This window comes from Solanum dulcamara, chromosome 6, assembly GCF_947179165.1.
Source record: "Solanum dulcamara chromosome 6, daSolDulc1.2, whole genome shotgun sequence".
Classification (NCBI taxonomy): domain Eukaryota; kingdom Viridiplantae; phylum Streptophyta; class Magnoliopsida; order Solanales; family Solanaceae; genus Solanum; species Solanum dulcamara.
This window is the reverse complement of record NC_077242.1, coordinates 74496662-74600214: the sequence shown is the minus strand read 5'-3', so window position 1 is coordinate 74600214 and position 103553 is coordinate 74496662. Positions and strand designations below refer to the sequence as shown.

Sequence of the window (103553 nt, the reverse complement as noted above, 5' to 3'; positions counted from 1 at the left end):
AGAAATTCATAAATTATTTTTATATATTTGACAATAACTTATATTATTATTATATATTAATTTGAAATCAATATAAATATTCATAAATTTTAAATTTTGATTACGAGTTAATCTACAACGTCCTCTAGTTTGAAGTAATGGACTCTTGATATTTCTAGGAAGATGGTCTTATATCTTTTTCTTTTGATTTGATTTTTGGGGGCTGGATGCATTCAATTTGATAGGGAAAATGGATAAAAATAATAAATACATGTTGACTATGCTAGTCTTCATGAATAAGTCATGTTACAAAATTTTGCTATTGTTTTCCTTTTATAAATGCAATATTTATTAAACATGTCATATCATTAGTATGATTATAAAAATTTGTAAATTTGTAATCTTAAATATGTTAAATATTTGTGTTGCTATAAAATTTATTATTAAAGGGTTTGCTTACTTTAAAAATTATCTGGACCTTTTAAAGTATTGGATATTTCAAATAGATTTGTGAGAAAAATGATAAAATTATCTAATTTTTTTATATCAAAAACTGTTCCTATCAAGCTAAACAACAACCCAGTGAAATTCCACAACGTGGGGTCTGTTCTATCAAGCTAAAATATCTATAAAAAAACTACCACTTTTTTCCCAATCTAGTTGATAAGGTATGCGCTTACGTGAATATAATAATTTTTATTAATATCTTGTATTTATATTAAGAAACTTAAGAAATACTTATAAATATTTAATCATGAATTAAATTATTATTGTATATGTTAAAGAGATTGTATAAGAACTTATATACTTCAAATTCTGAATTCGTTTTCTATCAGCTATAGAGGTGGCAAAATTAGCTTATGAAAATATAATTGTCCAGTCCGTTCAACTTTGGGCTGATTATTGACCCGCTGATTTATTGGTTCAATCCCTTCCAGCCTAATTCATTCTAGCCTATCAAAATTTGAGCTAATACAACAACAACAACAACAACAACAACAACAACCCAGTGAAATCCCACAACATGGGGTCTGGGGAGGGTAGAATGTACGCAGACCTTACTCCTAATATCTAATCAAAATTGATCTATAAGAATTTTGTCAAAATTCAATAATAATTGGACGGGGTGAATTTAGACTCGTTTTTAGCTCATTTCAGTCCAATTAATTTTTGAATGTATCAATATTTAACCTGACCATTTATTTATTCAGTCTATTTTAACTCACTCAAATTCAGCATAATCACTATATTGAACACCTACAATCAACAATATTCACTAGAAAACTTGGTGTAAAGTGATGGACCCTTTGATGTTTCAAAGAAGATTGTCTTGTGATTTTTTCTTTTGATTTTATTGTTGGATGAACTGTTTTTATTTGGAAAATGTCTAATATAAATACTACACATTGACTAGTTCGTCTTTGGAAGTTATTGGTCTTTGGGTTATTTGATTGGTGGATGCATTGTTTTTATTTATTGGATAACTAATAAGTACATATTAACTAGTAAGTCTTTAGGAACAAGTCAATTTCTTGCGTTTGGTAGAAGGAAAATGTTTTTTTTATGGAAAATGTGTAATATAAATAGTACACATTGACTAGTATTCTCCAAATAAACATAGAGCATCCACCAATAAAATCAAAAGAAAAAGACACAAGACAATCTTCTTAGAAACATCAAAGAGTCAATCATTTCACACCAAATCTTTTTAGTGAATATAGTTGATTATAGATGTTAAATATACGGATTAAGCTGAATTTGAATTAAATATTTAATTATAATAAATTTATACAATTTAGTATAAACATACGGATAAATATTTACCCTTCACGTATTAATCGATTAAATAGACTTGACAATACTAATGCAATCAACTGAAGGTTGATCACACAACAATTATAAATCTTTGAGTTTGACAACTTGCGATAATATTTAACTTTTTGCGATTCATATTACTTGATATATTTTTTAATTTTAATTCAAAATACGTAGTCAATAAAGCTACTTAGAAGCAATTGGCAAGAGGTTTACAATTACGTGAATTGCTTAAATAATCTCAATCAATTCCTCTTCTAGCAAAAAATTATTTATACAAAGAACTTACATATCTTCATTCATTAGAAGTTAGACAAGTAAGAATATTTCTTGACTAATTTGGAAGGAGGTGTCCACCTATTTCATATTGAAGCTCCATTAGTGACCAGGGGAAATATTAGATGATCTTGATAATGACAAAGATATTGATGGACCAAAAAATTAAAGGAGGATAAAATTGAGCTATTTCAAATATTACACGATATATATATATATATATATATATATATATATAAATTTGAATACTTAGCAAAGAACATGAATTAGGGCAGGAAGTTAGTAGGTAGTAATGCGTTGTCTTACTAACAGCCATACTAGCTACTAATCGTAATATTGCTCATGTAGTTTCTTGTCCTTCAGTATTTGTTACTATATAATGTTTCATGTACTACAATTGTTCAGAATGATTTGTTATCCCTTCACTTCTGATTACTCTCTTTATGGACTGTTTTGGACTATTTTTCTTGAGCCAGGGTTTATCAGAAACAACTCTCTACCTTTGAGGTAGGGTAAGGTCTTTGTACACCGTACCATTCTCAGCCCCAACTTTATAAAATTACACTAAATATATTATTTTTTCCAAGACATTATTAGATTTATCACAACATCAAAGTAATCTAAACTTCATCACAACATCAAAGTAATCTGCAGTATGCCATAAAAAGAAAAATGACAAGAAGAATAAAGCTTTGATCTTGGAGAAGTCGTCGCGAAGGAAAACGAGCTAAGAAGCAGCAAGTAATTTGCATTAGAAATGATACTGTCAATAACATCATTTCCAGAAAAAAATAACAAAATAGAAGACGGGATAAACGCCTGCAGAATACTACATATTGACACTATTAACTCCTAAAGGGGAGAAAATTAGTATTGCTTCAACCTAGCTAGATCCTCTTCTTGCTGACAGCTACAGAAAACTTCATAGTTAAATCCACATTGTTCCATCATCTAACATAACTCCATCTTGCTCCTGCATTTCGCAAGGCAAAATCCTTTATAATGCAGTGTGAAGAGCACAAAAGTTTCAAAAAAATATCCCTTTCACTTTCTTGGTAGTGCATGTAATGAAAAACGTCAAACAAAGAACATGATGAGCAAAATCTGCTACCAAAAATTAAAAAAAAAACTTTTTGAATTTTGATGCCTAGCGATTCATCCCTGATAACCTAATATTAGTGATGATTGGACTGATATGGTATCTCGAAAACTGGGATCTGATGGTATACAAATAAGAGTCATGGCATTAAATCGTATATGACAAAATCCTTAATAATGCACCAGCACTCGCTTACCATTATATCATGCAGTGTGAAGAGCACAAAAGTTTCAAGAATTTCAATTTCTTTTTCTTGGGTATGTTTGTAATGAAATAAATCAAGGATGTTGCACGGATTAACTGAGATTTCCTAAATCCAATCTTGTCATATCAAAGGGAACAAAGTGTGGAACCTTAGTGGTAGATCAAACAAGAACTTGATGAGTGAAATACGGTGAAAAAAATAAGAACTTTTTGAATTCTGATGCTTAGTGACCCTTGATAACCATAGATAAGTGGTGACAGGATGATGCAGTATCTCGGAAACTGGAATTTGAAGTGATGATATACAAATAGGAGTTATGGCATTCAACTTCATACTGCAAGAAATTCAAGATCTTTGGGGGGCACTTAGCACAAGAACAAGCATGAGCAAAAATAGTTGAAAAGTTACTGTTTTTGAAATAATAGAGTTATTCAACTAAAAAGACGAAATGAACAATGAACTCGGAAGTAGAAGAAACACAATGAAAAAGGACATTGACTAAATTTTCATATAGGTGTTCAGGTCTATAATAAGTATGCACCTTATTGACATCAGATTTAGTGCCAGATGAGCCCCACGGAGAAACAGTGTTTAATGCCGAGAAGCTATTGTTGGTATTGATTGTTATTGTTGGTAAATTCTTGTTGCTTCGCGACCCCTGATAACCTAAGATTAGTGGTGATTGGACTGATGCGGTGTATACAAATAAGAGGCATGGCATTCAACCTCATATTGCAAGAAATTCAAGAATTGCTGGGGACACTAGCAAGAGCAAAAATAGTTGAAAAGTCTACTGCTTTTGAAATAATAAGAGTTATTCAACTTGAAAAGAGATGAAGTAAACAACGAACTCTGAAGTAGAAGAACACAATAGACATTGACTATAGTTTCATATAGGTGTACAGGTCGATATAAGTATGCACCTTATTGACATCAGATTTAGTGCCAGAAGAATCCTCAAGGGGAAACAATGTTTAATCCCAAGAAGCTATAGGAAGAGATAGCCAACAGAGACATTTGATTTAGCCCCGCTTTTTGTGGTATCGGTTGTTATTGTTGGTGAAGCAAATATATGTCATCATACCCTCTGCAGATTTTTTTTCATGAGTTGGATGCAAAATCTCTTAGATCTACTTTCCTTTGTTTCCAATTTCAAATGAATATGTGTTTATATACCGTAATCCAGCTATACACTTAACTATTGACATAGAAGTCAGGTTTATCTTGTTCAAATAAATTATCTTACATTGAACTAGTGTTTTCTATGTAATCTTGTTTATGCTGAAAAAAATAATATTCGGACGTTTCAAGATTAGAGAAGGTAATCATACCCGTTTCATTGCAGTCATTAGATCATCCAGGGAGTCATAGCCTTGTGGACTAAAGCTAACTTGTTGCTTTGTTGGCTCCAAGAGGTAGTCTTCATTTGACCTTGTCCTTGAATCTGGGGTCAACTTTTCATGCTCGGTGTGCTGCACGAGTGTTGAAGAACCTCCACTCGATCTACCAATCAATGACATGTCCATCCTTCTGCCGAAGTTCTCATTGCTTTGGTTCATACTATGGCTTAAAGAAGCCATGCTACCATTGTTGGGAACCTGAGAACTTAAGTTATTGTCGAAAGTATTATTTGAGTTGTGGGAATAATGTTGTTTATCGGCCCATGCTTGAGACGGTGTTTGATTCATACTCTGAACAGCACCAGCCATACTTTGACGGTATTGGATTTCTCCCCTTGAATCTTCGAAATGAGGAGAAACTGAGGTGGTGGAAGTAAAATCAAGAGAGCTGCTCTGTAAATGAGTCGCAGCTTCTCTTACGCTATTTTGAGGCAAATGGCTGTTAATGAAGGATTCGGTCAATGGGAAAGAACTTGACTGGAACTTCGATAACTGAGCAGAATTTTGCCAGTTCTCATTAACACCGCTATTGAATGAGTCTGAGCTAAACTGAGTCATGTTTGGAGAGTGCTGATTTCCAAATCCTTCCCCAGTCAGTGGTTGCTGGGGATTCCCTTGAAGCAACATCGAATTATTTGGAACATTGGATAAGGAGTTATGCGAGCAACCGAGCATATCAGCTGTAAGCAGCCTAGACTCATCCAAAGGAATATGTGCCGAGGACTTACTCTGCTGCAATTGATCAAGCTCCAATGATGCAGGAATGCCTTGAAATAAACTAGCATTCTGGCTAGCAGGCGGAATGTTTGGATTCAGTTTTGTGAAAGCATTAACAGAATTGTTCAGATTTTGACCATGACTAGGTTGGAGTAGCTGAGATGCTGCCAGGTTGCGAACGCTTAGACCAGCAGCACTATTTAGTCTGCCAAGCATGCCCCCTGAACTGTACGATGACAAGGCAGCATGAGTATACCGTCCTGATCCACCCAATGTTCGAAAATCTCCAAGCCCATCCAGTGAGCCCATTCGCACGTAGTCCCTTCCTCCTAATGCAGCAACCATGTTGGCTTGTTGGGTTTGTACTGAATTGATCCTTTTCAAGTAAAGCCTATACTTCTGCAGCACAGAAAATAAAACCAGATTAAGAATTCTGAAACTGTAATCTTTTCATTTCCAACAACATACTCGGTGTAATCCCACAAGTGAGGTCTGGGGAGGGTTGGATGTACGTAGACCTTCTCCCTAACTTTGTGAGGTAGAGAGGTTGTTTCCGATAGATCCTCGGCTCAAAAGAAAGGTATAAGATGCAGGATTGTAAGAAAATAAACAGCAAAATTGCAAGATACAAAACAAATGCAGCACACCGATAGTAATACACATCGAAGAATAAGTGACTACATGATAACTGAATAGTGAATACTGCTAAAAGGAAAAGAGGAGAGGAGGCTAGCCACCCATCCCCTCAGCTACGTAGTAACCTTTTACCGTAATCCTCGACCTCCTTTCCTATCTAAAGGCCATGTCCTATCTAATCACCTCCCCTAGTTCTTCTTCGGCCTACCTCTACCTGTCCTACCTCTCGCACCTCCTTATTGGCTCATCCTCGCACCTACTCTTCACATGCCCTTAAATTACTCAACTAAGAGAACCGAACTAAATTTAATCAGGATATTGTTACCACATACAGCTTTAGATTCAGACAGTACTGCATTATTACTTTCCAGTTATACGAAATATCCTGAGATATTGAGTATGATTAGCAGCCATTTGCTAATTAACATTCATGATATGTAGCAAGGTTATTTCAGATTTTGGTCTCTTAGCCACATGAAAACATACTCCAAGGACGAGAGAGCAAAATCTGACACTCTCGCAAATGATTCAACATTGTGAAAAATTAAATGGCCAGTGCTTCAAAAATATTGACGTTATTCACCTCCAATATCCAAGCCATGTCTAGTAAAATCACCACTTGTGTAATGTTAAAGAGAAAGGATCATATATAACAAATGAAATAATGAAGAAGAAGGAGCTAAGACTAGTGCCTGGAGATGGCTTGCCACATTTTCTCTTGTAAGCCCGTCAACATTCATCAAGTCAAGAATCCTCTTGGGGACAGCTTCTGCATCAGAAATAGGACAGAAATATCCATTTAATACGGGAACGTTCATAACAAGCATAGACAGGAAGAACTTAATAATGCTAAAGAACTCACTTTCGATGCCCAACTGACCAACAGCTGCAACAAACTTCCTGTGAAGCTCTATGGACCAAACGACACGAGCTCTCTTCTGAGTTGTTGGATCTTCATTGTCATTTCCATTTTCATCGTTCTCATCTTCTTCATCCTTCCTTTTCTTGTTACATTTTCCATTTTGATCTGCATTACCTGTTGGTGATTGCCCTCGACCACTTTCTCCACTTCCCTGATAAGATTTGTCTTGATCATTAGACTTGCTCTGGCTCTTAGGCTCAACCTTCTTTCTTCTGATCACATGTTGCCATATGTTCCTTAACTCCTCAATTCGAACAGGTTTCACCAGATAGTCACAAGCACCATGACTGATTCCCTTCATTACAAGTTTGGTATCGCTGTTTGCAGACAACACTGGACCCCCAAAAGAAAAAGGTTCAAACATCGACTAATTAAGAAAATCTCAAGATCCTCTATTACAAGTGAAACAAAATGCAATTAGTTACTCGAAGCTAATATAGAATCACAAGGGAGCAAAAAAGTTCTTTTTCTGGTTTAACCATATGGTATCCAAAACCTACTAGCCCAACCAATCCAAATTCGCTCTACGTAAGCTCATCAAATGGGTAAGTTCTCTCCCTATCAGGAATTTCTCCATTCCCTGGGTTTAAACCCGAGAGCTATGGTCAAGGGTGGAGGGATCCAATTCATCCCACAATATCCATTGGATTCAAAAAGTATAAGAAAATGTTAGATCTATATAAATAAGATAAATAAAGATATTCTACATACTTATAACTGGAAGATCCATCTCAAGACCAACATGTTCAAGAAGTTTAAAGCCATCCATATCAGGCATGTAAACATCACTGATTACCAAATCAAATCTATCTCTATTCTCCCTCAACATCTTCAATGCCATCCGTGCCTGACTTGTTGTAGTTACTGTGCAAAAACAAAAGAACTTCAGAATAATAATGCAATTTATCAAAAAATCATGAAGAGGTAAAGACAAAAGATTCAGAAATCTAGAAAGATCTCAAAATAAACCAAGAAAATCCAGAGTAGTAAACTTGAAATGACAGATAGCAATATACCTTAGGAACTAAATTTCACTTGAAAACAAATAGAATTTAGAAAGTACAAAGTAGAGAATTTGGGAATTGAATATGTACAAAATACAAAACCAAAAGCAAAAAAGTAAATCAAAGTAACTCCATTTTCCCTTATTGTTCTATCAATGATTGCTGAAAGGCCATGGTCAAGAAAAGAAGCAAAATTGAAGTCAAGAAACTGTACATGACCATTTGAAAACACCTTTTTCCAGAGCAAGAAAGTTTAATAAGCTCCTGTTGAGTGTTGAAAACAAGAAATAACAATGATAAAACAAGAAAAAGAGTTTCTTTGTTTTTTTCCTCAGAAAATACCTACTTCAAAACTAAGCAGAAATTCCAAGTAAGCCTCATAAACAAGAAATCAAACATCAAATTTGGAAATTATCATAATTAACCAAAAACTAAAAAAAAATCCATAGCATCAAGCATTTACCCTGATACTGGCATTTTCTGAGCAAACCATCCAAAAGTTTCAAACAAGTAGGGTCATCATCAACAGCAAGAACCCTCATACCAATTGGGAAATTATCATAACTATTTCCCCTTTCACCACCACTCATATTCCCTCTAATTTCTTCCACAGTCATTTTCTTGAACCCCACAAAAAAAAAGATTGCACCCCAAAATCAAGAATCCCAGACAAAAAAGTTCAAAACTTTACTACAAAACACACAAAAACAAATCACTTTCTTGAATATTTCTCAAAACCCCATAAACCCCAATTGCTTCAATAAATCCAAACACACAAAAAAGTTCACTTTTTTGAATCTTTCTCAAAACCCCATAAACCCCAATTGCCTCAATAAATCCAAAACACACAAAAAAGTTCACTTTCTTGAATCTTTCTCAAAACCCCAGAAAACCCAATTGCCTAAATGAATCCAAGAACTCAAAAAAGAGATCAAAGATTGAAACTTTGAAATGGTTTGTAGTAGTAAGTAATAAAGCTGTACGTGTGGACAATGATGGTTTATAGCCAAAACAGAGTGATTGGTTACAACCAAACAATACAACAAATCATACAAAAAAAGAAAAATTCCAGTCCTCACAACTAAACTTTTTCTTCTTCTTCTGTTTGTGTTTGTCTTTTCGCCTTTTTCCTATATGCACCCCCAACCCACGTAACCCTCTACACCCCTCTAAACCATTGGTGGGTAATAAAATAGTGCTTATTGGTGTATGTTTTATATATATAGATATAAAAAAATATTTGTATATATATGAAAGGGAATAATAGAGGTTTGTTTATTGTCTTATTCTGAGAACCTTTTTTGAAGCATGCATTTTTGGAAGCAAGCTTCTTCTTTTTTTCTTTTTTTTTTTTTTGTAGATTTTTAAAAAAGACATAATACATAAAGATCGTATCGTATAATTTAATTTTAATAGGTATTTATATTCTTCAGTTTATGTATGCACAAATTAGCATTTAAGCTAGTATAAAATTGAGCAAATAAACACATACGTTCTACATGATAATTCATATAAGATACACTCAAACTGATTAGCATCATGCCATGTACAGTGACGGAGTCAGGATTTTCAATAAGAAAATTCAAAATATGAAGAAATAGACACACGAATTAGACGAAGGTTCGACATCTACTATTTATATATAAAAATTTATTATAATTATGTATAAATAGTATAATTTGTTGCCGAATGGGTTCGAATGAACCCCCTAACCACAATATGGCTCCGCCCCTGGTCATGTATGTTAACTTAGCCTAAGTTAATATTTATGTCCTCCAACTTTGAGTGTGAACAAGTAGATATTTAAATAAGTAGTGACAATTTGCGTAAGATTCATTCCAACTAATTTGTATTATATCAGGTAAGATGTATATTATGTCATATATAATATGTGTGTCTATTGTTCAACTACATACAAATTTAAGTGTTTATTTATACACATTCAAATAAAAGAATATAAATATCAATTGAGTTCAAATTAAAAGTAAATCCATCTAAGAAAATTATACCAAGTGACACATCTCCATGTGGACACTCAAAAGTCAAGAAAATCTTGGCCGTTTATTAGTCACTAAAATTATGGCCAAGTTTCGTTGAATCTTAATTAGATTTACCTTTTAGATAAAGATTGACAACTAATCAAAGCTTTCATATCCTTTTAGGTTCTAATGACTTCTTATCACTTTTGTTTTAAGTTGATCAATCCTGTCAATAATAGAAGGGAAAAAAAGAAGTAATTTTGACATACTTTTTAATTATTTTCAAAAGCAAGGATTTTAAAAATTGTAAAATTAAATTATAAAATAACTACTTAGTTGATACATTTTTTAAAAAAATTAAACCTAAAAGAACAAGTAATGAGTTTAATTAATATATATTGTGAATGTAAATAATTTTTATACCAAGATCATTTTTACTAGTTGCAAGCATGTAAGATATAGATTTCAAATTTCATATAACAACCTGAAAATTTTATTTACATAAATGGTAAATAAAACTTAAATACATAAGTAATTATTCTGATATTTTTATTTTTTTTTCTGGCTATGATTTCATTCATTATTCAAATTATGGGAGTTAAATATTGTTTCATATTGATGAGATCTATGGTAAAAAATAAGTATTTTGCATAAAGATTAAAACTTGTTAAGGTAGACAAGAAGAATGGACAATCAATGAAGAATCTTGGTTAATTATTCAAGGTATAAATGCTAATGATATTATCTTACTAGTATTAGGTATTTTTTTTCTATTTATAGAAATCATTTAATTCCTCCACTTTTTAACCATTTCTTTCTTTAGAGTTTGAATATGATAAGGTTTGAGTGATTTGAGGTTCCAATTTTATTTAATTATTTAACTTTCTTGAAATGGACTCATCTTATGAAATGACTAGTTGGCCTATAAGTTGAAGCAATTATTAATATTTGTATTATAAACTCTTTACGACACGTTTTTTTTTTTTTACGATCATTTTTTGAATTCTACAAATGCAGAATATTTGTTTATCGAGTTATTTTTTTTTCTTTTCTTGAAATGGATTAATTTATGAAATGACTAGTAAGCCCATCAATTAAAGAGTTTAGATTATATACACTAATATTATATTTTAAAAAAACATGTTTAAGATGGATATAAATGTAATTATAACTTCCTAAACATGTGCTATAGTATTTGAGTCAATGAAGAAATTTTAAAGGTAAATTTCTTGTTTAATACTTTACATTTTTTTTGCCTTTTTAATTCCCAGTAGTTTGAAAATTTTGCTTTTTAAGGCAACATTCACCAACTTTTCTTCAATAAATGTGGGATATTTTAAGTGGAAAATTTAGTGTAATAAATAGATAATAGCTATATATCTTTTTCTGTTCTTTAGGACCTTAAGACACTTAGATAAATTATTTAATGAAATTTTCCTTTGTAGTTGTTCATTTTCAAAATATTTGAATTTCTAATTATTCTTTACATTGTTTAAAGGTGAAAATATTTGAATTTCTAATTATATACATAATATTTTTGAAAAAATTACCCAAAAATTGAGTACATTACATAGTAATTCATTCAAAATATCTGTTAAAATAACAACTAAATATTTTTCAATGAGAAAATAATGATTTTTTATTAGTGTGGTATATGGTGGAATAAATGAGATCCTTTCACTTGTAATAAAAAGTTTCGGGTTCAAACCTTAAAAAATGAGAATTCTTGACAGAAAACGTTTCACTTTTAAATAAGCCTTATACGATACGAATTTAAATTAATCGGACTAATGAATCTGTGATATCATATGCTTAAAATAACATATAAGTTGGCCATATTAGCCTCTCTCTTCTTTCTTTTTTGGGGGGAAAACTACTCAAAATAAATTCAATTATGAAATTATTTACCCAAATTAAATTTAATCCAAATTATTTATTCTTAATGGACCCATGAACCAAATTATTTACCCTCTTACCCGATTTTCTCATTTATTTTGCGCATGAAGTCAGCATCACTGCTATGAATTAATCATATGTGATACTCTATCAGTATATTGATATCATATCGGTATCATATAGGACTGAATGAACCGCTTTTTAGTATTCATGTTCGCCTTCGCTCCGCACTTTCCCTTCCACACGGAAGGATCATGGGGTTCTCGCACACCCTTTCTCCTATGAGGAAAGTTACTCTTTCCGATTCATGTCTGGCCCTTCCTGGGTCTGGATCACAGTATACCGGCAACTTTGTTTAAGAACTTAATTTTCTGTGATACTCTATCGGTGTATTGACACCCTAACGGTATTATATAGGACTAGACTCTTTTTTAAGAAATAAAAATTAAACAATTAAGAGAAAATTATTAAAGTCGCAATCTTATTTATTAAACTCTAAATTGGTAGAAAATATATCATTTGTGATACTCCGTTGGTATATTGATACCGTATCGGTATCATGAAGGACTGAGCTTAATCCTCTGTGATACTCCGTCGGTATATTGATACCCTATTGGTATCATATAAGGTGAGTGTTGACATCAGCGCATAAATTTTAAAATAAATTTATATCATTTTAAAATAAAAAAAATATAAAAGTAATGAAGTATTTAAGAATAAATATTTTTTCTTTTTGGGGTAGAAGTGTTCTTTTCCCCTTTTTTTTTTCTAGAATAAGGAACAATGTCAAGAATGAAGTCGCCCTATTAATTTTTATTGTCTGGTAAAGTATTAGCCCTTAACATGTGCAATTAAATACCATTTTGACTATAGAGTGATTTAGATGTTAGCATTTAAGATCCCAAAATAAAGTCAATTTTTCCCAACTTTTTAAGTATACTTTTTATTAGAGGTGATAAAATTAATTTATAACAATATAATTTATCTAATTAATTCAAATTTAAACAAGTTAATGATTCGCTCAACTTTTTATGTTCATTTTGATCCGTTCAATTCAATTTATCTAAGAGTTAGGGTGATATGTAGCACAAATTAATCGATGAGAAACTTTATCAAAAAATTTTTTTTAAAAAATGTAAAGTCAGAATAAAGGGAAAAAGCTTATTAGGTAATTAATAAACTATATTAAAATAAAGAAAAAAAATTAAAACATGATAAAAATTGAACGAATTGAGTTATGATTCATTTTTAATTGATTTTGACCTGGCGTGTTTCAATCCAAGTGATTTCTAAATGTCTCATTTATTAACTAATCCTAATTTAACACACCCAAATTTAGCACAACCCATCCATTTGATAATTTTTTACCATCCTTTTTTTTTCTTGTTGATCCATTAAAAGGTGGTTTAGAATAGTTTCTTGAAAAGGAAAGACTTTGTGTGGAGTGTCTTCCTTTTAGGTGATAAGAGCTAAATTTGTAAGTTCTATTTTAGTTTTGGACAATGATTTTTCTCCCACCTTTATATTATAATAATAGGTTATAGTTTCAATTTTTTTAGCACTATATTGTTTAGTGTCACTAGAAATGTAACAATTAGAGATATTGAGTTTGAGTCGTGACCCGTATTATATTGTCTTCATGAGAGAATGTTTTATCCTACTCTCCCTCTTATTAAAAATAAAAAATTTTAAAGCGAATCCAAATTTTATAACTCCAATATTAATGTGGAACATCAAATTAAAAAAAAATAATCTAATGACCATTAAGGTGTTTAATTAGATGTTTGGAGATCCCTCAACTCTTAATACTAGACCTCTAATTTTAGCTCTAGGAATATATAATCTCGGCTTACTCTTTCCCACTAAATGAATCTACCTAACGCAAATTTAAATTAGTGAAATTCAGCGAATTTATGGTATCAAATAATTCAATCGAATTCTTTTTCTCATGAGACTGACAAGTAAAGACAAAGCTAAAAGGCGGGAAGTGGTATATGCAAATCAATATTATTTATTGTAAATACGTAATGCACCAAAGTGTGCGGCCTAAGTATTAACAAGTAGGTTAAGAACTATGAGTTTTTAGGTTCAAAGCATCAAAATAATTTCTTCCATTTATTCAAACCTTGATGAATCGAATTCAGATATCACGTGAAATTAATTTATGTGCGCTCAAATTAGTTCGAACACCACACTTATAAAGAGATATAGTTTATGAACTCATAAAAGTACAATAAAATCAATATAATTTTTTTTTTTTTAAAAAAAAGTAAACACATAAGATTTCTGTTACAAGTATCTAAAAGTACCAAAGAATACATATATTTTGTTTATAATACAAGGTCCTACACTGCACTAAAGTAACAGATACCCTCCACGTTTCGTTGTGTGATTGGCTATAAACAGGTATCAGTGGGACCCACGCGTGAGATTCCCTTGACAAAATTTTTAATAATCGCATGTTACTCGTCCCTTCTATATTAATTGTTCACTTTATTTTTTTTATATATTTCATAAAAATTGATACTAATAAATAAAAAGAATAGTTTTTTTACGAACTTAGTTACACTTTTATAAAAAAGAATAATTATAAGGATAAAATAACTTTTTTTTAATTAAACCTATATTGATTTTATAAATTGACAAATCAAAAATTAGGATAATTATATATATATATATATTAAAGTGGGGGTGTGGGCCCAGTTTTGAAAATTGATCCTAAAAGATTCTGCCACCTGTACTTTATGGGACCCAACAATAAGATCAAAAGGCTGTGAAAGAGGTTAGCCCAAAATCAGAAAGCTTATTAGCATGTTTGGATTGATTTATTTTTAAAAAGCTTATAAGTTGAAAATTGCTTATAAGTTAAAAAAAAAATGTAGGCCAATTTTTTTTTTGACTTATAAGCTGTTTTTAATTTATAAACGGCTTAAAATAAGTTCATCCAAATAAAACCAACTATTTATTGGGCTTATTTTAAGCACAAAATGACTTTAAGTTGGCCAGTCAAACACTTAAAAAAAGCTAAAAACAGTTTATAAGTCAATCCAAACGGTCTCTATGTCACAAAATTGAGAAAAACTCTTGTTTAATTTTCTCTCTTATAATTTTACATTTAATTCAATAAAAAAATTAAAAATAATCTTTGGCTGTAGTGGTATCTATTGTTGTAGTTGTTTCCATCGTTATTTTCAACATGACTTTTTTGTTATTATATTTTTACTTTGCATACTTATTTTTTGATATATTTTACTTGAGTGAGGATCTATCAAAACAATCTTTATACCCTTTACAAGATAGCAGTAAGGTTATGTACACGTCACCCTCCACATATCCTAATTGTAGAATTACAAAAGTATATTATTATTGTCGTGTCAAATGAATTGGAAAGAACATGACACTTGGAACAATAATAAAATATGATTCGTGTAAATTTTTGAGTTGTAACAACTAAAACTTGTGTCACGATAGAGCATTTGTATCATACTTCTTAAAAGTGTGGCCCGTAGTCTTTGTGTGATTTATAGATTAAGGTTTAAATTGTAAAATCTGTAAATTGTCAAGATAAATTGCCTAAATTTCAGTACTCCTTAATTTTAGAGAAAGATTGGACGTGGATACTAACTTGGGATTAAAATTGTACTTCCTCTATTTTATTTATTTGATTCTTATATGAAAAAAAATATTTATTTCATTTGTCCATTCTAGTAAATCAAGGGAATTTTTTTTTACTATTTTTTTTCTCATACTACCCTTAGGGTTCGTTTGGTAGCTGCATAAGAAATAAGTTATATCCTTGTATTGATTTATGTATAACTTATACGAGGTTTGGTAGGTAGATAGGAAATAAGTTATTCATATATAAAATTAATACGACGTTTGATTGATAATTTAGAAATTTGCATAACTAATACATGTGGAATAACTAATTAATATACGAATAACTAATCCCACGTAACTAATACCTGCGTAAAATAATACATAGATTCACTAATAACTAATCCCTACATTACTACTACCTGCATAACTATAACCAACTATCAAAAAAAACCTTAGCTAGTGTTAAAGAACTACATAAAGTAATAATAATCAAATTTAAAATTTCAAAAAGTCGTTAGTAAAATTGATTTAATAAAATACCCCTGTTATTACAATTTTCTTAAAAGTTATGCCAAATCAATAGAGATCAAGTAATATAAAATGAGGGCGTATAATAATTACTGATATTGATATATAAAACATCATGAAACACTACATATGCAAGGATCTCGTTTAAACGTTTTTTCAAATGATTCAATTCAAATTAATAGAAATTACCCAAAAATTTAAAGTCTATATATTAAATAATTCATTCATCTTAATTTATATGAAATATTTTTTTCCGAAAGAATCTCTATAATAAACTCAAATTAACACTATTAAATCAAAGATAAAACCGACCTCCAAAAATCGAAATTATTGAATATTAGAGTGGGCTTCGATTTACTCTATATATTATATAGTGGAATCCAAACTAACATATCATTATATTTGGTGAGTACCAGCTAGCTACCAATTGGAATGTCAATCTTGAAAAGACATGAATATTAAATACGTACTTTTGTCAACTAACCTTATGTGTCGAGCTAACACATTTAGGGGCGGATTCAATATTTTGATATCGAGTTTATTTAAATTTAATTAATTTTTTAATGTAAAAATCATTAGTATGTTTTGCAAAAAAACAAAAAAAAAAAGTGATTTCAGGTCAACCCTTTTTCACTAGAGTCAGTCTAATAATAATAGTACTAATTAATGTGTTGATGATTGAAAGTGTTAAGTATTTTGTGAAATCAGTCAAAATATGTGTGAACTGATCCAAACATCATGACAGTTATCAAAACAAACAAACAAAAACCAAATATGTAAATCAACGATTTAATTTTCACATAGTACTCCTTTTGTTTAGGATTAAATGTTCTTTTCTTGATTTTTCATCCAAGGTGTTCAATATCCTCTTTGGTGTGCCGCCTAATTCATATAGGAGTTGAAACATCTCAATTTAAGAGTTAAAACACTCACTATCAAAGGTGAATCACATATATATAAAAGATTAAATGTTCACCTTTCACATTTAGTCGTTGTCAAAATAATTTGTGATTCCTAGAATGAACTATGAAACATTTTAATTCAAGTCTTGAAGTTTATAAAAAAAAATGATTTTAATTACATTTAGATGCTAATCGATCTTTTCTTTGAGCGGAAAATCTATCAGAATAGTCTTTCTACTCCATAGAAATAGGAGTAAAGTCTATGTGACTGAATACATTCTATCTCATCAAATCTTATCTGTGGAATGACGCATGAATATGTTAATATTGTTGTTGTTGTTAGAGGCTAATCGATCTAGAATTTATAGTTTGATTGGTTCAATTTTTAGGATAGTACTAATATAATATACTTTTGAAATTATGGATTCTACTTTAATAGTATTATAAGAATTTCATTGTTTCATATATGTATTTATACTTCATATAGGAAATACTAGGTTTTGAACTACTTTACAATTTGGACTATTTTTCTATATTCTAAATTAAATTTCTATTTTCATTTTTCATACTGATAATATAATGTCACCACTATTGAGAATGAGATCCAATTTATAATAATTAATCAACAATCATGTGGAAGTCGCAATTGACACGTAAAATGAGGAGATTAGTGTTAATATATACCATTAATGTGAACTTAAATTTTTTATTGGTGATTCAATTATATATATTTAAAAATTACAAAAATAAAATAATTAAAAAAAAAACTAAAGATTCAATCAAGTACGATGCATGTTCATCCATTAATTTTGTGCTATTGCCTTTTTTAATCCCTATTAGAGAGAGGTGATGATTAAACAAATCTGACAGTTTATAACTTATGTCAAGGACATGACTCTAAATATATAAAAGGATATGCATACTAAGGATCAGAAGGGGAAGGTTAATAGGTAGTCGAATTTTGTATAATTTTTCTTCTCAGTATAGTTATTATTACTTTTATAATATTTTATTCTTTGATTTTATCAATTATCATATTGTTTGTTTTTTCTATTATTCTTTTCTTTATTAATTTTTACATGATTTCTTTTTACTGATTTTAATATATTTTACTTGAGTCGATCATCTATCAAAAACAATCTCTCTATTTTCACAAGATAATAATAAAATTACATACTTCTTTTGAAACCCCACAAATAAAATTATATTGAATATATTATTGTTATTTTCATCTCTAATCCATTAAATAATTAAAAAGAATTAAAGTTCAATGACAACTTTGCTTCTTTAGGAGATATTCTTAAGGATTCGTAGGGCCATAATTTACCAAAAGAAGTAGAAAAAATAATATTAAAAGTGGACCCCAACAAAAGGCATTGATTTTAAAATATTTTCTTGTATTTTAATTTAGTGGAAGCTAACATCATATTCCCATTAAAAATGAATAATTGGGAAAAAATATCTACTTTTTAAAATCATATTGGTTAAAGAGTGGAGAACACTTCAGTCAAATCATACAAAACATATTCCACTTCAATGTTTTGAAAATGTAAAAAACATGGGGAAAAAAATTTGTTGATGGAATGTTTTGTATCTTCTTTTTTCTTTAATTAACCATTTATACTTAGAATCGCATTAGCTCTGATCGATTAATTCAAATTCACATTCAATAAATTATAAAAGAGAATAATAGAGGGAGAAATGATTTATTTTAATCAGTTACAATTTAAATAGAAGAAAATATGATCTTATTATATCATATATATTTAATTTAGTAATTTTCTGTGTTATATTTTACTGATCTTCTATAAAAATGATCATATAAAAGTGCCAATCATTTTTTTCCTTGGAGCTAGGGTATATTTAGAAGGCGTTTTGGTCACTTTCATCCAGTGATTAATTAGGACATCGTTTTCTAATGTCAATAATACGATTTGCTTCTATTAATTAAAAACATTAATAAGACACTAGCTGTCAAATGAGGTTTTAACCTATGATTAATCCACAAAGTTTAATCTTTATTAGGTCAACCTTATAACACTTAAAAGTTATTTAAGTGAGAATTTGTATAATATTTAATTAATGAGGGATTCCAACATCATCATGAACTTAATCTATGTCCAAAATGTCACAAAAAGAAAAGATTCATATCCACTTAATTAGTTGGTTAATTAAAGTTGTATAGTGACATAATTTGGTCTAGGGTGGATGACAGTTTTAAAGCAAGCACTATGATTATTCTCAATTTAGCATTAAACATTAATGATTAACCTATATATTAATCCACATACATGTGCTAATTAAAGAGATTAATTATTACTATTATACCCTTAGCTTATAGGAGAATGTTATACTTTCTCTGTTTCTAATTGTTTGTCGTATTTCTCTTTTACACGTCCCTTAAAAAAATATTAAGTAAGAGTATTTTTTAAAACTACTTTACCCTCGTTTATATTTAGGTGTTTCTAGTCTTCAAATCATTGTTACTAAGGATACAATGGGAAAAAAATAGTTAATTTTATTTTGAACCTCTAAAATGACAACTAATTTGAGATAACTTATGAAATTAGCTTAAGCACAATGTTGCACTACGAAATCCTCCCTCCCTCCATGACTCCTCTCTCTATAGTTATAGGAGCCTTACAAGATTAGTCGCGACTATAAACAGACTCGTGACTATAACAGAGTACTGGTACACTTTGTTCTCTCGCGACTCTACTTTGTTCAAAAGATTAAAGACCCACTAAAGATAGGTCGCCAAATTACGATTGAGAGTTTCGTCTTGATGCCACTTCCTTCTAATTACCATATGTTGCTATTTTTCCATCGAGAAAAAGATCGAGTTTGTTCTTTCAACAAGACTTTCTTAGCTCGTTAAATTTTCTCTTCTTCACTAAGAAATTTATCTGGTTGATATTCCAACATTTTAAATTAAGGTGCCCCTAAACTCAGTTTTGCCTGTCTCTCTAGTTACAGAGATAGGAGAGGGGCTTCGGTGTTATAACCATACTACCCCTATTCTTTTTTTTTATATATATATATATAATTATTATTAAATAACATATCTTTTTACTCATAAATTAAATTCTTTTGCAAATTTGCAAAGAAATAAATGAGTAAGGGAACAAATTGCGCAAAAAAAAACAGGAAAAATTACTTGGGTGAACACTTTTTAATAAATAATTACTGATTTTAACACTTTTTATTTATTACCATCTATAGCAATACATAGCAATATTATGATAAATCTGATACGTATTGAAAGTGAATTATGCATGCAATATAAATGTATTATAAATGTTTTAAAATATATTATACCTGTTTGGTAAGAAATTGACACAATGTATTATAAGTGTATTAAAGTGTATAAAACTTGTATTATATGTGCTTGATAAATTATTTCGCTAATATGTATTAAAATTATATTACAAATGTATTATAAGTGTCCAGTAAAAAAAATGTTATTGTTATAAATGGTAAATATTTTCTTAAAATAACATATCTATGTAAATTTCCCTAAAAAATATGATACAAATGGAGAGGGCTTATAAGTTTCCATTTTTGTTATAAAATGTCGAGAAAATAGTCAAATACCCCCCAATCTATTACCGAATTCTTAACTACATACTTATACTTTACGGAGGTCCTATTACCCTCTGCTTTTTTTAAAAACAGAATATATACCACCCTAAAACTAGACAACCACGTTCTTAACATATAGTGATGTACACTCGCTGTCAGCTGTCATTTTAAATTTTTTATATTAATTTTTCTCTTTTTATCCAATTTTTCATTAATTACAAAAAGATCTTTATTCTTACTTTATTTCTTTTTTTCTCTCTTGTGTTTTTCATTCCCTTCTTCATTTTTATTTTTTTATCACTTTATACCATCCTTCAAGCACCTTAACGAGTTTAATTACCTGTCTCTTTTCCTCTTAATTTTTGGTATTGTGTTCTTTCTTTGTCTTCATCACATCAAATTTGCAATACTTTATTTACGAGTTGTCGATGGTTAAATTCTTGGGTCTTCGCCAAACAATAATACAAATTGAAGATAAGATCTGAAGTTGATGAATGTTACTGTTCCAAAATTTATATAGAATAACTAAAAGAAATGAAAAAAAAATTGCGTTGAAATTTCTTTTCCGGCGAGGAGGTAGATTAATGGTGTTTATTTTGATCTAATATGAGAATGATAAAATGGAAAAAAAATGGATGAAGACTCATATCATATACCCCATAACTCATTTTTAGCTTACTTTATCAAATTCTTGATCAAAAAAAATATTTCACAGTCATGGTGATTTTAATTGACTGAATTTCTTTGATAATTTTTGATTTTAAAAAGACTTTAGTAATTAAATGAATTTTATGATGGAAGGTGTCCAATAAATTTATTCTTTTTTTAATTTGTTTTCCATTCTTTCTTCTTCTGATTTTTTTGTCTTTTTTTTGTGCAATTTTTTTGGAGTAGTGAAATTAATGAAGATTTGATTTTTTCGATAACATGAGTAATTATTTGATGATTTTAATAGTGATTTGTAGTGTTAGTTATGGATAATGATAAGACAAATCATGAAGAAATTATTACAATATGATGAGTTGATGGGACTGTTGTGGTGGTGGTGACTCAAGGTGGAGGAGATGGTAGTGGGTGAGTGTTGAGTTGAGGAGAAAAAGAGGTCAAAAAGAAAAAAAAAGCGTAAGGAGAAGAAAATAAAAGAGAATAGTAAAAAAAAATTATGTTTAATAAAAAATCAAGTGTATTATAAAAATATTTTATAAAAAATTAAAAATAAGATGAAAAATAAGGACAAAAGGAAAAACTAAAGTTTTAAGATTTGTTTTTGGTCTTCACTTTCTCAAAGAAAGTGAAATACACTCACCTTACCATATAAGCATTTAGGAAGGTGATAATTTCAATTTTAAACAGTTTAGGAAAACGATAGAACCCCCGTGAAAATTGAGTATGTAGTTGAAAATTTGATTATAACTTGAAGGGGCTTTTGGCTATTTTCACTAAAATGTCAACGAATCTTATAAGAATATTACAAATACATTTCTAAAGAAATAGTATATTAGTATTTTATTTTATTGAACTTTGGTATTGAATAAATATTTTATTGAATGGCTGTCCATGTGAAATCTTTGATAGAAATTGTCTCTCTTCTACCTCACATTAGCTGCAATTATAAAGTTATTAATAGACAATATATAATTGCATGCTTCTAAAAGTATTAACTGCTTGACATTGATATCATCTTTATTATTGTCGACTTCTTGTTACGAATTTAAATTTAGTCAAATTCAAATATAAGTATCAAAAATTAGGTGCATTTTTTTTTAAAAAAAGACATCTTTATCATATTATATTTATCTTAATCCTCCAAAGATATCTTTAAAATTAAAAATTCTCAAGAGTATATTTTAATCATCTAAAACACAAAAGTGTCAACTAATAAAAATGAAAAATTAATTTGAAATTTAAAAGAGTATTCTCTCCTGAAAATAAAGATTTAAGTTATATACATCGATAGTGTGATTTTGTTTTTGTGTAATGAATATAGTTTAAGCAATTATGATATGTAGTTGACATTAATATTATCATAGTGATATTTTAGTAATTATTTGATGAACGACTGCTTGTGTAAATAAAATTATCTAAATACACAACTTATTTTATCATATTCTCTAAAATTTCCTATCATTTGAAAAACTTACAAAAATTCCTACTCTCTCCTATTTTCTGATACATCACTGTATCTGATGTATCGGAACGTCGGATACATCACTTTACACGATGTATCGATCGGATACATCATTTTACGTGATGTAGCAGGATGTACGTGATCTATCCGAATACCACTAAATTTAAGAAATTTTTGTAATTTGAAAAAAAGTAGAGGTAAGATGTAATTAGCTTTTAACAATATGAGATTTGTGTAATCCACACCATCGGCAAATAGAGCATGAACACATAAAATAAACATTTTAAAGCCCAACTCGCGAGGCATCCCTCTCATAGTAGGGTTCCAACCCGAAGCCCTAAGTTCTTTCTTTCAATCCAAGTCGAGTCAATAGTTTTTATGGTAGAGCTAACGATATTTCTTTTGCTTAAGGCTAGAAATATAAATAAATTTTTGAATTTTGAAATTAGTTTAACTTTTTTGGCTAGGAATAATAAGATTAGATTAACCTCGCCAAATTCGTTCAGGAGTGATTCATTAGATGAAATTAGGATAGGTGTATAAAAATTTCTTTGTGATTCCCTTTTTTCTTCGACGAAGACATACACGCACCGATAGAAATCCAAAAAAAGCTAGAAAAAGGATAGTGACACCTTAAGTAAACAAATTTTGTAATATAATGTGGTAAAAATAAAATAACAAATGACTAAATAAATCCATATATGACTTTATTGAGAGTCCAATATTACAAACCAAGTAAATATTTAAATATAAATGCACAAATCATATCATCACTCAATTTATTTGTTTTTAATAAAGTTAAATTATTCTTCATTATCAATTTTTTTTAAAAAAAAATTTCACAACTTTACATATACCAGTAGGAGACAATATTGATGTGTCATAAGATTTGCAGACAACAAAAGAATATATTCTTGGCATAATATATTCTTCAGTATAAGAACCAAAAAATAAAATAAAAAAGGGCATCAAAAAAGTCTACAAATGTTCAACAAAGAAATATTCATAAGAATTAAAATTTTTAAAAAAAGAGTTTTAAAGATGTCATAACACAGAACTAGTCTTATTATTTATCTATTTTTATCCATGTCCAATGGGACCTAAATAACCTACCATGTGCAAGAGGGAAACAAACAAATCCCACACAATCTGGAGCATACAATTTTTTTAATTTAATTAAAATATTGTGTAATAATATTAAAATATTAATTTAATTAAGTTCTACGCATTAACAATATATAATTTTCTTTTTTACACTATCAGATTAACTTAACTTACAACATATAACTTTTTTTATAACATCACAACAAATTTGGTTTGCTATAATAGGTTAAATTTGTAAGTGTGTTGTGTACAATTTCAGATCGGGACAATGATGATTTATAAAGATTCAGTTAATTTGAACCACTCACATCACTACAGTAATAGAGTAAAGGTCATAAGGCGGGGGATCAACTATAACATAAGGCTATTATTACTTTCGCACCTCTCTCTATAGATAAAGAGAAATTCGTCTGTCCTAATGTCTTCTCTATTGATTTGACTGTTTCTCATCATTAATCAAGGTTTACTTTGCCCCTCGCCCCAAAGTTCTTGTGAAGACCCTAGTGTTGCATGTGTATGATAACACCAAAAATGGTGTAAAAATTATTTACGATATTAGTGTATATAACTTAAATCCATAAAATATTTGGATGAAATTCTTTATGGAAGTACTTATGTTAACAATATTTTATCATACACATAAACTAACGCTTCAGTTTCACACAGACAGATGCATGTACTAACACAGAATTTCAAGGAGAATATTCATATGTACAATGAATCTGCAGCCTGTACTTGGGAAATTAATAGTGAAATATGACACCCAAAAAAAAAAATCGACGATACAATATACAAGATAAAGAATTCATGCACTTGACAAGGTATTTAAGAAAATACGTAGAATCTTATGGTCTTAACTAGAGATATACAGAATATACCAAAATGTCATCTAATCATTGCAGTCTTAATCATGTAATGTTAAAAGTTGAAACTAAAAAGTTGCCAAAAAAGAAAGATACGCTCTGAAAAGGACTAAGAGAAAGTAAGCCAAACAAACTAAAACGGAAGGGAGTAGATTATACAGCAAATAAATTTGCATCTCTATTGCCAAGAAAGTTTGATCTCTACATACATAAAACACTGAGAATCCTAATTGTACAGAAAGTTGAATGCAAAGTTCTAACCATAATCTTTTTCTGGGATAATACACACTGTTACATTAACAGACAAGTCAACTATATACTTGTCCAACGCATAAACTAATCACGTTAGAGCAACGATCTGTAATGAACTGACCAAATCTTACCCCATGCCACCTTTCTATGCAGCTCGATCTCTGAATTGGTAAACGTCGATGTTAGAACAGCCAGTTTCTTGAATCAGTTATGTTGCTGCAATAAACACGAACTTTTTTTTTCTTGGTGCTGTGCAGCATTTCTTAGCAAACTAGCAAGAGCAAATCATTTTTGTCTCTTTCCAAATCTTAAGCATCTGTTGTGTTTGTATTCAGTTATACTCGAGGCTTGAGAAAGTCGTCCTTTGTTTCGTTTAGAAAATGAGTGTTTCTCCATTGCATTAACGAATTTGCGCATGTGCTTGATGTACTCGGGAAATGTCTCTAGATTACAATGTCCTCCACCTTCGACCCATAACGGATCATATTTCTCTTTGGCAAGTTCCCACAAACGCTTACCATGTGAAAAATCAACAAGTTCATCTGATGTACCCTGCAAATGAAATTGGGAACCTTAGAGTGTAGGAAATTAACGAGCTACCCCCTTATTGGAACTTCTACAGCTAGGTTAAGCGGAAAAAATAAATAAATAGGGCGATCAACTAAACTATCATAGTATTCAAGAAATTCATTGAGTACTGACTACCACATAGAGTTCAGAATTTTCACATTCTAGACGGTACCAATAAGGTTTAATTAACCACATAAGAACGAAATATAATGACACTTCAGAGGGTGATATCAATGACTATTTGAGCACAAAAGCATCATAGCCAACTACACTACACACCAATGCCTAGTGAGATTGTACTATAAGTCACGATAGTAGATAGTATGATCGATTGATCTGTAAAATACATCAGCGTCTATTAAACTAGACGTTCTGATTTCACTTGTATAGGAGAACCTTCCCGGTAATACTTTCAAAAATGTTACAAGGATAATCATGTAAGCAGGCAGCATTTTTAGTGCTATCAATCAATCAACATACCCATTATAATCCCACAAGTGACAGGAGAAGGTTAACTCGTATAGGAGAGTACCATTTTGGAAAATTTGCATCTCAGAATCGAGTTACATCGTATTAATAGCAGATGAGAAATTTAGGTAGGATCTTCCAGTGACACATCTCATTCTGTTCTGTATCCTCCGAGAAACCGTCCAGCATTCAGTTTAACTATCACTATCACTTTTCTATTGATATCCTTTCCCGACCATTAGTATCCTTCTGCGCTATAGCTTCTTAGGTTCATTTGCAAGTTTCCTCATTTGACAGTTCATGAATATGGACTGAGTTAACTATTTATTTTCTTAATCTCATGATTTCCCACCAACCAGAACTTTTGCATATGACAATTGAGAAGAACACAGATGTGCAGACAAAGGATTCTCAAACAATATAAGGAAATGAAAAATTTTCCAGCTTAAGAGCAAAATAACTTATTTGCATTGTTATCTTGGATTAGTAGGGGGCTAGTCCCCTCTCCTCTTTCCCTCATTAGTAGCATTATTTAGTAATCGCACAGTTGCTTATTCTTCAATGTTTACAACTATTTTTGGTTTCATTTGCTTTGTATCTTGCTATGTTGTTGTCATATTTTTCTTGCAATTCTGCCTCAAAGACTTCTCTTTTGAGCTGAGGGTCTATTGGAAACAGTCTCTCTACCTCAAAAAGGTAGGAGTATGGTCTGTATACATCTTACCCTTCCCAGACCCCTCTTGTGAGATTACACTGGATATGTTGTTATTGTTATCTTGGGTAAACCGAGGCCTGTTCAGTCATTTTCTAAGGAAGTTTTTTCTGCTTGGTTTACCGTGTCATCTTTGTTTCTTAATATGCTATATCTTGCAACATAAAATTCAAATTTCCTATATTTTACTCCGACAACATCGAAGTCACCTTATGTGATGTGTTGAGAACAGTGCAGGGATGTCCGTATCTCGTTTTTCAAATGAAAATTTGACAAGGATTTTACTGTAGTGCTCACAGTGTGTCATGTCAGGTCATGGATACTCTGGCCTTTGAGAGTATCTGTACTAAACAATTTCAAGGACACAAGGCAAAATGAGTGGACGAGGACCAAGGAAAGACAATTTTGGCAACATGCATAGTGAAATACTCTTTTCCTAAGCAGGTTCTTGAGTGTGCTCCCTAATTTTACGTAGCTTCCGACATTAGAATAATAACACCAACCATTGTAGGATTCTACTTAGTGCTATGGAGAGAAGAACATTATAAAAAGATAACTCGTGATTAGAAGCATAGACTTGTAATAGTTGTCCAGATTTTTGAATAAAAGAACTACGAAATCATGTAAGGTAGTGGAGCTGAGAGATCTGATCATTCATTTATCTGCAAACTGCAAACCTCTAACCTTGGGAGTTGAAAGATCTGAAAGACGACATACTTCATTCCAAATAATTATCTTATTATGCAACCCTTACCTCTTTTTATCGAAAAAAGGTTGCTTGAAAGAAAGGACCAGTAAATGAACAAAAGAAGTTGGTTTTGAAGTGAATTAGATGCAATATTGTGGATTATTTTCCTTGTAAACTCATAGTCTATAAGGGTCTTCAAAGAACAAGATCTTTCAAGGAGACAACAACTATTCTTGTAGATGGCGAGCTCGCTAATCATAAAGACGAAGGGAAGTTTGAAATGGACTACTGGACATTGACAGTAAAGATCATCATAAGCATTTTTAACATGTTCAGTACAAATCACCCATAGTTTGGGAATTGTGGCGGACCAATGCTAGGAGCTTCCCGAATCCAATGGAACCTTCAGTTGTTGAGCGACATAAATGCTACACAAGCACTTGGATGCACCTCCAGTTTTGATTGAAACTGTTAGCAACTTGGTTTCGCACATGTCTACTATTTCACATGAAGAACTTGACTCTAAAGATCAAGACAATAACTAATAAGCATACACACTATCCTCCCAGATCTCACTTGTGGGATTACACTAGGTATCTTGTTGTTGTGTCCAATTATTGGACAGGGTTCTATGGTCGGTCTGTGACCCCCCCGGATGCCGAAGGCGTCCTTGGGGTGATCTCGTAGTTCCTACGGGGTGGAGATGATGGGCTCGGATTTTCCTTCCTTTTCTTTTGCCGCATTTTGCTCAAAGGGTTGAAGAGAGATAGTGCATCACCAAAAAAAAGTACTGGTCTCCAGAAAATCATTTTTCTTTTCTTTTTACTCACTTTAGTCTGATTAGTAACAATTTTAAGGACCAAAATAATTTCTTTAAGAATAAGATTTACTAGTATGTAATCAAAACCGAAGCAACAAGGCAGGTGGTTGAACAGGCTTTGTACAGGATTTTGGCATCATTTTGAAAAAAAACTAGAAGTGCTATGTCTGCAACAAAAACAACCACACCTCAACCCCAAGTTAGTTGGAGTATGCAATGGATTCTCATAATCCATTTCACTCTATTTGACCTGTTTAATTCCAATATTCAATACTTTGGAGTTCTCTAGCACTAGAATTTCTCTACATTTTCTACTGACACACAAATCTCTAGACTAAAACGACTCCTAAAATGCTGAGCCTAATGAAAGAATTGCATTCTAACTTAGCCTTAGTGCTAGCTAGTCAATGTCGCCAATATGGATCATTTGCTTTCATTGTGTCATATTTTCTAGATTTGTATGTATTTCAAGAAACTGTAGGCTCCTCTGACACCATTTCCTTCCATGTGATGTTAGGTATATCCTATTTAAATACCGCCAATCACCATGTTTTCACATCAAACGGATGGGTGCACTGGGAGGTCTACATAAGACATCACCAAACCATATTAGGGGAGCGTTGGAGTAGCTGGTAAAGTTGTTGTCATGTGACTAGGAAGTCACGGGTTCAAGCCTTGGAAACAGCCTTTAGCATAAATGCAAGGTAAGGCTGCGTACAATAGACCCTTGTGGTCAGGCCCTTCCCCGGGCCCTGCGCATAGCGGGAGCTTAGTGCACCTAGCTGACCCTTTTTTTATCTCATATTATACTCTATCCCGGTGCGATCATTTCTCATCTAGTCTAATCTTGTGTGATCCTACATCCATCTTAATATCCAGATTTCTTCATCACTTATCTCGTGGATCTTAGAGGCTCACATTTACTCGAATATAAAGCTGGTCTTATATCGGTTTATGGAACTTGCCTTTTATTTTGGTATGTATCATCCTATCACATAACAATCCTGTAGCACTCCTCCATTTCACCAACTTATTATAGTTTTATGCATTACATCTTCCTAATCCTCTGTCACACCATTCTCTTGGAATAGCAGTAAACATACCTAACGAAGAAAATTTAAAGGGAGAACATACAGAAGCATTCTTTTCGTGAATAACAGATAAACTAAATAGAACAAAAAGGGCATCCTGATGCACTAAGCTACCTCTATGCGCGGGGCTTGGGGAAGGGCTGGACCACAAGGGTCTATTGTACGCAGCCTTACGCTGCATTTCTGCAAGAAGTTGTTTCCACAGCAGAAAATATGTATGTTAAAGTATCTAGAGGGAAGAAGAAACGAACAAAATAGATGTTTCTTACATGGATCACTAAAACCGGGCAGCTAACTTTTTGTATTTTGTCTATGTTCTGCAAAATGAAAGAGATTTGTCAGCATGGTGCTTTGACACAATAAATCAAGCAGAAAAAATAGAGGAAAAAAAGAAAATACTTACTTTGAAAATATCAAACCAGAATGTCATCTTGACAGGATATAGAACGCGTATTCCTGAAAGTATAGCACTATGAAGAACAATGGCTCTTAACCTCTGTAAGCGAGATGCCAAGTGTAGTGTCGGCCCACTGCCAATAGATTGTCCATATAGAATGATATCCTCCTGCTTAATGCTGTATTCACTCTTCAAACAATTATAGACAGCTTCTATGTCCTGGTACGTGTTGAACTCAGATGGCTGACAGAAGTAAACAGACATCAATGTTTGAAGATTGGAACAAGTAGACCAAAACCCGGAAGGCAAGAGAAGAGAACCAGAAGAAAATGAACATAATTGCATGATGATACGGTATTAATGACATCATCGTGCAGATGAGATAGATCAATGACATGATGCCAATTGCTGTTAGAAATGCAAGTTAGCATGATAATTTGCTTACCTTACCTGATGATCCACCGTACCCCGTGTAATCGTAGCTGCAATCCAGCACACAAACATGACATCAGCGCCAAAGGCAAAGGAGATGATAACAACATAAAAACTTTCAAGAATAATAATTGCACGACGTTACAGTGTTAATGCAACTACATAATCCATGTAAGTTTAGGAAAGACAGATTAACAAGTTCAGAAGCAGATTCTCCAAAATCCTTACACCAAACAAATGGTACAGGAAAGTGGAACTCGCCCAGACATATAATTAAACTACCAAAAAGATTATAGAGAAATAAATCAGATTAAAATCTCACCAAAATCAGATACTCCTCCGTTGCAATTTGTTTGTCCTACTTTTATTTAGTTTAAGACTACAAGATTCAAAAGTTTCTTTATTATCTTAAACTTGGTGACAAGTCAAAACCAGACAAACAAATGGAAACAGAGGGAGTATGATTTTTTGCCCAAAAAGATAAATAAGACAGACAAAAACAAAGCCACTTTTCACCCATTCTCCAACAAGAAAATACAGTGTGTGTGTCATACACAGAATTAGAACATATTGGGCAGAAGCAATGTACCACAAAAACAAAGTAAAGATCAAAACTATGAAACAACTGCGAACAATACAATCAAAAACAAGCAAAACCCATGAAATAAATTATTCTAAAAACACCCTCAAACCAGAAGAAAGAAAAACTCACCTCACACACCAAAGCCAAAAAGAGAGGAATATTATCAATAAAAAGAACATACGTCATAATATGAACATGGAGGTGAGCTCTAATCTCTACAAACAGGTCAACAAGAACATATTAGGCAGACGCAATATACAAGAAAACAAGCAAAGATCAAAACTTTGGAACACCATTAGCTTTACTATCAAAAACAAGTAACCCCCATGAAATCAATTATTCTAAAACACCCTCGAACCAGAAGAGGAAAAAAACACCCCAACACCAAAAGGAAAAGAATATTATCAATAGAATAGGAACATACCACATAATATTAACACAGAGGTGAGCTCTAAAATATTAGGCAGAAGCAATATACAAGAAAACAAAGTAAAGATCAAAACTTTAGAACAAACCATTAGCAAAACTATCAAAAACAAGCAAAACCCATAAATCATAAAAACACCCCACACCCCAAGACAAAAAAGAGAAGAATGATCATATTATCAGTCAAAAGGAAAACATTAAGGCAAAAGAAATATACAAGAAACAAGTAAAGATCATAATTAGAAAAATCATTAGCAATACTATCAAAACCAAGCAAACCCCATGAAATCAATTATTCTTTTTTTGATGACCTAAATCAATTATCCAAAAACACCCTCAAACCAAAAGGGAGAAAAAAAAAACCCACAACCCCAAAACAAAAGGTAAAAGAAAGAAAGAGAAGAATTATCATATTATGATTTATGAATAAAAAGGAACAAAGCATACCACATAATATTAACACAGAGGTTAGCTCTAAGCTCAACAAACAGGTCAACAAGAACATATTAGACAGAAGCAATACAACAAAACAAAGTAAAGATCGAAACATTGGAACAACCATTGAATATACTATCAATGACAAGCAAAACTCCTGAGACCAATTATTCTAAAACACCCCCCAAACCAGAAAAGAGAACACCCCACAATCCCAAAACAAAAAGGGAAAGAAAAAAGAAGAAGAATATTATCAATTAAAAGGAACATACCACATAATATTAGGCAGAAGCAATATTTAACAAAACAAAGTAAAAATCAAAACTTTAGAACAACCCTTAACAACACTTTCTAAAACAAACAAAACCCATGAAATCAATTATTCTAAAAACACCCTAAAACCAGAAGAAGAAGAAAAGACCACCCCACAACCCCAAAACAAAAAGAGAGAGGAATTATCATATAAAATAAAAAAGGAACAAAACATATCACATAGTGTTAACACAGAGGTGAGCTCTAAGCTCAACAAGAACATATTAGGCAGAAGCAATATACAACAAAACAAAGTAAAGATCAAAACTTTATAACAGCCATTAGCAATACTATCAAAAACAAGCAACCCCGTGAAATCAATTACCCTACCCCCCCCCCCCCCCCAAAAAAAAAAAAACCAGAAAAGAAAACACCCCACAACCCCAAAACAGAAAGGGGAAGAAAAAAAGAAGAAGAATATTCTTATCAATAAAAAGGAACATACCACATAATATTAGGCAGAAGCAATATACAAGAAACAAGCAAAGACGAAAACTTTATAACAGCCATTAGCAATACAATCAAAACCCATGAAATCAATTATTCTAAAAATAACCCTCAAACCAGAAGGAAAAAAAAAAGAACACCCTACAACCATAGCAATAAAGAGAGGAATTATCATATTATGAAACAAAAGGAACAAAACATACCACATAATACTACCATAGGTGAGCTTTAAGCTGAACAAGAACATATTAGGCAGAAGCAATATACAAAAAAACAAGTAAAGATCAAAACTTTATAACAATCATTAGCAATACTATCAAAAACAAGCAATCCCATGAAATCAATTATCCTAAAAACACCCCCTCCCCCGCCAAACCAGCAAAGAAAACACCCCACAACCCCAAAACAGAAATGGAAAGAAAAAAATAGAATATTATCAATTAAAAGGAACATACCACATAATATCAGGCAGAAGCAATATACAACAAAACAAAGTAAAGATCAAAACTTTATAACAACCATTAGCAATACAAACAAAAATAAGCAAACCCCATGAAATCAATTATTCTAAAAACACCCTCAAACCAAGAAAAGAAAAGAAAAACACCCCCACAACCCCAAAACAAAAAAGAAAGAGAATTTATCTATCATATTATTCATAAAAAAAAGAAACACAAAAACATACCACATAATATTAACACGAAGGTGAGCTCTAAGCTCAACAAAAAGATCAATCATTTGTCCCAAATCACCAGCATTTCCATGTGAGTAAAGAAGTGTAAATCTCCCAGATGGATGTTTCCAAAAAGTGGCTACAATTTTATTACCACCTTTTGTATCCAACAAATGAACATTTACATTCTTATCAGCTGTTATTCCACTAAAACAAACCCTTCCATCTTCATCTTTAAATACTTCATATGTTGGTGGGTGTGGTGGAAAAAATGCAAATTTTGCAGCTACACCTGCTGTTACATTGCCCATTATCAAAAACCCACAAAGGCAAAAAAATTGTTTAATAAAGATTTAGCCATAAAATTGGCAAATAAAGATTTAGGCCATAAAATTGGCAAAAAAACATCAAGAATTTCTGTTAGATTGATGAAAATATGGGAGAAAAAAGTTCTTGTTTTTTTTTTAATTATTTTTTTTCTTCTCTTTTTTGTTGATAATGGTTTGATAAAGATCCGATCTAAGCGGGATGTGGGTATTTGGGGAAACAAAGCCCCAGAAAAGAAGGATTAAAAGAAGCAAAAGAACTGATGCATGTTGGTTTCTGAAAAAATGCCCACTCTTTATTTGTTTTTTTGGTACTACTTTCTAAATTTATTTATCTTCTCTATCTCATATTTTTATATTTTTATTTTTAGTTTAACATTCTGTTTGGATGGTTGTTGAGTATTGTTTGATGATTTATTATATTATATCGTATTATATTATTTTAATGAATATAATATTTTGGATAGATTACATCGTTTTGTGTTTTTATATAATGTCACACATCAGAAATTTGAGTGATAAATCTATAAGAAAAGTAGGGTACGTGATAGTGCTACTATGAAAAGATATTTTATGTAACAACCTATTCGGTGTGGTCGCGTCATTATCTTGATATTTTCTTCTCATTTTATCTTTATTTACTATTTAATAATTTTTCGTCATTATCTAACGATAGATTTAAACGATACGATACAATAAATTTAAGTAACAATCGAAATAAACATTATATTTAAACTGGCGATATAATACAATACAACGAGTAACAACCGTCCAAACAAGGAGTAAACGTCGGTCTGGATGTAGCTATATGAATTCATGATTTGAAATTAGATTGAATTGAGGTTTGAAGTTTTGCTTGAATAACTATTTTGGCTTAAAAACACTTACTATCTAAACCAATTCGAACAAAATCGATATTAGTTTTTTTTAAAAAAACCTTTTAATCTATCTAACAAAAATATTATATTTTTTATTTTTATTTAATTTTTATTTTATCCTTGATGAGAATTAGTACTATATTACACATTTGATTTTTTAGATGATCTGTAATAGTCACTGTTTATTTTTTTATTTTTCGTATTTTTTGGTGGTTTTATTTTTATTTATTATTTTAGTAATACACATTTAGTTATTTAATTTGATTCATCATTCATGGGCGCCCATTATCTATGACTAAGTTAAAAGACAACTTTGCCCTTGAAGAAATTATGGTATCATCGGATAAGGGTAGCAAGATAGAGGTTAGTTGTGGAATTGCCAAGTGTTAGATGAAGTTAATTATTATCATTATATAAAGCATGCAATATATATCACACAAAAATTATTAGAATACAATAATTGGTAGTTGAAGATTTAGTTTAGAAATTTCAATCATCATTAATTTTATAATTAGAAGATGTACTTGAACTTTATTTAATTCATAGGTGCTAGCTTAGTTAATGTCAATAGATACAATACTCAAACTATATAATTAGAAGAAAATACTGCCTTGTTAATTTAAATACAATATTTATTTAATTATTATTTAAATTTTATTATATTATATTATTAAATTTATCATTAGATAATGACGAAAAATTTCATTCTATATAATGATCGATTTAGTATGATCACGTCGTTATTTTTTTGTTTCTTCTCTTTTTATTTTTATTTTGTTATTTAATTTATAATCTTAATTTATCAGTTATTCTATCTTTTTATAATAGTTCTACCAATGTGCCTTGCTTCTTTCTGTAGGTTAATTGTAGATATGTGACATTACGTAATTTAAATATTGATTCAAGATATTTTCTCTACTTCGACAAAAAATAATATTCAAATATTATATTCATTAATACAACGCCCCCTTATTTCAAACTCAAAAAAAAGCCAGATTGATGAGAAAATTAGAAAGGATCTCAAAAATCGGAACAATGCGATATATATATATATATTCTTACACAATACTATTTAGAATTAAATTTTTAAAACAAATATCAAATATCGAGCAGAAAACCAAAAATAAAAAGATGGAGGGCTAAGATTTGGTCAAAGGCTGCAGTAGAGATCTAAATAACGAAATTGGTGTCAGAAAGAGACATTCTTTCCCTTTGTTTCCCAAACTTTAAATCTTCCTTTAATTTTCTATAAATTATTAAGTATTATTTATTCCATGCTCTCTCTCTCTATATATATAGTTTGTTATTAAATTAAAGTATAACATATACTCTCTCATTAATATTAATTCCTTTATTTCAATTTATGTTATATTTTTTATTTTTCATTTTTCATTTTTTTTAAAATTATGATCGTACATTTGAACATAAATTTGAACATAAAATTTGTTATCTTTTTGTGTTTTAAAAAGTCTAAAGTCATGAGATTTTGTATGATTCTATATATTCTTTTAATTCATTTTTACTTGTTTATTCTGATTTTTTCAAGTTCCTTAAAAAAACAATGATTAATATGAATATTTCATCATAATATAAATATTAATTGATGTATAATTTTTGAGTCTCTGGAAGTAATTTGAAAAATAAATAATTAATGGCGAGGATAAAACATGAAAAGCAATTATCTTTTTTTTTAAATGTTAAAAATAATAAATAAAAAATAATTTTTGGAGTATATTTTGATCAAGTATCATTAAGAGATAGGGCAACTAGACAAATTAATTAAACAAATAATTTAATTAGTACTTAATTCCTTAAACAAATACTACTAAAAAGGTAGTATACAAAGTACTAGTAGTAATAATTAAGGTGACTAAAGTAATTATAGTCAACTTGTCATTATGATAAATAGGAAATGGTCATAAAAGATTATAAAGTATAGAAGCATGTGATTGTTATTAGTATGCAATTAATAGAGAAAAGAAATTAAAAGACATTTGCATGAAGAGATTACGTAGGAATAAAGATAAAGATAGTTATTATTGAATTTTCTTGGACCGCAAAAGTTGTGAAGGGTCAACAACAATATGGGTCTCTTTCATTTAATTTAAGAGGAAAAGATAAACTTGGATACAAATTGATATCTCAAAGTTTACTCGTTCTATCTCAAATTATTTATCGTAGTTTCTAAAAATAATTATTTTAATTTTTTTATTATTTTAAAAGTTTAAGATAAAATTAATATTTTATTCTCATTTTATCCATGTCCCACTTATTTTTCAAGAAAACATTTCTAGAAAATCATTTTTCGTGGAAAATATTTTCCTTTATACCAAACACACCGTAGGGTAAATAGAGTAAATATTCATTAAAGAAAGATTATATCTCAAAACATAAATAAGGGCAAGATAGTTAAAACCTGATGAATGGAATGTCCCATATCGATGAATGAATGAAATCTCGAGCTCCTTATAAGATTTGGACAATTCTCCTCCCTATAAGCCAGCTTTTGAGGTGTATGTTAAGCATAAAGCTTAATTTGACATGGTATCAAATTAGGCTCCTTTTATTTAAATACCATCGGTCAGTGAATATGCACACATCATATCAGATAGTGGAATCCGAAGAATGTTTGGATTCGCGCTTGGGGTGAATGAAATCTTGGGCGTCTTATAAAAGTTGGACAATTCTTCTTCGTATGAGAAATTAATATATGTATATAGACTATACTAATTACTCATGTTTGTTAAAGTCCAATATTTTTTAGGTGTCTTTAGAAATTTATCTACCAATAGAAAATATAGAGAGATAATAGTTTATTATAATTTTTATTTTGTATATTATTGGTCTGAGATGAACTTAAATAGAATAACATGACCGTTTAAAATTGATCCTAAGTTTAGAATTGAGGCATAGTAGTAATTGTCAACACGACTTGTGAAAGAATCAAATGGTTTTTGAACACATATTGTTGTGATTAGATAAGGTAAAATTAGCTCATGAAATTATAATCCATTCATTCGTACAATTTTGATTTGATTATTGATCTGCTCATTTATTAGCTCAATCTATCAAAATTTGGCCTAGTATAGAGTCCAAATTGATTCATACAAAATCTTATCAAAAAAAATTTAATTTTTTTTATTTGATATATTATATATATCTGTAATAAAGAAAAATAATAACGTTATCATGTACTATAATATTATTAAAAAAAATAATGGAAACTTAGTAGTGGCAATTATATTCATGTTATGTCAATTCAAGCTTGCTCAATCTGTTCAATTGAGACCTTATAATCCAATCAATCACATTCTCTGGTCCAATTGCTATTTTTTTCTTCTGTATTTCATATTTTTATCCACTAGTCTATTTTGATAATGAGCCCGTTTGGATTGGTTTTAAGTTGGTCAAAACCAACTTAAAGCCTCTTTTCAGCTTTTGGACGTATTTGCCTAATGCTAACTTTAAGCCAGAAAGTTCTTAAAGTCAGTCAAAAATGAAAAGTTAGGATTCTTGACTCTTTTTTTTTCTAAGTGGTTAAAGTCATTTTCTTTGACCATGGAAATTACTTTTATATCCCTTATATTTTAATTAAATTCCCAAACTACCCTTTTTATTCTTTTAACCCTAAAATTCACATAATTTTCCTCATTTAAGCACTTTTATCCAAACACTCAACTGCTTATTTATAAAAATAACTTTCAGCACTTTAAAGTTCTAAAAACACTTCATACATAAAAGTTACTTTTTTTAAGCCCATCCAAACGGGCTCAATGTCAAATTCAGCCTAACTCTTCTATTTACCACCTCTATTTATGATATGATGAAAGTTGATGTAGTGATCTATCATCTTCATGAATTGGGAGATAATCTTGAATTGAAGATAACTATAGTATTGTCATGATCAATGACAAGATGGTGAAAAATTGGCTAGTGAGTAGTGATAGTTACCACTCACTCATTCTTTCCTTTATATGCTTTAACAATGGGGAACCATGAATTTCCTTTATGTTGAAGACATTCCTTTTGAAGAAGTTGCATCATGAAAGTTGAGAATATATAATCTTGGGTGAATTTAAGCTGCACTTTGCATGCCAGGAGTACTGATAGAACATATAAAACATATTTCTTTGACTGGTTATCTGTTTTTGAAAATGCTTTTCTATCGTCTATTAAAAAAATGCAAAAATTGAGCTATAGAAAACCAAGGGAAAACTAACTCAGTTCATCGATTTTTTTTCGGTTAAAAATTATAATTTCTTAAAAATATATAATTTTTTAAAAACTGTCGCAGTCCCTCAATTTTTTTATACATAAATCAAGGTGCTCCGACGAGCATATATGATTGAGCGATAGAATTGTCCAAAGTAAAAGAAAATACCTGGCTTCAATTCCAAGTAGCTGCATTTTTTATGTATATTTCTGAAAAACCGACCTTGTCCATCGATTTTCCTTAAAAAATCGATCCATCGATTCTGACTCAACTTTTAATAGTGTCTTATGAAATCACACTGATGGAATCACCCTCCAAAGACTCTATTTATGGGGTCACATTGAATATGTTATTGTACTTTTTGATTGATTGGAGTATATGCCTGATCCAAGTACATCATATCATTTAATAAGTATGTCACAATCTCACAAACCAAGCTCATGACGCGTATTGTTTATTCTTGCGATGGACTCACAAATTTATCTTTGATTATGCTATCATTGAGTCCAAATATGTGCATACCCTGTGAATTTACTATTCTGTCTTATATATAGCACCTTCTTCAAAAGCTTATCGATCTAAAAGTCTGTTAATCTTTTTTTTACCCGCTCTCAACAGTCCGCTCTGTTATGAGCTTCACAATTTAAAAATAACTCATGTTTTATGACCACTATTGTCTGATAAGTATGTGGAAAAAGGTTTATAGTAATTATATTCCTCCTAGAGCATTAATTATCCAAATCCACTTTTTCCATGCCCTCTTGTGCCTACAATTCCACTATTAACGTGAAGTAATTTAATTCGTCACAAATTAATTAATGTTTAAGAAAAAAAATACTATTGAAATATACTTAAAACAAATATACTAGTGTTGATTATGGAATGGAGGTGCTCATAATATATACTTGTTTGTTTTTCAATTGATGTGAAGTAATTTGATTCAACACGAATTAATTAAAATTTCAGAAAAAACTATTTTTAAAATTGTGGTCGATCTAATATGTCATAATATTAATTTGATTATTATAAGGCAGTTAAAATTTACAACCTTATACATGTCATAATATTTGCATCACTGCAAAACCGTCATATCAAAATAAAATGAGAAATTTGAAGTTTATTTCGAATACAATTAATTAATTACCAATGGTTTGTGATAAATTGTTTGACTAATTGATCTAAACAAGTTGTAAGTTTTTACAGATCTATACGCATCACATCTACTACCCTCAAACTTTTTATACAACTAATCATACTATGATATCATGTAAAGGTATAATACATAAACATACACTTAAATTTTGCTTCAGATGATAAGTAAGAACTCCAACTTTGAAAGTGCATATCTAATCATCTTAACTTGGCCAGTCTCAACTGACAACCCTAGAACTCGTTCCTTCTCTGTCTCGTGGACCTCCGATGTTGATGTGGTACATACATTTTTGAAGGTGTCTAGATGATTATTTTATAAGTTGGAAGGTTCAACTATCATAATGGATCGAAGACAAGTTGAAATGTCTAGATGTGCATACTTAAAATTTTAAAGTGTTTAGTTACCAGTTAAGACCAATTAAAATATCTATCTACTTATTATGCCATGTATAAATTATAACAGGAAGATTTTATATAGGAAACCTCATGCTTAATTAATCAAACCTACCATTTTATTACATGGTGGAAGATCAATGCTAGTACTTTTTAGTATCATGCATTGACTCATGTTCAACCTAAGTGCCTAACCTTTGTATATCAGGGGTTGGGGGGTTGGTTGAAGTTGGTTGGCCTACTTAATGAAGAAGCCATCATCAATGAGTGATTGTAATTTGTACATATTTCTTTTAGTATGTCATAAAAAAAAAAGACAAAGTTGTGAGTAGTAGTAGTAGTACTAAACTAAAGTTGCAATTATTATATTTTCTTTCCTCAAAACTATAAAAAGAGGAAGCTTTAGTTTAAAGGAAAATACATTATGTGGTCAAAAGGCTTCATTAGAATGCTTGGAATTTGGTGCATCAAGTGGATATTAAGCTTTTACAGAGGTCTCTGTCTGTCTTCAAGTGTTTTTAATTTATGACAAGAATTGAGTCAACAGAAGCATAATGTTTACAACTTTTGATTATTTATCTTTGCTATATTTTTCACTTCTTTTGAAGAAATCCAGGTAAAGGGTCATCATTTTTTGATCTTCCTTTTCACTTTTGATTATACTAATATTTCGTTTATTTTTATTTGTTTAAATTCTATTTTTAATATAATGAACAAGTAAAAATAAAGCAACTTATTTAAGTCTTGGAGGACGAGAATTGAGTCTTCCATAGATCAACCTACCATAGTTTTCTCTTTTTTTTTTTTCATTTTTCTTGTAGTTTAAGACTACAGGACTTTAGTCTAAAACAAGCAATATAATGCATTGTTTAATGCAGTAGTACTTTAGGGCTTGTGGTCCAACTTGAAAAAAATGTTTTATTTTTCTTTTTAGTTCAAGATATAATTGCATTGTGCCCAAGCATTGCAAAATCCGATTTATCTAATAAGAGGAATTTTCGCATATAACCACTCAAAAATATCTTAATTATGCTCCATAACTATAGTTTGAGTAATTACATTTCGTAACTATAGCTATAGCAGCGCTTGTATAATTCGCACATTCGTATAATTCGCTATACAATTCACAGTTTTTGTATAACGTTTATATAATTTGCTATACAATTCACAATTTTTGTGTGGCGTTTGTATATTTCGCTATACAATTCGTGCACAACGTTTGTATAATTCGCTATACACTTCGCAGTATTTGTATATCTCGATATACAATTCGCGCTTTTTGTATAGCGTAGCATTTGTATAATTCGCTATACAATTCGTAGTTTTTGTATATCGTTTGTATATTTCAATATACAATTCATGCACAACGTTTGTATAATTCGCTATACAATTCGCAGTGTTTGCATATTTCGGTATACAATTCGCGCACAATATTTGTATAATCACGCACAATGTTTGTATAATCGTGCGAAATATACAAAACTCAAACTATAATTATAGCTAAATGTTAGTGGCAAGCCGTAATTAATTCAAACTATAGTTATATTAGCTAATTAACTAGTATATGTTTGCCTATCCTCGTAATTTCCTCCTATATTTTCTGTCTGTTGAGGCATTAACCCCATGAAATGTATGCTATGAACAAACCAAACATTAAATCTCAATGCAAAGAAAGTCATATATTATGATCATATATTTACACATAAAGAGACTTTTGAATACCAAATTTATGAAGATCTTGTCATAGCCTGCATCAGTACATTTGTTCTTCAAATAATATAATTACAAAAGAGAGACTTGGACTGAACCTCTGCTTGGCTGCTAAACAGTATATGTTCCTCCTCTAATCTTGTTTTGTCTCCGATAACAGAAATCCAAGTTTCTGCTATCTTCTCCACTCTTCCGTTTGAAATTTCTGCCACGGTGAATGCTCGTGATGTGCCTTCAGATTCTGCTGTCAAAGTTGGGGGTCTGACTCGTGGAACAATAGCTCCGTTCAAGTATATGGTATTATCATTTCCGACTACTATCATTTTACGAAGGCCATTTCCAGAAGCAAGCTGTTTATGCATGTGACCAAAAATGACCAAAGGGACTGAATATGGAGAAGCCTCTTTTAATCCGGCTAAGGCTTGAGCTAGATCTGCACAAAATGTAACAATCATATGCTCATAAAACAAATAAACAAATTGTTCCATCGAACTTGAGAAGATTTGATCAATCAAGATCTAATTATCTCTCTCTCATCGGGAGCCTTGACGTAATTGGTAAAGTGACCTGAAGAGGTCACAGGTTCGAGCTGCGAAAACAACCTCTTGCAGAAATGCAAGGTAATACTGCGTATAATAGATCCTTGTAGTCAGTCCCTGCTTAGTGCACTGGGCTGCCCTTTACTCTCATCAAGATAAATGGGGTGTGTACTGATGAATCAAGGGCTTCAGTAAGAAAGATATCAATTCATAAGTATTACCTGGGTCACCATGGTCACCCCCATCAATAAACCAGTCTCTTCCGCAGATGTCATCCACGTTAGCACCTAGCCCTGCATCTCCCTACTCTTAATACTGATGTCAAACAAATTTCCAGCAACAGGTAGAAATACCTCAACAATATACTACTTCAGCAAGCTATACACCTGTTGGACCATTATGAGCAAGGAATATAATTGAATGATCCTCTGGAGTGCCCATTGCAGCTTGTAAGATTCTCTCGGCACTTCCATCCATATCACGGACTCCATACCTAAGAAGGTAAAATTGAGTTAATGTAAAGTTACAAGTCATCATTTAAGCTACATCCAGAGTGTTAAAGCAGAAACTTGAAATTGAAGATATTATTTGCATGATATGGCGCTATTTGGCCAGGGCTGCTTCTTATATAGGCACAAGAGGCAAAGATGAAGTCATTAAATTGGTTTTAGACTATAATGGTATATGGAAAGTTTTCCTTTCCGATCAGAGAATTTTGGAAAAGGTTATATCAAGTAATTAAGTTATTTCCATAGTTTATGCTATAGGAACACTCTACAGATGGAAGAAGAAACTGGAAAAACATGTGGAAAATAATGACCAGAAACAAATTCAGCCATTTTATTGATGACTTGTAATGTATTATTCTAGCATTTGCAGAAAAGAACTTGTAAATTAGGCATGTAAATTTTGAAGACTAAAGAGTCGCTGTCTACATTGGAGAGTCACGCTTATACATCTAAAAGAACAAAATGCATCAGAAACTTCAAACTGTAAGTTCTGAAATATCGGTTCTAGCAAATTAATACAAAATGCGAAACATGCTTAGATACTCAGGTTAAGCAACATTCACCAATTATAGAACAAGTTACGATGAAAAGTTAATGTGCATTGAAGAGGAAATAACTAACAAACGAGATTAGGACCACAAACCTTGCTTTGATAAGCTGTTTCCGAAATAAGGCCCTACCACCACAAGAAAAAGGTCGTCCACCAACAATGCTGAGTTTTAGCATAGGGAGATCCATCCGACGGTAACCAACATGTTCATCACCAAGACTGAACATTATAAATTGTCAGCAAACCAACAACATGACTTTTACATTATAAGTTACTTTTCCTTTTACTATATAAGATAGGTGAAGACAGAAATCCTTCATTACGGGAAGGACTTAGCTGTCCGATTCATTTTTCTGGTATTCAGCTCTTCATATAAGCAGATAACGAGGAAAAGTAAAAAGAAATTGTCCTTCAGAACGTGGATATGAACTAATGTTTTATCATGATTTTTCTATGGTTATGACCTGACTTACAGATCAATCTTAATCTATGTTTTCCCCTCAATTATGATAAGTAAAATTGTATACAAGGTAGTTTAGTAGTTGATTCCTTAAATACTTTCCAAGATAAAATCAGAATCCAAAGAGTTGAACCATCAGACAAATTCATATGCCAGATAGTTGAATTTTAAGGGATATCTTTGCAACATGAGCCAGAATCTCAGAATCAATCTTTGTTCACTGATCTGGGGTTCAAATCAGTCATCGTGTGCCGAGAAAGACTTATGCAGCAAACATAGATTTTACGACTTAGTTCAGATTACTTGTGGCAATTAAATTTATAATTTGCCAACTTTAAGTAAACTTTTTAAGTGGCACTATTGTGGAAAATTAAGCTTGTGGCATCTCTTGATGCCTGCATATGGATAATTACCCAGCCAAAAGAGATCCCATTCTTTATGTTTATATTGCTATCCTTTCTTTTAACAGCAAATATTTTCCAGATGTGCAGATATACACATGTTTCTGTTGCGTGATCTTTTTTTTTTCCATAACCTGCTTGGTACATGTGTTGGATGTACATAGTCCAACCACTAGCAGATGTACCAAGAGGACCTTTCTGGTATTAAGCATTACTTACTGTAATAGTTAGTTACGGTAATAGTTACTGTTTCAGAGTATCAATAGAAGACTCCCCCTATTGTTTAGGAGTATAGGTAGCAGTTAGTTTCCTTTAAGTTTAGCTGTAGGTTGTTCTTATCTGTTGTATTTAAAGCTTGGCTACTGAATGAATAAAATCATCTTTCGACTACTTCTGTCCATCTGATTTTATATCTGGATCCTGGCTATTTATTTTTCAATCTTGCAATGACCCATCTTGTCATCTGTCTTTCATACTTCTGAGACAGAGCGGTTTTGAGCTTATGCGAAAGACAAGATGGAAAGGTCATGCCACAGTGAGAAACTGACAGTCTTATACATCATAAATAAGCACATAGCTATGCTATTTAACATATAGATGTATAGAGTATAGATTTATTGAAACTAAATAATTATGTATCTCGAAATACATACCATTCCAGCTGAAGTTGAACAGCATCTTTTTCCCTACAAATTGAACAGATCGATAGGAAAAGAAAGAAGTGGATGAATTTAGAAAACTAGAATTAAGAGGTAGAGTATCTCCACTATTAGAGAACAATAATTTGTCAATGAGACATGCAACTAAGTGGACAGGAAAAAATGATTCTTGACAATATGTTTCATCCTTTCTTGATACTTCATATTTTCAAGTCATTATGTTGTTTACAGTTAAATTCATCAATGATTTTCCATGGGCTCTACCACCAAAGTCAGTACTAATTAATCCTACTCACACATTACAATGGTTGTCACCCCATTTCTCATTATTAATCACAATCTTCATGAAGCCACAACACTAATCCGACCACCATATCTACCAGGGTTTGAATTCCAACAAATAGTGGCAAATGAATAAGAAAGTGACTTTTTCCTCTAAAACAAATCCATCGGATTTTAAACTCAATCATGTGGATGGTCAAAGAGCTTCAAAAGAATTTGGATTTCTGTTTTCAAGATATTGAATTCATATATCATGAATGATCGGAACCTTCACAAGGATACCAGAATGTAACTCCATATGGCAATCTGATACTTAGTGATCCCGGAAGTAATTCTTCAATTTGCATTGACAAATGGAGCTTGGCCAGCAAAACAGGGTATGAGAAATTATTTCAGGAACGAATCAGGAAGAAAAATGAGAAGTATCCAGTTATATACTATGCCTGAAGCATAGTTGAAGGAATTAGAATAAGATGGATCTGGTTGCTAAACACTATAATAAGAGTTTAAAATCAGATGTAGCATGAGAAAGTAAAGTGTAAACATATATATTATAAACAGGTAAGTGTAAACTAAAGCCAGGCAAATCAACTTAAGAGGAAATATGTGTAAGCAATCGGATAAAATGGAACTTGGACTTACTTCCCGGAGAACTTTTGAGTATTCCATGCGTCATGGTTCCCTAGAATAACAGCTTTGGTAATATCTAGATCTGCAATGCTTCGGACTAGATCCACATTTTCATTCCCAAAATCCCCTGAAGCAAGGACCAAATGAAGTGAACTGATAATTCTTCCAATCTAACCTGGCTAATGAGTGAAAATAGTAGTTGAAAGAATACAATAACTATGTAGTACACATTGTGGATGAATAGATGGGAGATAACAAGAAAACATGCCTGTAAAGAGCACCAAATCCGGCTGCAATTTTCACATAACAAAAAATCATTAGCTGAGAGAAGGAAATGAACAAAAGATGTTATAAAAAGAAAAGCAAAAGGATTTCCACAGATTAGGTTTCCATTGTCCCAAAAATGAAAGAAAAAGTGGAAACACTAAGGATCCTCCCAAAAGTTTGGTTTCTAAAATTAGTTTTGCATACTGAAGCTTGCATTTCACCATCTCTCATGGTTATGTCGTACACCTATAACATTTTTTTGAAAAGTAATAGAAATCATTCCTCAAAACTACGCAAAAGCACAACTGGTATTTATTAATCATACACTAGTAGGAAATAAGATACCAAAGCAGGTAAAGATCATTTCTTCCATGTCACAAAAGCGAAATGGAGAAGAAACTCTGAAGCAACACTGAGATCTTAATTTCTCAAAATGTTCTTGAACACTGAACTGCAATTAACTGTGTAGAATAAGTCATACCCAAAGCTTATCCACTGCTCAGAGGAGAAAGTTAGCAGCAATTGCTAATTATCCACTAAAGAAAGGAATAAAGTACGAAGATACTTTCCACAAGTTTGATCAAATTATTATTGTTTCTAATCATATGAATTAATTTTGTTAGTCATGATACTTTTACTTTCCTTCCAACTAAAAACCTTAGTAGAAGACCAGCGGGGGACACAATTAGTTTACAAAATTATGTGTTACACAACAAAATACAGCTATGGTTCAGTTTGGAGAGGCAAAGAGCAAGGGAATATAAGACCCAAAAGCAAGACATGTAAAACTTCGTAACTTGTAGTCATCTATCCACTCGTGCAACATCTATGCAGGAAGTGTTTTTAATTAGCCAGCCCATTTAGGTGCAACTTTAGCATGGAAAATGTTCCATTAAACAAGATAATACTTGCCATTTTGAGAAAGCATTATGCGAATGCGAGTATACAAAAATACGACAATGTTCCAAACCACGATTTATTAATGCATACTAAAATACTTGGTGTACATATTAAGACTAATAACAATTGGCAGTCAAGAGCTTCAAATTAAAGGAAAGTTTGGCTTCCTTTAGTTAATTAATCCAATTCAGAGAACTTTCATTGAGATTATAGACCAAATTTTAGCTCCGTTTGGACACTACAGAAATATGCTTTATGCGTTCAAGAAATTAGCATTTTTGCAATAAACAATACCTCAATAATCTAGCACAAAGAGAATCATTTCCAAAAAATAACCAAAAACAAAAACAAAAAAACAAAAAAATAAAGATGCTAAATACCTTCAAGAGTTGAAGAGCCTTCCTATCTTCTTCTAGGTTCCAATCATCATGCTTCACAATCCCCAACATTTCCACAAAAAAGGAAAGTCACACACAAATTTACTACTATAATTTGAACTAATTCAAATTACAAAAAGAAAGTAATTTGATTAAGCTAGCGTTTTGGCCATAGATTTGGGGAGTATATTTTGAATATATTTTCAAATATTTGTTTGGCCGTGAAATTTCAAAATCTGATCACAAAACTTCAAAACATTTTCCAAGTAATATGCATGTCCAAACACAACTTCAAAAACTCAAATTTTCAAGTTTCAAATTCAAAATGTATGGCCAAATGGGAGATTTCAGCAGCAAATGAAAATACTACTGCAGTAATTCAAAAGCTCCAGGTTACTTCAACCCATTCATGCTTGTTACAGAGATACGAAGGCATATTAACAGTCGCTTATGAGATCAAAAAAGCGAGGGTTTGAAGGAAAATGCGGAGCTAAAATTATTGAAAGGATAATGAAATTGATAGCTTACGACGTCGCCGACGACGGCGATTCGGACGGAAGAGGCCATCGGGAAGTGACCTCCCGCGAGTTTCGACGGCGTTGGATGACGGGTGGGCCCGGTAATGCCACGGAATTGAGTCGGCGCGTGTAACCACGTGCTGCAGTTGAACATAGACGTGTTTGCCAACAAATTTTCGGAGGGCAACTAAATAACTGTTTCAATTTCTAAATTGCTTTTGAAAGTTGAAATTGTATTTTAATTTAAATACATTATATATTTCACTTGAAAAAAATGTGTTTGGGCGAAGCTCGGTAGGGTCGAGAGGTGTGAATCCCCTTTTATAATTTTTTTTATTGTTTATATATGATTAAATAATTGTAATGGTCTCCTCTCGTCATTACGGACAAACCAATAGGGAAGGAGTTCGGGCGAGAAATTTTCGAGGAAGTGACTTCGAAAAATTTGAGCCTAGGCTAGATTTGGACGAATTTTGAGTTAGGTATGGTCTAGGGTGCCCAGTAATGGGTGGGGGATCAAATCTTTTATTTGATCATTTGAGTTGATAGTCAAGAAGTTAAGGAGACTTTACGGCTTCACATAATCGCGTTTGGGTGAGTAAAACTCCTGGAATTGATCTTGGTGCGAAGAGTCTAATTTAGAACGCCATGGGGAGAGGGTGTGTTGTGAAATAGGAGTTTGGAGCTCAAGTTCTGAGCTCTCTGTTTTCGTGCATCCCACTAGCGCAGGATGGTCCCAACGGAGCGGGACAGACATGACTTAAGTCGAAAAAAGTCCAAAAACGATTTTAGTCATTCCCACTTCTTTCTTAAAAGACCAAAAGCGACATATGGCGATTTATACTGATTTCTACCACACTTTGTGCCAAAAGATAAGTAACTTACTTCCTAAACTTGTAGATTGATTCCTAGAATCCATAATCTATGGTGTGTGATCTTTGGGGAGGGTTTTGGCCTGAAACTAATGGTGGAAAGTAGCCCTAGAATAGGGGTTAGGATCATGGGTTGGCCTAGGATGGAAATTGCGTTATAATTCATGTTAATTAGGCTATTTTGTTGATCCTTTGTATGTATTTACTATTTTAGATCAAGAACAAGTTGAACGAGCCCAGAAAGGGAAAGCGCTCACACTTTAGAATTGTCAAAGCTCAATTTCGAGGTAGGTGATGGTTTGTTTCTCGTATGTAATTCATGTACTTGCTAAATTACTCCATTGTATGCATATGTGTATATGAATAGAAAAGCATGCTATAAATTATGTGAAATGATCACTTATTGGCCTGACTTATGATGAACCAGTTCTTGGTGATATGATGGTTGACTATTGATTGTAATTGCGGTTGATTTGTATGTTTGGATCGGGTGTCACGTTTCGACACACTTTTGGATCGGGTGTCATGTATTGACACACTTTTGAATCGGGTGTCACGTTCCGACACAAATTTTGAATCGAGTGTCACATTTCGACACATAAATAAGTGTCTGCAGCTCCCCTGAGAGGACCCTTATGTGAAGTTGCATGTTATTGAGACTAATGAACTGTGATCTTATTGAATACTGATTGGGATGGAAATTGTTATGTTTATTCTGTATATATGTGCTTTACCGTGTTGGATTTACTTTTCCATGACTCGCTTACTGGCTAGCCGCGTGATCCTACCAGTACACTGTTAATTTTGTGTACTGATACTACACTTGCTCTGTCTTTGTTGATTACATGACATATTTAACCGACTGCGGAGAGACCTTGCATAGGAGACCACTAGCTGTTGAGAGTTCAAGGGTGAGCCACTTTTTATGGCCTACCATGAGCTCTTCCTATCTCAAGTCCTTTTTTCAGGACTTAGACTTTCATAGACTATTGTAATGTTTTTTTCGGGGTTGCGTCCCTTTTCTAGACTTGTTACTTGTTAGAGTTTTGGTACGCCAACTTTGAGTTCCTAGATGATAATATTTCCGCATGTTTGGGTTGATAACTAGATATTTTTGAGTTTATGAGAACTCAACCTATGTTTTGTTGGTTTAACTTGCTTCCGCATCTTTAAAATCGTTTATATCTTGTGATTATTGTTAGTTAGGCTGTAGTAATGGTTCTCCCACCGGAGGGTTAGTGTGGGTGCCAATCACGGCGGATTAGGATCGTGACAACAGTATGAAAGGGGTGTGAGAAAATTATACTATTTATATATAATTAAAATTATTTTTTATGTACATATAACAAATGTTGAATCTTTTTGACTTTTTTCGTATGTTTGATATTTCACCGTTTGAAGTTGGAGTTGTGACGGGAGCAACGTTTATCCTATAATAGTTACTAGTTAGTATTTGAAACTTAAGTTGCTCAGACTAAGGTGTGAGTGTTCGATATATGTGTGGATTTAGATGTCAAATCCTTCATAATTTAAATTTTAAAGAAAATTTGGCTAAAATAATTTAAATATCTCAAGAGAGTTCTACATTGAAATTATGAGACATCATGCGAAAAACTTACAAGGTATTCTGAAGAGAAAATATTTATCAAAAAGAGAATCTCAAAAAGGAGATATAAGGAAAAAAGACTGGTATAGAAATTTTAAATACAAGGTATTATTCCATTTTCTTTAATTTCACCTTAACTTTATTTTGATTACACAAATTATTGTATCTATTCGAAATTTCTCTATCTATTTTGGTCAAAATATCCAAAATCAATTAATCATATCCGATATAGATCCCACATCCACCTGATGTGGATACGGATTACGGTGCGGCACAAAAAATAAGAGGAGAAGGTATATCCTTGAATCCTTTTTTCTCTCCATTAGAATTGCTAGTTGAAATTCAGAGAATTAATGATTTGATAGCCTTGCACTAAGCCACTCTCCACAAACATAGTAAGCTATTTATTTTTTTTCAAAAAAAAATAATTGGAACTCTTGCATTATTTTTTTCATGTACAAGTTGGTAGAAATTCAGTGAATTTTGACATGTATATGAATGGATAAAGCACGTCGGAAAAGAGACATATTTTTTGTTTCCCAATTTGTGAACTCAAATCATGGACTCAAATGGAAACAAAAACCACATATCTAACAAAATCTATGAATTTATTCTTCAACAATTTTCCCTAAATTGGACAAAACAAACAAACATTATATATAAGTTTCTCTTCCTATCCACACAAAGGAGGAAGAAATTAAGTTTTTTTTTTTTTAAAACTAGCCATGGCAAAAAAGATGAGCAAAGGTAGACAAAAGATACAAATGACCAAAATGTCAAAAGAAAGCAACCTTCTTGTTACCTTCTCAAAACGCCGTTCTGGTCTTTTCAAAAAAGCTAGCGAACTTTGTACGCTTTGTGGTATTGAAATAACGATTGTTGTTTTTTCACCAGGTCATAAAGTCTTCTCATTTGGCCATCCTAATGTTGACTCCATCGTCAATCGCTTCCTCACTCGTAATCCTACTAGTTCTTCTACCACTTGTCAACTTGTTGAAGCTCATAGAAACGCGAATGTACGCGAACTGAACGCACAACTCACAGAGATTCTCAATCAATTGGAGTTCGAGAAAAAAAGGGAAGTTGAAATTGAGAAAATTAAGAAGGCTAAAATAGGGAAGAATTGGTGGGAAAGTCCAGTGAATGAACTTGGACTTGGTGAATTGGAACAATTGAAATTGGGAATGGAAGAATTCAAGAAAAATGTTACCAAACAAATGCAGAAAATAATTTTTGAGGCTTCAAATACCCCTGCATTTTTTCTTGGAGGATCTTCTTCTAGTGGAGGCCAAGTTGATGCCAAAAATATCAAGGGGTTTGGACTTTCTATGGCTACCAATGGGCATACATGTTATCCATGAGTTATTAATCAAGAAGGGTTACCATTTTAGGTCAAGAGATTGATCATATCGATTGAGATTTTAAATTATAGTTTATTTATCTTATATTATATTCGACTAATATCTTAAATATTTGTTTATGATATTATGCAATTTGTACAACCAAACGTATAGACAATATGCATATTAATTTAGGCTATTGTCATGGTTTGGTGTTTTTATCAATCCAAAGTGAATAACGAACAAAGAAGTTTGTAATGATTTTAATGAGAAATTTGTTCTTAGTTTGTCCCTTGAAAATTAATGGTACCTGTGACAAACCTTCAAAAAGTAGTTGCATTTGAAAAGATTATTAGGGTGCAAACATTCGCAGTAAGTTTAATTTAGTAACGAAGTCAAGAATTTATATTAAAAAGTCAAAATCAAAATATTAGAATTTCATATTTGAGACAAATTTGTGAACTTAACATAATTTTTAAACCCTCTTAATATCATAATACTATAATTTTCTCTTATGACAAAATAATTCAATAGTTTGTATAAAATAAGAAAATATCATTTTTACGTCGTTTTGCACAATATATTTTTTTAACGAAAGAGATTAACAACAAACATTCACTTGTTATTTGTTATTTGTTAAATTGTAAATGTAAAATGTAAATACAAAAATATGAAATGTTTGGGGGAAGGGAGTAATAGCCATATATTTAAAGAATTTAAGTTATATACATTAATAGTTCTGAAGATTTTCTTACTCTATTAATGACAAGTTAGCTATTAATTTTATCAGATTATCTATTAATATTAATATTTATCAAAACATTAATCCATTTATAGATAATAAATGACATGATTGTGTAACCACTTTTAATAAGTTATGATAAAGATATATTCAAGCTAGGTTGGTATCTATAATTTTTTTAAATTAAAATTAGCACAAAATCACTAAGTAAATTTAAAAGAAAATACTTTTAAAAAAAAACCTCATTCACTCTTCAGACCTTTAGATTTTATAAAATCATCTCATTTTGCTAACAATATATTACTTTTGTTTATTAATTTGTTCCTCTTAATAATATACATTGTATCATAGAACCATCCATCTTAAGAAATATGTTATATTTTCCTTTATTTTATTCTTATGTAATTTTTTTATTTGTAACCGTATGATTCATGTACACCAATTTATTTCAAGAAAATTCACATATTCCAACACATTTAAATGCACGCTACAAAGTGAGGCTAGTCGGCTCGATGAAGTTATAGCCCAAAAAAGAAGTTTTGCATTTTGATATCTTCTAATCTATATATATGTTATTTAACTTTTATGATTCATAACTCAACAATATCTAAACTAATGACCACCTGATTTCTCAAGCTAAGACACAATTATTATCCAACTATTATGTATCATAATTGGTTTCTCTTTAGGTTACAACTCAAAAATGAATGTTGACTTTTAATAATAATAATATTATGTCTTATTGTTTTTATAATGCCAACTAAGGTGCATTGAGTAATCACATTATTTATCCATTAATAGGATAAGATTTGCTAACTCCCAAATCAACATATTACATAGAAATAATAGTAAAAACAAACAATCAAGTTTGAGAGTGTAGTATATAAGTACCTTTAAATAGTCCACCTTTTTCACCCTCAATGTGAACTCAAAACCAAAACAAGAATATATTAACTCTAAAAAAAGATTCTTATAATTTGATCCGCCATGGCAAAGAAACCTAGCATGGGTCGTCAAAAGATCAAAATTGCCAAGATAGAGGCCAAGAATCACCTCCAAGTTACCTTCTCAAAACGTTGTTCTGGTCTTTTCAAGAAAGCTAGTGAATTGTGCACGCTTTGTGGTGTTGAAATAGCCATCATAGTTTTTTCTCCAGCTAGAAAAGTTTTTTCTTTTAGGCACCCTAATGTTGAGTCCATTATCGATAGGTTCCTCTCGAGAAATAATTCTAATACTAATTCAATAACAAATAATTCATTTCATCTTGTTCGAAATGCTAGTGTTCCTGGGCTCAATTTGCAACTTACTCAAATTCTTAGTGAGGTTGAAATTGAGAAGAAAAGAGGAGAGTCACTTGATCAAATGAGAAAAACTAGTCAAAACCAATATTGGCGGGAAGCTCCTATTAATCAACTTGATTTGCAAGAACTTGAACAATTAAAGGATTCAATGGATGCTTTGAAAAAAAATGTGACTAATCAGGCAAACAAGTTTATGGTTAATGACACTATTAATCCATCTTCTTTTTTAATGGGATTTTTGACAACTATGATATCAAGCCACCTGCATTTTTTTAGTTTCATTGTCTTGATACTTAATTTAAGGTTCGATTAATTTGAAGCTTGACTTCGGGTAAAATGATGCTCCTTATATATAAGACTTTTTTTTAATTAATTGTTACTAATTTTTGCAAGGATCCAAGTAAGATGTACTTTGCAATATATTTGTAAGTAATCATTTATTTTTGCTAGACTATTTTATAAGAAATTAGTGACCTAAAGCCAAATTTTATTAATGTTATTTAAATTTTAGTTAATAAGATGCTAGTTATTTGTTTGCGTTATATTGACTTGGATGATGTTATAAAACCTTTATTTATTAATATAAATATTTGAGCAAAGGCTACTGAATTCGGCCAAATCTATGTACGAACTTCTACCTTCACCCCTAGTGAAGTAGCTTTTGATTCAACTGAGTACAAATATATTTTTGTTGATCACAAAGCATAATCTAGACGAAAAGTTTCGGTGATTGATGATAAGGTGGTAGCCTTAACTTTTGTCGTTGTTGATATTATCACAACTGTATACATGAGATTACATTAGTATTCTCGTAATTGACAACATCGAAAGAAAGAGTAAAATGTAAGAATAATTTTTTTAGGTATTGCTTACGATACGTTCCAGTGATCGATGCAAAGGTGGTATTGTAGACATGATTTGTGTTGCTTATATTGTAAAAGTAGTGGTGATGAACAAATAAATATCAATCATCTATGGAAATTTCTACTGAAAACATACTACCAATTTAGCATCGAAAATTGTTTGTTGATATAGTAAACCTTTGTGTAGTAGTTGTACTATCTTGTGATCAGACCCTTCTCCGAATCCTGCGCATAGCGGGACCTTGTTATGGGCATTAAATTTGATGAAGAAATTCAAAAATAGCTTCTACTTGGTTCCCTACCAGACTCTTGGGAAACATTTAGAACTTCATTGTCAAATTCTACTCCGTGTGATCTCTATGGATTCCGTCAAGAGTAGTGTCTTGAAAGAAGAAATGAGAAGAAAATCTCTTCTTCTTCTTCTTTATCGGATGCCGTGGTAACTGAATCCATAGGGAGAAATAAAAATCGTGGTTCTCAAAATAGAGAACATAGTAAAAGCAAATCCAGAGGCAGACTTAGGGACATTTAGTGCTATCATTGTGGTATAAAAGAACACACAAAGAGGTTCTGCCAAAAATTTAAGAGGGAAAACAAAGAAAAAGAGAAAAATAAAAAAGATGACAATGAAAATTGCCTAACCATCGTCTTCATCGAAGATATTGTTACAGTCCTTGATGTAGATATGATATTGACAAAGCGGAGAAGCTAAAATCTTCAAGTTCAGATAGAGTAGTCCATCTTGATCAAGTTCCTCATACAAGTGTGGATGACGTTGGTAGGCTTGATAATCATGGTGATGCTCAGAATCAAGTCCCAGATCAACATGTTGATGTTGATGATAACAATGATGCTGTTATTGATAATACTCCTGCTCATGAAGTTGTGGAAGAAGCAAATAATCCTCTTAGGAGGTCCACAAGACAACGTATTCCTCCCTCTCGCTATTCACCTAATGGGTATGTGCTACTCACTGATGAGGGTGAACCTGAGTGTTATGACGAGGCCATGAAAGATGAGCATAAGAATAAATGGATTGAAACCATGAAAGATGAAATAAAATCTTTGCATGAGAACCACACTTATGAGTTGATGAAATTGCCTAAGGGCATGAAATCTTTGAAGAAAAAGTGGGTGTTTAAAGTTAAAGTTGAAGAACACAGCTTGAAGCCCAGATACAAAGATAAATTAGTTGTTAAAGGATTTGTTCAAAGAAAGGGTATTGACTTTGAAGAAATATTTTCTCCTATTATGAATATGTCCTCAATTCGTACAGTTCTTAATTTAGCTGCTAGTCTAAATTTAAAGATTGAGCAGATGGATGTAAAGACGGTTTTTGTTCACGGTGACCTAGAAGAGGAGATTTATATGCAAACTCAAAGAGAGTCTCTACAGGCTAAAGCAAGATCCTAGACAGTGGTATAAAAAGTTTGATTCTGTTATGGGGGAGCAAGGCTACAAGAAGACTTATTCAGATCATTGTGTATTTGTACAAAAAAAATTGACGATAATTTTATCATCCTCTTGCTATATGTGGATGATATGTTGATTGTGGGTAGATATACTTCCAAAATTGATGAGCTGAAGAAAGAGTTGCGTAAGTCTTTTGCTATGAAAGACTTGGGTCATGCCAAATAAATTTTGGGCATGAGAATTACTCGTCTCAGGGATGAAACGAGAATTTATCTATCTCAAGAGAAATATATTGAACGTGTACTGGAGCGCTTTAACATGAAGAATGTTAAGTCTGTTAGCACACCTCTTGCTGGTCATATGGAGTTGAGCAGGAAAATGTGTCCTACAGCTAGGGAGGCAAAAGAGAACATGGCCAAAGTTCAATAATCCTCCGTCGTCGAAAGTCTAATGTATGCAATGGTATGCACTAGACTTGATATTACTCATGCAGCTGGTGTTGTCAGCAGATTTCTCGACAATCCAGGAAAATAGCATTGGGAAGCTGTAAAGTAGATACTCAAATATCTGAGAGGAAGCTCAGATAAACGTTTGTGTTTTGGAGGATCAGATCAAATCTTGAAGGGCTATACAAATGTTGATATGGCAGGTGACTTTGATAACAGAAAATCCACTACTGGATGTTTGTTTACTTTTTCAGGGGGAGCTATATCATGGAAATCGAAGTTGCAGAAGTGTGTTGCACTATCTACAACTAAAGCTGAGTATATTGCAGCTACTGAAGCTGGTAAGGAGATGATATGACTTAAACAATTTCTTCAAGAGCTTGACTTGTATCAGAAGGAGTATGTCGTCTATTGTGACAGTCAAAGTGCAATAGACCTGAGCAAGAACTCAATGTAGCATGCAAAGACTAAACACATAGACGTGAGATATCACTGGATTTGAGAAAAGATAGAAGAAGAATCTATACAGATTGAAAAGATCTCTACAAATGAGAATCCTGCAGATGTGCTGACCAAAGTGGTAACAAGGGACAAGTTCGAGTTATGCAAAAAACTTGTTGGCATAAGCTCTCTCTGAGAAGATGAAGATACCTCCTTCTAATGAATGAGACTGGAGGGAGAGATTTGTGGGGTCCAGTCCCCATATTTTTTCATTCATAAAAGGCTGTAGATTTGTTTTTCCTTAAAGTCAAAAACTGTTGCAATTTGCAATTCAAATTGCAGAGTTTTCTCAAATTTTGTAGGCGAGTTGGTGAGAAGAGTTCCTATAAAAGGAGCTCTTCATCCCCTCATTTTAATCATTCAATTCACAGATAGAGAGGAAAAATATTTGAGCTATGAGGTATACCATAGACTATAAGAAAATAGTCTAGGCATACCTTTTGAGTAAGGTGGAGATCAAAAGAGTGTTATTCCTTTTAAGTGTGTGGTAGTCATTTTTGAGTATTGTGCTTCTAATGTAAAATTATTTTATAAGTAATATCAGTTGCTCCTCTTGGAGCATGATTTTTTTTTGTGTCATTATTTTTCTCATTTTATTTCTACTATTTTGACCATAGCATTCCTCCAAAGTGCAATGAAGGTCATCAACCTAGGCCATGTGCCTTATTGATTACCCATTGACCCCATCCAGGTAAGTATGTTTTTCAATCGGCCTAGTCCAAATTAAATACCACTAACATGTGCTCATTCTCTGTACGTATTAGCCGGTGTGGGATTAACTAATGAAGAAAGAAAAACATTCTCTTATGGTTAATCATCATATTAATTATATGTAGGTTAAACTTAGACAGAAAAAAAATTAATCATGATCATATGTTTAAAATATATATAAATACTAAGTAATAATAAAAATTTTATACGAGTCTAAAATCTATCCTCAATTAGTAGCTACCATATATATGAATTTTTTTCTTCTACTGTGTCCTATCTTTAGTTAAGTCTATATTGATACCAAGCAATTGCAGATCTTTTGAGACTACTTCCATCCTTGTAATTTTAGGTTTATCATGTCCACTTTTGACGTCTTCACTTATTGTAGTTTCACACCTACGGATCGGTGTATCTATAGATCCACACAAAATATGTCTCAAACGACCTCACATTTATCCTCAATGTGTGCTACTTACACCTTCGGGCGATTTTGGTCATTCCTAGTCTTATCTAATCTAATATTATCACACATCCGCATCTCTGCAACTCTCATCTTTTGAATACGTAGGACTAAGAGACCTACTAAAGGGGATATAAACTAATTGAATTGTATTCTCTCTATCACAATTTATGTGAAGGGGTTCACAGTATGAAGTCAAAATACTTAATTTTGACTATGAGTTCGGATATTAATTCTTCAATTTTTTAAATTAAAATTTACATAGTAGAAAACTATACGAAAATGATTGCAAGCCAACATAACTAATGATTCAAAATATTTTATGAGAAGTTCGAAAAAATTATAGTCGAAGAAAATAATGTTTGACATTCCAAAAGTAACACATTCACATAAAATGTGACAACTACAACAATAACATACCCAGTGTAATCCCACAAGTGAGGTTTGTGGAGGGTAAGATTTACGCAAACATTACCCCTTCCTTTGTGAGGTAGAGAAATTATTTCCAAAAGACCCTCAACTCAAAAGAGAAGTATATGACGCTGGATTTTGAGAGAAGAGACAGTAAAGTAGCAAAATACAAAACAAATACAATAACAGATAATAATATACATCAAAGAACAAAAAATTACACAATAACTAAATTATACTATTAAAAGGACAAGAGGGGAGAAGGAGGCTAGCCCACTCCTTCTCCCACTCACATGAAATGCGACAGAAGAAGTAAATAACCTTTACACTATCAAGTCACCGATAAATATAATCAGTGTCCATAAATAACTGGAATTCGTAATTTCAAAAACAAGACAAACTAATTACCTATTAATTAGGTTAAAATAAATTAATAAAATAAAAATTCGTTACACTATCAGTGTATATCATCGCGCAACCAATAGTGTAATTGTTGCATTGTCAACATCTATTTCTCCATTTGGAATATTGTCAACTTGATCTTCATCTTCTCTCGTAGAAAATGCAGGCCTCTTAGGGGAGTTGATGACTACATTTTCAATGTTTTTGAACATAGATGAAATTTCCAACATTGTAGGCCTGTCCAATGGATTTCTTTGGACACATAATAATGCAATTTGCATGCATTTCAATAGTTTACAAGAATATGTTGTATCATCAAGTGATTGATCCATAAATTCCATGCCTTCACCATCTTTCCGCATCTCAAATGCCTGTATTATTATTTTATAATAAATTGTCAATAAAAGAGAAAAAGTTAAATCAAAGTATATTCATCTTTCTAATTATAATAAATAATAAATAATAAATAATACATTATCAGTGTAATTTTTATCTGTTTGACTAGGTTATTTGTCTTATTTTTCAGGTTATTAATCTCATATGGTATGTGTTTAGTACGGATCGTGAAGAAGTAATTTTTACTTGCTTTCTGATATTTTAGTAAGTAGAAAACAGTGTCGAAGACACTATATATAGAGGTGAGTGTAGGGGTAGGAGTGAGGGTGGGTCATGGGTAATGTAAATTTTTAAATATTATCAGTATATATAAGTTAAATCTCAATATAAAGTATACTGAAGTTATCACAACTCACATATTCAAGAAGATTTAAGTTGTCATTTGGACCATGTAGACATGTATTCTTCTGCCCACTTATGATTTGAAGAAGAAGAACTCCAAAACTGAAAACATCAGATTTTGTTGAATATCTGCCTTCAATTGCATATTCAGGTGGAATATAACCCCTGCAACACATTGTAAATGAATAATATTAGACGAGAAGGAGTTGTTTAGTGTGATCACGAAATTCGAGCTGTGGAATCAGTCAATGATGCTATATGCTTAGTATCAGGGTAAGCCGTCTGCATCACACTCCTTTGGTGTACCGACCTTTCCATCCCTAAACCCTACATGAACAAGATATGTTTCGTGCACCGAGCTTTTTTTAATCGATATATATAAATAAATTTAATTTTAAAATATATAAATATATATTATACTTACCTTGTTCCAACTATTCTTTTGGTATTTGCTTCAACTGCATCCTTCTTAAAAATTCTTGCCATTCCAAAGTCAGAGATCTTTGGTTTCAAAGTCAGCAAATTCTTGTACAAAACATCAGAAAAAAAATACGGAAAAAGACAGCGGTGCTATCACTGAGGAAATACAAAAAAAGGGCAGCCGGGTGCACTAAAGCTCCCGCTATGCGCGGGGTCCGGAGAAGGGCCTGACCACAAGGGTCTATTGTACGCAGCCTTGCCTTGCATTTCTGCCAGAGACTGTTTCCAAGGCTTGAACCCGTGACCTCCTGGTCACATGACAGCAACTTTACCAGTTACTCCAAGGCAATACTGAGGAAATACAAGAAAACTGGAAAAGAATATGGGTACTAACATTGTGGTTCTGCATCAACATGATACTCTTCACTTGGAAGTTCCAACAATTTAAAAGAAAATCAGCATTTCAGATCATGGGTTATTGCGTTTGCATGGCTAAAGGTGCAGGGGAGACTCTTAAGTTCAACATGGCTCTGGTTCTTTTTCCTGTATGCAGAAGAACTCTTACTAAGCTTAGAGAAACTTTCCTTGGTTCAATATTTCCCTTTGATGATAACATCAATTTCCACAAGATAATTGCATTGGGAATTGCTATCGCGACGTTTATTCATGCACTTTTCCATACCAGATGCAATTTTGTGAAACTAACATCATGTCCACAGAGTAAATTTTTATGACATTTCTTGGAAGCAACTTCGACTACCACCAACGGAGTTACTTGGACCTGGTGGCGTCTATTCCAGGCGTAACAGGCATTCTGATGACACTTTTCATGCTTTTCTCCTTCACATTGGCTACACATTCGTTCAGAAGGAATGTCATCAAATTGCCATGGCCATTCCGTCATTTAGCAGGATTTAACGCGTTTTGGTATGCACATCATCTTCTGGTCCTCGTCTACATCCTCTTGATCCTCCACGGCTACTTCATATACCTTACAAAAGAATGGTACAAAAAAAGGGTATGTATGTTCACTTAGAAGAAATCCAACTACTGCATAACTTGAAAAATGAACATCAACCATGTTGTTTCGATATGATTATGGGCATTTAGTTTGTTGACATTCAAGATCAATTTTATCAATCAAACTAGTGATGATGATTGAGCAATCAGAAATATCTTTGTTCTGCAGACATGGATGTATCTTGCAGATCCAGTACTTGCGTATGCTACGGAAAGAATTCTCATTCGTCTACGAGCACAGCTACAATGTCAATATCATAAAGGTTTTAGCTTCAAACAAGTTTTATGTCAATTCATCAACTTTTATCATTTGAAAAAACTTCCTAAATTTAGCTTTGTTTTGATACTAAAAATTGCAGGCTGTCACATATACAGGGAATGTACTAGCATTATACATGAGTAAACCTCCAGGATTCAAGTATAAGAGTGGAATGTACGTTTTTGTGAAATGTCCAGATATATCAACCTTTGAATGGTAAACGAAAAAAATTTGGTTGGTTGCTTTCATGACACTTTAAAGTGCAATGAAAGAGTTGGCTAGTTTATGTTGTAACGTGACAAGTTGGCTGAGCTAACAATGTATTTTGTGATGGAACGAATATGATTTCTCAACTGTTAATTAAAATATTTTGGATTTAAGCCGAATAAAAATGTATCCTTGTATAGAGCATTTTTTATTTTAAGGATCTTACGTGATGCGAAAAAAGATAAAGCAGGCCTCAAAGCTAGTACAAAATATTGAGTGGTAACCATAAGAAGAAAACCATGAACCATGGCTCAACTCGGCCTTACGCTATATTCTGTTTGACCAAACTTCCGGCCAATACATGTTTAGACTTAGAATTATTTTTGTGAGAAGTACTTTTAGGGGGAATCCGTTTGTGACTAACCATTTTGACAAGCACATTTGTAACTTGGTCAATATTTCAAAAATGCTTCCCAGAAAAACTATCGTTTTTAACTTTTGAAAAACATGTTATGCTATTATTCAAAAATACTTATTTTCTAAAATAAATGTTTTCAAAAGAAAAAATATAGTAACAATTTTGGCTTTTCAAAAACATGGCCAAACAGATTATAAATTTATTTCGCAAAAAAATGATTAAAAAATTGTTGAAACTTTTCATTCTTTATGTACCTGGTAAACAGGTCCATATCCACCTCTTCCAAGCTCATTTTCAACTGAAAAATTATTTGTAGCTTCCTTCATCTCATCAAAACTGAATATTTGCAAAGTCCTAGTTTCTTCATCTTCTTTTTCTTCATTATTTTTGCTACCAATGTTGTTCCTTGGTATTGTTTCTGTATTCAATCAAACACAAACACATACACATAATGTGATGAATACAAAATGAAATCATAAAGATAACTTTTTTTTATAACAGACAAGTAAGAAAAGAATGACACGTAAATAGAACATTCATCAGAGAGTAACAAATTAAAGAATTACCTTGAAGTTCAAGTACTTTTCTCCTTTGAAGACACCATAGTGTAAGTACAAGCACAAACAACAACATCAATAAAGATCCCACTGGAATCGCAATGAGAATCAATCGATTGAGTTTTTTCTTCTTTTGATCAATATTTTCTCCAACTTGTCTATTTTCAACTTCTAACAATGGGGAAAATCCAACAAATTGTTGAGACATTTCATACATAAACCAAGAATTGAATAACAAATTAATGAATCATGTAACTATTCGAGCCTATGAGATACAAGAATTGAGATGTGTCATACTCTGATACCATTATATAGTAAACATCCAAAAAACCAACTCATGAGGTGAAAATCGCCTCAAACCATATCAAGAATTAGAGACTAGATCACCTATCCATAATTGATGTAGGAATCTTGATGTAACACCCCCCAAAATTCTTCACTAGGATTAGAACCCTTCTTCGTATACGTGTAGGATCGAACCCGACTATTGTGAAGTGTATGCATAAGCTAGGATGAGTTCCCAAGCAATTGAAGAGTGTTAGAGGTTATGTGGGGTCATAAAGGACCCCTAGAACCAAGCTAAGTCCAAAGAATTCGTCTTGGCTAAGTTTTAGAATGAGTTCGTATAAGGGGTCAACTTCTAACGACCATATCTTCTGAAATATGATGATCTGGGTGGCCCATGACCTATTAAATGAAAGGTCTTCGATTTTTCTTTCCAACGCCACCAATATTGTAATTTTTAGAGTTCGGAGTCAAAAGTTATAACTCTCCTAAGACGGACTAGTACTGCAGGAATTTCAGGTCTGGGTGGCAACTGCTGGAAACCTGGGCTTGGCGCCGCAGTGGCGCGACACGCCACTATCGCGCCAGGAACAAACCTCAGTAGTTTGGTCCCTGGCGCGGTGCGCCACTACGAGGTGTGCAGGGTTTTAAAGCCTATTTTCCAGAACCTAAAAAATATGGGCTTAGCGCTATAAGGGCGCGACGCGCCACTATCGCGCCACAAAACAGCCTCAGTAGTTTGGTCCTTGGCGTGACGCGCCACTATTAGATGTGCAGGTTTTAAGCCTAAATTCAACTTGGCGCCGTAGTGACACGACGCGCCACTATCGCGCCAGGAGCGTTTTAGCCTGTTTTCTAGATTTTTGGAGAAAGGGCAATTTGGATATTTTTCCAAATTATATATACATCTGCCTTGGGACGATTTGGACCATTATTTAAGTCTCTTTCTCTCTCTAAAAGCCCTAGAAATTTCCCTCTCTTCTTCTTCTTCTCCATTTCCAACAAGGATTACTTCAAGAACTTCAAGATTCAAGCTTTCCATTGAAGACCCAATATCAAGGTTTTCTTCAAAGTCTTCACTAAGGTATGTAAGGCTATTCAAAGCATGGGTTGAGTCCACCCATGTGCCCTACATCTTCTTTGAAATTGATTGTTCATAAGAATGAAGTTTATTGATAGAGTTAGGTCCAAATAGGTCCTTTTCATCTATTACCCTAATTTCTATTATGTTGATGTTGGGGAGTCAAGAAAGTGATGTGCTACATGTTGGTATGAGTTGGTTGAGATGAGAGGTCGATCATATATTGTTAATTTCTTAACTATGTTGAGTATGTTAAATGTTAACTTTCTTAAATATGTTGTTTATCTGGAATTGTTGATTTAAAACCTTGGAGTTGTGATGAGTCCCAAAAGATTTGTTAAATGAATAGAGGAACGATTGGATAGGTTTGTATGTTGTTATATATGCATATTTAATCTACTCTTGAAAGATATGATTGGGATTGATCGGATAGTATGATTGAGAGAGGTTTGATTGTGATAGAGTTGATGAGTTGACAAGGTTGTAAAATGAGACTTATCGATATGATTTGATTGAGTTGATTGGATGGAGTTTTATGAGCATTGAGTCTTGGGAGGAGTATCGAGCACCGAATCGGGTAAGAGTAGGTAATAACTCGAATCCAATAACTACGTCGCAAACGTAAGAGGGGATTGAACCGTTAAAGTCGAATGATTCCCCAAAATTATTGTCCTGATATTATAGGACTTGGTTGGATTGGATCCATGATTGGTTGATTCGTTCATACCTTGGCAAAGTATGAACGGACGTGGTAACAACGTCGTTTTGTTGTACTGTCACTGGCTCATAAGTGATGGTTGTCGGATAAGAGAAACTCCCATATAGGTCTTGATAGTACTCTGAGTCGGATTGAGTTGAATGGTATGTGATTGGTCCCGTCTAAACCATATTCTTGTTTAGACTTAGGACGCTTGATTGAGTTGTTCTCCTTTCTGAGTTGAGTTTCCGAATTGGTTTGATTCTTTCTGATGTTATTTCATTCGGCCATTTTACATACTCGTACATTCCATGTACTGACGCCATTTGACCTGCATCGTTTTATGATGCAGAGACAGGTACTAGAGATCATCAACTGACGCACCGTTGAAGATCTCCCCACTTTCAGCTAGTTGGTGAGTCCTCTCAGTTTCCGGAGGATACCAAGATTATCTTTATAGCTTTGTTTTGTTTCCTTTATTTTGATTGTTGGTAGCCATGGACTTGTCATTGGCACCTCCTGGATTGTTGATAGAGGCTTCATAGACTAGAGTGTGGGAATGATGAGTCGTTCGTTTGACTAGTTTTATTCTAGCTGATTATTGGTTTGATAATTGTTTGGCCTTTGGCCCTATATTATGGATAGTATTCCTATAATTGAGTCTTCCGCCGATAAAATGTGAATGAATGAAAGTGTGACTGGACCAAGTGGTTCGCTTGAAGGACAGAAATAGCTTTTGAGTGTCGGCCACACCTAGAGTACCCTCTCGGGGCGTGACAAATATGGTATCAGAGCATAGAGTTCAAGAGTCCTAGGGAGTCTATGAAGCCATGTCTAGTAGAGTCTTGCTTATGGATGTGTTGTGCACCACACTTATAATCAAGAGGCTATAAGACATTAAGAATTGTTTCACTTCTTTCATACTCTAAATTCGTGCGATAGAGTTAAACTCTATAAATATCCCTTTCTAATTCGTGCGTTTATACGTTATAGATAATGCCTCCGAAATATAGTGCTAGCCAGAGAAATGCTAATAACGCAGAGATGCCACAGTCAGAGGTACGCCCATCGAGGGCTAGGGGCCGACCTGCGAGGTATGCAGAGGCACCTCAAATGCCTACTACTCCGCCTGCACTAACTTCGTAAGCTGATTTTCGAGGAGCAATTGCTATGCTCACTCAACTAGTGGCTACCCGAAATGGTAACCAGAGTTCGCCAACTCTTAGTTCTAGTTCCCAAGAGCAGTCTGCTGCCACCAGAATTAGAGATTTTCTAAGAATGAATCCACCGGCATTCACGGGGTCTAAGGTTGATGAAGACCCCCAAAATCTTATTGATGAGATGTGGAAGATCCTGAAAGCTATGCATGCTACGGAGATCGAGGGGGTTGAGTTGGTGTCTTATCAACTCAAAGATGTGGAAAACATTTGGTATAACCAATGGGAATAAGGTAGAGGTGAGGATGTTGAACCTGCTATGTGGGATGAGTTTGAGGGAGCCTTTCTTGACCATTTCTTTCCCAGAGAATTGAGGGAAGCGAAGGTGGAAGAGTTTGTGAATCTGAAACAAGAAAGTATGACCGTAAAGGAGTATAGTTTAAAGTTCATCCATCTGTCCATATATGCTCTAGAGATGATCCCAGATATGAGGTCGAAGATGAGGAAATTTGTCTCCGGTTTGGGAAGACATGTGAAGAAGAAGTGCAAAGCAGCATTGTTAATCTCCGACATGGATATTTCAATATTAATGATGTACGCTCAACAAGTGGAGGATGAGAAGAGGAAAAACAGAGAGGAGCATCTGAGCAAAAAGGCAAAATCAGCGGGGCATGAGAATGAACACAGGCAAAACAAAGGCAACAGGTCCTTCTTCCAGAAGAGGCCTTCCAACTATGCCTCATCTACCGCTAGTGCACCTATGCCGCAGAACAGGTATGATCGACAGGGACAGAGTCTCCAGAATTTCAAACCCCAGGGTTTTCAATCCCAGGCTAGCGTGGGTCAAGGTTCGCAAGGGAAGCCACCATGCGGCAAGTGCGGTAAGCTCCACTTGGGGGAGTGCAGAGCGGGAAGGGTTGGTTGTTATAAATGCAGGCAAATGGACCATTTTCAGAAGGAGTATCCAATATGGGGGAACAGAGCCCACTATTCTACCACCACACCACCAGCTAGAGGTAATTAGAGGGGCATTACTTCAGGTACGAGCAGAGGTACAAACCGTTAATATTCCATGGGTAGTCACCAAGATTAGGAAGACTCCCAAACGTCGTGACGGGTATGATTCAAGTCTTTTCTCTTGACTGTTATGTTTTGATGGATCCAGGTGCCACATTATCTTTTGTGACTCCTTACGTGGCAAGTAAATTCAATAGAATTCCTGAATGTCTTCGTAAGCCTTTCTGCGTAGCTACTTCTGTCGGTAATTATGTCTTAGCTGAGAAAGTCTATAGAAGTTGCACTGTGTCAATCCATTACAGGGATACCTTGGCTGACTTAGTTGAGTTGGACATGGTTGACTTTGATGTGATCCTTGGCATAGACTGGCTTTATGTCTGTTATGCCTCTATTGATTGTAGGACTCAGACTGTCAAGTTCAAATTCCCGAATGAGGCTGTCATAGAGTAAAAGGGTAGTCCTGTCATGCCTAAGGGTAAGTTTATTTCATACCTTAGGGCCAGAAATCTAATCTCGAAAGGGTGTATTTATCACATTGTCCGAGTGAAAGATGACAAGGTTGAGTCTCCATCCCTTGAGTCGGTTCCGATTGTCAATGAGTTTCCTGATGTCTTTCTTGAAGATCTGCCTAGAGTCCTTCCTGATAGGAAGATCGACTTTGGGATTGATGTTCTTCCTGATACCTAGCCTATCTCAATCCCTCCATATAGAATGGCTCCGGCTGAGTTAAAAGAGTTGAAAGAACAGTTGAAGGACTTGTTAGATAAGGGATTCATTAGGCCGAGTGTCTCACTATGGGGTGCTCCGGTCCTATTTGTGCGAAAGAAAGATGGATCCCTTAGAATGTGTATTGACTACAGGCAGCTAAATAAGGTCACCATAAAGAACAAATACCCTCTCCTCAGAATAGACGACTTATTTGATCAACTTCAGGGTGCCACCTATTTCTCAAAGATAGACCTAAGATCGGGCTACCATTAGTTGAAGGTGAGGGAGTGTGATATCCCAAATATAGCTTTTTGGACCCGTTATGGCCACTTTGAATTTTTGGTCATGTCCTTTGGATTGATTAATGCCCCCACAGCTTTTATGGATCTCATGAACCGAGTATTTAAACCATACCTTGATATGTTTGTGATTGTATTCATAGATGATATTTTGGTTTACTCCAAGAATGAGGAGGAGCACGCCTATCATCTTAGAGTCGTCTTGCAAACTTTGAAAGACCAGGTGTTGTATGCAAAATTCTCCAAATGTGAATTTTGGCTTGCATCAGTGGCTTTTCTCGGCCACATCATATCTGGAGATGGTATTCAGGTTGATACTCAGAAGATTGAGGCAGTGAAAAATTAGCTCAGACCCACATCCCCGACAGAGATAAGAAGCTTCTTGGGTTTGGCTGGCTATTATCGAAGGTTGTAGAGGGATTTTCATCCATATCATCACCATTGACCAAGCTGACCCAAAAGAAGGCTAAGTTCTAATGGTCCGATGCTTGTGAGGAGAGTTTCCAGAAATTGAAGACCAAGCTAACCACTGCTTCTGTTCTAACTTTGCCCGATGGGACAGAGGGTTTTGTGATCTATTGTGATGTATCTAGGATCGGTTTGGGCTGTGTGTTGATGCAGAGGGGAAAAGTGATAGCTTATGCTTCAAGACAGCTTAAGATTCATGAGAAAGATTACCCAACTCATGACCTTGAGCTGGCAGCTGTGGTATTTGCTCTTAAAATTTGGCGCCACTATTTGTATGGAGTGCATGTTGACGTGTTCACCGATCATAAGAGTTTACAATACGTCTTCAGCCAGAAGGAACTCAATCTGAGGCAAAGGAGATGGCTCGAGCTACTCAAAGACTACCATCCAAGTAAAGCTAATGTTGTTGCTGATGCTCTTAGCAGGTTGTTTATGGGTAGCATTGCCCATATAGAGGAGGAAATGAAAGAATTGGCGAATGAGGTACATAGGTTAGCTCGATTGGGAGTTCGTCTTGAAGAGGCACATGAAGGTGGAGTTAGTGTTCAGGATGGGTCTGCATCCTCGCTTGTGGCAGAGGTAAAGGAGAAACAAGACCAAGATCCCATCCTTCTCCAGTTGAAGAAAGTTGTTCACAAGCAAGAGGTGATGGTTTTTACCAAAGGGGGAGATGGTGTGTTGAGGTACCAAAATAGTTTGTGTGTCCCAAATATTGATGATGTACGAGAAATAATTATGGCCGAAGTGCATAGTTCTAGATACTCTATTCATCCTGGCTCTACAAAGATGTACCATGACTTGAGGAAAGTTTATTGGTGGAGTGGAATGAAGAGAGATATCGCGGAATTTGTTTCCAAGTGTCTGAATTGCCAATAGGTTAAAGTTGAGCATCAAAGGCCATGTAGGTTAGTTCAAAATATAGAAATTCTAGAATAGAAGTGGAAAATGATCAACATGTACTTTATTACGGGATTGCCGAGGTCCCAAAAGCAACATGACTCGATTTGGGTGATTGTGGATAGAATAACGAAATCAGCTCACTTCTTGGCAGTTAAGACTACTGACACCGCAGAAGATTATGCAAAATTATACATTCAGGAGATCGTTAGATTGCACGGGGTTCCCCTGTCTATCATCTCAGATCGAGGAGCTCAGTTCACTTCCCAATTTTGGAAATCCTTCCAAAAGGGACTGGGTTCCAAGGTGAATCTTAGTACGACTTTTCACCCCCAGACAAATGGCCAAGCAGAGCGCACCATCTAGACATTGGAGGATATGTTGAGGGCATGTGTACTTGACTTCAAAGGAAATTAGGATGATCACTTACCTCTCATAGAGTTTGCATATAATAATAGCTATCATATAAGCATTCAAATGGCTCCTTATGAAGCTTTGTATGGAAGGAGGTGTAGATCACCAATTGGGTGGTTTGAAGTTGGTGAAGCTGAGTTGATTGGGCCTAATTTTGTTCACCAATCCATGGAGAAGGTGAGAGTTATTCAAGATAGGCTAAAGACAGCCCAAAGCTATCAAAAATCTTACTCCAATGTGAGGATGAGAGACTTAGAGTTCGAAGTGGATGATTAGGTGTACTTGAAAGTATCACCCATGAAGGGCATCATGAGGTTTGTAAGGAAGGGAAAGCTTAGTCCTCGATACATTGGTCCTTACCAGGTTGTGAAGAGGATAGGGAGTGTCGCTTATGAATTGGAGTTACCCTCGGAGCTAGCCGCCATTCATCCGGTATTTCATGTTTCGATGTTGAAGAAATCCTTGGGCAATCCCTCGTTAGTAGTCCCCATTGATAGTATTGGAGTTAAGGATAGCTTGTCCTATGAAGAGGTTCTGATCCAAATTTTTGATCGCCAAGTTCGCAAATTAAGGAACAAAGATATCACCTCAGTCAAAGACCTTTGGAGAAATCAATTGGTTGACGAAGCCACATGGGAGGCGGAGGGAGATATGAAATCAAAATATCCGCATCTATTCGTGCCTACCGATGAAAATATCAAAGGTAATGTTCATTTTCTTGACTTGAATTCGTTTGTGCATTTTGAGTTTGGATAGTAATTATTTTAAGAATTTGATTGGTTGCATGACTGAATTCTGATTGTGATTTGTACCCCGAGTCCATCCTTGGTTTACTCGTCATTCGAGGACGAATGATCCCAAGGGGGAGATAGTATAACACCCCCCAAAATTCTTCACTAGGATTCGAACCCTTCTTCGTAAACGTGTAGGATCAAACCCGACTATTGTGAAGTGTATGCATGAGTTAGGATGAGTTCCCAAGGAATTGAAGAGTGTTAGAGGTGATGTGGGGTCATAAAGGACCCCTAGAACCAATCTAAGTCAAAAGAATTCATCTTGGCTAAGTTTTAGAATGAGTTCGTATAAAGGGTCAACTTCTAATGACCATATCTTCGGAAATATGATGATCTGGGTGGCCCATGACCTATTAAATCAAAGGTCTTCGAGTCTTTTTTTCAACACTGCCAAGATTGTAATTTTTAGAGTTTAGAGTCAAAAGTTATAATTCTCCTAAGACGGAATAGTACTGCAGGAATTTCAGGCCTGGGTGACAACTGCTAGAAACCTGAGCTTGGCGCCGCAGTGGCGCGATGCGCCACTATCGTGCCAAGAACAAACCTCAGTAGTTTGGTCCCTGGCGCGGTGTGCCACTACGAGGTGTGCAAGGTTTTTAAGCCTATTATCCAGAACCCAGAAAATATGGGCTTGGCGCTATAAGGGCGCGACGCGCCACTATCGCACCACAAAACAGCCTCAATATTTTGGTCCTTGGCGTGACACGCCACTATCAGATATGCAGGTTTTAAGCCTAAATTTGACTTAGCGCTGCAGTGGCGCGACGCGCCACTATCACGCCAGGAGCGTTTTAGCCTGTTTTCTAGATTTTTGGAGAAAGGACAATTTGGGTATTTTTCCAAATTATATATACATCTGCCTTGGGACGATTTCGACCATTATTTAAGTCTCTTTCTCTCTCTAAAAGCCCTAGAAATTTCCCTCTCTTCTTCTTCTTCTCCATTTCCAACAAGGATTACTTCAAAAACTTCAAGATTCAAGCTTTCCATTGAAGACCCAATATCAAGGTTTTTTTCAAAGTCTTCACTAAGGTATGTAAGGCTATTCAAAGCATGGGTTGAGTCCACCCATGTGCCCTACATCTTCTTTGAAATTGATTGTTCATAAGAATGAAGTTTATTGATAGAGTTAGGTCCAAATAGGTCCTTTTCATCTATTACCCTAATTTCTATTATGTTGATGTTGGGGAGTCAAGAAAGTGATGTGCTACATGTTGGTATGAGTTGGTTGAGATGAGAGGTCGATCATATATTGTTAATTTCTTAACTATGTTGAGTATGTTAAATGTTAACTTTCTTAAATATGTTGTTTATCTGGAATTATTGATTTAAAACCTTGGAGTTGTGATGAGTCCCAAAAGATTTGTTAAATGAATAGAGGAACGATTGGATAGGTTTGTATGTTGTTATATATGCATATTTAATCTACTCTTGAAAGATATGATTGGGATTGATCGGATAGTATGATTGAGAGAGGTTTGATTGTGATAGAGTTGATGAGTTGACAAGGTTGTAAAATGAGACTTATCGATATGATTTGATTGAGTTTATTGGATGGAGTTTTATGAGCATTGAGTCTTGGGAGGAGTATCGAGCACCGAATCGGGTAAGAGTAGGTAATAACTCGAATCCAATAACTACGTCGCAAACGTAAGAGGGGATTGAACCGTTAAAGTCGAATGCTTCCCCAAAATTATTGTCCTGACATTATAGGACTTGGTTGGATTGGATCCATAATTGGTTGATTCGTTCATACCCTGGCAAAGTATGAACGGACGCGGCAACAACGTCGGTTTGTTGTATTATCACTGGCTCATAAGTGATGGTTGTCGGATAAGAGAAACTCCCATATAGGTCTTGATAGTACTCTGAGTCGGATTGAGTTAAATGGTATGTGATTGGTCCCGTCTAAACCATATTCTTGTTTAGACTTAGGACACTTGATTGAGTTGTTCTCCTTTCTGAGTTGAGTTTCCGAATTGGTTTGATTCTTTCTGATGTTGTTTCATTCGGCCATTTTACATACTCGTACATTCCATGTACTGACGCCATTTGACCTGCATCGTTTCATGATGTAGAGACAGGTACTAGAGATCATCAACCGACGCACCGTTGAAGATCTCCCCACTTTCAGATAGTTGGTGAGTCCTCCCAGTTTCCGGAGGATACCAAGATTATCTTTATAGCTTTGTTTTGTTTCCTTTATTTTGATTGTTGATAGCCATGGACTTGTCATTGGCACCTCCTGGATTGTTGATAGAGGCTTCATAGACTAGAGTGTGGGAATGATGAGTCGTTCGTTTGACTAGTTTTATTCTAGCTGATTATTGGTTTGATAATTGTTTGGCCTTTGGCCCTATATTATGGATAGTATTCCTATAATTGAGTCTTTCGCCGATTGAATGTGAATGAATGAAAGTGTGACTGGACCAGGTGGTTCGCTTGAAGGCCAGAAATGGCTTTCGAGTGCCGGCCACGCCTAGGGTACCCCCCGGGGCGTGACACTTGACACTCCTCACGAGCCCGAACCTACCAACTGGAGTTGGACAACATAATATGAGGGTCCAACATCAGGCAATCAAGAATTGAGATGTGTATGACTCAGATACCATTATAAGTAATGGACGTCTGACCTAACTCAATCTAAAAACATTTTCATCATGAGGTGAGAATCACCCAAAACCATATCAAGAGACTAAATCACACAAATGTGGGAATTCTGACACCCTCACACACTCAAACCTAACAACTAGAGTACAGACAACATAATATAAGGGCCTAACATCAGGCAATCAAGAATTCAGATGAGCCTATGATATAATAATAAAATATAGACTTTGGGACTAACTCAATCCTAAAATCTCACTCATGATCAAATAAGAATTGCCCAAAATCATATAAAGAGACCAAATCAATCATCCACGATCAAGTGACAATTTTGACACTATAGAATACAGAATACCTAAAGCGGAAAAAAAATTTAATTCGTTACCACCTGCAGCAGCCTGAGAAAGAATAGAATTCTAGTCATATGAAACTTGCCATGCCACATAGCCCTTCAAATTCTTCTCTTTTGCATAGGAAACTTTGGTTTTCACTGCCTCAACATCATCAAAACCAACCCAACTTTTACCAATAGAGACATAATTCATCACATAAGTTGAATTATAAGATGAATTATTAGCGCGATATTTTATCATATCTCTCTTGATAATATTGAAATTCAACACACCATCAGTACTCGTGAATGGCTCATTTTCAGCTTCAGTACTAGACAGAGAATCTTCAGGCCCTGGCCCTGTTCCTGCCGCGCCAATTTGGTTATTTTTTGGACTAACCAATGTCCATACATAGCCAAAAAATGGCAATCCCAACACAATTTTTTCACTAGGAAAACCAGATTTGATCCAAAAATTAATCCCATAATCAGTGTTCAAATTACTAGTTGAATCATACAATGCTGCAACAGGGGATGTGTTATTTGTTGTCCCTGGATTATAGTAATCAAATGCAAAAACATGTATCCAATCCAAGTTTTCCTTCATTACCTCAATTGGAAAAGTCAAATCTTGAATCCATGGTGTGTATTGACCTGCCATGGTTAAAAAAGTCGCGTTTTTTTCGATTTCTTGGACTCATTGTCGCTAGCTACTCTCCAATCATACAAAAGGGTAGACAAATTAGATATTTCTTCTGATGTACTAGGCCAAATCCAGCAAAAATCAAGTCCATTGAAACCATAAAATCGCGCGAATTTTATCGATGATTCAATGAAGTATTTTCTTGAAGTGGAGTTATATGTGCTTGACATTACTAAGTGGAATGATTTTTCTTTTCCACTAATTGACAAAAGTGTTTTGAGGGATGGATTTTTCATCTTGACAATGTTATTGAAGTTTTTAATTTGATCATCATCTGATATTGTGACAATCATTCATTTGTTGTTGTGTTAAAGACAATATCAGCAAAGCCATGTATGATGTGTGTGTAAAGAGTTGAATTGATGCTTTGGATATTGGGAGGATTTATTGTGTCATATTGCCAATAACCAGCTTTTATCCATGTTTGATCTAATGCTATGGATTTGTATAGTTGGGATTGGAGAATTGTGAGGAAGAAAAGAAGAATGACAATGTTTTTGAATGCCATAGAAGAGATACAAAAAATGAAGTACATTAACTCATCAAACTTATATACATTGAGTCATTGACCACCAAGGTATAATGGTGAAGGGACCCCGCATTCCTGATCAAAGGTCTCGGGTTTAAGATCAGCGATTCCCCCTTCTGTGGGTCTTACGTGCCATAAATACAGATTAGTTGGATCCCAAAGTAGAAATTAGACACCCGTTGGAAAACAAAAATAAGTTTGAGTCATTGGCAATGGTTAGTAATTTTATTCTATCTCAGTGTAATTTAACATGTTATAATATATTTCGTGCTTTATTTTTCATGTGATTAGTTCTATTTTTGTACATTTATATCCCCTAGACATAAGAGAAGTATATGTTCAAATTTTAGGAGTGGTACTTTTGTATTATCTTTTTGAATCCCTTTATTAGAATTCCTAATTTTGCTATCGATGTTGCATAGACATAGAGGCGGATCATAATATAAACTTGATAAGTCACTATATTTTCAATGTGTGACACTTATATTTTATGAGATATACTCGTATCAGAAATAACCTTTTTATTTTTATGAGGTAAAGATAAAGTCTGCATACACTCTATTCTTTCTAGATACCATTTGTGAAATTCCATTGAATAAGTTGTTGTTGTTGTATCATCACAAGAAACCGCCTTAACTAGCACCGAAAAACACTTATATGTCATTGTTTTATGAGATACACTTATATTTCAGGCTTGAAATAAGGAGATTTGTGTATTGAGTGTATTTGTGACTAAACACAAACTCTTGGCTAGGGGTGACATAGTTTGGACCAATCCTAAATCCAGACCAAAATTAGAACTTTTTGGCTAGTTGGATTGAATTTTTGGATAATGGATTGAACTTTGAATTTTATTTTTTAAAATTTACGGATTTGGATTGGATATTCAAAAATTCAAAATTTTATATCTTATAGTCAATCTTGCCTATATTATATGTGCCCAACACTGATAAGTTCAATTTCTTAAGACCTAATCTATTAGTATCGTACCTTATTAACGTTATTATTATATTATTAAGTCCAATATGAAATTATTTATATAGGCGCGATAGAATGACCTCAATCCTTATAAATAGTAGAAAGCTATACATTATAAAAAATATTTCATAAGATGAATTGAGATTGTTAATTATTATGGTACGCGTTACAGACTCAAAAGTCAAAACTGAAAATTTGAAATACGCAAACCACTTAATCCAAACTAGAATTTTTCATTTTCAATTCAAATGACCTAAACGTCCACCCCTAGACTGGGTCATTTACGAATTGAATAGAGAAAATGACCTTTTTCAGATCATTTATTTATAAAAATAAAAAAAAACTACACCAAATAGACCCAATTGTGAAACTATTTATTCAAATTGGACCCAACCCAAACTATTTATCCTTAATGGACTCATGACCCAAACTATTTACCCTTTTACCCCACTTTCTCCTTTCTTATTTCGTGCATGATGTCGTCATGACATCATCATCATTTCTATGAATTAATCGTCTGTGATACTCCATTTGTATATTGATACCATAACGGTATCATATAGAACTGAACTTAATTTTCTATGATACTCCACCAGTATATTAATACTCTATAGGTATCATATAGGATTGGACTCTTTTTTAAGAAATAAAAATAAAACAACTAAAAGAAAATTATTAAAGTCAAAATTTTATTTATTAAACTCTAAACTAGTAAAAAAAAATATTTTTTGTGATACTATGTCGGTACATTGAGACTATATCAGTATCATATAAGACTAAAGTTAATCCTCTATGATACTCTGTCATTATATTAATACACTATCGATATCATATAGGATGGGCGTTGATGTCAGTATGACATTAGCACGCGAATTTTAAAATAAATTTATGTTATTTTAAAATAAAAAATATATGAAAGTAATGGAGTATTTAAGAGTAAATATTTTCTTTTTTGGGGTATAAGTGTTAATAGCCCTAAAAATAAAAATGTGTTATAAAAAGGTAATAAAAAATAAAATCATAACAAAATCAATTTTTTCAATAAATATTGGTCAACTTATATAAGTCGACTAACTTTCATTGGTGTCCACTTTAGTCAAACTTTTAATTTGATTTTGTTTTAATATTAAATCTCACGTGCTGCCGCAACGAGTGGTACGGCAAATCAATATTTAAAGTTGACTAAATAATGTCAACTACAACACTTGTACATTCCTTGAAAATAAACAAAAAATAAAATAGAATCATAGACAGATACAGTGACACGTCATTAAGTCCCTTTTTCAAGTATTATCAAAATAAAAATCAACAAATCGTTAGAACACTAATTTACAAACATAACAAAAAAAAATAGGAGATTAAAGATGGATAAAAGCACGTAGCTAAATAATAAAATTTATCGTTAATCGAAATTTAGCGATATGCATATATATAGTTTTAATTGATGGAACATGTCGTGGAGTTGACAATATAGGCTGAAGGATTAGATACACCCCAAAGTCTAAAAGAGTTTAGGTTGAACATGAGTGTACGACTAAGATAGAATTAAACCTTAGAGTGCAAGTTCAGGGAGGTAAATCACGTGACAGTTGTGGAAGTTAGAATTGACATCAAGTCATCCCCAAGTAGGAAAGTTCCAAGTATTTGGGGGTTGATAATCAAAGGTAATGGAGAGATTGATGGTACATCGTATTGGAGCAGGAGGAATTAAATGATAGGTCGCATACATTGTCTTGTGTGATATGAATACGTCATCAAGTCTTAAAGGTAATTAGGTTTATAAAGTGTGTGGTGATCAAACCAATTATGTTATATGGGGTCGAGTTTTATTTTTTTCTCAACTTTTAACATAGTGGCTAATATTTGATAATAGATATTAAAATGGCACAAACAGCAACAACTCTGTCGGAATGGCATCATCGCCGCCGACAGAACTTTTCAGGCCACCGGATCAGTCCAGAGAACTATACAATCTTCGACTAAGCAAAACTCTTCAAGAATCGTCTCAATCGGACATCCGAAGCCCCGGGAATATTGAAAAACCAGACGCGATCACTGAACGAGAAATCAATTCTAGCTCCAATTCTGTGAATTGTTTTGATAAACCACCAATTGAGAATGTTAGAACAACATCTCGGCTACAACATATCCGAAAATCAAGCAATTTCAGCGAGGCAATTGAGAGAAATGAAGTCGCGACTGTCCAGCGAAACTCCGGCGAGTCGCCGGCCAATCGGGATGTCTTTTGTACGCCCGCCGATGGTATTCAAGTTGGCGCACCACCTGGGTTTGGTTTCCCACCTCAGTGCGCCCCTCATAATAAAAGCCCAGCCCCAATAGATCACGGAGTCGCCGGCACTCTACTGTTGAACTTCGACGTCGAAGTTCCGGTGACATTCGAACTTCAAGACCAATGCCAAAGTGTAGAGGAGCTCAACACGAATATAACCATACAAAAATCTACATCAAATTCATTACCAAACTTGTCAAATATCAGTTCAAAGGATTCAAGCGGCTGGAAGACTTCCGGCGGCGGCGGCGTCACCACGAATGTCGACGAAAATATAAATTTTCCAATGGGTTTTGATCACGATGCAACGAAGAACACAGAAATCCCAAAAGACCCATTGAATTCACTCTTTAACGATTCGAATTTGGGAATTAGGGTTACGCTTCCACTGGCCGGAGGCGGCGAAGCGGCGGGGCTCCGACTCAGAAATTGGCAATGCCAAATTGTTCAGAATGATGACAGGAATCCAACCATCCAAAAAGCCCCATCAGGTAAGGCTTCGAACCCGTCGAATTTCAATTCTAAGGTTTCCAATTTGACTATACATGCTGATAGTGGTTGCGCCGGAGCTCCAGTGACCGAAAAAATTCCTTTTCAATTCAATGGTACTCCCCAGCATCCAAATACACCTTCAGGAACAAAATTCTAATGAAAACGACCATCCCATCATTTCAAACGTTACTACTAGTGTTAGAATTCCTCAAAGAATCACCGGAATCACCACTCCGTTGAACGCCCAAAGCAATTCTATAAACCAGAATGACCCTTATACCAATACGAACATTTAAAACCAAAAAACACAATTTTTAGATACCCCGAACTCAAATTCCAAAATTGCAACTCCTACCAATAGCCACGAAAACAGTGCATTAAGGTCCGACGCTGTATTAGTTAATCATGCTACTACTTCGGACACTCCTTGTACCTCCAATGGTCTCAAAACTACCAAACACCCCACAGTCTCAAACTTCCCTACCATTTCATCCAATTTTGAAAAATTCGACCCTAAAATCACTAAAGAACCTATAGTTTCCCTAACCCCCAGTGTTATACCTCCAACAACTAAACCTCCCAACAATAAACCCACCACTACTAACCACCCCCCTCCGCCCATCATAATGCAATCCTTAGCCACAAGACTTAGGATTAGACAAGTCGGTACCGAAACTAAAATAAACCTATCACCTCCGAAAAGAGTTACAAAACAGGGATGTCCGGCCATCATGTTTAAGAGAGATGATTACATGATTAAGATGGCTGAATCCTGTAAGTATACACTCATAGGTAAGTTTTACAGCCCTATGCCTAAGATGGAGATTATTCAAAAGAAATTTATTACCCAAACTGAACTAAGGGGCAAGGTCAAGATTACCCATTTCAACTCTAGACACATATACATTGACCTTGATAATGAACATGATAGAGCCACCATTTTAGATAGCAAGCGTATGTACATTGACGGTGTCTTTATGCGGTTTCAAGTTTGGACCCCTACTTTCGATCCAAATTATGAAACCCCCATTCTTCCCGTTTGGGTCATACTCCCGGAGCTCCCATGGCACTGCTTCCATAAAGAATTTGTTACGCTCTTGCTTGCGGACGTGGGACAAGTGTTGCACTTGGACATGGCCTTTATGCAAAAGACAAGGGGGAGCATAGCAAAAGCAAAAGTCCAAATGGACATCACAAAGCCTAGAATCCAAAGTGTTTGGATTGGATTCGATGAAAATGATGATCCAAATGGAGAAGGTAGATGGCAGGACATCGAATATGAAGATGTCCCCCTTTATTGTGCCTATTTCAAACACCAAGGCCATACTCCTCTTGCATGCCCCATCAACAGAAGAGATGCAGAACGCAACAAGGCCAAAGACAAGGAAGAAGAGCTAAGCAAAGATGCGTTGACAAAACACACAGGTATGATCTCTATTCCTATTGTCTTAACTAATGCTGTAAGTTTCAGGCAACAGGTACCACTAGAAATATCTACCACCACATCTCAGGAAGAAAGAGGCAAGGTTAAGGAATAATCAACCAATACAAACAAGAATCAAATTTCAAATGAACAATGGGAAACCCAAAAGAAAAGAAACTTCAAAGGTAAGACCCAAACTATGCAAAACACCCAGAAGGTACAACGAAACACTCATCAGGTAAATAAACCCACCCAAACCAAGAATACAGGTACTGATGCAATTCATGGACATCGCGAGCGCCAATCAGGTATTGACTCAATGCTCTCAATCCCCCATGGCTCCCCGAACATTACTTTTAATGTATTGGCTGATTCTGAAGTTGATGGAGGAGAGGATGGTATTCAGGAGAAACCAACTAACCTGCAGGATGGGGTGTCCAGTGGGGGGGATTTGTCTTATATTTTGCATGAGAACCCTATTGTTGACCCTAGGAATGACCTTAGAGCCCCTGCTACCACTTCAAATAGTCAACACTTTTCTTCCAAGCAAGTGGACAAAATGGACTTTGTCAATGCACAAAAGTTAGGGTTCTTAGTTGCTCCTAATCCCCCGCAGGAAAATGCCAAGAATGATGCCCCTATTCAGTCCCAAAACCTGCAGTTATTGGGACATGGTGCTGCTGTCTTTGTAAAAGAAAATTTACAGGTCTTGGGTGCTATTTCACTCTCTAACTTGAAAGAAAAAAAGGTGTAAGCCCCAGCCCCTAATCCCATACCATTCCAGCACCACATATATGGTGAGAGTCACATTAAAAATGCTGAAAAATACCAACACCATGCCTATAACTTCAGCACATTCTCAAGTGATCCAACCTCTAGTCCTAGTCCCAAGCAAGTGCAAAGACCTGCACCTGTAGTTGGCCATATCTCCACTCAGGAAATAGGCAGTTCCTCAGGCCATTTTCAGCCTCATAATCAGCAGATCTTGAGCCAGACTGTAGCTTCAAATTTGCAAGAAATATGGCATGATTTGGGAGTTTCTGAAGCTGTCCTCTCCAATGAAACTAGGCAAGCTGTAGGTGCTAATTCTGTTGTCCCTTTGAAGGAGAATATGCAGCAAAATATGGCCAGTCAGGTTTTAGAAGGTGGTCTAGCTCCTAGGTTGAAAGAACAAAATGTTCAGCCTATGGCACCTACACTTACAACTTTTCAACACCAAAAACAAAGGGTTGGTCACATTGAGAGGGCTGAAAATGACCCAATTAATGGCTATAGTTTCAGCACAACCTCAAGTGACCATGTGCCTAGTCCTTGTTCCCACCAAGTGTAAGTTTCTATCACCAAACAACAAGACATTTCCAACACTAATGATATAGAATTCTCAGCTAGTCCTAGTAACTTTAAAAATCTAAGGAGAAAGAGAGCTAGAAAGAAGAAATTAGAAAAGCAAAAAGAAGTTTCAACCTCTACCACTACAAACACTCCTGCTGATAGAGTTGAAAACGATACCATTGGTAAGGTGGTTTCAAACTTTTGCTCTAAGTATGTCCTCCTAGATCAGACCACCCCAATTAGAAGCCCAGATTTTGGTGGTGAAGATCCTCTTAACCTTACCCCTTTGAATATTCAAGCAGATCCTTTTATGCAACCTGAAAATGCCATCAACATCCTATGCACTTTTAAGGAGGCTCAGATCTCAGCTCCTGATAGTGATAATGAATATGGTGTTATACACTCGGAGGATGAAGACGACAAAGACTTTCAAAGTGAGGTTGGGTTAGAGGATGAAGAAGAGACTGTTGAACAGTCCAATAGTACAGTTGCACCTTCTAGGATCACGACTAAAATCACGAATGATGAAATGAACCAACTAGCTAGTGAGCAAGGCTTATCACCTAGAGGGGTTCACCACAATCCTAAAATTACTACTATTCATGCTCCTAGTAACAGACCAAACACTAGGCTCCGCAACCTTAGATCCCATCAATGATTAGCATAATTATATGGAATGCTAGGGGAATCAATACCAAAGGCGTCATAGATAGACTTAAGTCGCTCAAACATATCCACCAAACGTCCATAATCTCCATCCTAGAACCTTTCTCTAACAATGTTCATCTCCAAAGCTTTGGAATCAACCTTGGTATGGATAGGTCCGTGTGCAATCCTAATGGTAAGATTTGGATCTTCTGGACACAGGATGTTGATTGTAAAGTTATCGATGTTGACGACCAATAGATAACTTGTGAGATGAAACATGTAGAGCATCAAAGTGCATTTCTCATGACATTTGTTTATGGAAAATGCAAAGATACTCTTAGAAGACCGCTTTGGGATAGACTTATGCATCACGCTTCCACTAACCTTCCATGGTGCACAGTTGGGGACTTCAATGTCATCACCTCCACGAATGAGAAACTAGGTGGAATCCCTTACAACATGAACAAAAGCTTTGAATTCATTAGCATTATTGAAGCATGTGGCCTAACAGATTTGGGGTATCATGGCTCAGACTACACTTGGTGTAATCAACGAGATATGCATAAAAGAATATGGAAGCGACTCGATAGAGCTATGGTGTCCGATAACTGGTTAGACATTATGCCTCACACTTCAGTCACCCATCTCCCCTCTATTGGTTCTGACCATAACCCTCTACTTATAGAAATGAATGAAAGACAGGATTCCACCGTTAAATATTTTAAATTCTTGAACTGTTGGGTGGATAACCCTGCTTTTCTCGAAACTGTAGAGTCCTGTTGGGACAGACCCATGACAGGGAACCCAATGTGGTCCTTTTACCAAAAAATGAAAAGGCTCTCCTCCACACTTAGCAAATGGTCGCGAGTGGAATTCGGCGACATTTTTGCCAAGGTTAGGGAATATGAAGAACTGGTGAAAATCGCCGAAGAAAATCTGATAGTATCCAATAATGAAGAGAATAGGATGTAATTGCATGCTCTCAACGCCGAATACATCAGATTTCTTGAAATTGAAGAAAACATTCTCAAACAAAAAACTCAGCTACATTGGTTCAAGGATGGAGATGCTAACACCAAGTATTTCCATGTTTTAATCCGTGGTAAGAGAAGGCGACTTTTCATTCACATGGTTACTAACGAATAAGGGGATTGGATTCAGGGCGACGAGCACATTGCTAAAGCAGCCTGCGATCATTTTCAAAAAATATTCACAGGTGATCAATCTCCGATTCTGGAGAATATCTTGAATTACATTCCTAGAATAATCACAGATGCTCAGAATGAAATCCTTCAAGCCACGCCTACCATTGAAGAATTGAAATATGTGGTCTTCTCCATGAATCCTAACTCTGCAGCTGGTCCAGATGGTATGAATGGAAAATTCTTCCAAACTTGCTGGGAGATTATTTTGGAGGACCTACTAGCAGTGATTACTTCTTTCTTCGGAGGGTATGCTATGCCTAAATTCTTTTCTCATGCTTGTTTGGTATTGCTCCCTAAGGTAGATCACCCCAACACACTCTCTGACTATAGACCCATTAGTCTCAGTAACTTCACCAATAAGATCATATCAAAACTCATTAGCCTCAGGCTTGCACCGATTCTCCCCGCTCTTATTTCTCCCAATCAATCTGAATTTGTAAAAGGAAGAAGCATCTCCGAAAATATCATGCTAGCACAGGAGATTATCCACGATATCCGAAAGCCCGTTATTGGTGACAACGTGGTTATCAAGTTAGACATGGCCAAAGCATATGATAGAGTCTCCTGGTCTTATACTTGTCTGGTACTGAGAAGGATGGGCTTCGGTGAGACCTTTATTGATATGATTTGGCAAATCATGTCTAACAATTGGTACTCTGTTATTATTAATGGGTCTAGACATGGTTTTTTCCATTCCACCAGAGGGCTCAAACAGGGTGATCCTCTTGCTCCTGCTTTATTCATTTTGGGAGCGGAGGTGCTTTCCAGAATGCTGAATAGTCTTCATAATTACCACTTCTACCATGGTTTTTATATGAAGAAAAGAGGCCCACAAATTAACCATTTGAGTTTTGCGGATGACGTTATCATCTTTTCCTCCGGAAGGAGGGAAATTCTTCAAATTATCATGAAGACCTTGAATCTGTATGAAAAGACATCGGGGCAGCTTATAAACAAAAATAAGAGCCACTTCATGATGCATCTCAATGCACTCCAAGACAATGTGGAAACGGTGAAACAGGTTATGGGTTTCACTCAGAAGCATAGTCCCATCACCTACTTAGGATGTCCTTTGTACATTGGCAGGCAAAGAGTCATGTACTACACGAACATGGTCTCTAAGGTTGTCAACAGAATTAGAGGGTGGCACTCCAAAATCCTCAGCTACGGCGGTAGAGCTACACTTGTGAAATACGTACTTCATTCGCTCCTCATTCACCTTCTTTCGGCCATTACTCCCACCCGTACTACTCTCAAATAGATTGAGAGAGTCACTGCTGATTTTTTCTGGGGGTGGAAGGATAACAAGAAAAAATACCATTGGGCTTCATGGAAAAAACTTTGTTATCCATATGACGAAGGAGGTATTGGGTTGATGAGAACTACAGATGTGTGTAAATCTCTCCAGTTCAAGCAATGGTGGATCTTTAGAGCTAAACCAACGTTGTGGGGTGAGTTCCTTAGAGCCAATTACTGTCAGAGAGCCAACCCCATCAGAAAAAAATTCCATTCTGGTCAGTCGCTTGTATGGAAAGACATGATGCACAACAAACACATTGCTGAACCTCACATTCAATGGAGGCTTCACTCGGGTTCATGTTATTTTTGGCGGGACGATTGGTTAGGTATCGGCCCCTTAACCAACTATAGGCAGGAATTAGGAAACGCAAGCAATGCGAGGGTGGTTGATTTTCTTATAAATGGGCAATGGAACATCGATATGCTAAATCAGTTGGCACCAGCGCAGCTCGTCCCTCTTATTACTTCTTCCACAATTCAGCTGCAAGGAAACACACCTGATCAGGCCATTTGGAAGCCTAATACCAATGGGAACTTCACATGTTCCTCGGCATGGCAGGTTGTCAGGGAACACCGGACCAAGACATTTTCCGACTATTACACTTGGCACAAAAACATCCCCTTTAAATGCTCCTTTTTGTTGTGGAGGGCTTTTAGAGGCAAGCTGCCAATGGAGGAAAAGCTAACTGCATTCGGCTATGATTCCACTCCATGTTGTTGCTGCCACATTCCAGGTCCGGATACCATAGAGCACATTTTCAGCACTGGCCAATTCGCTAGGAATATTTGGCGCTACTTCTCCAATTCCCTAGGCATAAGGCATGAAGCCACATCCCTCAAACCTCTTGTTATGAGTTGGTGGCTTCGCAAGGACCGCACAGAAGCTCACAAGCTTATCCTCCACTCCACCCCAATATTTATATGTTGGAATTTGTGGAAGAATAGGTGCGCGAGCAAATACGGGGGGAAGAGTTCTAGTTTGGCGAGAGTGAAATTTGCAATTTTCAAGGACATCTCAAATCTCCTTAGAGTCGCGTACCCCTATATCCATTGGCCTTCGAACTGGATCCACACCATCTCCTGTATAGATAAGTGTACTCATGAGATGAAGATCACCCAAGTCTCGTGGATTAAGCCACAACTAGGTTTCGTCAAGCTGAACACTGACGGCAGTGCGTTGGGTAATCCGGAGGCAACTGGGGGGGTGGAATCTTAAGAAATCACATGGGTAAACTCATCTTCGCCTACGTCATACCGTTAGGGGAGGGAACCAACAATCAAGCCGAACTAGAGGCGGCAGTTTATGGGCTTAAATGGTGCATTCAAAAGGGCCTTCAGCACGTTATCCTAGAAGTTGACTCGGAGTTGCTCACTAAATGGATCAATCATCAAACGAAACCTCCGTGGAGCCTTCACCAGGTAACTCATGACCTTGTTGTTATTTCCAAATTATTTGCTTCCTTTTCTTGCAGGCATGTATATAGGGAGGCAAACTTCACTGCGGATGCTCTCTCCAAGCACAGTCACATTCTTACCACTCCAGGCCACTACACCACCCTCCAACAGCTACCTCCTGATACTCGAGGATACTACATGCTAGATAGAGTCGGCCTGCCCAGCTTCAGACGGAGAAAGACCAAACGGATTAAAAAGCCTCCATGATCTACTATTTCGTTTTGCATCCTTGGATTGAGCACCCAATTACAGTGTTCTCCCCTATTTATGCTTTCCTAGTTTCTTTGTGTCGAGAGGAGTCCTCTCCTTTAGGTGCATAGTTTTTAGGTTTTCTTTTCGTGTGCATGTATCGGGGATTAGTTGGCTGACCTTAGTAGGATGGCCGGCTTATGAACCACCATAGGATTGGAGGTTAGGTCTATGCATCCTCCCTGTAATTTTTCTATTTTATGTATAATACAGCTTGGGGGTGAGCGGCTTAACCCCTGACCGCGCACGAGAGGTGGGAGCCTCGTGTAGGGTCTATTCCCTTAGGAAAAAAAAAGATATTAAAATGGCTATTTTACTCACTTTGTCCCAAAATAGCATCCCAGCAATTATATACTAAAGTTTGTCCAGTAAAATAAGACAAAAGGCCGGCCCATTATGGTTAAGCCCAGGAAAAACAATGGGCTTATAGTCCAGGACAGGCCCAATGAAAACAGCCAACTATCAATTCTCCCTCATCGCCTCACGAAAGGTTTTTCTGTGTGTTTATATGGCAGAATATTGACAAATTTGTTTATTTCTTCAATTACATCTGATAAAATTGGAACGAATGATAAGCACAAATTGAGAAATAGTTTAAATTTTTTTGCCCAATTTTGGTTCGACAATTGCTTAGATTTGTTTATGTAAATTTCATTTAGAAATTCGAATTATGACTCGTTTTATCAATTCATTAAACACTTGAATATGTAAAAACTTATTCTTATTACACCTTCAATTCAGATTTTGAAAAAGCTTTGGGCATAGTATCAAGCGCATAATGCTTAGATAAAATCAACCATTTAAAAACTATCACATCTTTTAACTATACATATCATCCTCAATGAAATATGCGTAAGGTTTTACAGTTTGTACAAGTGAAAGCATCAAATTAAGGAATGTGACATGTTAAGCAGTTAACTTACGTACATAATAAGCAATTGAAAATATACACAACAGCTTTTCCAAAACATGAGTTAAAGGTGTCTAATCGAAACTATTTATCATATGTTCAAATGTTCAATCGAAACAAATCATAATTTGACTATGTAAATGAAATTTAGAAACAAATTTAAGAGATAATAAATGTATTCAACATCTCTCCAATTAATTAAATGTACATATTTCCTAGAACTAGATCTAATATGAATTAGATCTAATATGATACATAAAGGTTGAATAGTGAACTCTATAATCATCTTGTTAAAAAGATATTAAGTTGCAAACCATCACTATTAGAGACATTCATATGTTCATTTATTTTTAAGCCTAAACAAAATGTTGCCACATAAAAATACAAGTACATAATAGCCTCTGGTACAATAAATTTAACACAAGATGGGCACTTCTAGTAAATAATATGTCACTAACTAGACAAACTTGAAAATCCCATGCTATCTTTTTTTGAAACCATATTTTTTACGTTCATAAAACAAATCTGTTTTAGCACTACCAAGATTGACAATCTTAGGACAACCATCCCTGTCTTTCTCCTGCTGAGTACACTCTTTGCAATAGTATGCATCAGAAATACCTACGCCTCCACAGATCACGCAACGGCCCTGAAAGGAACCATAGTTGCACTCGTCACAAACTCGTACCAACGTGCAAGGACGTACGTAAGAATCACATATAACGCATTTGCCATCACATTTTTCGCAAAGACGCCCAATAGCTATTCCTGGCTGCTTCCTGCACATGATCAAGTCAGGGTGATGCTTGGCCATGTTTTTGTCAACAATGTCTTAAGCTGCACGAATGAAAAAGATTTATTAGTACTGCCAAATAACAGAGACAAGTCGCACAGAAGAGCCTGCAGATGCAGTTTTTTTCATCATATCAGTAGTACAATCAAATATTCACATCTGTAATGACGCCTCCTGAAGGCATTCAAAGAAAAACCTTTTACTAGGTTCTTAGAGCACATTATTTAGCTCGCATAGCATACCAAGAGATATCAGTGATTGATAAATTGATCAACCAATTATGCCTCAATTTCATACTATTTAGGCTTAACCATATGATCCTCTATATCCTATTTGATACAAGTTAACTCCCTCCTTCTCAAGCTTTCAACTATTAGGACTGCACCCCTTGTCACCATCCACAAGAACAAATAGACATTCGGCATTAAGGGAATCCAAAAAAGAAATGTGTGAGAAGCTTGTGTCTTCTCTTCAAAGTAACTTGTGGTGTCAGCACTTAATCAAAAATAATCCACTCCTCCCATCTCAAATTGTTCTATTCTGCCTATGATATTTTTTTGTAAATCAAGTATGATTTCTGACTAACAGACTATGAGATGTTTTAATTGTAAAATACTCATTTCGGAATATATATGTCTCTCAATACTATATATTGATCCTGAATGTCACATCTGAATGAGCTTTGTTGTCTTGTTTCCTAAAGAATTATCATATCTTCCTAAATCGATATGATGTAACTTGCCAAGCTACTCTCACTCCATCATTGCCATACCCTGTGTTCCTAAAAGCTGACCAAATTTCGTTCAAAACTCTTAAGAGAGATAATACAGACTTGCAATTTCATTCTTATCATTCCTTCATGTCACCAAACTTCTATCCTAACATCCCCATTTTTACGACATTCATCTTGTGAATCAAGCAGATTACTCTATATTTATCTAAAAAGCTGTATAAAGGTCCAATATGACTTCAGTATCTTATTCAGAGGAATGAAATATCCTTTATACATTGTTTCTCAGATTTGCTACTAATATGAACTAATTTCTACTTCACAATACTCAATCACAAAACCATCAGAACACTAATTGTCGCTCTGAATGCAACACATTGCCATTCACCACAAGGCATAAGCAGACAGTATAAAGGAACAAAGGGTGGCTCGTGTGATGGGGCTACAATTCTAATTGTATTTTCTTCTTTGAGGATATATGAACAGTATGTTTTGTTACGATTTCATGGTCAATAGCTTGGTGGAACATAATTCTTTGTGATCTAAAGTTTGAACATTTGTATTCTTTTGTTGTGTTCCTTTTAAGCATCATACAACAACATACCTAGTATAATTCCACAAGTGAGTTTTAATTGATGGGGCTGGCATGCAACCTTATCCCTATCTTGTAAAGGCAGAGAGATTGTTTTCGATAGATGCTCGACTCAAGTAAAGAAATATCGAAAAAAACAAGTGTGTAAAGCAAATAGAGTAGCGACAAAGGTTGTTTCTAATAGACCTCTATATTTTATAATTAGAGGTTGATTTTGGTTTTAGTTCGTATGGTGTCAGCAAGATGAAAATAGTAACTGTTACAAGAACATAATGTGTTAGAAATACCACAGAAGAGTAGAAATTAATCTACTTTTGGCACTTTCATTGTAGATAACCCTCTGCCTCACACTCTCCACCTGTGAATTACTATGCTGAAATTTTATGAAGTTTTAAGTTCATCAACACAGGCAAGACCACAAGTGTTAAATCCATATACACATAGTAGCACTTCTAGGACAACCTACAACAAAATCCAATCAGTAGTTCAAAAAGGTAAAAACTTTAGTTTCTCTGTCTTCCCCCCCACCCCCCCACCCCCACTCACCCCACCAGAACAATGATTTCTTTATCCTCCTTTTTTATAACCGAGAAATCCATAAAAGCCAATGGCACACAGTTTGAAACTAGGTGCCCGCCCTCAACACCTTTCTGCACTTAAAAACCAAGTCTTTTTTTTCGAACCCGCTAGTGAGCCTAACCCACACAACACAAATTACCCTCTTACCACTCAACCAAAACCCAGAAAAGGTTTCTTTATCATCTTTTTTTACCTAGGCACAAATCTAAAACAACCCATCAATCAATTAAATCAACTAAACTCTACCCCAAACCAGTAAGGTCAAACATATTAATCTTCTATATCCACTCCGCTCTAATTGACCCAACACCCAAAAAAAATAAGAAAACAAAAAATACAAATCAATTAAACAGATAAAAATTCCAACTTTCACTCATTCCAGGTAAATAAAAAGAACCCCAAATCATAAATCGGAAGATTCAAGAACGTAAACACATCTACAAATCCAAATGCGCATTTCATATATCAATTAAATTTACTGATATCGGATTGAAACTGTGCTGCAAAGTTGCAAAATTTTAACAAAAAAGATGATTTTGATGTGATAATTACCAGTGGATTTTCGATGCTTTGTGGGTGCCGCAATCTCCCCTCTCTCTCTCTATAGTTTGCCCTAAAACCCTGTATCAGAAATAAAGAGCAAAGATGATGTGTTTTAGGGTTCACGGAAACTGGTCCTCCATTTTATGGAAACGCTACTTTTAACCCCGCCCCCAAAATTTTTGTGCAATGCTTTTTGACGTGTACTATTACCTTTTTTTTTTGTTGTTGTTTTATACTTAAATTATTGAAATTATTGAGAAGAGTGTCGAGCGAAATAGGAGAGAGTTAGATACGTGCTAATTCACTTGAATATGATATATGTAAAATAAATTATACCTAATTTTGATTCATTTATCTGAGATACATGTACCTGGACATGCCAAATACATATATACGAAGTTCAAAATCTAATAGAATTCATAATATAAAAAGGTAACGTGAATCTAAGTAATTAGATCATAAACTAGTGAGATTTACCGGATAAATTTTTAGTATATAATTGTTGGGATGCTACTTTGGGACAAAGTGAGTAAAATAGCCAATTTAATCTCTATTATCAAATATTAGCCACATAGCCACTATTTTAAAAGTTATTATTATTTATGATCATTCTTTTTACATCTTAATCAGAGGTTTCGAGTTAAATTCTTGGGTATGAAGAAAATTCTATTTGAAGCGTCATTCTTGAATAGGCCCTGCAGTGTGCGATTTGGATTCAGGTGAGGCTTAAAGTGTAGACTCCGAACACCGGATGGAAAACAAAAAAAAAGGTTTTGGATAAAAATATCTCAAACTAAGAAAGGATCCATGGGATTCAAATATTTATAAATTACAAACCAAGAAATAATATATGGTTCAAACGTTTATAAGTTCTTCCATGTTTTAAGTAAGGGTATTTGGATTCAAAATTTATTTTCGTACTAAAGTGTGACTATTTCTTATTACTTTTCAAATAATGGTTAAAAATTCATAGCAGATTCGAAAAGTTTATATGCACGACATAAATTTTAGGTTTGATATAAACACCATGTGAATAAAATTGCTTCTAATCAATGCTCCAAGCACAAAATAGAACAATTCATGTATAAATATGTGTAATCGTGTATAACTAATGTATAATCCTTGTATATCGGCAAGGAGAAGGAAATATTGAATCTAATTGGCTATTCATGTAAAGAACCCTAATTTTAGTGCATTCAGTATTTTTCTACTAAATCAATTAATGTAAGACATATGTATTACATTTGTACAATTGTCACTTAACCATGGTTGAGTGATAAGTATTATCACTTTGATTTTAACACTCAAGATTAAATTGCTTACATATTTCTTTTTTTCATTTCCTCCTCCTCATTCAAAATATTTATTAAATTAAAAATTTGAGGATAGTCGAAGAAAAATTGACTCCTCAAATAGTAACACCTTCGTGTAAAATGAGACGGGAGGAATGAATAAATAATCTTTACACTTCAAATCGTAATTTAAAAAATAAGACAAATTACATGGTAGCTAGGTTAAATCCATTGCAAAGAGTAGCATATCATCTTGCAACCAATTGTGTAATTGTTGCATTGTCAATGTCTATTTCTTGTGATGAGCCATTTAGAACAACTTGATCTTCATCTTCTCTTATAGAAAATGCAGGCCTCTTAGGAGAACTCATAACTAAATTTTCAATATTCTTGAACATAGATGAAATTTCCAACATTGTAGGCCTATCCAATGGATTTTTTTGGACACATAATAATGCAATTTGCATGCATTTCAATAGTTTACATGAATGTGTTGTATCATCAAGTGATTGATCCATAAATTCCATGCCTTCACCATTTCTCCACATCTCGAATGCCTGTATTATTAATTTTAAATAAATCATCAAAGAGAGAGAGAGAAAAAGTTATATCAAAGTATACATGCATCTTTCTAATTATTATAATAAATAACAAATATTATATTATAAGTGTAATTTCTATCTGTTTGACTACATTATTTATCTTATTTTTCAGGTTATTAATCTCATATAGGGTGTGTTTAGTAAGGAGAAAAATATTTCTTATTTATTTTCTGATATTTTAGTAGTTAATTAGCAGAAAGTTAGGAAAGAGACGATTTAGTGTGGAATGTTAGTATTATTTTTTTAAAAGAAAAAAAAACTAACCAAGATAAAAAAATTGAAAAATATTTTTCTCCCTACCAGACTCGTCTTTAATTAGAATGAAAGGTTACATGTAATCATCTTTTTGATAAATTAATAGTATGTTAGAATTTATTAATTACTTTCAATGTATAAAAGTTAAACGCTTAATTAAATAAGCTCATCTTTAATTTTATGCACTGACACTATTAAAGAAATTTAATTTAACACTATCATAGTTATCTGAAAAATAACTACATTTATTTGTCCATAATAAATATGATTAATAATTTTCAAATACAAAACAGATAACCTGCTACAATAGGTTAAAAACTGGTAGTGTAATTTTTTTTATATTAATTATTAGTATAAATAAATTAAATCTCAATAATATATATGAAGTTATTCACAACTCACATATTCAAGGAGGTCTAAATTCTCATCTGCACCATATAGACATGTATTTTTCTTCCCACTTATGATTTGAAGAAGAAGAACTCCAAAACTGAAAACATCAGATTTTGTTGAATATCTACCTTCAATTGCATATTCAGGTGGAATATAACCCCTACAACACATTACAAATTAAATGAATAATATTAATTAAAAATATAATCATAAAAAATTAAGATTCGAGCTGTGGAATCAATCACTGATGCTATATGCTAATTTCAGCATGAACTGTCAATAATACACCATTTAATATGAGCCGGTGAACACGATATGTTTCGTGCACCAGCTATTTTCTTTAATCAATGTATATAAATAAATTTAATTCCAAAAAATATAAATATATATAATACTTACCTTGTACCAACTATTCTATTGGTATTTGCTTCAACTGCATCCTTTTTAAAAATTCTTGCCATTCCAAAATCAGAAATCTTTGGTTTCATTTGTAAGTCCAATAGAATATTGCTGGCTTTTATATCCCTATGAATAATTGTTAGTCTTGAGTATTCTTGGAGGTATAATAACCCTTGAATAATACCTTCAATTATTTGCACTCTTTTTTCCCAATTTAGAACTAATCTTCTCACTTGATCTACATGTGGAAATACAAATCAAGTTGATGAAAAAAACATAGATATAAATTGTTAGAATCTAGATATATAAACAATTGGAATTTGATCTTATGTGCTTGTGAATTAAAGGGGAAAAAAAAGGAGGTGATCAATCAAAAAAGATAAAAAGAGATGTTAATTGACTCTTTATATTCAATGACAGTATAATAAATTTTTTGCATTTATCTATGCAATTTAACCTTCTTAAAAGGTTAGTCCCCCCTCCCCCCTCAATAATTATTAAAAATTGTCTTTATATATAGTATGAAGAAATATAACACTATTAGACCATTCAAAAGATTTTTATTGTAATCCTTTATAAATAATGAAATATGTAATCTTAATAATAAGGCAAGTTATATGCTACTACGACATGTAAATGCAACCTAATAATACAAAAATTATTTAGAGTAAAATTAAAAAATAGATGTCATTCTCGTGATTTCTAATTTCAAATACCCATATATTCTAATATCATCGAAAAATAGCCAATTGTTGAATTCTTGGTTGCGAGTTAAACGATTGAACATCAACAACGATGGTCACTTTACTAACAACTAGAATGATAGCAGAATGGCTTCAGGAAATTGCTAATACTAGAGTAGAGGGGCAATCGGCTTTCAATCCTATGATTTGACTCGAATAGCTAATATCAGAGTAGCAAATATGATTTTAGCGGAAAGCTGCTTTCTCCGGATTACGAATTGAAAGAACCATGTCTTTTTTTTTAGAAAAGCCTCTTGAATTAGAAAAAAAAAATGAAACTCCATCACAATATCCTGGAAGAAATTCAGGACATCTATCATGATGTATCACTTTTTTTTATATACGAAATCCATGATATTGTCATTTATTTCAAAAATCAAGATAGTATATCCCGATTATTTCACTTGTTGAAGATTGAAATTTACGACACAAATGATGTTTCTGCATAAAAAATAACTGCTTTTTAACAAATTTATTCAAACACTGATTATTTTCAAAAAATGCCAAGCCCATATGAATTTTACACAGTCGTTGTCTTCTAAACTGTACAATAATGTGAAAATATTTTTACGATGTATATAAATTAAACTCAATATGAAATGTGAAAAAGAAAGGGAAAAGAATGACTTACTATAAATGTAGTAGTCCAAGCTCTTGTTGGGCATATATTCATAGATCAACATTTTTTCTTCATTCTCAATGCAAAATCCCACAACTTTTACAAGATTTATATGTTGTAATTTTGCTGTAAGAATCACTTCATTTTCAAATTCTTCCAATCCTTGAGTTGATGTCTCTGATAGCCTTTTCACTGCTATTTCTTTCTCATTTTTCAACTTTCCCTATAAAAGATAATTCGGAAATCAAGTATAGAAAAGAAAAAACTACAAGTAAAAGATGATATTTACAAGCTAATCAAACAATATAATTAACTTAATTTTTACTTTTAAATAAGAGTTAGAAAAAGTAATATTATATGTCAATTTGATTAATTAGTTACTTTCATGAGACATTAAAGTGAAATGAAAGAGTTGACTATGGCTCAACATGTTGTTCGTGTAACGTTACAAGTTGGCTTAGGTTATGGTGGTACGGATAGGATTCTTCAGTCGTAGGTTGATTAGAAAATTTCGGATTTAAGTCATGAGAATGAGAAAATATCCTAATACAAAGTGTTTTTTTTCTTTTAATGAATCTTACGCAGCATGAAAAAGAATAAATCAGACTTTCCTAAACACGTACCAGACATCTAGTGGAAATCAAAAGAAGAAAACCATGAACTGGCTTAACTCGACCTGGACTAATTATAGCCTATTTGACCAAATTTTCTCTCAAGATCTGCTTATTTTGTAAGTGTTTTTGTGAGGAGTACTTTTGGAAAGTATCAATTTATATTTGACTAATTATTTTGAAAATCACATTTACAAATATTAAAACAGTACATTATACTTGATCAATGTTTCTAAAGAAAACTTTTCAATTTTTCATTTTTTTTCTAAAAGGAAACAAAATGTTAATGTACCTTGTAAACAGGTCCATATCCACCTCTTCCAAGCTCATTTTCAACTGAAAAATTATTTGTAGCTTCCTTCATCTCATCAAAACTAAATATTTGCAAAGTCCTAGTTTCTTCATCTCCTTTTTCTTCATTATTGTTGCTTCCAATTTTGTTCCTTGGCACTAAAAAAAAGGTAAGAATAATTTTAGAAATTTTTAACGATAGGGTGTACACTAACCTTACTCTTACCTTTATGAGGTAGAGATACTGTTTCTGATAGATCCTCAGCTCAAAAGAAAGATATATAACGATGCACGATCGTTAAAAAATAGAGAGAATAACTATTTAAAGAATTACCTTGAAATTTAAGTATTTTTCTCCTTCGAAGACACCATAGTGTAAATATAAGCAACAATAACATCAATAGAGATCCCATTGGAATCAAAATGAGAATCAATCGATTGAGTTTTTTCTTCTTCTTCATACTAGCTGATTGATCAATATCTGCCACTTCTTGAATATCTTTAACTTCTATCAATGAAAAAACAAAAAACAAATTGTTTAGACATTGTCCTTATTCGAGGTCAATTCAGATTAGTCGGACCAGTAAATTTTTCGTTAAAAAAATTAAGAATTTTAGGTCAAATTCAACCTCAAAGCTAGTTCACGAGATAAGAATCACCCAAAAAACATATAAATAGACTAAGTCACCCATCTGTAAACAATAATGTGGGAATTCTGACACCTCTCGCACACCCAAGCCTGCCAACTTTAGGGCGAACAACAAACTATGTTGACCGAACCTCGGATAACCAAAATTGAGATGAGTCTAGCTCTGATACTATAATAAGAAATGAATGTTGGGTCTAACACAACCCAAAAGCTAGCTCATAAGGTCGGAAGCAAATCCAAAATTTAAAGTAAGGTTCTACAACGACCTCAAGTTAATAATTAACTAGGTTCACAGTCAAATATCTATAAACATTTGATGAAGTTCTTAATATATATTGGGATTTGGACAAAAGGTATTAGGTTCTAGTGAACCTATATATTGTACTCTAGATTCGCCTTAGTATGAGATAAGAATTGCGTAAAATCATATAAAGAGACCAAATTACCTAATGCAGCAGCCCGAGAAAGAATAGAGGTATAGTCATATGAGACTTGCCATGCCACATAGCCCTTCAAATTCTTCTCTTTTGCATAGGAAACTTTGGTTTTCACTGCCTCAACATCATCAAAACCAACCCAAGTTGTACCAATAGAGACATAATTCATCACATAAGTTGAATTATACGTTGAATTTTTAGCGCGATATTTTATCATGTCTCTCTTGATACTATTGAAGTCCAATGCACCATTTCTACTCGCGAATGGCTCATTTTCAGCTTCATCATACAGAGAATCTTTTGGCCCTGGCCCTGTTCCCACCACCCCAATTTGGTTGTTTTTTGGACTAACCAATGTCCATACATAGCCAAAAAATGGCAATCCCAACACAATTTTTTCACTAGGAAAACCAGATTTGATCCAAACATTAATCCCATAATCAGTGTTCAAATTAGTAGTTGTTGAAGGATCATACAATGCTGCAACAGGGGATGTGTAATTTGTTGTCCCTGGATTATAGTAATCAAATGCAAAAACATGTAACCAATCCAAGTTTTTCCTCATTGACTCAATCGGGAAAGTCAAATCTTGAATAAATGGTGTGTATTGACCTGCCATGGTTAAAAAAAGTCGCGTTTTTTTCGATTTCTTTGACTCTAGATCAATAGCTATTCTCCAATCATCCAAAAGGGTAGCCAAATTCGACATATCTTGCGATGAAGTAGGCCAAATCCAGCAGAAATCAAGTCCATCAAAATCATAAAATCGCGCTATTTCAATTGATGATTCAATGAAATATTTTCTTGTTGTGAAGTATGTACTTGACATTAATAGGTACATCTCAGATCCATATGAAGATTGATCACTTCCACCAATTGATAAAATTGTCTTCACTAATGGATTTGTCATCTTGACAATTTTATTGAAGTTTTTAATTTGCTCATCATTTGATATTGTGACAATCATGTGATCTATTGATGAGTTGAAACTCATTTCAGCAAAGCCATAGATGATGTGTGTGTAAAGAGTGGAATTTATGCTTTGGATATTGGAAGGATTTGTTGTGTCATATTGCCAATAACCAGCTTTTATCCATGTTTGATCTAATGCTATGGATTTGTATAGTTGGGATTGGAAAATTGTGTGGAAGAAAAGAAGAATGGCAATGTTTTTGAATGCCATAGAAGAGGTACAAGAATGAAGTACATTAACTCATTAAACTTATATACATTGAGTCATTGTGACCACCAAGGGATATATAGCAGTGAAGGGACATAATCCTTTCATCCTTAATCAAACGTCTCGAATTTAAGATTCGAAAATATAATTTTTTTTATAGGGATCATGGTTCACGTGGAAATACAGATTAGTTGAACACCAAGGTTTAGTGAAGGATGGATAGGATCTTCTTATCCTAGTCAGAAGTCTCATATTTAAATTCTGACAATGAAAAAAAATTCTAAAGTATTTTCGATTTAAATTCGAACTAGTGTAGTCAAAACTTCAATGCAAATATTCGACACCTGTTAAAAAATTTTAAAAAATCGAGTTTTTGACAATGTGAGTATCCGTAGTTTTATATACCATATCAATATAGTTTAACTTATTGTAACAAGTTGTTTGCTTTATATATTCCACTTATTATAAATTATTTCCTAGTGGAGGAACCACATGCCATGAAGGGTCAGAAAGTTATAACCACTAGACAAATTTAAATGCATGAATAATTTGTTTTACTTATTATATTATTATTATTATTATTATTATTATTATTATTATTATTATTATTATTATTATTATTATTATTATTATTATTATTATTATTATTATTATAAAATGTTATGTCCAAACGACTTACTCTTTACGTCAATGATTTTGTCATGTCCAAAATTCCAGAAAGTAAGAGAACAAAAACACGTCAATTGTGACATTTTCCTTTTAATATTTCTCTCAACAATTATTTTGGTAAATATCTATTATCAATAGAGTGAAACAAACCCCGTATTGGTTGAGTAGTCCAATCTCCTTAAAGTTAACATAAAATTAGCGAGTAAAAGAGCTATTTATAGATTGTCATTTAAGACACATGTATCTATTTATTCAATTTTATACAAGTTTATGTATCTACTAGTACACATTTAAAATTGAAGTGCATAAGTATCAGCTAAGTCCAAATTAAATAAATCATTTATGTATTATTCCTTTATGTGAGATGGTAAAATTAAGCAAACTTGGTAAAATTAGCGCGTAAAAGTGATATTTTTTCTAATGTGTGTGGGAAGATAAAATTTACAGTAAATAAAAAATTAGCGTGTAAAAGAGATTTTTTTTAGCGTGTACGAAAATTTTCATAAAAATGTATATAACTTAAATTATTCAAACTTATATGTCAATTAACTTTTACGTGGAAAAGAGCAAAGTAGTTCTATTTTATTTTCATTGATGGCCATTTTGTCAAACTTTTAATTTGATTTTCTTATATTTAATTTCACGTACTGGCATCACATGCTAAGTCAACAGAGAATATTTGACTTTAATAGTTGACTGACTAAAGTCAACTACAACATTTGTATAATTCTGGAAAATAACAACAACAACAACAACAACCCAGTGAAATTCCACAATATGGGGTCTGGGGAGGGTAGAATGTACGCAGACCTTACTCTTACCAAGGTAGGACGGCTGTTTCCTGGAAACCCTCGGCTCAGTAAAAGCGTAAACGCATAAAAAATGTTAGATAAGAATAGGAAATTAAAAGCTTTATGAGAAAAACAACAAATAAATAACGAATAGCTAACAAATAAATACAAATAACAAATAAATAAATAATGAAAGCGTCACAGATAAAATAGAGTAATCAAAGCATATAAAGTAATAAATAATAATAGAAATAACAGAAATCAGAAGTCAAAGCGCAAGAGATCGTAATTCACTATTACGCCTATGAATAGAGAAGAATAACGAGACTATGAACTAGCATTCTACCCTAATGTGGGTCCTCCATACCCTCCTATTTAAGGTCATGTCCTCCGTAAGTTGTAACTGCGTCATTTCCTGTCTAATCACCCCTCCCCAATACTTCTTCGGCCTACCCCTACCTCTTCTATAATCATCCATGGCCAGCCTCTCACACCTCCGCACTGGGGCATCTGTGTCTCTCCTCTTGACATGTCCAAACCATCTCAGTCGCATTTCCCGCATCTTGTCTTCCACCGAGGCCACTCCTACCTTGTCCCGAATAGCCACATTTCTAATCTTGTCGCTCCTGGAAAATAAGCAAAAAATAAATCAGAAAAATCATAGACAACTATAGTGACACATCATTAAGCCCTTTCTCAAATATTACGATAAAAATATATAAAACGCTAAAAATTTGTAGCTAAACAGCAAAATATATCATTAATTCAAATTTAGCAACAAATTAGATAATAATTATCAAGAAATTTTATTAACTCCCAGCAATTTAATGATGAATTGGCGATAAAGTTTGTAACTAATTGATTTTAGTTTTTTTAAAAAAGTGAAATGAAAATTGTAACTTACTGCTTAATGGGATTTATTCTTCACGTTTAATATTTGGTTAATTAAGAGATAGAGAGTTGTGTGCTAGTCACAATGATTCACATCAAACGTTCTATCATTCATTTTATTTTTTAAGACTCAATTTTGTACCTTTTTTTTTAAAAAAAAATATACTAACAAATAGATCTTACTAAAGGAGCGAAGCTAGAAAGTCATCTATTAGTTCGATCGAATCAGTAACTGAGGTAGAGCCAGAATATTTAGTTTATGAGTAATGAATCATAATTTTTTTTGCTTACTGGATCATGGATAAATTATTTATTACATATTTTAAATAAATTTTAACACAAATACAGGGTTTGTAACTTAAAATAATTGGTTTCCGTCAAATCGATAACTATAGTGTTAGCTCCGCCTCTGATAATCAACTTTAGTCTAAATCCTTTATTTGCATCATTAAATATGTATAAAAATTAAATTTTGAACTCAATAACAAACATCTGACGTCACTAAACCCATAAAATCATAAAAATACCCTTGAATTTCAAAAAACGGACTCCATGAGTTTCATTACATTTTTCCAAAAGAAGCAATAATATACTCAGTGAAATCTCACTACGTGGGGTCTGAGAAGGATACAGTATATGCAAATTTTATCACTATCTCATGAAGGTAAAGAGGTTGTTGCCGAAAGACATGGACAAAAAAATTTGCATTTGGTCATTTCTTCCAAGTTGCATATACTGGGACCATTTGAATTGTTTTTTTTATTTTATGGAAAATGGGAATCAAAGTCTTGTGCAATTTTCAGCAATATACAACTTTGCTTTTGACATTTGTTCACACACGTCTGGACTAAATTTTTGATGGTGGCTTGAAGTTTGAACGGTCAAAATCAAATTTCGAGACCGTTATCTGAAGTTTGAACTAAAAAAACTGAATATTAGGTTACTATACTAAAATTCGAAGAAACAGGTTTATGTCCCTCTGTTTTAAAATTATAACCATATTTCAAGTACCTTGCAAATCGTTGGCTATGTTTTAAATAGTAGCCCTATAAATGAATTTCCAAACTAAAACACGAAAAAAATTCCAGAATGGTGTGCTTGAACCTTTTACAAGAGAAACTCTATAACATTCATGTGTTGGATTTCGAAAACTCCTTTTATGTGAAATTCCAGCTCAGTTTGATGAAATTTCAAAAATTTTGAGTAGAATTACGAGCTCCATGATTCTTCTCTTGATTTCTCAGTAGTAGGACAACGAACTCCATGATATAATTCTTGAGTTATCATGAATTGTAGGATCAAGAATTCCATGAATCCTTTCTTGAATTATCAGTTTTAGCTAGTAGTAGAACCATGAATTCCTAAACTCTTTCACTAAATTTGTAAACATATATATATATATATGTTTAAATGAACCAAATGATTTTGTATTAGATTACAAATTGAGAGGAATAGTGGATATCTTATAAAAACGCCACATATAGATAGATAGCCATTCGATATGAATATTTCATGTTGTAATGACTAATGGTTATCCTCGATCAACTAAGTTCAAAGTCATGCCAAAAGAAATTATTGACATGGTACAAAGGGCACGTGAGAGAACCATATTGAAGAAACTCAGGAAAATGACCTTGTAACTCCGGAGAATTAAGGAGTGCTTATAAACCTGCCTTTGTTTTGCTGGAAAATGGACAATTTACCCATTTCTTCCCATTGTGGAAACTGGAATGTGCGTATATCAGGCCCAAAATCAACCTTTGGTCTGATCCCCTAAAACTCAAAACAAAAATAAATGAAAAACTACATAATTATACATACGTCACTATCATATTTATTATTATTATCTATACTTTTAAAATATTACGTATCTTATCACTAATTAAGAGTGAGCTACCAGATATATGTATTTTTGCTACCGGATACACTAAAATAGAGAGAGAGGCGAGCGAGATTGGGGAAGGAGACGAGCGAAATTAGTATGTATCCCAAATACATGCAAATCACAGTAGTTACATGTATCTGGTGTGATTCAAATGTGTATGATATACTAGATACATGCAAGAGTTGCGAGCAAGATGGGAGAGAGAGGCGAGGAAGGCGAGTGAGATTTGTTATATATCCCAAATACAAGCGAATCCACTTGGATACAATATATCTAGAACGTATTTGAATGTATCTGGATGTACACACAAACACATGGTAAAATATGTAATATAGCAAACTAGAGTGTATCTTGGTAATTAACTCATAAACTAGTGAGATTTATGTAAGTTCCCCAAAAAGCTGAGTTTGTTTCAAAACCAAACACCCTAAGGGTGTGTTCGGTACTAAGGGAAATGTATTTTTTTAAAATGGAAAATAGGTGAGTTTTTAATTATTATTTTTTTATGTTTGGTATATTATAAGTAAACAAATATTTTTCCTAAATGTATTTGTATAAGTATAATCTACATAAATATTATGGGAGGTGGGGATGGTAGGGATGGAGGTGAAGATGAGGTGTGTTGGAGGGTGAGGAAGACACAATCAATATAGAATGTCAGCTGTAAAACTTATTTTCACTAAGAAAGTTATTTTTCTTATTTTTATGAAACTTATTTTTCTAGAAAAAATATTTTTCAAAAATTTTGATCGACTGAATATAAAAAAATTGAAAATCCCTACCGGACACACCCTTAATGTTTTCATTTTGGAATGAGTATTTGAAAGCTTGTCCAGATCAAACTTATAAGTCCAAACCAACATGAGATGATTTTAAAATTTTTAAAACAGCATATTGAAGTTTCACTTGTTAAAGTTTCAAACTTTGGTATCTTCTGTTGGAATTGTTTCGTATTTTAATTAAATATTTTTTTGTCTAAGTATTATAATTTCTATCTTAAAAAAGTTTTTTTTTTTGCAATACATTTCAAATAATAGCTAAACTTTTAAACAAAATTAAAAATTTTAATCCAATTATATTCAAAAAAAAGAAAATATTAATTTACACGATGTTGTAAAACCAGTTTATCTATGGTTATGAGGTGGAAGTTGGTGATAATTATTGGATTTTAAAAGGCGCGAATAGAAAATAATATTTTTTTTTTAAAAAAAAGACACCAAGAGAAAATATGCAATTTGAATATCACTTTTTTACATTGAAGGGTTATGAATTTATCAAACGGTTGTAACTTTTTCAAATAGTTGTGATTTTTTTGAAGGGTTGTCACTTTTTCAAAGAGTTGTCGATTTTTTTGATGAGTTGTGATCTTTTCGAAAGATTGTAAATTTTTTGACAAGGCACAATAAATACATGTTTATACTATCCTTTGTTGGCTATAACTAGAGGAGGGTCTTCTCAATTTTTTCAACTAAGAATTTTCTGATCTTCTACTCTTCTTCTTCTTGCACTTTAAAAATTCAAGTGTGATTATTGACGTTGAGTGAGTTTGTTGTTCATCAGAATTTGTGGTACCATTACACTAATGAATAAATTATTCTATTTTGAAATGATGTATTTCATAACCTCTCATACATTGAGAAAAATAATTTCCTTAAATACACATTAAAAATTTAATGAGCTCGATTTTTATTCTATTCATTTTTTTTATTTGATTACTATTTTGTTGATCTTTTGACTATAGATTGACTAACAACAATGACTGACTGTATAATGGTGTGATGATTATAGTACCATGATGGAGGTGGTTGTACATTGATTGCTAGCAGTAATGATTGCATTTGTGGTGCCTTGTGATTAAGACGAATCAGAATTTTAATTAAGGAATTTAAATTATTTTAATCATGTATAAATAATATATTTTTTTATTGAAGGAGATTCAGATGAACCCT

The 103553-nt window shown here is 33.5% G+C and overlaps 6 protein-coding genes and 2 pseudogenes across 9 annotated transcripts; 2 read left to right on the top strand and 6 right to left on the bottom strand.

Annotated features, from left to right (window-relative positions):
- Positions 1 to 2785: 2785 nt before the first annotated feature.
- On the bottom strand, positions 2786 to 9240 carry LOC129891506 (two-component response regulator ORR24-like). Of its 4 annotated transcripts, none has more exons than XM_055966892.1 (7): positions 8517 to 9240; positions 7761 to 7913; positions 6990 to 7382; positions 6820 to 6896; positions 4706 to 5890; positions 3916 to 4032; positions 2786 to 3043 (listed from the first exon to the last, which is right to left on the bottom strand). In XM_055966892.1, exons 1-7 carry the CDS (start codon positions 8668 to 8670, stop codon positions 2999 to 3001), a joined length of 2124 nt encoding a protein of 707 aa, XP_055822867.1. In that variant the 5' UTR covers positions 8671 to 9240; the 3' UTR covers positions 2786 to 2998. The 4 variants fall into 4 exon arrangements, 3 of the variants coding, with proteins under 3 accessions (XP_055822867.1, XP_055822868.1, XP_055822869.1); XR_008767201.1 differs by lacking the exon at positions 2786 to 3043 and adding an exon at positions 4298 to 4461 and having other exon boundaries at positions 3948 to 4032; positions 8517 to 9239; XM_055966893.1 differs by lacking the exon at positions 3916 to 4032 and having other exon boundaries at positions 8517 to 9239.
- Positions 9241 to 24771: 15531 nt separating this feature from the next.
- Positions 24772 to 33561, bottom strand: LOC129891509 (uncharacterized). The gene is made up of 5 exons (XM_055966897.1): positions 32954 to 33561; positions 30079 to 30115; positions 29640 to 29876; positions 29506 to 29553; positions 24772 to 25439 (listed from the first exon to the last, which is right to left on the bottom strand). The coding sequence occupies exons 1-5, from the start codon at positions 33250 to 33252 to the stop codon at positions 25173 to 25175; spliced, it is 888 nt and encodes a 295-aa protein (XP_055822872.1). The 5' UTR covers positions 33253 to 33561; the 3' UTR covers positions 24772 to 25172.
- A 7995-nt stretch (positions 33562 to 41556) lies between these two features.
- On the bottom strand, positions 41557 to 47929 carry LOC129891508 (uncharacterized). Its single transcript, XM_055966896.1, is given in 10 exon segments — positions 41557 to 41720; positions 41723 to 42046; positions 42374 to 42445; positions 42539 to 42645; positions 43305 to 43430; positions 44726 to 44758; positions 45656 to 45770; positions 45912 to 45933; positions 47191 to 47241; positions 47716 to 47929. Coding segments are annotated over 10 exon segments (1029 nt in total). The 5' UTR covers positions 47860 to 47929; the 3' UTR covers positions 41557 to 41685.
- A 2979-nt stretch (positions 47930 to 50908) lies between these two features.
- LOC129891510 (agamous-like MADS-box protein AGL62) lies at positions 50909 to 51544 on the top strand. The gene has a single exon (XM_055966898.1). It carries the CDS (start codon positions 50909 to 50911, stop codon positions 51542 to 51544), a length of 636 nt encoding a protein of 211 aa, XP_055822873.1.
- Positions 51545 to 53252: 1708 nt separating this feature from the next.
- On the top strand, positions 53253 to 53842 carry LOC129892988 (agamous-like MADS-box protein AGL61; annotated as a pseudogene).
- A 4996-nt stretch (positions 53843 to 58838) lies between these two features.
- Positions 58839 to 74358, bottom strand: LOC129892987 (cysteine-rich receptor-like protein kinase 4; annotated as a pseudogene).
- Positions 74359 to 86844: 12486 nt separating this feature from the next.
- Positions 86845 to 90053, bottom strand: LOC129891511 (PHD finger-like domain-containing protein 5A). The gene is made up of 2 exons (XM_055966899.1): positions 89907 to 90053; positions 86845 to 87497 (listed from the first exon to the last, which is right to left on the bottom strand). The coding sequence occupies exon 2, from the start codon at positions 87472 to 87474 to the stop codon at positions 87142 to 87144; it is 333 nt and encodes a 110-aa protein (XP_055822874.1). The 5' UTR covers positions 87475 to 87497; positions 89907 to 90053; the 3' UTR covers positions 86845 to 87141.
- Positions 90054 to 91279: 1226 nt separating this feature from the next.
- Positions 91280 to 97386, bottom strand: LOC129891503 (G-type lectin S-receptor-like serine/threonine-protein kinase At1g11410). The gene is made up of 7 exons (XM_055966890.1): positions 96198 to 97386; positions 95437 to 95610; positions 95104 to 95261; positions 94213 to 94423; positions 92839 to 93076; positions 92449 to 92599; positions 91280 to 91746 (listed from the first exon to the last, which is right to left on the bottom strand). The coding sequence occupies exons 1-7, from the start codon at positions 97369 to 97371 to the stop codon at positions 91438 to 91440; spliced, it is 2415 nt and encodes an 804-aa protein (XP_055822865.1). The 5' UTR covers positions 97372 to 97386; the 3' UTR covers positions 91280 to 91437.
- Between the last annotated feature and the right edge of the window lie 6167 nt (positions 97387 to 103553).

What these genes read in the sequence shown, in the direction of transcription:
- LOC129891510 (XM_055966898.1), top strand. Translation starts at nt 50,909, where the DNA reads ATGGCAAAAAAGATGAGCAAAGGTAGACAAAAGATACAAATGACCAAA.
- LOC129891511 (XM_055966899.1), bottom strand. Translation starts at nt 87,474, where the DNA reads ATGGCCAAGCATCACCCTGACTTGATCATGTGCAGGAAGCAGCCAGGA.
- LOC129891506 (XM_055966892.1), bottom strand. Translation starts at nt 8,670, where the DNA reads ATGACTGTGGAAGAAATTAGAGGGAATATGAGTGGTGGTGAAAGGGGA. An exon ending in GATGGATCTTCCAGTTATAA is followed by an intron (nt 7,383 to 7,760) that starts GTATGTAGAATA and finishes TTGGGGGTCCAG; the next exon opens with TGTTGTCTGCAAACAGCGAT. An exon ending in TAATGACTGCAATGAAACGG is followed by an intron (nt 4,033 to 4,705) that starts GTATGATTACCT and finishes TTAGGTTATCAG; the next exon opens with GGGTCGCGAAGCAACAAGAA.
- LOC129891509 (XM_055966897.1), bottom strand. Translation starts at nt 33,252, where the DNA reads ATGGGCAATGTAACAGCAGGTGTAGCTGCAAAATTTGCATTTTTTCCA. An exon ending in CTTCGTGTTAATATTATGTG is followed by an intron (nt 30,116 to 32,953) that starts GTATGTTTTTGT and finishes GCTGGATTGCAG; the next exon opens with CTACGATTACACGGGGTACG. An exon ending in ACGGTGGATCATCAGGTAAG is followed by an intron (nt 29,877 to 30,078) that starts GTAAGCAAATTA and finishes TACTTCTGTCAG; the next exon opens with CCATCTGAGTTCAACACGTA.
- LOC129891503 (XM_055966890.1), bottom strand. Translation starts at nt 97,371, where the DNA reads ATGGCATTCAAAAACATTGCCATTCTTCTTTTCTTCCACACAATTTTC. An exon ending in AATAGAATAGTTGGTACAAG is followed by an intron (nt 92,600 to 92,838) that starts GTAAGTATTATA and finishes AATGTGTTGTAG; the next exon opens with GGGTTATATTCCACCTGAAT. An exon ending in ATTTAGACCTCCTTGAATAT is followed by an intron (nt 91,747 to 92,448) that starts GTGAGTTGTGAA and finishes TTAATAATACAG; the next exon opens with GCATTCGAGATGTGGAGAAA.